General features: G+C 41.5%; 2 protein-coding genes, 1 long non-coding RNA gene and 1 other non-coding gene across 6 annotated transcripts; 3 read left to right on the forward strand and 1 right to left on the reverse strand.

Annotated features, from left to right (window-relative positions):
* The first annotated feature begins 972 nt into the window (after nucleotides 1–972).
* EFCAB5 (EF-hand calcium binding domain 5) lies at nucleotides 973–62832 on the forward strand. Its single transcript, XM_043499476.1, has 22 exons — nucleotides 973–1013; nucleotides 10458–11029; nucleotides 17348–17504; nucleotides 18692–18752; nucleotides 21275–21345; nucleotides 28240–28395; nucleotides 34253–34352; nucleotides 35238–36545; nucleotides 37812–37904; nucleotides 38008–38100; nucleotides 39326–39540; nucleotides 40746–40902; nucleotides 46909–47198; nucleotides 48195–48367; nucleotides 49669–49897; nucleotides 51218–51370; nucleotides 52709–52812; nucleotides 56249–56502; nucleotides 56978–56983; nucleotides 57033–57256; nucleotides 58275–58371; nucleotides 62066–62832. The coding sequence occupies exons 2-22, from the start codon at nucleotides 10464–10466 to the stop codon at nucleotides 62278–62280; spliced, it is 4722 nt and encodes a 1573-aa protein (XP_043355411.1). The 5' UTR covers nucleotides 973–1013; nucleotides 10458–10463; the 3' UTR covers nucleotides 62281–62832.
* On the reverse strand, nucleotides 13709–63683 carry LOC119844506. The gene is made up of 4 exons (XR_005289296.2): nucleotides 63148–63683; nucleotides 26079–26230; nucleotides 18306–18422; nucleotides 13709–15068 (listed from the first exon to the last, which is right to left on the reverse strand). It is a non-coding gene; the product is annotated as an uncharacterized LOC119844506 (long non-coding RNA).
* Nucleotides 63255–63411, forward strand: LOC119844875. The gene has a single exon (XR_005289423.1). It is a non-coding gene; the product is annotated as a U1 spliceosomal RNA (small nuclear RNA).
* On the forward strand, nucleotides 63433–100627 carry NSRP1 (nuclear speckle splicing regulatory protein 1). Of its 3 annotated transcripts, none has more exons than XM_038375387.2 (7): nucleotides 63433–63485; nucleotides 69407–69494; nucleotides 86604–86660; nucleotides 88037–88168; nucleotides 89227–89434; nucleotides 96186–96294; nucleotides 98912–100627. In XM_038375387.2, exons 2-7 carry the CDS (start codon nucleotides 69450–69452, stop codon nucleotides 99957–99959), a joined length of 1599 nt encoding a protein of 532 aa, XP_038231315.1. In that variant the 5' UTR covers nucleotides 63433–63485; nucleotides 69407–69449; the 3' UTR covers nucleotides 99960–100627. The 3 variants fall into 3 exon arrangements, with proteins under 3 accessions (XP_038231315.1, XP_038231309.1, XP_038231313.1); XM_038375381.2 differs by lacking the exon at nucleotides 63433–63485 and adding an exon at nucleotides 63741–63885; XM_038375385.2 differs by lacking the exons at nucleotides 63433–63485; nucleotides 69407–69494; nucleotides 86604–86660 and having other exon boundaries at nucleotides 88052–88184.
* The last annotated feature ends 865 nt before the right edge of the window (nucleotides 100628–101492 follow it).

Genomic DNA, 101492 nt, shown 5'->3' on the forward strand with positions numbered 1-101492 from the left:
CCCCAGGATGACTGTCAGGCGGACAGGACTATAATTACCTGGATCATCCTGTTTACCCTTTTTAAAAATTGGCACAACATTAATTTTCTTCCAGTCTTCTGGAAATTCTCCAGTGTGCTAAGATTTAGTGAAATCAACATTAATAGTCCAGTGAGCTCCTCAGCCAGATCTGTTAAAACTCTTGGGTACAAGTTATCTGGACCTGCTGATTTAAAAATGTGTAACTTTAGTAGTTTCTCATTAACATCCTCCTGAGATATTAGTGTAAAGGAAAGAAGGTTAACACTATATAATAACACTATCATCTTTTCCCCCCCAAATACAGAACAGAAATATTTATTGAACACTTCTGCCTATTCTACATTATTATTGATAATTTTACCACTTCCATCTGTAGTAGAGCAATACCATTGTCAGGATTATTTTTGTTCCTAATATATTGAAAAAAACACTTTCTTATGATTCTTAACTCTGCTGACCAAAGATTTCTCCTTGTGTCTCTTTGCTTCCCTTATCAATGTTCTATAATTCCTAACTTCTGATTTATATTCATTACTATCTACTTTCCCTTTCCTCCATGTGTTATATATTATTCTTTTATTTTTATCGCTGCCTTCACTTCCCCTCTAAACTATGTCATTTTTTAAATCAGCACAGCCTTCTTCCTCAATTGTGGGATTGTGGCTTTTGGGTCTTAACCACAAGGCCTTCCTTTTTCTCTAGCTTTGCTAGTAAGCACTGTGGCTCCAATTCATCACTGTGGTCCCAATTCAGCAAACCACTGCAGCATGTACTTAACTAAAAAATTATATATTAAAATGTCATGGATGAACATAATTTCATTGGGCAGAGTGGGATACAGTTTTGTTTTTAATAACTTTAAAACATACATAAGGTTGCTTGTATCTTCATCATCTGCATGTTTAAATTGTATTTTACATTTGCATAATGTGTATTTTTTGGATTGTTTCAGTGAAACAGAAATCTCTGGGCAGAGTGGACCAGTCCCTCCGGTAAAAAACAGTCTGTTTACATTTCCTTAATATTTGAATGCAAATAAAAATGTTCAGTTCAGATTTGTCATCTAAGTTTCAGGGCCTAATGTTGCACTTCACATTGACTGCTTTGGGATTTTTGCCTTGGACACTGATTCTGCAATGCAGATCCCTGCACAGAGCTCAATGCAGGATAAGTCCTTTAGCAAGGAGTTCAGGATTGGGCCTCTAGTGTTCCTGGCATTTTATTTATTTATTTATCCCAGGGTTTCATAGGGGTAAGGATAAAATCAGGGAGAACAGAGATCAGACCTCTGGAGTCCAACTAAGGGACACAGGGAAAATAGGAGGTGTGGGGAGTTCTTTAATTGTTTCCTGATTCATCTCTTCCAATTTAAACCATGTACTATAATTTAAGAAATTTGAGCTCAGGTCTATGAAATGAAGTTATACTTAGATCTGAAATGAGAAATGTGCCTTATAATGAGCAATAACTGTAATTTGTGTGCTTGGACATGGGAGCAATCCTTCATTCCTAGTGCACCCAAACCTCATATTGCAGGAGCTTTGGGGACACAAGAAGTGTAGGATCAGATGTTATGTGTTCTCTGGCATTTGGACAGAGAAGCTTAGCAGAAAAGGAGATGCTTTCACAGGTCCAGTGTTGAACGGACAGTCAGCCCATGGTCCATGCTCCCATGAGATTTTTGCCATTATCTTCAATGAAAGCAGAAGGAGGCCTCACATTTGAGGATGTGAAGGATTTTTACCCCATAACTTATGACAGGGATCTTGTTGTTTTTTATCTTTCTGTATGAAGTATTGTGCTTGGTTTATTGATTAATTCCAATGGATGGTTTCCTGCAGGCATGGGGTTGAGCACTGGTGGATGTCACTCGTATCCTCAATTTGCATATCTCTGTAGTACAATCAGGTGTAAACAGTGTGCGGGTTAGTGCCTTCCAGCGATCCTCTCAGTTGGGATTGGGGTTTCATTTTGAATAGATTTTTCATTTTGAATAGATTTGGAAAAATGGAAGTCCTGGGATTTCCTCAGGAGTAATTAGAGAAATGCTTATCTGAACTGGCCTCCCAAAGAGACAGTTTTCTGGCTTTCACCTATTCATTAGCACTTCTGGGAATATTTAAACAGCAAACACTTGTAAAAAGTCATTCCTAACAAGTAAATAACCAAGTTGTTTTTTATAGTCAGCTAAAGGTCTAATAAATCCGTTGTTAACTAAAATAACCACAGATATCCAGGGGATTGAAGGCCATTAGAAAGCTATAATTTGCATGTGGAGTAGTTTTCAGCAGCAAAATTTAAGCATAGAAGAGGAAGCAATAAGGGAAATGTATTCTGATTTAAAAGAACAATTAGAATGCAGCCTGTGGTAATGACAGCCAATTACGTGGATCATAACTTTGTGCCCATATCTTGCAAGTTGCTGTGGGTACCGTGCTCAGCAGGACTGGCCCCAGAGATCTTTTAACACATCCAAACCATGAGTTATTTTTGTCTTCAATAAATATGAAAATAGTTCCCTTGCTGACACACCTTTTATTTTATTTTCAGTATTACCAAACATCAGCGATTATAGCATAGTCCCGCTATAAAGTGTAAAAGGGCACAGAATGCCCCCAGACTGCATCTTGTGTACAAAACAAAAAACAACATGTAATAAGAGTTACCCCAGCAAAACATCTGTGATGACATATTCAGCACGTTATTTTGTCAACAGCACAGCACAAGTATTTGATGGCAGAAGGATATGCTTTGCTTCGAGGAAACATTAAGATATAACATCCGAGTTAAATAGGGTGTGATTACTGTTTTGCCACAGTATTTAAATTTCAGAGAAATAAAAATAGAGCCATTTAGATCACTCCTGACAGTTTTTTTCCCCACCTGTTCTCATTTGATAGTTTAATAGCAGCTTTGAGGAAAATTAGAGTATTTTTACAATTGATAAAAAGAAAAGGAGTACTTGTGGCACCTTAGAGACTAACCAATTTATTAGAGCATAAGCTTTCGTGAGCTACAGCTCACTTCATCGGATGCATCCAATGAAGTGAGCTGTAGCTCACGAAAGCTTATGCTCTAATAAATTTGTTAGTCTCTAAGGTGCCACAAGTACTCCTTTTCTTTTTGCGAATACAGACTAACACGGCTGCTACTCTGAAACCTTTACAATTGATAGTTTCCTTTTTTAGAAAGATTTATAGATTGACCACAACAACATTTTGAATTCCAAAAGAGAAACATGAGGTACACCAGGGAATGAAAAGACAAACAGGAATTAATCATGCAGAACCTGATTTGAAGTGAATAGAATTAGAATCCATTTTAAAGCCACATTTTAGATTATTCTAACAATTCCATGCCCAAAGCTTCAGATGCATTTTATTACAGTAATCTAGGGCTTACTTGAACACATTCTGCAAATACACTAAAATAAGTGTCTATTCCCTAGTCATCTGTTTTGCTAATTATAACAGTAACAAAAATTTACAATTCATTTCAGTGTATTTTCCCCTTGAAAGCTGATTTAGATGATTTTTGTTTCATGCTCCCTGCCTGAAAACAAATGCTATATACTAAAATGAAGTTAGTATTATAGTGAGGACAGAAGGGTGCCTTAGCTAGACAAATGGGTATTTGAGTGTATTCAGGAGAATGTTGTTTATGTCTAAGGATATGAAATATGCAGAATAGATGGCCAAAGGCCTAAATTATAACCATGCAGACCTTTGAAAGAGTATTTATACAAGCACACAGAGGAAAATAAAACATCTCAGGGTACTGTTTCAGTGCGATGCCTACCCTGTAGCACCCTCTGCTGACCTAGTGTGGAACCACAGCACTTCCTGCCTCAGTTTCCCTGCTGTCAGGGTCCCTTAAGAACTCTACACAGTCCAAAAGTTTGTAAGACAAAATTCCCCTGCTGGGTTCTACTTCATTAAATATAAGTACACTTGAAATAAAGTCTTTTATTTTGGCTCAGGCCTTGTACAGCCCTTGTCATTGGGACTTGTGGTCTCTGGGAGCTCCTCTCACTTCAAAGAGCTTCTCTCTCTGAGGACCTCCCTACAACTGAGCCCAGATGGCATTTTGTAAGGCCAGACCTCCCTACAACTGAGCCCAGATGGCATTTTGTCAGGCCAAGATGCTTGTTATTCAGTTAACTGCCTAGAAATATTCATTCCCCTTAAAATAGCTTGTCATGGGTAGCCTGGGCCCGGACTCCCTTAATGGGCCCAGCTAACCCTGTGACAGGGACAACACTAGGTTAGGTACCCAGAGGTTCTTACAACAATTTTTTGGGTGGCCTCAGAGTGTGGCCACCAGCAAACACTCTGACAATTTTTCCTAAAATACTTAATTAACTTTAGGAAAAACAAATAAATATGCACATATACATGTCCAAATCATTGTAATTTATATAGGATCTTTATTCCAGATTCAATAATAAAAATAATGTACAGTTGTCTCTATTCTTTACTGGGCCTAAACAGAATAGAAACACAAATAAGGTGCTTTATATGTTCTTGTCTTTTTTCTTATGTCTTTTGCTCTTTTTTTTTTTTAAAGATGTGCTAGCTACTAAGTCTGTTATGAAAAGTGATATTAACAAACGTCAGATATCACTTTTCACAGCAGACTTACTCAGCCCCTGCAAGCTGGGGACAAATTAAGCCCTGGATGGGGAGGTGGATAGGGAGGTAGTGGGAGCCAGGGGCACTGGAGGGGGGAGTGACCTTGGGGCAGAGCCCACCACTGTACAGCCGGGGAACGGAGCCTGAAGCCCTGTGACTGGAGCCTGCCACCCGCCACCCAAGGGCTGAAGTCTGATCCCACCAGCCTTGGGAAGATGGGGAACTTACTCTTCCAGCATGTGGCCTTGGGTAGAGGTGGGCAGGACCTAACTACTGCTGGTGCTGGCGACCCTGGGGTAGAGGGCCACTGCTTCTCTGCTCCCCCCACCGCCCAGAAGGCTGTGGCCACAAGAAAATTCCCTGGTGCCCATAGGTGCCAACTTCCCTTCTGCCCCGTGGGTGCTTCAGCTCCGCAGCACCCACGGAGTCAGTGCCTATGCTGGTGCCCACATGCGGCCATAAATTGAACAGTGTATTTAAAGTGATATTTCCCCATTGAGGTTTGCAATCACCACCAGTTTATAATTATAGACACTGCCAGGTTAATTTTATTCCTCTGTAGAGGACCCACATGAGGTTTATGCACCATTTAAGCTCCAGTTCAGCTCTTTGGAACAAATTTTATTTCAAGAATTTAAGTGGGATGTAAGTGGTGTTGTGACCTTGGGTAGACCTCTGCACAGGGGGAATTTTACCTGTAGTTCTTTTTATCTTCAGGGGACTTTACAGATATTTTAACACTCATGCCCCTCTTTGGGAAACTGAGGCAAAAAGGTTAAGTGACTTTCCCAGAGTCACAGAGTGAGCCAGATCTGGAATTAGTACTTCGTTGTTCCCAAATTAGACAGACAATACTGTTTGTTACAGAGTGCTGGGCTGGGACTCCTGAGCCAGCCCTCGGTTACACCAGCTCCAATTAAGGAAGATAAATTGGAGTTGGCTAGAGAAACCTGTGCCTGACTGGTGAAGGGGAAACAGCTGCCAGCCGAATTAGCCTGGGGTTATAGACAGGCCCAGAGGAAGGAAGCAAGGGGATGCTGGAGAGAGGAATGAGAGTGTTAGCTCTTCCCTCCTGGTTGCAGAGACTGAGAAGCCCTTAAGGCTGAAACCTCCAAGCTGTAGATGATGAGAAGGTGGTGGCGGCATTGAACCCTGTAAATAAACTGCACCAGTGATTGCTGAACCTGAGGGTCTCTGAGTGGTTTTTGGAGCAGAGCAGAGGCAGGAGCAAAGGGGGCCCTGCTATACCCTGTTACACTGTTCAAACAAATAATGCACCAGATTTTGGAAAACAATCATATTTTCAACCTTTGTTTTGGTAGATTAAAGTTGATAAGGTTAACGTTTTATGACAATCTCTGATATCCCTTGAAATGAGCAATCATAAACCTGTACTGCAGGATAGAGTACAGTACCGTAGTCCCGCAGATAAGTAGCACACAGAAGTCATAGTACAGAGTTCTTGTGCATGTGGAGATGGGTCAATCCACATGGTTATGCATCTTAAAAAGCAAAAAGTATAGAGACATTGCAGAAAGAATAGCATAGGATAAATACAATTTACTGGAAAAGTTAGCCATTCCAGAAGTGCTAGTTTGTAATTCAATCAATAAAGACATTGGGAGAAATTCTGTTCTCAATTACACCAGCGTAATTCCATTGAAGACACTGATGTGTCTCTCTATTTACAGCGGGGTGAATGAGAACAGAATTAGTCTCATGCAGACCACTTTTCTTTCCCTCCTCCTTTTCATCCTGTGGAACGGGTTCTCCATTATACGCAAGAATAAGAGAAATAATGATAGATCCTAATCGTGCAGATTCCAGTCTATATCTGTTCTTAAAGAACAGCATACTTAAAGATCCCCTTCTGTTCACTGCAGCTGGCTTACTCCACAGGCCACTCCAAAGTTTCTTGATTCTAAATGAAAAGAAGAACCCAGTAATGTGTATTTCAGTTTGGCCTGTAATTCATTTCTGTGTATGCTCTCAGGTTCTCACATCGGTTTGGTACAATCCTCAGGTCGGCCTAAAATCTCTCCATTTCTGTCCCTAGTGAATGAGGCAGGACTGGAATTCATGATTCCTGACTCTGAAGATCAGTCTACTGTCCCTAGGCACGGATGGATATTCTCCTGGGCAGCACTGAAATTTAGTGCTATATGTGTTGCCATTCTTTAGACCCTTTTTTCCCCCGGTCATGTGACACAATGATGTAAGTTAAGGAAGAGTTTATATTGAACTGCCAACGGTGGAAGACAATCTACTGCAGTTCTGAGTAGTAGATGAGACATAGCAACCTTTGGATTTATTGCTTAGCAACCTCAAACACACACCCAGGAGTAAAACTCACAGCCTGGCTCCACAGCAGGACTGAGAAATCTCTAATTCACTTGTAAGTTTTCTAATGGCTAGGAACTGATGGGTGTATATTAAATTCTCATTCATCTGAAATGCCTCTCTGAAAGCAGGAGGAGACATTTCTGGTTTGATACCTGCCCGGGAGGTAAGAAAAACAGTTCTTCAGTAGAGTTCCAGGAAGTGAAATCACAGTAGTTTTAAAGGTTGATTTTAACCAGGACTTAAAAAAAGAAAAAATACTCCAAATATGTTAGGCACAATGGCGTCGATCCTCAAAGGTACGTAGGTGCCTAAATACACTGGAGATTTGGGCCATTCTGATGAATCAGATAAAACTCAGTCTGAAGCTCTTTGGGGAAAGACAATTATTTTTTGAGCAACGGCAGGGCTAAACAAATTCCCAGACTGGCCTCTTCTTTTGAAAGCACTTCAATAACTCAGAAATTCCCCAAATAATCTCTTGGAAATTTTTTACAATAAATAAATAAATTAAATCTCTAGTGAAACCTATCTTGATTATGAGCGGATTTTTATCTTAGTGATAATATTTTGAATGCAGAGAGGTAATCAAATTGTACTTGTGTGTGGCTATCAAACACAAATGTTTGGTACACAGAAAAGGAGCCAGGAAAATGGTATCCTAGTAAAAGGCTTGTCTTGCTTTCAATTTGAACAGCATGAAGAGCCTTTATATCAATTTTTGAGTTTCATTGGTGTTCAAAACTAGGTTGTCTTTGTATATTATGCTCGTTACCACCAGGGAAGATTGTACTTGGGAATAGTTTAAGCATTTGAGAGCTGTGTGAATTAAGGGCCAGATTCTCTGCTGATGTAAATCAGCATAGTTGCATTGAAGTCAATGAAGCTATGGTAATTCATATTAACTGCGAATTTGGCCCTGTAACTCTTGACAGATGCAAGGTTTGGAGTATGATCCTGACACTTTGGGGGTGAATGTTGCTAATATTGTAATAATTATTGACTGTTCTCATGTTCCTCCTTCTCCTAGTTTGCTAATGGTTCTGGTTCCCTGTTTCCTCACCCCAGTTTTAGAGTTATACCACTGGCTTAATGGAATAGAGAGTCAAACCCATTGATTATTTGCATTTCTGTAGTGTCTTTCACTCTGTGTAAAGGCACCTTACAAACATGAATTAATCCTCACAATCACCCTGGGAGGTAAATGTGGGATATGTAGGGATCGCATCAGTCGTCACTGAAATCGGTTACCTCTAGAGTGGAATGCAGCAACTGTTTCAACAGTGCACAGAAACACTGCACAACACTATAATGAAATGAAGAAAAATATCATAACCAATTGAAATTGTAACGGTAGTTTATGTAGACACAACATAACTACTTCATTTAGAATTTGGCCAGGACATTGGGTTAACACCCCAATGTCTTACCAGTGTTCCAAAGGAGCTTGGTTTTACCTGTTACTGAAAGAAACTCACCTAACCAATGGCAATCCAATGGGGTTGACGAGTTCCCTTCTTGCCTTTCTAACTCCGTGCTCCTTTACAGTTATATCTGCTAACGGGAAAGACGGTTCTCATTTTTATAACCCATTTCTTGGGCCAGTCAAGCACCCTGACGTATAAATCCATCCTCCCCAACCCCCCAGGCAGATAATCACCACCCTGCACAAATGACTAGGTGCCACCAGACCTATCAGAAAGCCGACCCAGAAATTTACAGCTAGGGATCATCATACCCATTTCAGGCAATATTTGGATTCAAACCCTGGCTAGGAACCAGAAGGTCAACATGCTAGCAATTACACTAGTGTGCCAAGATGGCCGTATATCACTTTTGTGCATTTCCTGAAAAGCTCAACTCTTCAGAACAGCTACAAGTATTTAGGAATGAAGTGGAAATAGCAAACTATATCAAAAACAGTGCTACTGATATGGCTACTGAAAGGCCATAATCAGCCAGAAACCCCTTTAAAAGATGCCCGTATTCAGAGTGGTGCAAGTTCAGGGCAGAGTTGCAGCCTTAACTTGGAATTACCTTGCTTTGGTCAAACTGTCTCAGAGACGTTACTGATATTGAGATTATCCTTGTTGTTGTTTAGCCCTGGGTTGGGAGTGTTTTGCAGGATGGCAATGGTGTTTTGATGTCTGAATTGGCTAGTAAAGTCAGATTCTACCTGCATTCCCTGTGTTCAACTCCCGTGGGGCAGATGAGAGCTGTGTGTATGAAGGGTTACAGAAGTAGCTTTCAAATTGTGACTCATGCACCACCTCAGGACCACACAGTCCTTCCTGGTGCTCCACAGAATGAATATTATGAGAGACCAAGATGAAGGAAGATAGGGTCTCTGAGGTTAAGGTTTGTCTACACTTGAAAGTTAACGGGGATTAAGGGGGGGATGTAAATTTAAAGCACAATAGCTATTCCTGAATAACTCCATGTGTGAAGACAGGTTTCAGAGTAGCAGCCGTGTTAGTCTATATTCGCAAAAAGAAAAGGAGTACTTGTGGCACCTTAGAGACTAACAAATTTATTAGAGCATAAGCTTTTGAGCTGTAGCTCACGAAAGCTTATGCTCTAATAAATTTGTTAGTCTCTAAGGTGCCACAAGTACTCCTTTTCCATGTGTGAACACTCAGTTATCTTAACCCACTTTCAAAGTGACCCACAGAATGAAATGCTGGAGAACAACTCAGCCTCAGGATCCAGCTTAATGTCTCATCATCTTCCTAACACAGAGCTCCCTGTCCCATAGCAGGGGTGGCAGATCCCAACCCCATAGAGAAACATTCCACACTGGAAAATGTGCAGAGGACAAACATTTGCAAAAAATGAAATAAAGTAGGCGTTGTATCTGCCTCACTGCTTCCCAGGGGCATGGGAAACATGGAGACAAAATGGGCAGTTCTGAATAGCAGAAAATAGGTGTGTTGATGCTACATGGAAAACTCCCAGCCTCAGGCATCTGTTACTACACACAGATTACTTCCTGTATCCCATGTCTCATGGGAATTATTAGAAAAGTTGGAAACAAGGAAGGGGAACTGAAGGAAAACATTCAAATTAGGGGGAATTGTTGTCTAATAGTTAAAATGGGGGACTGATAGACAGCACGCTTGAGTCTATTCCCAACTCGGCCTTTGACTATCTGGGTCACCTTGAGCACCTGTGTGGCTCAGTTCCCCATCCATAAAAGGGAATACAAATATTTAGCTCCAGTATCTCTCGGGGCATTGTGAGGCATAATTAATTAACACTTGTAAAGCATTTTAAGCTCCTCAGATGAAATGGGCTGTATTTATTTAGGAGTGCAAAGTAACAATTTCTGAATTAGAAAAGGAATGTAAAAGAAACATCTACTGATTGTTTTCTAACTGTATAGACTTGTGTTCCCTTGTATTTTCTACCATACTGCCATGTCTTTCAGAATTACATAGTGTTGATCTGCTTTTGCATGTATCACAGTGAAATATGGCTGCTGTGCCAGAAGATGAAGGCCAAACTCCTGGACTGAAACTCCCCATGCTTAGTGTTCAGAGTATGCCCATCAGAGAAAAAAGGAGAAGCCAGGAGAGTGCTACGCTGCCAGGTCTCAGGAAGGATGCTCAATGGAAAGAGACATTCTATGAGAAGGTACAACAGAGAGCGTTGAATCTACAGAGGGAAAAGGTGGAAAAGATTCATGTACGTAAGGCAGAGGAAGAAAAGATAAAAAAGAAAGAACCTCTGGACTGGCTCTCTAAGGAATGGTTGAGTGAAGAGAAGATGACAAGGGACACCAGGGCCTATTTGCTCGACAAACTCTTACCCACATTAGTCCCAGGAGTAGAAAAATTGTTAATGGAAGTGGAAAGAAAGAAGGTGCTTGAAACAGACCAAGATCCACCCAAGTTTGATCCCATTAATTTTCTAGGAGACTATCTGATGAGGCATAACCCTCAGTTTGACACATCTGCAAAACTAGATCCCTACAAGAGAGGGATGAAGGCTGTCATGGAGGAGTTGAAAACTCAGGTGCCTGATACAGCACTTAACAGGTGAGTGAGTTTAAACTGTGCTTGGTTGTAATATACCCTTCTCATCGTAACTCTATATTCATTTTACAAAAAGCAGCACATTCCTTAATTGGATACAGTGATTGTAATCTGGGATGGCAAAAGGGTATCCTCCAGCACCAAATGAATCCCATTGAGTTCTGTGCCATGGCCAGTAGCTGTCCTCTTCTTTGAGTCTTGGAAGCAAGAGACATGCCAGCACATGGCAGATATAGCCAATCAATGGCTTATGCAGATTTAAGGCAGTATCCTGCCCTCACTGTGTAGGTAGTGTTTGATTTGACACTATGCACATGGAATGAAGACACTTGATGACCTTTCTGGACATTTTTAGCACCAATGTTAATAATATAGACCTGACGCTCCTGAGGCCCTTTTCCCCTTATGTCCCTCCAAAGATAATGAAAATAAGATTAGCCAAGTTGCCTCTGCTGCCCATCCTGAGGATTTCTCTTGACTGGACCAAGGGCAGGGATGTCTTGGTTCTCCTTGGGAACTCCCTCCAGGAAAATGTTTGCTATAATCCCTCTGTAGCTATGTTCATTTCAGATCAGTTCACCTTTAGCCATTTTAGACTCTCTTTCCATCAGCACTTCCCTTTGAATCATTATTGCCCATCCTAACTTAGCAGATGAGCTGATTTTCTCTGCACAGTTTGGTCCAGAGTTATTTAATTAATGTATTTTTTCTACAGCATCTCACAACATCATGAGATTATAAAATTAAGTTGCATTAATAAATAATACATTCGTCTTGATTTGTCAATTCAGAAAAATATGCAAGTGAACATATGTGTTAATGAAAGGCACTAGAGTGGGTAGCAATAATGTCAGAACTACTCATTAACGTCCTGATCACTTTATTCCAGAGTCTGTTTTGGTAGAATAACAAGATTTGTATAGTACTCTCATCTATCTGCATAAAACTGGTGTCAGGTTTGGGTGTCAGGAATTAGGGAAAGAAGATGTTGACATAAAATGTCTCATGTCTAGACTTTAAACTAAGATAATGGAAGTTCCCAGTTATTAAATGAATAAAGGAATATGGTTAAATCTCTCTCTCGTATTTCTAATGCATATGTTGTTGTAGTACATAGGCACATACATAACCTATACCTGATACAATTAAAGCAGTGATAAATGACTCTTATGAAATGCACTTAACTCTATTTACCTGCCTTTAAATGTAGCTAGACTGGTGATCAGCACATGAGTGCTCAGCATTTTGGCTTGCCATTTATTATGAGATTTATGATTTCATGCTTCAGAGTAGCAGCCGTGTTAGTCTGTATTCGCAAAAAGAAAAGGAGTACTTGTGGCACCTTAGAGACTAACAAATTTATTAGAGCATAAGCTTTCGTGAGCTACAGCTCACTTCATCGGATGAAGTGAGCTGTAGCTCACGAAAGCTTATGCTCTAATAAATTTGTTAGTCTCTAAGGTGCCACAAGTACTCCTTTTCTTTTTATGATTTCATGCTTTACCTTTGCTTTGGGGTGGTAATTCCAGTTTAAAATTTGGGAGTCAAGTTCTAAGTTTGACAGATATGGAAGAGTCCGAGAGCTGATGCTCAGGAAATCTATATGAGGAGTCATAGCAGTTAGCCTCTCCATTGCTGTCAGTGCCAGGGGATTTACACAGCCATGGCAGTAACAGGTAGTATCATGGGATTTGTGTTTGCATTATTTTAGGATTTCCATATTTGTGTCTGGCAGGACCACAGGATTATTATGGTGTTCTTAAATCTGGGGTTCTTGTGGCACCTTAGAGACTAACAAATTTATTTGAGCATAAGCTTTCGTGAGCTACAGCTCACTTCATCGGCTGCTACTCTGAAACCTGTCATTAAATCTGGGGACTCCATTGCTGCACTACAAGCTTTTGCTGTCACCATGCTCTGGTGCATAATACTTGCCATGAGTCACTGGCTTTCCAAGTAGATCAAATTAGGAGAGGAATGGCCAGGGGAGCTCAGAATGGCTCATGTAAGCACCCAAAGTTCAGGGGTGAAATCCTGGCCCCATTGAAATGAATGGGAGTTTTGCCATTAACTTCAGCAGGGCCAGGATTTCACCTCAGTTGCTTATCCAAAATTTATCCACCCTACCTGAACTTTCTCTGGCTTTTTCCATCCCCACTTTAACTGTGACCATGTTGGGAGGCTGGGAGTTCATGAGAGTGGGGTAGGAGAAGCTCCTTTTTATCTGAACCAACTCACACCTGAATTAATGTCTGGTTTTGTTCAAAGGATGCTAATGCACCCCTCTAATTCATAGATTCATAGATACTAAGATCAGAAGGGACCATTCTGATCATCTAGTCCGACCTCCTGCACAGCGCAGGCCACAGAATCTCACCCACCCACTCCTATGAAAAACCTCACCTATGTCTGAGCTATTGAAGTCCTTAAATCATGGTTTAAAGACTTCAAGGAGCAGAGAAACCTCCCTCAAGTCAACCATGCCCCATGCTACAGAGGAAGGCGAAAAACCTCCAGGGCCTCTCCAATCTGCCCTGGAAGAAAATTCCTTCCCGACCCCAAATATGGCAATCAGCTAAACCCTGAGCATATGGGCAAGATTGACCAGCCAGATACTACAGAAAATTCTTTCCTGGGTAACTCAGATCCCATCCATCTAATATCCCATCTCAGGGGATTAGTCCTATTTACCCTGAATATTTAAAGATCAATTACTTACCAAAATCCCATTATCCCATCATACCATCTCCTCCATAAACTTATCAAGTAGAATCTTAAAACCAGATAGATCTTTTGCCCCCACTCCCATATGTGGGAGAACAGGGGCTTCCTTTCTTCCCAAACATGCTTCTTTGTGCAGGGAGTCACCCTAAAGATATCTCTGCTTATCATATGCATTACTAACAAATGTGTTCCCACCATGGTGCATATACCCAGGACTGTTATAACCAGATGGAAACTTCAGCAGTGGGACAATCTTTGTCCTGCACCCAAGGACAAAAGGAAAATGCATTTATATGCCCTTTCAAGACCACATGGTAATAGCTGGAACAAGCTGCCAAGAGAAACAAAATTGCAGCACGCTGCATGTATAGCACATACCGTCCCTTGTGTTTGGCACTGCCCAAATTAATCATCAAAGCAGTTTGGCAACTCTTACAGTGGAGTTAATCCTGCTTTGTGTTTGCTAATCATTACTGAAGAGGGGCTGATAGTTGAAATGTTTCTAAGTTTATTTCCTATTTTTAAGTTACAGAGAACTTTCTTGATCCATTTAATTTGGCAACTGGTACATCTCTTCTTTGCAGCATTATTAAAGCAATCCAGAAAAGAGAATTAGGTTTCCCAACACCCTGCTCCATTGTATCGTGGTGTTAGGGGTTGAATTACATCAGAAAGCAGCTGTCTTTCAGTTAGTCCCATAGTTTGGCTTTTTCCTAGCAGTGAGCAGGGCAGTTTCCCCATTTATTTTGTGGATTTTTTTAAGCCAAGTGCCGTTTGAATTTAAAGGCCCTTGTTAAGGAATTTTTCATGTAATTTTTCCCCACTGTCATTTATAAGTTGATATCTGCAAAGTGAAATCTTTTTCCTTGCCTTAATTTTTATTTCTTCTTGTATGTACATCTGATACCTGCCATTTGTTATAGAGTGAAGTCCTGCCCCCACCAAAGTCAATGGCAAAACTCCTGTTGACTTAAACAGGACAAAGGTTTTCCCCATAGTGTTGCACTTGAGCAGTGAGTCTTCACACACAGGTTCCGTTCTGTAGGGTCGGTAATAACCAAGGTCTGCATGGTCTTGATAAATGTGTACATACTCTAAACCACAGGGCATTACTTACATCGAGCCAAATCTACGTGCTCGTCTTGTGGCAGAAATCTGCTCAACGATATTAATTATCCCTATATTCTGCACAGCCTGGTAGTCCTTCCCACATCCAATATACTCAGGATTCTCCTAGAACAGGAGTGGAGAAGGCTTCTGTTTGCAGTGTTATGGGTTTACAGTGGGACTCAATCCAAGCAGTCTTCCTTCTTTTCATCTGAAAGCGAAAACAAAAACACTGTTGATAGATCAGCTCAGAAGCTGCATCCATCTTCAGCTGATGTTTGTTATGATTTTATCCATAGATGAGCTAGCCCCAGAATTTCTGGTGTTGCAAAGACTAGATTCAATGCCCCATGTGAGGCTAGATGTGGGAAAGATTTTAGCAGGGATTTTCCTTGACACAGCGAAGGCCCCAGGGAAAGCATAAAGAAAACAGAGGCACATCCTATCCTTATTATATTGGTAATTAGAGATGTTAGTACACTTACTGCTGTGTAGGTATAAGAAGCCAGAGGCTCAGACCTTTATCTCTTTGCGGTTAACAACTTAGCCACATGTGGCCTGGTCCTGAGAAGTGCTAAAGACCCACAGTTTCCACTCAGCTCTTCAAAATATCTGGCCGTTAATTGAGCAGTGCCAGTGGACAGCAAATATTCAAAATCTAAGAGGCTAGGAGAAGTGAGAAATAACTTTTTTGTGGTAGTTGGGCAAGCCCTTTTGTAAATTCCCTAATTTGGCTGCTCATTCTGAGGTTGGATCTGATCCACATATCTCACCATTTTATCAAGATTAGAAATGATCCCGAGTGAAAACACTGCAGAGGGAAATGAAGGAACTGATCAAGACAAAGACAGTTCTGTGCAATTTGGAGCCGCAGGAATCACCTCCAAGAATCCCGTTAAAAATAGGGCTGTGGAGCCCTGAGGCCCAAGTGAAATCACAGGTGTTGCAGAAGGTCTAAGAGTGTTAAGTTTCACAAGACTCTCACTTTCATTCATTCATATGCCTCTCACATACTGGGTAACTGAGTGATTGATGAGAAGCCTCCATGCTAAATGGTCATGACTTAACAGTGACCTAGTGATAAATATTACTGTAGCCAGTGTGTTATTATAACATGTTAAATAGGCCTTATTATTTATTAATTAAAATGTAATTGTTTTATAATTGCAAGCCTTGTTCCTAAACTATAGTGAGAGGGATAGTATCAGATTATCATCACACCTTAAGTAAAAAAACAATCTTGGAAAAGAGAGAAATCATCTGGTTAAATTACAGTCCTGGAGCCAGACTTTGCTCGCAGTGACAAGAGAAAAACAAGAGTAACTCCACTTACTCCTGCTAGTTATAGACTGGCATAACTTATAGCAATATCTGGCTCCATGAATGCACAGTACATGGGTGAAAGGAACAGTTAGGAGCTCTCAATACAGAGACAAAGACTCTTTAACAATCCATTGAAATGGGAATAAAAACCTCCAGACCCTCTCCCCCCATAGTTCAGCTGTTACCCTGTAGCTATAGGCATAATGAGTGCCATTCATGGCATTGTTTTCCTGAAGACTTTATTTATATTTTACAAATGAAAAAAAAATCTATACATGATCCGTTTAATAAAATCCTTTTATCCTGGGTACAAAATGGAGGACTGGCAAATGCCCTTCTGATAGGTTAGAGAAGGAAAACAGCTAGAATCCAGAAGAAAGAGAGGCACTTCTGGTCCAGGCTTGCAAATCCTGTGTTCAATAAAAAACAAAAGCCTCGTAGGCAAATTATCCCTGTCCTAAAGCAGTGAGGATTTTATTGTGCAATAGCACTTTGGAAAATTCATTAAACATAGTTCATTGCCAGTGCAATTCTTACATTAAATGATACATAGGCTCTGAGACAAATGCATAGTAATGCAATTTTGTTGTTAAATTACGTGAAGCAAAATTATACCCCTCAGTTCCTGCTAAAATGTTTGGCAGGAAAATTGAAGAACTTCTCCATAATTAATGATTAGCACCATCATAGAAAGGTGCATTCATTAAGGACAAAATCCACCCTTTGTGTAACTCTGCAAGTCACTAGAGTTGCACCAGGGATAATTTTGTCCCTAAATGTCTGACTGTCTCTGGGCTCAGAGAGAGTTCCATGCACCTTTCACAAAAGGCTCTCTCTATAGTGATGTACTTGATACTCAAGCTCTGCATTCAAATTCTTAACTACACTGGCCTTCAGCAGAGACTTCCACTTCATGACAAACATTCTTGCCTTCCAAGAGCAGCCTCATGAAGACATGGATTGTGAATGTTTATATAGAGTTTGACTGGTAGTTTGTTGCCCAAAAGATCAACTATTTCAATGGGGGAAAAGATCTAATGTACTAGAAGGTACAGGAATTACAGTGTGCAATTACTTCCATTTCCTGCTGTTCTTCAGGAGAGGTCAAACCAAGCTTAGCTCAGCCTATGACAGTAACTTTATGATCCATACGCTCATGCCTTACAGGCTAGCCAGGATGAAGTCTGAGGTAAAGAAAAACCGTGAGCAAAGGGAGCAGGTGGAGAAAATCAAGTCTCAGGTGACAGAGATGCGAAAGGAGGCCCTGGCAGTGCAGTTCAAAGAATGGACATTGGATGTCAATGGAAGGCTACCACTTGCACTGGTAACTAGGGCAGATATTCATAGAAACACTGCTATGTTTACACCCAGAAGGAGGAGAATGGAGGCTATTGTGGAAGTGAATTTGCTATGTTATATAGCAGGAAGGGAGAGGAAGGATGGTCCAGTGGTTAGGCACTAGCCTAGGACCCACAAGATCTGCCTTCAACTCCCTGCTCTGCCTCAGACTTTCTGTGTGACCTTTGGTAAGTGACTTAGCCTCTCTTTGCCACAGCTGCCGAATGGGATAATAGCCCTGGCCTGCTGCGCAAGGGAGTTGTGAGGATAAATCCATTATTGTGTAGTGCATAGGTGCTACCGTGATGGGAGCCAGATAAGTGCTGCAGATAATTTTATATCTCTGAGCCTTGGGTCTCCTGGTGGCAGCTGGTCACAACTCAAAAGCTACCTCAGAAGACACTGGGTGGCTTACTCCCATCCTATCCTTTCAGGGCCACCATTTATTCCATTGTCCCCCTTGCCCCAAACCATTGACTCACTGTTTGAGAAGATGAGACTTAAAGCCATCATGATGGACCAACCAGTCTTGGGTGCTGGTACAGAAATCTTCCATAGATGGCGAATAAGTTACCTGCTGTGAAACTCCCCTGTCCACCACTAGCTTTATGGGCTATACAAAGCACATAACATAGACGTGGCCTGAATTTCTGTAAGTGGTGAGAGGCCCGGAGGGAGTGGGGGAGCCTAAAGTAATGTTCGTTAGGATGGTCTAATTTAATAGGAAAATTCCAGAACTGCTGCAGTGTGCCTTCTATGGTCTAGCATAACATTCCCTTTTACTTACTACAAACACTTTAAGGGTGACCTCTTCAGATCACAGGGCTCTGGGTATGGTCTGTGATGCAGTCATCCATTCTCAGCACTGGGGTATCCTTATGTTGCCGTAAAGATTTGAGGAGCCCTGGGCAAAAACAAAGCAGGAAGAAAATAAATGACAAGACATTTCTGAGAAACCAATTGCTATAGAGCTGCTTTATCTAAATCTGTTCATAATAATCAAATGGTTATAACCCAGGCCAGAGTGTCAATTCAGGGAAAGCAGGTACCCTTTTTCTGTTCAGGCGTGGGGAGAGAGAGTAACACTAGAGCTGCTTTGAGTTTGGAAAGAAGTGGAGATGAGCAAAGAGTGTTTCTATGACTCAGGCTTTTAAATGTTGTTTTGATTTATAGGTTCAGAGTGCCCTGAGGTCATTTCTGGATGTCATTTCTATTCCTTTGGGAGCAGGGCCAGGTAAGGTCACAAATGTTTTCTTTGGTTTTATTTTCCTTGGTCCTGGTGCAGAATGGGAGCAAAAGGAAAGTAGGCATGGACTCTATAAGGACAGTCACGGTATACCAGCCATGATTCTTGCTTGCAAGACTTCAAGTGGGGAGGGGCAGAGGGTGAACCATTATGTTGTCTTGGTGTTTTTTTTTTAAATACAATTATGTACAAATAACATCACAGCTTGTGGGCCCCCCCACCCACATGACAGCACAAAATCTGAGTAAATGTACTTGGCAGAGAAGATCTAAAAAGGGCTGGGGAACAAGAAATCCTCTCCCCATCTGGTGGGGTCTCCTGATGCAGATGTGCAGCCTTGCTACAACTATTCCTAATAGTCCATGGGCTATAGTAGTAGCCGCAGCCCTGTGTGCCTACAGGGATCTATTCCGTTCCTTGTCATGTTCCTGATTTCCCAAGTCCATCCCCATCACAGGCCCCTCTTCCACATTGCTGCAGAGCTCTGCAGGGTGAAAAGGCATGCAGAGTTCCTCTCCAGGGCCTCTCTATGTCTTGCAGCTCCCCCCCAGATAAATTGGACCTGCACCAGTTCTGCTCCGTGCCCATGGAAACGGGGGAGGGATGCAGCAGTTGGCCCAGTCATTTTAGACTAAGTTGATCTGGGCCTCTCTAGTTGCCAGTAACAGACTCACAGGGCCCCTTCCTAAGTAATAAAACTCTGACAGCGGCAAGTAGCTTGTCCCTCTTCCCTTTCCCCCACATTAGCCAAACCTGCTCCTCATGTATGCATGAAAATCAGCTGAAGATTCCCCACCCCTCTCTCATTTCATACTAGGGCCATACTTGGCATATTTGGGGGTGGGTAAAAAATGAAAGCGTGGCATAACTATTACCTTCTAGAGCAAATCCTGAAATGTGCCTGAGAATTCTGCAACAAGGCTCATCTTCTCTAGGCATTTCCTCTAGCGAGTGAAAGGAATGACAGTGACAATACATACAGGTTTCAGAGTAGCAGCCGTGTTAGTCTGTATTCGCAAAAAAGAAAAGGAGTACTTGTGGCACCTTAGAGACTAACAAATTTATTTGAGCATAAGCTTTCGTGAGCTACAGCTCACTTCATTGAAGTGAGTTGTAGCTCACGAAAGCTTATGCTCAAATAAATTTGTTAGTCTCTAAGTTGCCACAAGTACTCCTTTTCTTTTTTGCAAATACATACAGGGCCCACATACCAGAGCACTCAGCACTGAACCGATTTGTATAATTCTCGTCCTCTTTATGGCTTACGCTTGACATAATTAAATAATGATAATTGAATAGCTAGGGCTAGAAATGTTGAAGTGGCAGTGTAAAGACTGTTGTCAGACCTTTAAAATAAATAGAGGTATTATGATAATCAGTAACAACAAATCTGTCTTTGCTGGAAGATGTGAGGCTATGTAGAACACTCAAAAGCACATTGCAATCCTCCTCTGGAAATAACCTTTCTCCACAGCTTGCCTTTGCCCAATGATAGTAATCATTGCCTTGAGTATTCAGCTTAGACTGGTAGCACACAGTCTGAATGGCAAACCCAATCCTCAGGTATTATTGTGGTGCTGTTAGGGATACTGGTACTCTAAGAAAGAAGGAAGTTCCTGGCCAGATGGTTACTCTACGTGCATTCTAGACACTATTGGCAGTATTTTACTCACAGCCCTGCTCTGTTTCTCTGTGTATTTCATTAAACAGAGTCCAATACTCTAAGTGAGCACTAAGCTGTGTTTTATTGTTTCATAAAGATAATGTATAACTTTTGGATGTCTTAAGGAAGCAAGAAATATGTAGGTTCCACTGAGAGCTTTCTCATTATTCCTGATGTTTCATTCATCATATTGTAGAAGTAAGAATAACAGAATAATAACCCCAATAGAGAGAATATTTCTTCTTTCAAGACTTCCCATGCAAATCCTGGGCATTTCTCCTCAGCTCCAATACTGTGGCCCAGAAACTGGCCAAAAGGTGGCTGCAAAGGTTGTAAAGTCAACAGAAATATCTCCATATGGCCGCTAGAGTAAAAGTCTTGTTTTCAGAATACAGACGCTCCAGTTCTTGCTGGTAATTCCAAAGTCAAGCCACAGCTGCAAGGAATCTGACCACTGGTTCCCAGCATGTAAGAGAACTATACCCATTCATTACATCACAAGCAGGCATAAGCAGAATTGAAGTCGTCGTGATTTACACCTGTTTATGTCTTGTTTGAATCTGACCATAAAAGCTTGTCTGCACCAGCCTGTATTGCTTGCCTTTCAGAAGGGGAATTGCAGTTTCTCAGCAATGGAAAGGGATATAAGAATCAGACCCAGCCTGTATTTATACAGCCAGGAAGTACACTACTTATCTGGAAGCAGAGCTAAACATGCAAAGTATATACAGGTGCTTCAATTCCCTGCCATTCCCAGCCACAGGCCAGGGTAGCCATAGATAGAAATACAATTCTGCAAAAATACATCTGCCTATTTTCTGTCTAATCTTCTCTCCTTCTCCATTAGAGATCTACGACAGGAAGCTGGAAACCATAGATACACTGGGGAAAAAAGTGAATGAGGAAGAGTTTAGGGAGGTGAGAAGCTAAATAACTGCACCTGAGTCAGAATTCTATTCCTGTTATTGATGCCTTTTAGGAGTGTTTCCTCCCCTGGTGGGTGCTGACAATAGAAGATGAGAGGCCTCCCCCTTCTCCCCAGCCCCAGGCTGTGACTCTGGCAATGTTAGGTCACTCCATGTTCCCAGGTCACCATTATTATCTGCTCACATCCACATACCCATCCTTATTTTGTAGATTTCCCCCACCACTCCAATAGGTGGAACATTTAGCTTCCTCCAGAGTTGCTGCTTGTGTGGCTCTATGGATTAATTATGAGGGATATTTTAAAAGCCATGTTGTTAAAACATCTCCCTGGTGTCCTCCTTAGCGTGCGCGAAGACACCATCTCTGTCATGCTGCAAGGAGCTATGTTTCAAATTACTCGTGAATTCAGATTTTTCATCAACAGCACACAGGAGACGGTCTCCCAATGTAACTAGCATTCTAATGTAATTAGTATGGTTCCCATAGTGCTATTATTCCTTTGGGAATTCTGTTAACCAAAGTACAATACAACAGAAGGCTAATCAGGGATGAACAGCATTACTATTTTTGCCCATAGAGTGAGTATATTTTGCCACTATATGGCTTTGGTTTAAAAGCCACACCAGGGAGCATACAGAACATAAGGTAAGCATTGGGTATCTTTTGCAGGCAACTTAAGCAATATTAACTCCTGTTGCAGAGGAGCTTCCAGCATGTTGTCCATCAGACACAAGGATTCAGTAGTGATGATTGTCGTGTTAGGCTGCTCCCATGCATCTGTGGGGAACTAGGATAGTAGTTCATTTATCACAGCAAACAAAGAATCTCAAAACGTCAAATGTATCAGCCCTGCCTCCTCATCCTCTTACCCACAACCCCTCTGTGCCTTGGGTTTTTTCTAACCCAGCATGCTGTGGTTTAATTCAAGGAAGTGTCCCCGACTGTTTCCTATTTCGTGAAGGTGGTGGAGCGTGTGTGGGTGGTATGAGTGAGCATGTGGGCCTGAACATGTGTGTGCATGTGAGCAAGCATGTGTGTACTGTTAGCACGTGGCTGCATGCATGAGGCTGAGTGATGGTGAGTGTGTCTTTGAATTATTACAGTGACAAAGCTGTAACCAATGACAGAAACAACCATATAAATACAGCTATCCCTCTCGCTCCATCTTCCAGCATGTCAGTCTTTGTGACCACTACCTGCTCTGGTAACAGTCATATAAATGACCAGTTTTCCAGTTCCAGTAAGTCTTTGTAAGCTTGTTCTATTTCTATAACTCCCAAAGGAAGTTGGAAGACAAAAGATGTAAGTAATCTTAAGAAAATGCTACTAAGACTTTAAAAATCAGGATATAAATGTATGGTTATGATTTGAGTTCTTATTTACCCCATACCCTCGTGTATCAGAATTAAATGTGTCTTCGGTGAGCCAAAAGTCACTCAGGATATTGGTTGGTTGTATGCCTAGGTCACTGCCCCATGGCATAAATTTAAAGCAAGGTGTGTGCAGGGGATTACTGTACACTCTAATGCATCCACATTAACTCTGCTACTAATGGTGCTATTAATCTGCCTGAGCTGTTCCCATCAATCATTGTGAGCAGAATATATAGCAAGTGCTGTCATCTAGTGGTTAGAGAATACAAGACAAAACTGGCTTGTGTTGTGGCCTTGGTCAACTCATTTAAGACCATACTTTCTAAAATGTCAATTTATGTCTTAAATTTGAAACCCAAAATTATGGGACAGTTTTGAAAATGTACCTTAGACCTGTGTCTCATATTACGTATTGGTAAAGTGAGGATAAGTACTACTTCCTTATGTTCTTGTGAGGCTTAAGAAATTGTTTGTAAAGGGCTTCATTTAGATGAGAGGGGCTACATAAACCCCGAGCAAGATTATTATAAATTCTGAACAAGTGCACCAATAGAATCGCAAAATATCAGCCCAGATGGTCAATTCTCCTTTTAGGCCTGCTTTGGGACAGCACTCTGTGGGCAGAATAACCTGGTGACCTGCCATTATATGCACTCTCTCTTAGCCTAGCCTATACTTTAAGAAGCTGTCCCCATCCCACTGTGCTCAGACTTCTAGGATCTACCAAAATAGAAAAGAATTCACTCTAGGGAACAAGTTACAAGAAAATAAAGGAAAAATAACACCAAAAAGTATAGTTAAGAAACATCACATATGTCACTTTAACTCACCAAAGTCAAGAAATGTAGTTAAGGATTTCATTCTATCACGTTTCCCTTTGTTAACTTAAAAACAACCAAATCAGTTAAAGCTAAATTTACTGGAAAAACTCTCTGGGCTGAGACTTTACCAGTCAAGTTTCCACCTACCACCTACAGTAGAGCTAGATTTTATGGTTGGGCTATAAACTGTGAAAAGGAACATTTAGACTAGAAATGATGACAGCCCTTAACTTAGCAGTGCTAGTGGGTGCAGTTACGATAATTAAGAACAGAGCATAAAGCAGCTGTGCAGAGACTAATCCCAAGCGACTGTGTGTGATTTCTTTGCCTTCTGCACTCCCAGGAGAGTCACATGTTCAGTACTTTGCATAGAGATGCATTTTTGTGATAATTTGCTGAAGATTTCTTTTTTCAGCATGAAATTATATATTTTAAAATTTAACTCAATGTGACTGCATTTAATTAAGGAAACGATTGCAGATAATGGAATCTCAAAGAATCCCTTTTGTCTCTAAAAAAATATATGTAAATCCATAATCTCTGCAATACATGAATGAGTTCTGAATAAATTCCTATTACGTTCAGTCTACAAGAGTGCTTTAAATAGCACTGTGTGTACTATTTGTTTTAACTCACAATTGAGGCATACAGTAATAGAAATCAGAAATGTAAAGGACCTACAAAGTCAGCTCAGCTAGTCTTATTTCCAGTCACTGGAAGACTGTTTCTCCAGGATATTTTCCATTGCTTTTTCCAGTCCAGTTTTAAATGATTTAAGTGATGTGGCTTTCACCAATTCCCTTGGGAGACTATCCCACAGTCTGAGTAGACATCACTGTCAGGACATTTCCTCCTCCCCACTCCCCATATTCATCTTAAATTTACCTTTATTATCAGTTTGCATCATCCTTCTGGAAGACAGAAGAGAAAGATCTGGCCCCAGACTGATGTGGGCCTTTTCACATTTGGAAAGTATTGATTGTTAATGGAGCTGAACATTAAATGGCTCTTTTTATGTTTTCTTTCTTGAACTCAGGGCAGCTCTGGGTTACTTAATGACTGTTACAGAGTCAGTAGTGGGACATCACACATTGGTGTTTCTGAGTCTGCAAAAAGGGTCACTCTTGTTCATTGTACTATTGTATCCTCAAGAACAGGGTGGTGGATTCTTTGATTTTAAAAGTATTTAGAGCCCTCCACCCGCCTCCCCCCCAATTTATAAGACAGGTTAAATTGTGGGCCTACATTATGAAATGGAGGGACTTCATTACTTTTAGGGCCTGATCCAAAGCTTTCTGAAGTCAAGGGAAAGACTCCCATTGACTTCAGTGGGCTTTGAATGAGGTCCTTAGGGCTAGATTCTACTTTCAGATCTACATGTGGCTTCATCAGATTCCACTGAGGTTAATAGCAGCCATAGATACACATCAATGGGCCGAATCTGACCCATTGTCTTTAGTAGTATTTATTACCAACCTAAAATAGAGTGATTTGTTCACAGAGAGAGACAGATGATGGAAGTGGAAACTTCTTTATTAATAATAAATAAACAACAATTGTGTTTATCCACTTGTATAGCACTTTACATTGTCAGAGTGCTTTACAAAGACTAGGCCAGGTCTGCACTACCACTTACTTTGGTATAACTTATGTCGCTCAGGGGTGTGAATAAGCCACCCCCTGAGCAATGTAAATTACCCTGACCTAGGCACCGGTGTGGATAGCTACTGCTTCTCACGGAGGTGGATTTATTATGCTGACAGAACAACTCTCTCCCATCGGCATAGAACATCTTCACCAGATACGCTTCAATGGCGCAGCTGTGCCAGTGTAGTGCTTCTAGTGTAGACTGGCCCTAACTCACTAACGTTTACTAGTCTGAGGCCTGGTCTACACTACTGGGTAAATTGACCTAAGTTACGCTACTCCAGCTACGTGAATAACATAGCTGTAGTCGACGTAGCTTAGGTTGACTTACTGCAGTGTCAACAACACCACACTGCGTCGACGGAAGACACTCTCCCACCAACTTACCTTACTCCTCTCATTCCGGTGGAGTACCGGAGTCGACCAGAGAGCGCTCAGCCGTCGATTCAGCGGGTCTTCACTAGACCCACTACATTGACCCCCGCTGCATTGATTGCAGCAGCGTTGATCCCCGGTACGTGCAGACGTGGCCTAAGGTGACACAGACTAGACGAGCACTGTCCCAGTGAACCACAAACTTAAAAAGGCAGAGAAATTAATTATTAAAATGGGCTTTGACTCGTGGTGATATTTAGCGGGCACCCAAAGCAGAGGATACCTAATCACTACCGATGAATAGTTCTGAGAATGAGAAAGGGAATTTAGCAACTATGAGTGCCACGTGGGAAGGTGTGTTATGAGAGGAATGACTCACAGGTCAGGAATGAAATGTGTCCTTTCACTTCATGATAGGGGAGAGAAAGAGATAGGAACTCCGTAGCGGAAAGAATCCGAGAGGCTTTCATGTTCCTTTCTTCCAGCACTCTTAGATATGTAATCTCACCTTCCTCTTGTTCATGTGTCTCCCGTTTGCATTAAAGAGTTGCACTTGTCTTAGGGGTGAACTCATGGTACTTTTCTGTTGGCTCTCTCTTCCTCTTTTCTCTACGGCTTGTATTAGTGACTATTCTATCTTTCATGCCTTCACCATCATTCCTAAAATAAAAGGAAACTGTTATAAAGTATATTTAAACATTTGAGGCAAATATTTTTTTCAAAGTAAATTCTATGTCTATAATAACACAACTTTTGTCTTCTATAGTACATGTATCTCAACATTTATAAACATTAATTAAGCCACAACATTTCTCTTTGAAATAAGCATTTTTCCCCTCATTCTAAGATGAGGAAATTGAGGCACAGAGATTTTAAGGGCCAAATTTTCAAAAGTGAGTTCTAATTATAGGTGTCTTAATTTTTAGGTACCCGGCTTTAGAGAAGTCAGTGAGAGCTAAAGATGCTTAGCACCAGATAGGACTCAGCGCTTCATGGGTAGCTCAATATGACCTGAGTTCCTTTTCCCAAAATGCATAATTTACCACCATGCTCTGTGAATTGAATTCTAGTGTATTCCCCCATAGAGATTTGGTTCTGATCTCACATCAGTGTAAATCAGGAGCATCTCCACTGAAGTCAGTGGAATTGTACTGGATTGGTGTGGTGTAGCTGAGTTCAGAATGATCTGTACCTTTTCCTTTCTGCTTGTCTCACCTGCTTCACTGACTCCCTGTGACCTGTGACATGAACCAACAGATGCAGACCTATCTGAGAAGGGCTATTAAAATGATAAAGTACAGGACCTTCTTTGACATTTACATAACACAGCCTCTCTTTCTAATAATCCTCCAAATCCTCCCCCCAGGGGACTGTTTGACTAGTAGGGGGATTCCATCAGCCCATGGGCCTGAGCGTTGCAATAGCCCCATTGCTGATGCACCCCTGCTCCACAAGGGACAGAGCCCGTGGATCAGTTTAATCACAGGTCCACTGCTCCCTCCTCCAACCCACCTCTGTAACTTCTCTCTCTGGTGAAACTCAGAGCTATCTCACATTGCTTCATAGACCCTCCTCCATTGGCTCCCTGTTCTCTGCCCCTTCCTCAGTTGCTTCAATGTATTTTTGAACCACTCAGTATAGTAACAAATAATATTAATTAGCAGTAACCTACCTGTACAGCATTTACAGCAAACGTAACATGTTGTATCATTGAGGATGATAATAATGTTAATAAGAGTCTAAGATCATGAATGTGAGTCCCTAGTTCTCAGTCTCCTAAGAAAGCGATTAATGGGAAACACCTCCACATTTCAAAAATTCCCTGCAACATTTGTAGTTTCCCCATCACTGTGACCGACTCCAGAAACCGGCTGTAATAATTCAGCCCACACTTTGAGACTCTGGTTTGTTCTGACAGCCATTATTATTTATGTAGACCACATTTTTGGAACAGTATTGCTTTTGCTTATGAAACCCACATGGCTATAAATTGAGAGTGTTAAAGTGTCTCCAAGACTAGGGCTTAAGATAAATCTAGTAGTATTGCGTAGTATTCCCAGTGTCAGAGGACTTAGGTGACGGCAAGGTCATTTTCAAGTGATGGTGCTTGTTGTTTTTTCAAATGGTAGCCAGAATGATTCTCATCAGCTCTGAAGGCTTGGACAGCAATATTTTTCTGGCATTAAAGAATTGAGTCACTGCAGGTCCTGCAAAAGCAACTTGCTCAAGATGGCATCTCCGGAGTAATGTCAAGAATACCAAATGCTATAGAAAGAACATACAGAGCCACATTCATCACTGGAGAGTCTAAGTCTATGGAATTACATAAAGGATGACTCTGGCCCAATGCCTCTGAGCCAGTGAGAGTAGCTAAGTGACCTTTTGGATCAGGAATGAGACGGACACATTTAATAAGTGTTTGTTCAGTGTCTAGCACAGTGGGGCCCCAATACTGACTGAAATGGACAGCAGTAGCATCCATGCACCAAATCTGGCATTACTCTTGTGGACAGTGTACTTAAACTGCAGATCCTGTGTTAAATTGGTTTTGATTTCAAGTAGGTATCCCAGCCTCTGTCCCCCATATGCAGTACAGTTTAAAATGTACATACAAAAAGGGACTATTGGAAAAGAAATTAAAAATTTCTACCTCTTATTTTCTTCCACAGTATGTCCATTCTCACATCAAAACCTTTACAAGTGACACATTCCAGGAATTCCTGAAGCACCTCTGGCAGTGTGCTGATGACTTCCGAGATATAATAAGACATGACATCTGGCGGCAGATGTTTACTGAACTCTTCCTGGACTGTGACCATGGAAAGGTAGGTAAAGAAACCCTCAACATATATTTGACAATGTCATGTTTCTGATCCAGTATCTCTCATTCATGTAATTGCTTCTTTTTCATTCCTAGTCATTGGCTCCAAGCTCTCTCTTGGTATTAATTTGCTTATTTCGGAAGAGAGCAGTTGTTGCACAGTGAAATGGGTTGATACTTGTTATATAGAGCATGTTTACCCTGCAATGAAAAACCTGCAGCGCTGAGTCTCAGAGCCCAGATCAGTTGACTCAGGCTTGCAGGATTTGGCCTCTGGAACTAAAAATTGTGGAGCTGCTTCTTGGTCTGAAGCCTGGGCACTGAGACCCACCCCCTTCATGAGTCAATTGACCTTCACGGGGTCGGAGGCTCAGGGCAGCAGGTTTTTTATTACAGTGTAGACATAGCCATAGACATAAAAACAGTCAACATCCTGTCTCCATAATCTTGCATTTACCCCTCTTACCTGTGTTGTGATTTCCATTCATCACCCCTCCGCTAAAGTTCATTGCAAGCCTACCCAGAATGAATTAACTGCTCTATAATATCATTCTAATTAGGTCATTATCTCTAAAAGAATAGAATTACAGAGCACATTTTTAGCAGCAACAATGTGTTTTAGAGAATTAAAGAGACAAGGTGGGGAAGGTAATATCTTTTATTGGACCAACTTCTGTTGAAATATATGACCTCCCCCACCATGTCTCTCTAATATCCTGGGACTGACATGGCTACAACGACACTGTTTTAGAGAACGTGAGGCAAACTGTTATCTCAGCTCAGGGGTGGGAAAAGTGATGTGTCTCCATCTCAACCAGAAGATATTTAAATTCCTAATCCCCATCAGGAAGATCAAAAAGGTAGACAGAAGAGAACACAGACAGTCTTATTTCTCTGCATTTTGAAGGAGTCCCCTCTCTTCTCATTGTCTGCTGGGTGAGTGTGATGGAATACTGAACATAAAAGCACAGGTATGTGTGAGAAGGGATGATATCACACATTTTACTTTGTAGTTTAGTAATCACCATCTCTCTGCCTCTGATAACAATGCCATCTCAGAAAAGAATAATTAATGCTAGAATCAAATGAGAAGAGAGAACACCTACCTGCATGAACACCAGTCTTTGGGTGGAGAAAAATAATCACAGTAAAAATATGACTGCTCTTGATATCAGCTTAGGCAGACTTGATCACCACATTTAGTTTACAAACACCATAGTTACTGCACTTCTCTTGGATCTGACATGGTTGCTCTTCCAGGGCTATAATCAATCTGTGCTATACTGTACCCACAGGGAAGATCAGAGAGTAAACTAATCCATGAAGACCTCTGACTTTTTGAGTGTGATCTATCACCTGTGGTAGTCATTTTGTGAAGCACAGCAAGCTAGTTCTTTCCATTTTCTAATTTGCATTTGTTTGGTGGCAGGTAATTATTCCCATTTTGTAGGGTGAGTGGTGTTCTCTCTCTCAGTTATTTATAATTAGGGCCATAAAGGGATACAAAATGGAGAGAGAAGCATTTAAGATATAGTCTGATTACAAGTACTCCACACAATCATTATTATGATTTTAAAAATGTACATCTGTGAGGATGTCAGCTCAGCCAGAATCCCCTGGAATAGCTAGGCTAGCTACTTAACCACACCCCAAAACAATGTCAGAACAGAACTAAAACTCTGCTCTAATCCCCATAAAGAAAAGACACTTTGGATTTAAAGCTCATGGCCTTCACTGTGCCTCGGTGTGTTTAGCACAGTTCCTTTTGACATTGGAACTGTACCTGCATGAATTTGCTGTGCATTTTCTGCCCAGGATCTTCAAAAGTAACTGATTACAGTAACAAATTACTTTTCAAAATACTGCACACCTGACAAGTTATCTGATTCCTCTTCAGACAGAAAAAGAACAAAGATTTTCTTACCCTTAGTCATCCTGGCAATGCTGTCCTGGGCAGCATCAAGGATATTTTATTGTCATGGTATACACATCTCCTACACACAGTGCAGAATAATCAGAACGTAACTGCTGATCTTTCACTGATCAGAAGATGCTGGCATGTACAGCTTGGGGATTTGGCAATGAGTTATAGAGCCTTTGCTTGAAGTGACTCAGGGTTGTCACCATGTGGTGGCCGGGTGAAAGGAATTAGGGTATCTCAGTCCAGTTCCCACAAGAAAACACTACTGTGGGTAGCACTAATTGGCCCCTTTGTTGCCAATCCCAGCAGAGAGGCCGAGGGCTGGATGAGCCAGGAAGCCTGAACTAATTCTTCTCCCTGCTAGGGGGGGTAATCCCACTATGCCAGGTGAAGGCATATTTTGTGAGGCAGTATGAAGACAGCTACCCTGCTGCTATTTATGGTGTACCGATGAAGTGAGCTGTAGCTCACAAAAGCTTATGCTCAAATAAATTTGTTAGTCTCTAAGGTGCCACAAGTCCCCCTTTTCTTTTTGTGAACCTTCTCTGCAGATCAGTGAAGGACTCAGTGTTCCGTGATACCTGGCTGGAATCTGTCATCATCCCAGATTCATACACCAGACTGATAAGACATATTTTTCACTGAGTATACTATTGCAAGGAAATTGAAGACCCCATTATAATGCTATTATATCTGGGTTGTGAGTAGCATTGACATGATTTTCCTAGTATCCCCATCCCTTCTCCCAACCTTATACTACTGAAAACCCCCAAATGGAATTGTAAGGGGTCCTTGTCCCATGATAGCCATGAGCCTGAGGGTGGTCTGATAAAGCCATACGAATCCAGGAGTTTACATCAAATTTAAAGCAAGATGGAAATCCATCCCCAGTCCATGTCCAGTCATTTCTTTCCACACTTAAATATTTTGTGCCTCTACTGTTTTTCATAGCATCGAAAAGCATTTATTCTCAGTCAGACCAAACTGTTGTCAACATATTTGTATTTGTCCCCAAAATGTAGTTTAATTACTTGGCAAAAAGCATCTGTAACCACAAACATCATCTTCAAATTACTTTTTGGAGAAAATGTTATGTTCTTATGTAAATGAAAGTTTGCATTAGTGCTGACAACTGTCAGAGAAACTTTCAAGTGATTGTGATGGGCAACAGCTGAAATAATTGAAAGTGAAAAGAAGGGCGTGTAATGGGAATACTCAATTGAGTATCCAAACATTCCACCAGTGATGCGATCATATCTTCAAAAATAGGTGCTGACAGTTTTGTGTTTGGATTGATGTTAAGGAGGTGCAGAATTAGATCTGGGATATTAAATATAAAAGCAAACTACATAAACAGCATGATATTTTCTTAGGAAACAAGGTGACTGTACTCTAGCGTCAAGAGGAGGAAGGGATTTGGAAATAAACTGTTAATATAATAAATTTAAAAGATAAGATGCAGCTGAAATACAGCTGGACATCCTAGCACTTCTGGCCAGCAGAAACTGAGTTACAGGAGGCTGAGAAATAAAAAAACAGGTTCTGTCTGCTCTTTATGGCTATTAAAGAACTTTTTTCAGAGTAGCAGCCGTGTTAGTCTGTATTCGCAAAAAGAAAAGGAGTACTTGTGGCACCTTAATCTACATACCACACAGACTATGCTGACAGCTTGTGCCACACACTCTCAAAGAAACTGCGGAACCACCTGATCAACATCCTCTACAGCAAACAGGGAAAGATTAAGTTTATAGTCTCTAAGGTGCCACAAGTACTCCTTTTCTTTTTGCGAATACAGACTAACACGGCTGCTACTCTGAAACCTGTCATTATGCAAGGCACTGAATTTAGCCGTATAGAGTGGAAATCTGTCAACTTCATGAAAAAACTCGCACAGATACAGACAGACATCATCTTCCTCTCCAAATGCAAACAGATGGACATCATACCGAAAGGACTGAAGGTAAAAAATCCATTACAATCTACATACCACACAGACTATGCTGACAGCTTGTGCCACACACTCTCAAAGAAACTGCGGAACCACCTGATCAACATCCTCTACAGCAAACAGGGAAAGATTAAGTTTTAAAATTTGTTAGTCTCTAAGGTGCCACAAGTACTCCTTTTCTTTTTAAAGAACTTTTGTCACTCTTGCTGATAGATAGAGTTTGTTGAGGTCTCCTTGGGCACAATTTTACCTCTCCCTCCCCACTGTTGCACAGTGTGGTGCCCTCCACCCAGTGCTGTTGTATGCTTAGAGTTTGTGAAGTACTTTGAATCCATCAGGATGGAAGGTGTTTCAGTAATACAGAATATAATTTACTTGATTCCTAAATTATCAGCATTACCTCCTTTTCCTTGGAGCCTTTTTCTTCTGCATCTTCAGTTGTCCAGCTCTTTTTGAGTTTCAGACCCTTTGGGAGCTACTGACTCTAGTCCAGTATGGACAGCTCCCGCTCATTTCTGAGTCCTCTCATTCCCTCCCACCACTTTTGCTTTTAGATTACGAACACTGAGGCTACCCATCACCCATCTTGGGCTCGCTTCCAGAATACACTGGCAACCGTTGTTTATTTCTTCAGTTTAAAGGCATGGAAAGGTTGACACAGAATTAACATCTTAGTGAATTTTACACTTGGCAATTTTTACTCTGGGAACAAAACCTTGGAAGGAAATCTATAATTCAAATGTGAAACTGGATGCCACAAATAATAGATTTAAGTAATTTATGATCTGATCAAATACTATATTACACTAATGGGAAGGAGATTATGAAGGTGAGAACCCTTAAATAATGACAACATTAACTCATTATTAAAATGGAAGAACTCCAATCCTTTGGGGTTGCTTTACTTTTTTAAAATCACAATTTCCTCATCTTTTTCCTGCTTTTGCTATCCCCTTCCCCTGTCTCTGAGCAGTAAGGATGTTAATGCTACCCTGCATGTCACAGAGCACTGAGGCTTGCTTTTCCCTGGCTCCCAGAGGTCAACATTACTTCCAGGATGTGTCTCTGCAAGGCCAGAGTGAGAGGTCCCAAGCCTGTTCAAGACAAGTAGCAGTTCTTAAGAGTAGGAGCAGCCTTTCTTACAAGCTTAAAAAATATGCACACGTACACAGAACCACTGCAGGTGATATGAATGCTAGTCACTCTGCCAGAAACCCACCAGGAAACTGCTCTTCTGCTTGCTAGAGCATCAGAACTGTTTATATCTATTATCATTATCAAGAACATGTATGCCTTCGAAAAAGAATGTAGGGGCTTGCCACACCAGCTCATACCCTTGGTGTAGCTCTTTTCTCTGGTAGTGCCAATACCTGATGGTTTAAAGGAGGTGATGGAGGAGCAAAACCAAACCACCCATAATGCATTTAGCCACTACAGTTGCACAATGCTATATCTAGAGGAGAAAATTCCTCTGTCACCCCCCTCCAGGCATCATGACCTTGAAGCATGAGATGGAATTACTTTCATCTTCACATATAGAACAGATGCTATTATTGGTCATACAATTAGCCAGCTCTGTTTTATGGGGAATATGACTATCTGATAGCATGTGCATATAAGAAAACATACCTCCTGTAAGTGCCACTTAAGCCCTGTGGATGAAATCCTGGCTCTAGCACAATAAAATTGATTTTAGTGGAACCAGGATTTCACCTTGAGGGTACAAGTGGGACTCACGACACATAGGCCTGGGTCCTCAAAGATAGCTAGGCAACTGACTTCCATTGAAATCAGTGGGAGTTAGGTGCCAAAATACTTTTGAGGATCTGGACCATAGGTCTTGTTCTGGCCCATTGCCAAGGACTACATTTCACATAGAGGTAGCGCTCAGGTTTTACAGATCACACAAGATGCTTCATTGGTAAGTTTTGATGTGAAAAACCAGAACTAAAGAAACAATCTTGAACCATTGATTGTAGCTGTTATGTCTAGGCTGGCCTCTTGGACAGGCAGAGGACACTGGCCTTACTCGAAGACTTCTATGACAGCAGCCCAGTGATTGCTAGGAGGGGATTCTGTAATCCAAGACAATGTAAGTACAATGAGTAGTTGGAACATATTTAAAAATTCATATTTAAAATTTCATATGAAGTTTTCCAGTTATAATACATTTTTATAAGTATTGTCAGCAACAGATGAAACCTAAAAGTCTCTTAGACCAACACTGCAACATTTATATCACAATTAGAGCTGGCCTAAAACTTTCAACATTTAGACAAACTTTTTTTGCAAAATATATAAATGCAGTGGTCAGAAACACTTCAGTGTACAAACTGGCAAAGTTATGTATTGAAACATTGCTGTAGAATAGAGTACTTTTTATTATTAATTGGTATTATTAATTATTAATATTATTATAAGCAGTTATTGCAAATAAGATTATTTTCCCCAAAGTAATTGTCCCCAAAGTAATTTAATCTGGGAAGTATTAGATAAATGTTAGCACTACTTCTAAACTGAAATTTCTCTGTAAGAATGGAAGACTAAAAGGAACAGAGAGAATATAGAAGATATTCTACATAAAATTACAATGATTTTTAGATATTTGGCATAAACTACTTGAGAGTATCTTGCTTAGATCAGAAACAGTGGAAATTTTAACATATAAATCATTGCTTCCCTTTTAATATGGAAAAACAGAAACATGGCAGTATGGCATGTGGCACAGTGCACATCTTGATAACCAGAAGAATTCTTCTAGAAGTAAAGAAACTGCCCAGTTTACAAAAGCTCCATCTCCAAAGCTAAGCTTTGGGTTTCTGAGTCTGTATGCATTGGTAGTACTTTCAGGGAATTCTATGTTCACTAGGAAGTACTTTTCTCCATTTTCTCACTCTTTTGCATTCTACTTCACCTCCAGTTAGCAATCATAAAAACAATGCAGACTCTCAACTAAACAACTACTTTTCTATATTAGGGCCAATAATTGAATTGCAAGAAATAGAGCTTACTGAGTTCTGGGGAGACTTTGATGATGGACAGATAGCTTCTGAGGAATCCAGCCAAATATTTGCATGGTCTCAAACAGAAGTTTCTGAGGGAAGGACTCTATCCTCTAAAATGCTAGCTGCTAATGGTCAAGCTGCATATGAAACTTGCATTTTGATAGATGAACCAGGAGAGCCAGAGGCAGAGCAAGACCAAGCGGTTGCTCTTGAACAAAAGGCCATGAGTGAATCTGGGACAGATGAGATCAGTAAGGAGGAACCTGGTTTAATTGGCGAGCTTAGTGAGATTGTTCCAGTAATTGCCCTCGAAGAAGAGTGTACAGTCTCACTTACAGAACCTGGTTCTGAAGTTCAGGTGAATCAAGAGGGAGAAGGTTTCACTGCTGAGTTATATGAAACTGTTTCAGCATCAATTCCTGGAGAAGAGAATCCAGTCTCAGAGGAGAAACATGGTCCTGAAGGACAGGTCAGCCAGAAAGGACTCTATGTAACTACAGAGATGGAAGAAACTGACCCATCACCACATCCCAAAGCACCAAAAACCCTCCTGGAAACGGAAGCAAGTGATGCTAATGTGAGCCAAGAAGCCTCCAAATCTGACAGTAGAAAGGGATCTACAGCCTTTAATAAGGAAACTACTTCCAGTGAGGACATGGACACAGAGAATCAGACGGATACTGCAGATGCAGAGAGCCAGAATGAACCTATTCCAGTAGCAGCTCCTGGGCAAGAGAATGTAAACATATATAAAGAACATGGTTCTGAAGAATGGGTCAGCCAGGAAGATCATAATGTGGCTACAGAGCCAAGTGAACTCATTCTAGCCCCGAACTCTGAAGAAGAGAATATAACCTTGGAGAAGGAACTTGGTTTAGAAGCACAAGTTTGTCAAGAAGAATATTTGATTGCAGAGCTGAATGGGGCAGTTCCAATACTAATGCCTGAAGCAGAAAGCATAATCTCAGAAGAGGGAGCTGAATCAGAGAAGAAAATCACTGCTCTAATACCAGAGTATGAAGAGGAAACTGCAGATCTTGGGAAAGAACTCCCTGAAGAAAAAGAGAGTGGTTCTGAGGGACATGGTAGTCAATCAGAATTACAAGCAAGCACAGAGACCAACATGCAGGCTGAGGACTCCACACCGAGCCTTCCACATGAGAAAACACTTCATGGCAGTCAATCAGAATTACAAGCAAGCACAGAGACCAACATGCAGGCTGAGGACTCCACACCAAGCCTTCCACATGAGCCAACACTTTTGCAAGACCAGAGTACAGGTAAAGCATACTTTCTGATGTGACATTGGATCTTAGGCTTTGGGTACACACAAAATTGCACCGGTTTAACTATAGATGTGATTTTAAACTGATTTAAAACCTGTGCCAGTATATGAATAGCCACTCTCATTTCATATTGGGACTAGTTTATTTTGATTTAGAAAAACTGGATTAAGTTCAGTTGAAATAGACACTTTTAAACCAAATAAGAGCATCTATATAAAAACCTGCACTGGTTTAAAAAACACATTAAGTTAAACTGGTGCAAGTTTATGACTTAGGTTTTTATACTTTCTCAGCATGATGTTTCCAATCAAGATTTTACAGTATGTTCCACTTAGACAATATCAAGCACTTGCTCGATCTGTGATATGTATTCCAGACACTAAACAGCCATTTGAAAGCAACATGGTGCTTTTTCAAGCAACACTGCCTTTCTAATAGACAGAATCTTAATGTTTCCTGTTCCTCTGGAATATCATGACGGAAGGGAATCTGGTAACATTAAATATAGAAATGTGTTTTAATAATTATTAGGAAAATGAAACAAAAAGCCTTAAGGAGATAGATTATGGCATTGGATAGCAAAAGGTGCTTATTTTAATCTCTTGTCACATTTCTAAAAGGGATATTGTACTTTTCAATTTCAATTTCAATTCAGGCCCCTTATTATAGGAAAGCTGCAATAGAAGAATTCCAGGGCTCCCACTAAACCATGCTAAACACTTCGTTGAATACAAATACTGGGACAGACTTCCCCTCCGGTGCTCCATTTGTCAATCCTCTTGTGTTCCACCACTTCACTACAGGGGCTGGGTTTGTGTTGTGTCCCATTTAAAATTAGGTGACAAATTCCTTATCTCAGGTGGAGCTTGTATATTTATTATTCATACAATGCACATATTCCCTTTTCTATGGGAGTTGATTCCCCTTTTGATTTGGCAGAGGTATGAGTCTGTTCTCCAGGTCTTTGCCCCTGGGCAGGGTGGGACCAGGAGGTCCAGATATTCTGCTTAGTGGAAGAGTGTTTGCTGCTGTTATTAAAATGGATGTTTGGAGCTGGGTTTAAGAAACGTGGCACATACCCAGGGAGTTTGTTAAAGGGGGAATTTCATACATTGAAAATAAATAAGTATATATAGTAAGGGTAGCTCCAGTGACACAGGTGTGTTGTGCTTATGTGGATGGATTTCGGCCTGTAGGACTGCATGGAGTTTGGGCTTCAACCACCTCCAGTTCATAGATGGTTCTTTTTTAAAATTTCAGGTCCATCTCATCCACCAAGAGAAGCTTCCCAGGCACAAGCTAGAGAGGCATTTGAAAAGGCAGCCCAATTGATTGATGGAATACCATGGTCAGGTGACAGCAGCTCTCAGCACTTTTTACTTTTCTTTCTAGAGACTGTATTTTGCTATGAATGTAATGTTTTATCTCTACATAACATGGGTTGTCTTTCTGCCAGGTGACCTTCTGGCTTCTGACCTAAGTTTCAGGTATAGTAGCTATGGTGAGAAAATTCGGGAGGACTGGAACAATGAATATTCCAGATTTGCAGGTAATTGATTGCAGTGCTGTATGTTAAGCTTGGCCCTCATGTGATAGGCAGTGTCTATGGAAATCATGGCACTGCTGTGAAACTTCATGACTGGGGCTTCGACAGCCAGCCTAGTGGTCAGGGTTAGTGCAAGAGTCCAGGGGCCTCAGTCAGAGGTCAGAACCAGGGTCAGAATCTAAGAGTGGTTGAAGTTTGGGATCAGTCCTAGTACTGATGTCTGGGGGTATGAACAGAGCTAAGGTTTAAGGAGCAAAGCCGGGGTCTGGAGCTGGAGTCAGAGTCCCAGTACCAAAGTGAGGGTTCAAAGCTGGTGTCGGAATCCTAGTGCTGAAGCCAGGGTTGGAGTTCAAAAGTGGAAGTTGAGTTCCAAGCCAAGGTCGGAAGTCTGAGAGCAGCCACAGAGGCAGGTCTGTTGTGATAACTGGCAGGGGAGGCTGCTTCACTTCACAGACACTTCCTGGCCTCCTTCTGGGCTTAAATAGGGCACCGTGGGAAGGGAAGCTGGCAGTCCAGCCTTCCGAGGTGGTACATCCTGTGTTTTTTATCTCCACGGGGTCTGTGTGGTAAGGCATGTGGCCCTACCATGGCTGCCAGGTAGCGGTGGGGAGGGTGGTGCCCATTCCACACCTGCAGAACCTCACAGGTGTGGGCTCGAGGGAGATCTTGCCCATTGTCTAAGGAGCTGTTGTCACTTATTTCAGAGTAGCAGCCGTGTTAGTCTGTATTCACAAAAAGAAAAGGAGTACTTGTGGCACCTTAGAGACTAACAAATTTATTAGAGCATAAGCTTTTGTGAGCTACATGCATCCGATGAAGTGAGCTGTAGCTCACGAAAGCTTATGCTCTAATAAATTTGTTAGTCTCTAAGGTGCCACAAGTACTCCTTTTCTTGTTGTCACTTATTGTGAGCCTTTGGTCTCCAAGACCACAAGGGATATTTGGACTGCGTGTCAGGAGCACACCCTTTGTTGTATAACAGTGACTTCAGCTAAGGCTGTATTGTGTAACCTGACCTCATTACATGACACCTCTTGCATTAGACTGCAGTACAACTGTGAAGAAATATTACTGGTATTTTTCCTCAAGCATACGTATGGCCAAGGCCTGGGGCCCTTACTCAATGTTCACTCAATCCATATTCAGCCCATGATTTGACACCTGTCACATGCACAGCTTTGGATCAGCATTTGGCTTCCTGCTGGGTGATGTATTTTCTCCCCTCTAGACTTGAGTATGCTCATGGCAGATATTCAGACCCATGGTGCCTCCGTTGCCATGAGTGCCTTTGACAAGAACTGCCTCAACCTACCCCAGTTCGTACAGCTCCTGGAGACCTTTGTTGGTGAAGACAGCTCTCTGCCAACTGTGAAGAAACTTGTTGCATTTGTGAAAGAAGGATATGGACAGACTGAAGAGGAAAAAATCAAACAGTTGGAAAAAGTAAATGCTGACAGGCTTTGCTGATGTTATGTGTAAAAAAACAAATGGCTAGTGGAGTGGAGGTAACCACCCACGCCCTCGCTTTCTTATGTTGAGGTTTTTTTGCCCTCTATTTTCACATGAGCTTTCCCCACATTAGCCCTGTGAATAATGCTGGGCTAATTCTGCCACAGGTTGGCTGCCTGTCACACAGCCTGACTCTATAAGGCACCAGGTGGGAAGCCAGCTGTAAAATCACTTAAGATATTCAGTTCTGTTGTCTCACCTCTAGAGAGTAACCCATGCAAGCAAGAAACCTGCAGTTTTAAACTACTGCATTTGCCAGTGTTCATGTGTGTGCATGTGTGGGAGGGTATGTATAGTCTGCATGTGCACTGGCATGTTTGTTACACTCACTGGGAGTTCAGTAACCTTATCAGCTGTGGAATAAATATATTCACTCAAACACAAGCCCACTCTGTCCAGTATCTTTGCAAAGTGCTGATCCATTTCTCATCATGTCTACCTCTTTAGCTGCAGTTTCCTCAGACTTCTTTCTCATTTCCCTCTGTGCTGCTGACCTAATTTGGGTGAGATATTGGATCTGACAGCTCTGCCATCCTCATGCTGAACACAACATTCTTTGCTGTTCAATGAATTCCATTTCCAGCCGTTTAGCATCTGGTGCTGCGCAAAAACTGGTTCTAAGTGGCAAGTAGCACATGCAGCCCCATGGGGCCCCGCACAGTGAAAGGCGCTACCAGAATCAACGGTTTGCAAATTCAAACAGAAAGAGCAAACACTGCAAAATACTGTGGGTGTCATTTAGAAGGAGCCACTCAGCTGTGGCTGGAAAGACGTATCTGGGGTGTGAAACTGCCCCCTGGCGGGGTCGATCTTACATTGGCTCCTGGTATGTACATTGGGAGTCAATCCCTTTGAGAAGCTAAAGCTCATTCGGCCTGCTAAAACTGAGCTGTCACTTCTGTATAATCTTTTCCAATATCTTCCTGATTTTGTGACTGCCATCTAGTTCAGATCTTAATGGTATTTTTACAGTGATTGCCTGGATGACAGGCTTTTTGTGACCATCATGAATGGACAAATGTCCAAATGGTGAACCAGCCATTGCAATTCCCCTACTGGTGTGTGTGAACACTGAGCATTGTCAAAAGCCAGCTTTTCCTTACAGCTTTCCTGTCTCTGTTGCTTCTTCCCTGTCCTAGGTTCACCGTAAGGCTCTCTTGGCCCGAAGGAAACTGCTCCTGGAGGCACTCTTTGAGAAGTGGGACAATGAATGCTCCGGGTACCTTGACCTGAAAGAGGTGGATGCTGTTCTAAGCACATTTAAGGATGGAATGGAAAAAGAGGCTCTGAAAAAGGGTAAGAAAACACCAGTTTGGAGGTGTACAGTGAGAGAAAAACGCTATGTAACATACTGAGTCACAAGCTGTTCAAAGTTGGTGCTAATGAAGCCAGGGGCAAGGACTATTTTTGCATATGCCATCGTAAACATAAGGAACTGTAGATGAAATGAAAATGAAGGTTTGTGGCTATAGATGGGTAGGAAGTGTCATTTCTTTTCAATTATCCATGGCCTGAGAGTTTGGGTTCCTTTCATGCTGGTGTCAAAGTGGCAGCTTGCTGCTTTCACAGGGTAATGAAATGCAGAAAAAGGGTATCTGTTGTAATGAGCAGTAAGTAACCATGATTTGGACGTGAAAACTGTAGCCATAGAGCAGTCCTGTGGCTTTGACACTTGTGGTCCAACTTGCGTTTGACATTCGTGGTCCAACTTGACTTCTGTTGTACACAGCTATACTGAATGGGTGTTCCTCAGCCAGCCTCTGGAATGGTACTGTCAGTGCTCCCTGCAGGCCTCAAATGGCCTTTCAGAATCCACACAGGGAGTTCAGCTCTCGTGATAGAGATAGAGATTTGGAGTTGTGGTTTGTGTGGGGCTTTTAGCAGCTAAAATCAGCTCATTTATCTGACTAACTTTACAAAGTTGGTCCTCTGGAAAACAGGCTGGATCAGACAAACGTGCAACAGGCCCTCAGAATCCATCTGGCAGCTCAGTAGATATGCTACGAAGCCATAGTACTCCCAAGCACCATATTAAGGGGGGAGGGTTGTGTACTCACTGGAACTTTTTGGGTATCCCATAGACTAGTCTGCCACTATGGACAGCCACCCTTCCCAATGCTTCCTCCTGAAAGGTTGCATGTGACATTTGTCCAAGCTACTTATTGCTGACAAGAATGATTAAATATGGCGTATTTTGACAACCTTCCCAAATCCCCTCATCCCACATCTCATGTCAGGCTAGCTGTGGGAAGTACTGTCATGCCTCAGTCAATTGCATCCCTGTCCTGGGGCCATATAACGCAGAATTGGCAGAGTGCCATCTCTGTGGTTCTAAGAACATATGTTGTAGGTCAGCATATTGCAGTCAATTTAACACCGCCACAGGGAAGTGGCCCTGCCTTGGAGCACTCACTCCATCCCAGCAGTCTCTTACCTGCTGGGATATAAATTATTGTTGTTTATAACCCAGTAGTGCCCAAACTCTGGTAGGGTGCTGTATAGAAATACAGGGAGGTGCAGTCCCTTCTTTGAAGAGCTTACACTCTGAATGACAAATAAACAGACAAAGGATGAAAGGAAAAGGGACACAACATATAAGCAATATAAAACTATCCCCAGCTGCCTCTGGCTAATCTTTCATAGATATCATGGTACAAGAGGGCAGTGGCCTTGCAGACCAGCCCCAGATCTGAGTTGCATTCAGCATGGAGGAAAGCCCAAGGTCTGAGGGTGTGTCTACACTGCAGTCTGAGGTGTGACTGCAGCACTGATAGACACACCTGTGCTAGCTTTACCCATGCACGCATGGCTAAAAATAGCAGTATAGATGCAGCAGCAGGACTTCAGCATGGTCTAACAAAGTGAATACATAACAAGGGTTCCCAATGTGCTTGTACAGACACTCTGAAGTCCATGCATCTCATCTACACTGCTCTTTTTAACCATGCTAGCATGGGTATGTCTAACTTTCTTTGGACTGGCAGTGCAGACATACCCTGAGACGTCTGTCTTTAGAGAGTCAATTCTCATCTTGATAGAGAAGTGTAACTCATCTTAATAATGTTGTGGGCCTTAGAAATCCTAGTGTCCCATGAAAATGGAGGGGCCAGCAGCAGTGATGTAGTCTTTAGGATTCATGGGATCAGGCTGATTTAACTTACTGTCCCTGTGTCTTACAGTTTGTTGAATTGTATCCCTGCTAACAAGAGTGCAATCCTGCAGGGTCATGCAATTCCCACCAAAGCCATCAGTTCTACAGCAGATTCACTCTTTCAGAAGCTGAACCAGTTTTTTCTCTGCAAATGAGAAACTCTCCACCAATGGTACCATCCCTCCCTTGCCAGTTAGTCTATATTCTGGCATTATACCTCTACTGCATCCCGCTGACTGCACATCAGCCAAAAGAATGTCACACACAGCCAGACTCTAGTGACAGTTCCCAAACAACCGTCAGAGTGGCTGAAAGAATAGTACAGCTCAATGGGAAGTTCTTCTCCTGCATGGACCCAGCGTGGCACACCTCCTGTATGTACATACACAAGAGCAGGGGTTAGTGCAGTGCATGGCTTAAGGGATTGCTTCTCTGTTTGCATAGACTGTGGAGAGTCCGATGTTAGTGCAGGCAGACCCTAGCCATAAAAGCACCATTGAAAAAGATGTTGCTAGTAGCTCTAGTTATAGGGGCATGAACTAGGCCTGGTGATACTACAGTACGTGTGTGGTACCATGTCTCCTGTGCTGGAGACGTTAGGATGCCCACTCCCAAGCCACATGATGACCACTTGCACATACAGCTGGTTGAAACATTTTTAGTCTAATAATTTTTTGATGAAAAATGGCTTTTCTGAGACATTATTTTGACAGAAATTCTTTGGAGGGTTTTGACAAAAAAAAACAAGTAAACATTGTTTGGCTTGGGGGGTATTTCTTTATGCCTTCCACCTTTTTTGAAAAAAAAAAAAAAAAGCCAGTGAGGAAAGAAGGAAGGGAGCAAAAGGGGGGAAGTATCCCAAACACAAACATTATTCATTTTGTCACAAAACCTAAACATTCCATAAAAAAAGATTTGTGCACATTTTTGCAGCTCCAAGAGACAGTAAGTCACTGGCAAACATTTCTAAATGGTCCAGAGCCATGTAGGGCTTACCTGTGCTTCCATTGAAATCAATGATAAAATTCTCATTGACTTCCAAGGGAGCAGACTCTTAGCTCCCATAAATATCAGGGTCTTAGGCTCTTGGATGCTTTGAGAGGCAATCAGAGCGGCTTCCTTCCTTCTCTGGCATATAATTTGTCAGAGCATTTTCCATTATGCTGTTCTTTACAAACCATTACATGTATTGATCACGAAATACTACTCTCCTAGCAGCAAACTTCACACTTGCACACACACTTAATTTTTTATCAGTTAACTGAGGCACTGAAGCCTATTGGCAAACAGCTCTCTCTCGGTTTACTTGTTTGGGGACTGCAAAATTTCAGATGAGGGTGCAGGACAGATGATCAAAATAAGAGCATTTGTACTTGTAGTGGGGGCAGCAGATGAATACCATGTTTCAGAAAGAAGCCTAGCCTGCAAATTCAAACAACTGTATAAGAGCACCCTCTTGTGTGCAAATATAGCATTATGGGGGTTAACTGGAGTGCATAAGGAACTATTTAATCAATGAGGAAGGCTGGGTAGTTGAGAAGAACCCCTGCATAGATAAGTCCAGGAGTTAGCTGAATAGAAAACAATAGGAGAGGCTCACATTTTCAGAATTGGCCCAGTATTAATCCTAATTATGTGGCGTAGGGTTTATAGCCTGTTCTTTAAAAGTCTGTACCCTCTCTAGGTCTCTGCACGTATCTGTAGAATCATAGAAATCAGCAGAAGTGGTGCTAGCCCACTGTGGGCCCTAAGCAGGAATATTTTGGGGGGCTCCCACACAACACATATTATAAAAGCAAATAAGGGCTCCCTTGAGTTGCTAGGTCCTGGGTCCAGTGCAAGATTGTTCCCTTCAGTACATTTTCTAGTGCTCTGTCCAGTCTGCCTTTAAATATTCCAAGTGAAAGCTCTTCAGCTACTTCGTTGGAATACTATTCCAGCCTGATAGACATCTTTGTTATGGTTCGTTTCATGATAGTCAGCCTGATTTTTCCTGTGATTAGTTTCATCCCATTAATGTTTTATTCTCTTGTATTCTCTTACACTTCCTCTCCTTCCCCCACATATTTCCAGGCTGTTACCCTCTTCCCCCTTAGTCATCTCTTAGACAAACTATGCATGTTTAAAGCTCTTAGAATTTTTCCTTTATACGTCACTCCCACCATACCACAATCATTTCAGTGCTCTTATATCAACACTTTCCGGTTGGTATCTTTCTGGTAATGAGGTGCCCAGAATTCAGTGCAGTACTCCAAGTATAGTTGTACCAGAGCCAGAGAGGGAGAGTAATTTACTGTCCACTCTCATTGCCAGATCTCTTTAAGCCATTGTGCTTTACAGGTGTCTCCCTCCTGCTGCATAGTTATCTTTTGGATTATTTCCCCCTCTGATGTATTGGCATTTATTTTTCCAAGTTGAGTCTAACATTGTTATTTTCCTATTGTTTCTAATCTGTCTAGGTCCTTTCGTATTATTTCACTGTCCTCATTAGTGTTTGCAGCACCTTCCAGTTTAGTCTCCTCTGTGAATGTCATTAATGTGCTGTACATTATTTAGATTGAAAGCTCTTTGGGCAGGTCCATTTGTTTGTTTGTACAGTGTCTAGCACATGATTGGGGCCCTATGTGCTACTACAATGTTCATCATCATTCGTCATAATCTTCAAGTTCACCTCCCTACAGTTTGATGCATTGTCATTTATCATTCCCCTTTGTTACTGCCCAACAAACAGTTTTCTCTCCTGTGACATGTTCATAGGTAAGCCAATTTGAATAAACTCTGGGAATAAAATATCATGAGACAGTATCAAATTCTTGACTGGAATCCAGTTATATCACATCTACTCTCTTCTCTGCTGCAACGCTGGCTAGGTACTCCAGAGGTTATTTTTGAAGGAGACTTCTTCAGTGTTCCATGTATGTCAACCCTCTTAGGGTTAATCATGTAGGGGTAGATGGGCTCATTGCAATCCAGCATGAGTAAGGGGCATGCATAGCTACGCCACCCCAGGAGAGTCTCAGTTTGGGCCATGCTTCCCCCTTTCTCCAGGGGGGAGGTAAGTTGTGTCAGTCCTTGTGCTAGCGCAGCTTACTCCTCCCCTCTGTCAGTTCGGCTGCACTGGCTGGTGCATTTGGAAGTGGGGATGTGGCAAGGTTCCACCCATTCCCTCCCTGTCCGCTTACCCTCTACTCACATGTGCAGGATGGGAAATAGCAGCCTGGCACAGAGGGCTGATGTGTGTAGCCCCTTTACTACTCTGGGAGGAAATGTTCATCAGGTCATGACTGAGCCCTTAGTAATTTTTGAAACTAATAAATCACTGTAGATCAACTCAACCGTGAAACCCGAAAGGGGGAGAACAGAAGTACAGAGCATGTGATCTTCAGAGAAGAGCCATGTAAAACAGAGCTTTTCTTCCTGTTTTCCCTGTCTGCATCTTCTGGTGAAATTCTACTATTCCAGAGCATCATCCAGTCATCTATGTACTATAAATGGAGCTTTAATTTTGTTTCATCCTCAATATGAGATTTAATACAATACAAATGTTATTTCAGTAATTCAACCCAGACAACCAAAGCAGAGTTAGTAAGATTATAAATGCTTTGGAAGGTCTTAAAAACCCCATAGTGAATCCAAGAGCTGTACGTAATGGAAATCCTTGGGGACAAGGTTGAACTGTGAGGTCATCAGTAGGCTTTCGCCTTCAGGGTGTTAATGGGAGTGGCCAGTAGTTCTTCTGTAGAACTTGTGGCTGCTTCTGGAGCATGCAGCACTAATAGGGACATCTACATGCCCCTGGCTGCAGCAGGTCATCCTAAGTCCTGCAATTTGGCTATGTGGTTGAGATGAATGTGATTCTGCGAGCAACCTCCAGATTTCCCCCTGACATGTATAGCTTGGTTGCCTTGTGGAGGTTTGCATAGGGGAGATTTGGGAGCACTGTCCAGGTGATTTTCTCAGTGTCTGAGACCACTGTGATCTGGAAGAGAGAGTGCTTCCTGCCTTTATGGCTGCCATGGCACCTACATTTTGGTTTTGGGGAGGAGGAAGTGAGTGGAAAGAGTGACTCTTTCAGATGATGGGCGGGGAACACTGAGGGAGAGCAAAACAGACAGGTGTGCCTGTGTCCTTATTTGTGTTTCCTCCCTTAGCAAAGAAGCACCTTCGCTGCTCACACACACACCCCGGTGGTGTGGTGAAGTTGTCTCCAAAGGAATTTCAAACCTATCTGGAATTGGTTGTTTCTGAGCTTACTGGTAACGAAGACGAAGTTCTTGATACGGTGGTGGAGTTTCTGACCATGAGCGTGGCACAAACCCACGTGGAGCGCCTGCGAAGTTCTTCCAGGAGGAAGTGGCTGCACAATATCCAGCATGCAGCTGAGACCAGTGGGGCAAGCATGGAGCCAGTGTACAAGGCAGTCTTTAAGGCACTTTCCCAGGTATGCATCACTACCAGCTGCATGAGTGACGCAGACTGTCTAGTGTGGATTATGGCTGACACTGTCTTCAACTAAAGGGCTACATTCACCACCAGTCCAGGTGGGTGTAACTTGATCTGGGAAGCTTCACCTACCCTCAGTATGCCTATTTGAAGATAGTGTAATCACTTGCTGTTCAGGAGACTCAGACATTAAATAGCTGAGGCTGTTGTAGGTCAGGGATGAGATGCAAAAGCTCTTGCCAGGTGCTATACCTATCAGGTACCATCAGTGTCTCATGGTCATGATCACCTAATCACCTCAAGTTTTGGAAAATTTAATAAAATAAAATCCAGAAATGCATGTTCCTGGTTTTATGGTTTCTGAAAATAAATACACACATTCAGTTTTTGATACATATGGAGAATTTGTAGTGTGAATGGCTTCACATTTGCTTCCAGGTGCAATTTAAGGTGTTAATATTGATCTTTAAAGGCTTATCTGATGACCCCTAGTTACATAATGGACCCTCTTCTCTTCCTATGCAGTGTGGTGGCAGCTAATGCACTCTTGCTAGCTGTTCCTAGATTTAACTTCTCAAGGCTAGAGCCAGGGTATCCTTGTGGGAAGGCTCTGGACTCTGGTATTTGCTTGCCTTTTTGGTCCAAGACAGTCTGCCCCGGAGATGAAGTTCACTGGGCTTTTTGCTTAGGCATAGGTCATTAGGGGCAGATTGTATTTTTAGAAGAAAGTGGTCTCTGCTTAGCAGAAGCAGGAAACAAATCCATCTTCCCTGCCCGTCAGAATGCAGCTTTTGAGTTGATGATACAGTGAACTGGCCCAGAACGCATTAGACAAGTGACAGCATGGACATCATTAATCATCTGGGGTAAGAGAAATAAAGTCATTGGCCTAGAATAACATCCTGTGATAAATGAGATAAGCTGTAAGTACAAGAAATAAGTGTAATGGCCAGTGGCTAATGCACAGATGTAACGTGAAACATTTGGTTGCTAGGATGCAGAAGCCCATGGGAATAACAAGAAGATCAGTGCATATATTGCCCTTTTGGAACAGAACCAGCTTTCACCAGAGCGGGGAGAGGTTCTCCTGCGGTATGTGGCTTGCACCTCAGATGATGCCCCATACATCCTAAACCAGGCACTTTACAGGGACATGAAAGGAGTAAGGTAAGGAAACCTGCACAGAGCTGTTACCTTTTCTTAAGTCACTTGAATCATGGAATTTAGAGAGTACAATAACTATGGAAAAGACTATCCCTCAGGGGCCAACACAGGATTATCCCTTATAAATCTGATTGTACTTTTTACCAGTAGTTCTCAACCAGAGGGTCCAGAGCCCTCTGGGGGCTGTGAGCAGGTTTCAGGGGATCCACCAAGCAATGGCCAGCATTAAACTCATTAGGGTCCAGGGCAGAAAGCCAAAGTCCCGCTGTACGGGACTGCAGCCCAGGGCCCCAAGCCACACCACCTGAAGCCAAAAGCTTTGCGGTGCCCTCTGTGGTATGTGGCCCCAGGCAATTGCCCTGCTTGCTACCCCCTAATGCCGGCCCTGGCTTTTATATGCAGAAAAACAGATGTTGTGGCACAGCTGGGCCAGGGAGTTTTTATAGCATGTTGGGTGGGGCTTCAGAAAGAAAAAATGTTGAGAACCCCTGCTTTATACAACCGTGTTTTATATGTCCTAAGGGATCAGGCGCCCACTCCTTTACTTGGGGAGACGGTTCCACAATCTAAGAAGTCTCATTCTTAAAGAAGATTTTATATTATATTCAGCCTACAATTTCTTTTAAATTTCTTCCGTTACTACTATGTATACCCCCTTTCTATCACTACAAAGCACTTTCCACTCCCTTATACCCTTTAAGCTCTAGGAAACAATCATCATGCCCGCTTATCACTTATGTAAGTTCTACATATTTGTCTCTTTATCTCCTTCCTTATACATCATCCCCTCTAGTCCATCACTATTACTCCCCTCTGAATTGCCCCCCTCCATTTATCTCTATTTAGTTACATTCTTTAACTGATATTTTACAGAACTTTGAAGATGAAAAGTGCCATGTAAGTGCTAAGTATTATTGTCATTATGTTTCTGGGATGCACGAGGTAGATCCAGTATTCTAGGTGTTGTTTTATCCGTGCCTGACAGGACCGGAGCATCACCTTCCTACTCCAGTCCAGGATGCCTTAGTATAAAGAGCCCAAAACTGCACTGTGGGTTTGTTTGCCTTCTTGGTACTATGTGGCATTGCACCCTCCTGTCTAATTGCTATCCACCATTTCCTGTGGGAGTCTTCAGGGCACTGCTGCTTTCAAGTTTCCCTCTCTCCATTGAACACCTGTGTTTGAATTATTTTACCCCCAGATGTATTGGAAATCCTCAGAGTTTTTCTAAAGACTTTCTCTGCCTACTTACCTTTCTCCTACAAACCTCCTCTTGCCCTCCCCATGATATTCCTGTCCCTCAGCTTTGCAGCAGCAGAAGAGGGGAAGCCAATCCATGTTCCAAGAGTTAAGTTCCATGGAAATATTCACTTCTGGAACTATGACCGGCCAGAACGAGAGAGGAGAGGCTCATTCCTGGTGCTGCCACTGCAGGATTCCCGATGGAGGACCTTCGGGATTCTAAGACTTGACACCCTGTGGGACCAGTGTGAGCAAACCATCTTTCTAACCCACGAGATCGGTTTCTATCAGGTGGGCACAATGAGAAAAGCAGGGTCATTAAATGGTTCAAACAAGCAGTTTGGGACTGCGTGGACTTCACATGCCTTGCTGTGAATGGGCAGCAGCTGTACAGTTAGAAAATGTACTGTAAATCCATTTTACTCTCTGGGATGAAAATGACACAAATAGACCAGTATTATCCCTGTATCAGTTATTTATGTAGAAGGCTTTACCTCTAAATGTGAATGGTGAACTACAAAGAGATTTGTACAAAGTTCATAGTTATTAGCAGTTATTTACTGAACACAGTGGTTGCATGTTTTGAACATAAGAATGGGTCAGACCAACGGTCCATCTAGGTCAGTATCCTGTCCGACAGCAGCCTGTGTCAGAGGGAATGAACAAAACAGGTCCATTTATCAAGTGAACCATCCACTGTTGTCCAGTCCCAGCTTCTGGCAGTCAGAGGTTTAAGGACCCCCAGGGCATGGGGTTGCATCCCTGACCATCTTGGTCAATAGCCATTGATGGAATTCTCCTTCATGAACTTAGCTACATACTTTTGTCATGAAATTGTTCACTTTATACTTTCTGGACTAATTGCAAACCACTGCACTTCAGGTTCCTTTACCAGTGTTTCCAAATATCCAGATGTTTCAGGCTGGATCAGGGAAAAAATCTTCTTCTCTACAGTCCCTTAAAAATTTCAGTATAATTTCTTCATGTGTTTCTACTTTGCCAGTTGATAATGATTCGAATTAGTGGAAGTCAAACTGGAGATAGCATCAGCAGCCAGGTACTACAGCAATGGGCGCAATAGAAACAGAATCTGGAAAATCTCAGTAGATGTTAAGATACAATGGGAAGAAAGGGAACTTTACAGAGATACACAGTCAAACAAAAATGATAGATGGTGCACAGCCTAGCCCCTATTCATGCATCACTTATTCCTTAGTTTTCTTGTTTGATATTTTTGCTTAACTTTAATTCCCCCCGCCCCTTTTATTTACCTGGCCAGAATGCTAGTAGATAACTGCTGTTGGAACCGGATTCATTGTAGTTACCCCTCTTGGCCAGGAGGGAGCACAATATACCAGCACTGGGAGGCAAGTCCTCCCTTCTCAGAGACCACGTTCTCCAATCATTCAGCCCTCCAGTACTGGCCTGGGCCCCTGAACTCTGGAGTCCCCTTGACAATGGCAATCACAGGATAGCTTTATATTCTTAGAGATTCTCTCCTTTAAAAGCAATTTTTATAGACTAACATTTTACTAATTTTTTTTGCTTAATTTGCTATGAAAACGTCCCCGACTTTATCTCCAAGTCATTTAGAGGGTTCTGTTTCCATAGGGGGTTTCCCGCATATTCAGCAAAGCCTACCACCATGTCCGCACACTGGAAAACATATTGCAGGTTGCATTCACTGCTGTGGGTTGGCTCTGCACCAGGGCACCCACCATCCGCAACATCACTATGTACCTGGTAGAGCCTGGCAAAGATAAGGTATGCCTAGTCCTTTCACATTAGTCTCAGACCACTGCACAGAAGAGACCTCTTGATATAATAGTGATATATTGGGCTAGTGCAGTTTGGCAGGGATCAACCATTGTTAGCTCAGTTTGGTTCTCAGCCAAGATTAATCCTGCCACAGATTCTAGTACCTGATACAAGATTCTGTGCGGGAAAAGGGAAGGAAGGTTCCTTCTCTAGGGAATGCCACTTTTCATTCTTGCTGCCCCTTACAGTGATCTTCCTTAAGCCAAGAAAGGCTGGTTGGGATTCCCTTCAGTTCCTGCATTAAAATCAGCAGCAGCACCCTCAGTAAGCTTCTCCTATGAGCTAAAGGTACTGGACCTTTAGTACTCCTGGCTCCTACCAGCCAACAGAGCAAGACACCAGACCCAGTACTGCATGCAAAGCGGCCTGTGGAAGTATAGAACAATAACCACATGGTCACCAGGCTAGCCCACTCTGCAGTTGTCTGCCAAATCAGTCCTAAAAGGGAACTGCTCTACTATGGAGGAAAAAAATCAGCCAAGATTATGGTATGGAAAGGGAAAATGGTTAATGTTCTGGCTCTTCATCCTGAAACAACATCAGCAGGCAAAATGTAAATACAAACCAGGAGGCAGACTGCTCGCAATTAGCTAACACGTATGGGCAGCCCACTCGCCTGTAGTTCATATTCCAATTATGCAGCAGGCACTGAGACACTGGGATGCTTGTCAGCTTACCTCAAACTGAATTAGGTAGATAAAAAGCAAGAGGATGAAATGTTTGGGACTGAGCTTGTGTTACGGTCGCTGCTGCAGCCACTGCTCAGCTGCTTCCCTGTGATAAACAGGTTTCCCACTGGCAACTTATTTTTCATTCCTGGCTTTACATTTTCATCTTGTTGGCTGCCCATATGTCATATTGTTTGCTTCCTAAAGATGGTTGTGTGCTTTTCATCTGGCAAGATACACCGACATGAGCGCAGTGTCTATGGAGGCTATTGTACCATGGGAACTGAAGTGAAAATGAACTGTCCATAGGTAGCCCTCTCACTAGGCTGAGGCTCATCCACCTGTTGGCATCCTTCAGGACTGGAGCACGGGGATAAGTTTAATTAGGCCTGTCGAAGGAAGATGTTGTACATATCTGTGGTGCACGGTGAGTGCTAGAATCTGGGGCTGTGGGGACAAAAACACACCTGGTTAGAAGCTGTCCTTAAATCATCCCACTGAGGGTGAATGTGAGTGAGAGCTTTCCCCTAAGAAGCAAGCAGTGGTTCTCTCTCTAAGCTTCAACGTGGATGTTCGTTTCCTGAATGCAACAAAAACACCCTTTCCTCTTTTCAAGACAGGTGACTACATTTTGCGTGAGATGATGACTACAGATCACTCTGGGCACATGGAAATCCACTCCCCTCTCACTGTTCTCCGCAGGAGAGAAAATATTTTCAGGTGGGTTTGAGACTCTTCCGCCATCTGTAGGAATTTACAATAGTCATCCATGCTTATGCTGTAACACATGCAAAGAGCACTCAGCAGAGGTGAACTAAGAACAGTTCAACGGCTAGACTTGCTGCTGCATTCTTCTCTTAGCTACTAGAAAGAAGAAGAAAGGTAAGCAGCAGGATACGGACCCTGGACTTCAGGAAAGCAGACTTTGACTCCCTCAGGGAACAGATGGCCAGGATCCCCTGGGGGACTAACATGAAAGGGAAGGGAGTCCAGGAGAGCTGGCTGTATTTCAAGGAATCCCTGTTGAGGTTACAGGGACAAACCATCCCGATGAGTCGAAAGAATAGTAAATATGGCAGGCGACCAGCTTGGCTTAATGGTGAAATCCTAGCGGATCTTAAACATAAAAAAGAAGCTTACAAGAAGTGGAAGGTTGGACATATGACGAGGGAAGAGTATAAAAATATTGCTCGGGCATGTAGGAAAGATATCAGGAGGGCCAAATCGCACCTGGAGCTGCAGCTAGCAAGAGATGTCAAGAGTAACAAGAAGGGTTTCTTCAGGTATGTTGGCAACAAGAAGAAAGCCAAGGAAAGTGTGGGCCCCTTACTGAATGAGGGAGGCAAGCTAGTGACAGAGGATGTGGAAAAAGCTAATGTACTCAATGCTTTTTTTGCCTCTGTTTTCACTAACAAGGTCAGCTCCCAGACTGCTGTGCTGGGCATCACAAAATGGGGAAGAGATGGCCAGCCCTCTGTAGAGATAGAGGTGGTTAGGGACTATTTAGAAAAGCTGGACGTGCACAAGTCCATGGGGCCGGACGAATTGCATCCGAGAGTGCTGAAGGAATTGGCGGCTGTGATTGCAGAGCCCTTGGCCATTATCTTTGAAAACTCGTGGCGAACGGGGGAAGTCCCGGATGACTGGAAAAAGGCTAATGTAGTGCCCATCTTTAAAAAAGGGAAGAAGGAGGATCCTGGGAACTACAGGCCAGTCAGCCTCACCTCAGTCCCTGGAAAAATCATGGAGCAGGTCCTCAAAGAATCAATCCTGAAGCACTTAGAGGAGAGGAAAGTGATCAGGAACAGTCAGCATGGATTCACCAAGGGAAGGTCATGCCTGACTAATCTAATCGCCTTTTATGATGAGATTACTGGTTCTGTGGATGAAGGGAAAGCAGTGGATGTATTGTTTCTTGACTTTAGCAAAGCTTTTGACACGGTCTCCCACAGCATTCTTGTCAGCAAGTTAAGGAAGTATGGGCCGGATGAATGCACTATAAGGTGGGTAGAAAGCTGGCTAGATTGTCGGGCTCAACGGGTAGTGATCAATGGCTCCATGTCTAGTTGGCAGCCGGTGTCAAGTGGAGTGCCCCAGGGGTCGGTCCTGGGGCCCGTTTTGTTCAATATCTTCATAAATGATCTGGAGGATGGTGTGGATTGCACTCTCAGCAAATTTGCGGATGATACTAAACTGGGAGGAGTGGTAGATACGCTGGAGGGGAGGGATAGGATACAGAAGGACCTAGACAAATTGGAGGATTGGGCCAAAAGAAATCTAATGAGGTTCAATAAGGATAAGTGCAGGACCCTGCACTTATGATGGAAGAATCCAATGCACCGCTACAGACTAGGGACCGAATGGCTCGGCAGCAGTTCTGCGGAAAAGGACCTAGGGGTGACAGTGGACGAGAAGCTGGATATGAGTCAGCAGTGTGCCCTTGTTGCCAAGAAGGCCAATGGCATTTTGGGATGTATAAGTAGGGGCATAGCGAGCAGATCGAGGGACGTGATCGTTCCCCTCTATTCGACACTGGTGAGGCCTCATCTGGAGTACTGTGTCCAGTTTTGGGCCCCACACTACAAGAAGGATGTGGATAAATTGGAAAGAGTACAGCGAAGGGCAACAAAAATGATTAGGGGTCTAGAGCACATGACTTATGAGGAGAGGCTGAGGGAGCTGGGATTGTTTAGTCTGCAGAAGAGAAGAATGAGGGGGGATTTGATAGCTGCTTTCAACTACCTGAAAGGGGGTTTCAAAGAGGATGGCTCTAGACTGTTCTCAATGGTAGCAGATGACAGAACGAGGAGTAATGGTCTCAAGTTGCAATGGGGGAGGTTTAGATTGGATATTAGGAAAAACTTTTTCACTAAGAGGGTGGTGAAACACTGGAATGCGTTACCTAGGGAGGTGGTAGAATCTCCTTCCTTAGAGGTTTTTAAGGTCAGGCTTGACAAAGCCCTGGCTAGGATGATTTAACTGGGACTTGGTCCTGCTTTGAGCAGGGGGTTGGACTAGATGACCTTCTGGGGTCCCTTCCAACCCTGATATTCTATGATTCTATGATACTGTCACATGCAGGAGGCTGGCTGCTGGATAGAAGATTAGGCTGATAGGTTAAGTCCAATTGTAGTGTCTGGCCTACCATTGGCAGAATATGCATACACTTTGTATACAGTCTGTGGGAGTGGTGTCTATTTGTCTATCACTTGCTCTCTCCCATGGTATCTGTTGTGTGTGTGTGTGTGTGGTAATAAATTATCCAGGGTTAGGAATCTTTTCTTTGGGCTAGATCCTGTACACATTCAACACCAAGCATAATGCTTACTCACATGAGTAGTTCCATATACTTCAAGAAAGCACGGTGTCTGGTAGTGGCTGTTTGCAGGGCAAGGCCCCATACCTTGAACATTCTGTTCTTTAAATTAATGTATCTTTTTTCCTGGTTCTAGAGTAGCAGCCGTGTTAGTCTGTATTCGCAAAAAGAAAAGGAGTACTTGTGGCACCTTAGAGACTAACAAATTTATTTGAGCATAAGCTTTCGTGAGCTGCATCCGATGAAGTGAGCTGTAGCTCACGAAAGCTAATGCTCAAATAAATTCGTTAGTCTCTAAGGTGCCACAAGTACTCCCTTTCTTTTTCCTGGTTCTGTTATCCTCATTTCCTCTGAAACATTCTACTGTGTAGTTATTGCCTTCAACTGCCAAGGTCTTCACAGGCTTAGCTATTACATACATCTTCTCTTGCTGCTGAACTTAGTCAAGAAGTTACTTGCTGTTCCAGCAGATGTTTTTACTTTTTGTGAAACTCCACGGAGCAAATGTCAACATCACTCTGAACCGGAAACTGTGTTTGCAGCAAGAACACAACACTAACTTAGTGTTTGTTTAAACCCTTATGATTCTCAATACTAGACTAGGATGAGCAGAGTTGTGCTCCGAAGTGCTATTTCTATCCTTCCAGTATGGCTGGAATGCTGTCTGTATCTGCCTGCATGTAGGCCACAGGGAACAAAGCAGCTGTTTTAGTAATATAAAAATTCCTTCCCTTCAACAGCAAGGTATGTACGGTCCTTCACTGCAAATGCTACAGTAGTTGCCAAAAAGGCTGGAGTTGTAAAGTTCATGATCTTGTCCTCATTCTACTGTCATTTCAGAGATTACCTCTTCAAGTGCACAGACAGTTCAGAGGTCATTAGCACCTTTGCCTATGGAGAGCCTCACATTGCAGTTCCACTCCGTGAGCCAACAGGACGGGCCTTTGGGGTGTTTGATCTCAACCCTGCACATTACCAGAGGTTACCACCTCATGAGCACAAAGACCTGCAGATAATGCTGAAGATGGCCCAGGCAGCTTGCTCCGAGATACTGAAAGAGTCTTCAGGGGAAACAGACCCAAGCTATGTCCTAGGTACTGTGCATGCAGGCCCATACGGTTCCTTTAGCTGATATTAGGAATCTCAGTAAAATTAAAGTCAAGACAGCACTCAGACAAGTACAAAAATACAAATAAAAACATACTTCAGTCATTTAAACCAAGTTTAAGTGAACCCCAAATCTCAGCAGACTCTGGGGAAAACAGCAAGGGAGGAAGAATGTTTCAGAGGCTCCGGCCCAGCTCCTCACAGATATTTATTCGTATTGAGTTAGGTGGATCTAACTACCTTTGAGGGTCTGGGCCTGTGTGTTTTTCAGGGTTGCTCAGAATGGAACCCAGATCATGAGCTTTGCCTCCCTTCCCCTGATCCATATACATTTTGAAAACACTGACAGACTCCTGGGCTGTTCGTAAACAGACCATTTGTGAATACTATTTGTATTAGAACTGGAAGGGAAAGTTAATCATAAGGAGGGCAGACCCCTGCATTCAAACCTTACATCTTCAGTAGCAGGTGTTTCTGAGCCTCTCCTTGAAAGGTTGGCTTGTGATTCCATTTGCAGAGCACGTTGCGGATTTGAGGCACGCACAGATTCTCTTTCATCAGCTCATGTTGCAGGACTTGCGTGAGTGTATCCAGAAACTCGATCCCGAGTCCTTTGCCAACATAAAGAGCTATGCAGAGCCTTCAGCCATGGTGCATAACATACTAAAGGGTGTGCTGCTTCTTTTCTACCCAGAGTGGGTAGGTTCGGAGAAGATTGTGAACTGGAGTCATTGTGTACTGGTGAGATATCAAGTTCTTGAGCCACTCTCTGTTTAGGCAAACAACCCAAAAAGACACAATGGGACTTGTCAAGGGTGATATGAGAAAGAAATATGCTCCTGGAGATATGAGCAGTGGGGAGGCAGTGGGCCTAAGTGGTTAACAGACCAGATTTCATTAAGAGTGGAGAAAGGAAAAAAGTGGAGAATCTATATATCTATATATCACTATGAATCTATAATTTATATCTATGCCTAAGTAGTAGATAAACAAGGAGAAAATATCCATTTCTTACCAAGTTCCATGAACGAACAGCAACATTAATTTACCATGTATATCTTTAAAATGTAATATGGAATGTGATTTGCTATAAAACTTCAACAGATTCTACAAAAAAAAAATCTGATTTCAGTGTGCCTTCTGCCCTCCTTTGTACTTCTTGTTACAGCCCTCTTCCCTCTGTTTCTTTCCAGTTCCTCATATTCCAGTCCCTCGTCATAACCAACTGGCAATTTAGACTTCCTTGTTTGTTTCAATATTAATAAAGTCCCATAGTAAACATAATTCAAGAAGATAAATTACAAGCCTGGACAGCAGAACTGGGAATGATGATTTCTGTTTCTACAGGGTTTTAGAGAGGTGTTATATATAGCAAAGGTATCAGTGTAAAATACAAATCTAATGTATATCTCTCTGTATAAATAAACACGCACAGAGAATACGGTTGAATAAACAGATGTAGCATTACAGTCAATTTACTATTATATTGGAAGGAAATTTTATCATATTAAGAACCATTGGAAGACTTATAGGTCCCCTCATCCCTTTGCTCCTCGTACGCTCACTCACCTACCCTCCCACTCTTCAATTTTTCAGTCTTCCTAGCCTCCTGCCATCATATCTCCACTCCCTTCTGCCTCTCCATCTCCATCAGTGTTCCCACAAACTTCACACCAGTTTGGCTTGGCTACCTTTAGTAACTTTGTAACCTTTTCCTGTTTTTCCTGACCACCCTGTGATTCTATTCTTTGCATTGCAGAAACTTGATGGTGATTTGATTCAAAAGATTTGCCTCTTTGACCCAACTGCCACGTATGTGCAGGTTCAGACGGGGCTGCTGGCTAACTGTATCAAAGGTATATATCAAAAACGAATTCTGGGGTCACATGTTGCATCTAAGTATTGTCTCAATGAACTCTCAGCTGCATTTTTGGTCCCCCAACTATTTAAACTACAGACAAAGCATTCTAAACTTCTGTGGAATCTTTTTTGATGAATAAGAAAGACAGCCCTGCTAAGTATGATATCAAAACTCACAGCTCTAAGAGATGGCAGCCGATCTGCTTTGAAATGGGTTCCATCACCACATGTCGGAGAACAAAAGTTACTTTGATGAGTAAACTCTTTTTCTATACATTTCAGGCTGCTCTGACTTGTACCAGGGACCTGACCCAGGTCAGAACAGCCCCAGGATTGGTGGGGACCACAAAATGGCTAATCACCATCTTTGTAAACAACAGCCCACAGACACACCAAGTGCTTGTTGGTTGCAAGTAAGGATCTGGGCCTCAGTCCGTCTTTCTCTCTCTCCTCATGAGGATGAGCTTTCCAGGGTGGTAGGACACAGAAGAAGCTGTTATAATTCTGAACATCTATAACAGGAACACACAGGTTTCCTGTTGATTTGTGTTTAGATTTTCACAACAGCATCTTTTTATATTACGCCCCCCTCCAAACAATACTCTTTAATTTGTTTAAAGAACAAACTGTCCTTTGCTGAGCTGTTGCTAGATGGAGGGTCTGTTAAAATCAGATGAGCGGTTGGTACTCACTAATTAAACTTGGTTTATTTATTGATGCTACCTTGACACATACCTTTTTATAGATGTAGCCTAGGCATGAACAGTAAACATTTAACCAGGCCTGGCTCCTTCCCTTCTGATATTAAACTAATTTATTGCAGCAACAAGAGCAGCCCCACGCAGCCCCTCTTTCCCCACAATTCAAGCCCTGGATGTAGATGGAGAGAATATAGTTCTACATTTGTAAAAGATAAGCTGCTGCTATTCTACAAAGGAACAGTTACGTGGCATGTAACCTATTCTGGGACTCAAACCAATTAGGATTTAGGAACTGAGGAGACAATTCAGTGGTCTAAATGCAAATACCACTGACAGTCATATGTATCAATTTCAAAATGTATTACATTTACATAGATACATGTTCCTGTGTTTTCCTCACATGCACCACACACCTATACTGTAATATAATATGAAGCACTTAACTGCCTACACCATGTACCAGTAAAGCAACAGAGAATTGTAAAATACAACTTCTCAGTGGTATACACATCAGAATTAGTCCAGGTCCCTTTAATGCTGTGTACCTACTAGTGACTTTTAATTGGTACATATCAAAATAGCTGAAAAGGGCAACTAAACTTCAACCTCAGAATCTGAACATGGAAAAAGCACTTTGCTTTTCTCACTTTTACTAGCATTTTAATGTCAAATGTCTAGTATTAAAGCCTAGCACTGCACCTAGCACAAATCCTATCACAATACAAGTAAACAGTAAAAGATGGAATTGATTTATACATAATTGATTTATTAAGTTGAAACCTCCCATTACAACGAACCAGATTACAGAGTAACAGCTGTCACGTTTAATTACATATTTTATTAAAGCAGAATCTATAAAACATACAACTAGTCCATAAAAAATAAAATCAGGCTGCAATGGAAGAGACTTTCTGAAAGCATCTAACTGATTTCTTTATGGATTCATACAGACATTCTAGAGGAACTTCCATACCCTTATTTAAAATCAGTACAACCAGTTAATCTGTTTTAGAGCAGGATGAACTAAAACAAGTCAGGACAAAATTAGACCAATATCTGCCTTCTAAAGCAACCTGATGAACAGCAAAGACACATCTGATCTCCCTCACAACTTAGGTCAGGGTAGTCATTATTTTTTGTCAAGGTCCAAGTTTCTTGGTCAAGGTATAGTCAAAGGCCAGACTCCAGAGAAAATAATAATAATAATAATAAATAATAATAGTAATAACAATATGATAATAATAAGTAAATAAAAAGATTTTGGGGTCCGTTCAAAAGCATCTGGCAGTCTGGATTTGGTCCACAGCCCACCTATTGACTACCCCTGACTTACGTGCAGCAGAGATTTGTATAACTCGCCAAAGTGACCACGAACAGAAATAAAAGCACAGGACTATAGGACACAGAACTGGAAAGGACCTCCGGGGTCATCAAGTCCAGTCCCCTGCTATCGCAGGCAATCCAGGACAGCAATAATTATCCCTGGTTGGTACATAATTCAGATTTCACAAATGGAAAATAATTAGGAAGAATCATGGCATCAAATTGAAAGAGTGTATGCATACCTACAATTCCACAAGAACTAAATAGCACTGGGAAGGAAAGGATCTTGTCTGGCTTGTCCCGGCTTGAATCACTGAGGATGTGGCAGACGGGCTTAAAAGGCAGCAAACATGTCTGAGAACAAAACTGTGCTATAGAGACTAACTAGGTTATAGCATGGCATGGGTAGCATGGGTCTCAGAAAAATAAACACTGCTCAGAGAAACCAGGCTAGACTGTGTTGGCTACAACCACGTCTAAACATGATGGTAGCTTCTATAGCTCATTTATGATCTTAGTGAGAGTTGAGCCAGAGAGAATAAGTCACCTTCCTACAGCTCCTCTAAGAACAACTATCAAAGGAATTTAATACATAATATCAAATATTTGTATTTACCCTTCAACAGATCTTTCTACCTGCCTCTGCCATGCTATGTTATTACCTTGTCTTTGGGTCAATGCACAGTTGGATGCACGCACAACACAAAAGTGTATTATTTTCTTTGGTTCAACCATGCACATGTTAAAAGAACCTTTTGAAACTCAATGGTCCAAGTTCAGCTCAGGTAAAACTCGGTTGATTTGCCCTACTGAACCCAGACCTGAATTTTCCAGCACATTTACAGGGCTGATTCATTCCAACCATCCAAACTGAAAGACATGCAAACACATCTAACAGCACAAGAATAAACTTTGCTGTCTAATAGTCAAACAAGGTGGGTGAGATATCTTTTATTGGACCAACTGTTGGTGAGAGAGACAAAGAAGAGCGCTTTGTGACTCAAAAGCTTGTCTCTTTCACAGCAGAAGTTGGTCCAATAAAAGATATTACCTCACCCACCTTGTCTCTCTAATATCTTGAGATGGACAAGGCTACAACTACACTGCACAGAATAGTCAGACAGTAAGGCCAGAGGGTTTGTTTGCTCCCCACAGGTGTCAGCATTCTAACATACCAATCGTGAATGCTGCTTGTCTCATTTTAAAAAATCTATAGTATTTGTAAACCAAATTCAATGGATTGAAAAGGCAAATTACTACTTTATAAACAGCCATGGATTAATATTTCATGGCTGTTTATAAAGTAGAAATTTGCCTTTGTTTCTATTGCAGAAAAGCTATGTTGGGCAATCAAATATGCAGCAGTGGATGATGGTTACTAATTCTCATCCAGCTAGAAAGTATGGTTGTAGTTCAAGTCTTAAAGTAGGAACTTCCTAGGGCAGTTTGACTCTTGGGATGCTCACTTTGAATTTCTTCAGTAAGTGAAAAACTCTAGGTTATGATTCTGCATCAGAATGTGCTAGTATGGGACCCCTGAGCTTGTGCAATATTCCACTAACTTTTGGACTCCACATGGGTACAGGGATCTATGCTAGCAAGTCATGCTAGAGCATTGGCCCTAGTTTTGAAATGGACTTCTGTGTTATGATTTTGTTTGTTTTAGGTATACCTAGAGAAGAGGTGTGGAAGCATAACTCAGTTCCAGCTGAATACCTGTATAACTGGGCACTTACCTGTCTAACACTAATAGAGCTCACAAAGGAACTACAGCATACACAAGATTCACCTTTAGCATCTCTGACTCCAAGACCCAGTCTGATTGCATACAAGTCAACAGAAGTTTTGCTGTCCTCTAACCCTAGTGATTCTATTATTTAATGTTACTTTTAAATGTTTGGCTTTATGTTTGCTATTCATAGCTAATAAACACAAGTTGCTTACCAGGTGTAGAAAATCATTAGGAATATCTCAGTAATTTATTTAGAAATGTTAAAAGGAACAATTCTGATGGCATAGGTGGGTCATTCTAAACTCAAGAGACTTGACTGAAGAGAATACTATTCGGTTTTCATTTAATTCTGACAAGAGAAGAGGATTAAGCAAGATATATAATATATAACTTGAAAATATAACTTGTATGTCTATCACATTACATGATTCATAAATGATAACAGAAAAAGCCCTTCTGAATTGTGTATTTAGCAAAGATTCATTTTCCTAAAGTGACATTTTCAAAGTCACTTTAAGCCTAGAAAGGATTGAAGAGCATGCTTTTACTTCTCCCAATGGGCAGTACACTTATTCTGGAAAATCCCTCTAGCTTTAATGTGACAGGAGTTTTCTTATCGTGTTAAAGCTTGTTTACAGCGAACTTTACTGCTCTGTTGCACGATTCCATCTTTGCAATGAAGTATCTTTTGGCAGAATCCGTTTTTTAATAAATTGTTGGGAAATTAAATTTCTTTTTCTTTATTTAGTTGACAAAGTGTGATGTCTACCAAATACTTTCTCGTTTGAGATTGCAGGTTGCTTTTAACCTCCCCATATAAAATGATGGTGATTATCTGATAGCTACTTCACGCTGGCGAGTGGGTTTCGTATTTTGGTGGGGGGAAAGGCTTTTCAGGCCACTTACAGTGATCTTTCTAGGAAGCATGTCTTTACAGATATTATACCGAGAGCCACAAGCACTTGGCCCTTCAGACGCTGCTCACAAACAATTCACTGTGAATACAAATTACTTACTAAGCTTTATGAAGGGAACAAAAGGGGTAGGGTGCCTGTAGGTTACACGGTGTGTTTCGGTGGGTCAGTCACACGCCAGGGCTCGGTCTAGTTGAGCGTCTCCAGGCGGCAGCGGCGAGACCATGACCAGGAAGGTGGTTTCCCCAGGGCGAGGCTCAGCCATTGCGCTGCGGGGGTGCTGACCCCAGCCATTGCCCCGGAGGCGGGAAACTCGGCTGCGTCATTGGTGGCAGCGGCCTGTTGTTGTTGTTTTTATTTCACCGCTTCACGGAACTGAACCGACCGCAGCAGCTCAGCGCGTCGTACTGCGGCGGCCAGACCGTCTCCGTCCCGCCGGGGTTAGGACCCTAACTCCAAGTCCGTCCCGAGTCGCCCCTGCGCTGGGGCGGGGCCGGGAAAACGCCCCCCCGGGAGAGCGCCCCTTTGGCTTCCCCCGCCCGCAGGGGGGGATAACATGCCCCCCCCCCCGGCGCGTCGCTCACGGGCCCCCGCGTTCAGACGGCCGGGAGCCTCGGGCGCGCCCCGCCGAGCTTCCCGCCCCCCCACAGCGCCCGCGGCGCAGAAGCCCCGCCCCGCGGCGAACTCCGCGCGCCGCATTTCCGGGCCGAATCGCCCCCGCCCCCGCCCGCGGCGCGAGGCGGAACCGGCGCCCGCCTGCCAGCGCCGAGCGGGAGGCGGCGGTGCCCGGATGCAGCAGCGCAGCCCGCCCGACCCCAAGATGGCGGCGCCGAGCAAGCAGTGAGCGGGGCCCGGGGGGGGCCCATGAGGGACTCTGGGGACGGGGAGGGGAGAAGAGAAGCGCCTGGGGGGCTCAGGGGTCTGGCGGTGACGGCGTGGGGGAGGGCAGTGAGGGACTGGGGGGAGAGGCCCATGGGAGGTTATGGGGGGATGATGCCATGGGGGAGGCCCATGGGGGCCGGGGAGGTTATGGGGCTGAGGGAGTGGTGCCATGGGGGAGGGAAGTGGGGAGAGGTCCATGAGGGCATGGGAGGTTATGGGGGGGATGATGCCATGGGGGAGGGCAGGGAAGGGGAGGTTGGGGGGAGAGGCCCATGGGGGCCGGGGAGGTTATGGGGCTGAGGGAGTGGTGCCATGGGGGAGGGAAGTGGGGAGAGGTCCATGAGGGCATGGGAGGTTATGGGGGGGATGATGCCATGGGGGAGGGTAGGGAAGGGGAGGTTGGGGGGAGAGGCCCATGGGGGCTGGGGAAGTTATGGGGCTGAGGGAGTGGTGCCATGGGGGAGGGAAGTGGGGAGAGGTCCATGAGGGCATGGGAGGTTATGGGGGGGATGATGCCATGGGGGAGGGCAGGGAAGGGGAGGTTGGGGGGAGAGGCCCATGGGGGCCGGGGAGGTTATGGGGCTGAGGGAGTGGTGCCATGGGGGAGGGAAGTGGGGAGAGGTCCATGAGGGCATGGGAGGTTATGGGGGGGATGATGCCATGGGGGAGGGTAGGGAAGGGGAGGTTGGGGGGAGAGGCCCATGGGGGCTGGGGAAGTTATGGGGCTGAGGGAGTGGTGCCATGGGGGAGGGAAGTGGGGAGAGGTCCATGAGGGCATGGGAGGTTATGGGGGGGATGATGCCATGGGGGAGGGCAGGGAAGGGGAGGTTGGGGGGAGAGGCCCATGGGAGCTGGGGAGGTTATGGGGCTGAGGGAGTGGTGCCATGGGGGAGGGAAGTGGGGAGAGGTCCATGAGGGCATGGGAGGTTATGGGGGGGATGATGCCACGGGGGAGGGCAGGGAAGGGGAGGTTGGGAGAGAGGCCCTGGGGGGGGCATGAGGTCAAAGGGAATGGGGTTGAGATGAGGGGATGTGAGGGCCAGTTGGGGGGATGGTGGCATTGGGGGAATGACAATGTGGAGGAGTGGCTTTGGGGCTATAGGGTCCTGTGTGGTAGACTGAGAGGATAGGGCCCCAGGGGGACATGGAGGGGGTCACCAGCTCCTGGGATTGGTGGGGAGTCTGGGTCCTGTTGGGGAAGGAGATAGGGTGATACTGTTGGGGGCAGGGGGTGGGATGGTGATGGTAGATGAGGACATGGGGCAGATGTGGGGATATGGGGCAGCTCTTGAAAACACCACCTGTGGGCAGTGGGGCTACTCATGTGGCCCCTGCACAAACCGTGTGGAGGGTTGAGGCATGCTCAGAAACAATCTTCACCTGGGGCTGTGTGATAAACAGAAGACTTACAGGTTTCAGAGCAGCAGCCGTGTTAGTCTGTGTTCGCAAAAAGAAAAGGAGAACTTGTGGCACCTTAGAGACTAACAAATTTATTTGAGCATAAGCTTTCGTGAGCTACAGCTCACTTCTGCTCAGATAAATTTGTTAGTCTCTAAGGTGCCACAAGTACACCTTTTCTTTTTGAGAAGACTTACAAATCACTTTGTTTTGTTTTATTCAATCTGGGCTCTAGGGTCTCGGGGCTGCAACTTTGGAGAGGGCAAACATTGCAAGGGAATATTTTTGTTTTAAAAGCAACTGTTTATCCTGGAAGCTTCTTATTAATTAATAAGTTTAACCATTAATTAACCAAATTAATAGAAATATATCATTGGGTCTAGTGCTAGTAAAAATTTGTTTTTCCTAAATCTAATTGTGGGGTCACATTTATTATTGTTTACTTCCTGTACAACTCACTAAGCCTTTCCAAAAGGAAAGAAGTCATGTTCCCTGCCCTAGGAGCTCTTAGGCCTGGTCTACACTTAAAAATTAGATCAACCTAGCTACATCACTTAAGGCAGATAGCCTATCTACCTACCCTCCTCTACTGCACTCATCACCTTCCAGTAGTGTCTTAAGTGGCATGACTAACATCTGTCACATGTAGTTCCTTCTCTATCATCCTGCTAAAAGAAAAGGAGTACCGGTGGCACCTTAGAGACTAACAAATTTATTAGAGCATAAGCTTTCGTGAGCTACAGCTCACTTCATCGGATGCATTTGGTGGAAAAAACAGAGGAGAGATTTATATACACACACACAGAGAACATGAAACAATGGGTTTATCATACACACTGTAAGGAGAAAGAAAAGGAGTACTTGTGGCACCTTAGAGACTAACAAATTTATTAGAGCATAAGCTTTCGTGAGCTACAGCTCACTTCATCGGATGCATTTGGTGGAAAAAACAGAGGAGAGATTTATATACACACACACGCACAGAGAACATGAAACAATGGGTTTATCATACACACTGTAAGGAGAGTGATCACTTAAGATAAGCCATCACCAACAGCAGGGGGGGGAAGGAGGAAAACCTTTCATGGTGACAAGCAGGTCCCCTGAATAGATATGTGGACAGAGTTGGCAACGGGCTTTGTTGCAAGGATAGGTTCCTGGGTTAGTGGTTCTGTTGTGTGGTGTGTGGTTGCTGGTGAGTATTTGCTTCAGGTTGGAGGGCTGTCTGTAAGCAACGACTGGCCTGTCTCCCAAGATCTGTGAGAGCGATGGCTCGTCCTTCAGGATAGGTTGTAGATCCTTGATGATGCGTTGGAGAGGTTTTAGTTGGGGGCTGAAGGTGATGGCTAGTGGCGTTCTGTTGTTTTCTTTGTTGGGCCTGTCCTGTAGTAGGTGACTTCTGGGTACTCTTCTGGCTCTGTCAATCTGTTTCTTCACTTCAGCAGGTGGGTATTGTAGTTGTAGGAATGCATGATAGAGATCTTGTAGGTGTTTGTCTCTGTCTGAGGGGTTGGAGCAAATGCGGTTATATCGTAGCGCTTGGCTGTAGACAATGGATCGAGTGGTGTGTTGCCAACTCTGTCCACATATCTATTCAGGGGATACCATCATAGGGCCTAATCACATCAGCCACACTATCAGAGGCTCGTTCACCTGCGCATCTACCAATGTGATATATGCCATCATGTGCCAGCAATGCCCCTCTGCCATGTACATTGGCCAAACTGGACAGTCTCTACATAAAAGAATGAATGGACACAAATCAGACGTCAAGAATTATAACATTCAAAAACCAGTTGGAGAACACTTCAATCTCTCTGGTCACTCGATCACAGACCTAAGAGTGGCTATACTTCAACAAAAAAGCTTCAAAAACAGACTCCAACGAGAGACTGCTGAATTGGAATTAATTTGCAAACTGGATACAATTAATTTAGGCTTGAATAGAGACTGGGAATGGATGAGTCATTACACAAAGTAAAACTATTTCCCCATGGTATTTCTCCCCCCCACCCCACCCCCCACTGTTCCTCTGATATTCTTGTTAACTGCTGGAATTAGCCTACCTTGCTTGTCACCATGAAAGGTTTTCCTCCTTCCCCCCCCTGCTGCTGGTGATGGCTTATCTTAAGTGATCACTCTCCTTACAGTGTGTATGATAAACCCATTGTTTCATGTTCTCTGTGTGTGTATATATAAATCTCTCCTCTGTTTTTTCCACCAAATGCATCCGATGAAGTGAGCTGTAGCTCACGAAAGCTTATGCTCTAATAAATTTGTTAGTCTCTAAGGTGCCACCGGTACTCCTTTTCTTTTTGCGAATACAGACTAACACGGCTGCTACTCTGAAACCTATCATCCTGCTGTGGGCGGGGAGGGGAATTGTGTGTGCAATGGAGTGTTTTGTATTGTTGTTTTTTGTTTTTAATGTACCTGTAGTTCTGTGTGTATATACACAAGAGGTCCAGTCAAAGAGGTGTGCCTTAATTTGGAGTGGAAGGGGTGAGGTTTGGGATTTCTTAGTTCCTGTGGGAGTTTGTTCCACAGTCCAGGACCAGCCTCCTGAGAAAGCTCTGTTTCTTGCACCATAAAGTTCATTTGTGCATGTGAGCAGAGTTATCAACTACAGACTTAATTCGGAATCTTCAGGTCCTGGTGTACTTGTGCAGTACAAGTAATAAATAATAATAGGTGATCTTTTAGATGGCCTGGGCCCAGGCCTCTGCATGCCTTGAAAATAGTATTGAGACCTTGAACTTGACTTGATATTCTGTAGCAGTGGCTCTCAACCTTTCCAGACTACTATCCCCCTTTCAGGAGTCTGATTTGTCCTGCATACCCCCGAGTTTCACCTTACTTAAAAACTACTTGCTTACAAAATCAGACCTAAAAATACAAAAGTGTCTCAGCACACTATTACTGAAAAATGACTGACTTTCTCATTTTTACCGTATAATTATAAAATAAAACAATTGGAATATAAATATTGTACTTACATTTCAGTGTATAGTATATAGAACCAGTATAAACAAGTCATTGTACGTTATTTTAGTTTGTACTGACTTTGCTAGTGATTTTTATGTAGAGTGTTGTAAAACTAGGCAGATATATAGACGAGTTGATGTACTTCCTGAAAGACCACTGTGTACCCTGAGGGTATGCGTACCCTTGGTTAAGAACCACTTTTCTACAGGAACCCTCTGTAGGGAGCAGCTACAGGTTTGATGTGCTCACAGTATCCTGTGTTGGTGAGAGAATGCTGCTGCATATTTCGTACTAACAAACCCTTCCCAAAAGAGTAGAACTAATCTCTTAAGAAAGACAAATGCTTATTTGTAGGCTTGGCAGAACTTGATTTTTATTTTTTTTTATAATTTCAATGGATAATATCAATTTTATTTTTAAATATTTTTTCAATTTTTATCAATTTAAATGTTCACAGTTGCGTAAAATTATGGGACATTAGATAACGGGAGGCAGACAATAATTATTTAATGACCGTAGATGTTGAGATTCAGAAAGTTAAAACATTATAACAATTAAAACACAAATTGTTAATATCACATCAAAATATACAAAGTAAATATCCTTAAATCAAACTCGAGTAAGAAAAATGCTGCTTGTGAATTTATTAATCTGTTAATTTTGGTTATTGGTGGAAATTATTTTTCGAGGTGTGCGTGTGTATGAGATTATTCCCATGTTTAATCCTTTGCAGAATAAAGAGCCCAAGCTAGTTTCTTCTTATGGTAGAAGTGGGCTTTCAGGAGGGATTTAAGTGAGAAGGTACTGGCTTTGTGGACCAGCTCTGGAAGGGCATTGACTGCAGAGTGGGTAGCATGGGAAAAAGCTTAAAGACTGCTGTAGGAGAAGCGTATGAATGGGTGACAAGGTTGGCTACATTGTACCAAATGTTCTAAATTATGCCCAATAACTGTGGCGCTGATGCTGATTTTGCTAGTGTGCTATTTTCTGTTTTTAAAATTGGGTGGTTGTTTCCTTTGTCTTGACAATAATACAGTAATATATTGTATTATATTCCAATAATACTAAAAGGGTGATTTCTAACCTTTTTCCCCAGATATGGGCTTATTTTGCCCAAGAAAGCATTGCAGAAAACTCTTATGTTGAAGAAACATTCAGTCTTCGCAGATGACTCTGATGAGGAGGTTAGTTATCAATAATTTTCTCCAGAGTAACATTGAAATTTACATTTCCTTCTGCTGCTTTTCAGTACGTTAAATGGAGGATTACTTTGAGCTGAATATTGATTGGGAACATTTTATGGGCAGATACCTGCTATAATAACAAAAGAAGTCCAAATTCAATATACATTTCATTTCCAAAAATGCCTTTTTGAGTAGCATGATCTAGTGGTGAAAGCAAAGATCTGGGCCTGGGGAACTCTGAGTTGTTTCCTTGATTCTGCTGCTAATTTGTGTGATCTTGAGCAAAGTACTTAACTTCTCTGCTCCAGGCAGGTTGCAAATGAAATAGATTTTTGCTATTCTGGAACTGTTATGTCCAGAACTCAAAAGACCTTTAACAGCTCATTTCTTCAGCTTGTCTCTCCTAATTAAAATAAGTCTACGCTAATGCTTCTAAAAGTGTGTAGTCTGGGGTATTTCTGAAGAACATGGTGCAGTTTAAAGTTCACAGAATTCTGTACTGTTTTTAAGGGGTACATTTTGTTTTAGGTATTTTTGTAATACAAATCAGTGCTCTAATAGCCTGATCCAACTTCATTTGAAGTCCTATCTGGATCTTAATGAAAACAGTGCAAAATTAACCCTGATGTGTATGAAAATTCTTTTATTTTAACACAATAGATAAGAAACAGTCAGAGTTGTGCACCTGAGAGTTGTCTGGTTATGCCATATGCTTTTGAAGTTGCTTTGTATAGTGTGAAAAGGAGTATAATTTATCGCAGGTTTATCACTTGTGAGTTATGAGTCTATATAGGTAAAATTACGCTATATCACTATGTTTGTAGCTCTGTCTGACATGTTCTATTCCTGTATATAAAGGGAAATATTCCATAGACTTGTTTGGTGACTGGGTGAGCAAGTTAAACATATTATACATATGGACAAAATAAAAGATGAAATGTCTCGTAAGTCTCAGAAACAGAATGAAGTAACTGCACTAGTCAGATATTTTTGTAAACAGATTGGATTAACCACAAGGATGAATTATTGTTCATCTTTAAAATTTTACAAACAAAGGTCCCGATCCTGTAAACACTTACCCACATGCTTAAGTTTACTTACGTGAGTAGTCTGATTTAATTTAGTGGTGCTACTTGTGAGAGTAAAGTTAAGTACATTTTTGCAGGATCTGGGCCAAACCTCACAAAGATTCTTTGACAGCTTATTTTTGTTAAGCATACTCAAAAATTGAGTTCATAATTGGCATGGAGCATAATTAGGAAGTGAAATGATCTTCTCGAAATCTAAACTTTGTAGAGTTTAAAGAATTCCTGCTTTGTCAGTAGTTGATTGGGATATGGAAGAATGCCATATGCTTTTTGTATTTCTTTTCCTTGATGATGCAATTTGATTTCTGGATGATGACTTCCATGACATTTCAAGTAGAGCATTAGGACAGTGTTCAATACTGCTAGTACATGACTTACCTAAACATGTACTCTGGTTCTTCTTCGAGTGCTTGCTCATATCAATTCCAGTAAGGTGTGCGCGCACTGCGTTCACAGCTGTTGGAAGGTTTTCCCTAGCAGCTACCCATCAGGCCGGCTGTGGAGCCACCTGGAGTGGTGCCGATATGGCGCTTTATATACGACCCTGCTGGCCCAACCCCCGTTCAGTTCCTTCTTACTGCCAGTGACGGTTGTTGGAACAGTGGTCTCTTGTTCTCAAGTGCTCCACTACTCCCTAGCTATCTTATTTATCTCTGTATATAGTTACCTATTGTTAGTTAGTCGTTATCTCTAGTGTTAAGTATAGTTATAGCAGTTGGGAGTTTTCCCCTTCAACAAGTACCCTATGGGGCATGCTGTCCCAGAGCTTCAAACCTTGTAGCTCTTGCGGCAAGCCTATGCCCATGGGCAATCCCCACGACTCCTGTCTTCGGTGTCTGGGAGAGGCCCACCAGGCAGACAAGTGTAAAATTTCCAAGGTGTTTAAATCCCAAACCAGAAAGGAGAGGGACATTTGCCTGAAATAACTCCTCATAGAGTCTGCTCTCCGTCCACCACAAGACTTGGGCCTGAGCGCCTCGGTGCAGAGTGCTCCTCCAGCGGTGCTGTCTACAGCACTGCAAAAGGACTCGGCACGCCCTCCTGGGGCCGGTGATCTTCGGACTTCCTCAGAGGCTTGAAGCAGATGCAGCAGCCCCAGCAGGACACTCATAAGACTGACAGACCCTCCAGTAGGCCTCAGCCCGCATGGGCCTTCGGTCCCCCACACCACCGGACCCGCTGCAGGTGGAGGAGGTCACGCTGCCCTCCACTCTGGACACTTTTGAGGCCACTAGAGGGCTCATTGAGACGACTGCGCCTGAGTCCCTTGTCTCGAGGCCTCCACCAGCTCGAGCCCCAGTACCATCAAGGGGCAAACCAGCCATGTTTGGGCCATCTGGCCCCAGACCAGCATCACTGCGCCGCTCTGAGTCCCAATACTGCACGTATGCTACGTGCCGGTCTGACTCGCGGCACTGGTCTTGCAGCCCCGATCCTCAGAGCTGTTACTGCTCGAGGTGGTCGTCAGCCGATAGGTTGTGGTCCTGCTCAAGGTCTAGGTTACGGTCTGAGACCTCGTGGCACATCTCAGATCGTCATTGTTCCGTGCACCGCTCTCCATTGCAGCACTGCGCCTCTCCAAGTTGCTGATCGTGGTGCAGATCTCCAGCACGGTAACGGTCGTGGTCGCTCTCTCAACGCCGCTCCCCATTGAGGCGAGGTCCAACTTCTCGGTGACTGTAGACCTCACGGTACCGCTCTCCACAACTGCACCGGTTGCCGCCTGGATCTCGCTATTCCTTGCGGTACCCATCCCACCAGTTGGGGGACACGGAGCTTTCCTTGATGCACTCAAGCACCGCCTCTCCTTGACTGTCCCGCTCCCAGTCTCCCTCCCTGAGGTGGAAATGGCTATACACAAAAAGTAAATAAACTACAAACAGTTATTTTCCCCCCTCTAATCCCATTCTATTCACAGTACTAGTTTTCACCTTTTCAGATAGCAGTGTGTTTTTGTTTTGTTTTTTTTAATGGATCCATATCCCTTTAACATTTCAGGAGGATAGATTATAGCACTTGCTTTTACCTTTACCTTAATAATTTGAGCATAAGGTATCAGCACATAAATTTAAAGAAAATATTGTCAACTCAAATTTTAGCCAACATTTAGATTTTTAAAATAAAATATTTAAAAATCAGAAGCCCTATAGAAATCAATAATTTGTTCCAAAATATTCAATGTAAACAGTAATTGCCATCCAGTTTTTGCAGCAGAGAGAACCTGAAAGAGCACAGGTCATAAACAAAACCGAAACTGATTTATTAATTTTTATTGTCCAAGCTGGACAAATGCAAAAAGTAAGTAAATGGTTAAAAGGAAATTGTATTATTAGTTTGAATAATCTGTAGCCTTACTAGTAACCAAGAAATTAGTTGTTTAAAATACAAGATGTTTAAATTTATCCAGCTCACTTTTAAAAATATATATTAACTTAAAAAGAAAAGGAGTACTAGTGGCACCTTAGAGACTAACAAATTTATTTGAGCATAAGCTTTCGTGCATCCGATGAAGTGAGCTGTAGGTCACGAAAGCTTATGCTCAAATAAATTTGTTAGTCTTAAGGTGCCACTAGTACTCCCTTTCTTTTTGCGAATACAGACTAACACGGCTGCTACTCTGAAACCTGTCATTAATAACTTAATCATTTCTAACTGCTCCAGCAGAGGGTGCAGCAACCCATGCAAATTACAGTTCGGTGTATGCTCCTGTCATTGAGGCACTGAGATGACAGTATAATGCGTGGTGGATAGAGCTGGGTATTTTACAAATAAAAATAATTGATTATCTTAGGAACATACTGTTAAATTGCTATATAACGAAGGAGTTTAAAGCAGGATCTTTATCCTCTTTAAATGTTGTCCTATAGATAAAGAGAAGATAAGTATTCTGGAGGTGGAGTTACAGTATATTTAACTTCAGCATCTAAGTATAATGTTATAGTTTTTATCAACCAAAATTTATTTCTGAGAATTTTAATCATGTCCAGAGTCTGTGAATTTCAAACTCTAATTTTAGAATGTTTTAATTTAATTTAATATTATGCTCACTCCGCCTTCCACTCAAAAAGTTTTCAGTGTAGGTGAGATCTGTTACCCTAATATTACCATTGGTTGTCTAAAGCTAAACTTGAGTTCTTTTTTTCTCTTGTGTGTGGGGGAAAATCCAGAGCAAATCCAAGTGGAAAAGAAACGCTATATCTATCTGAGGTCTCTCATTCGCATAGTTTCTGAGCAATTCACAAACTGCCCCTGTGAAGTAGCAACGCCATATTACAGAAGGGAAACAGAGGCAGAGTGTGACCAAGAGTGGGATCCACAAATGTATTTAGGCATCTAAGTCCTGATTTTTAGGCACTGCTGCGATCCACAAACCTCAAGCTCAGCTAATCCTTTAGGCGCCTCAACTCACTTGGTGCCTAAGTTTTTGCCGTAAAGGTTCCCTATGTTTCTGGCTCTGATTGTGTGCACTGTGGCCCTACTCTAGGTGACTGGGCACCTAAGTCCCAGAGTAATTCACAAAGTAGGGGAGAGAGGTTGATTGGCTACCTAAGTCACATGCGGGGCCTGATCCAGTAGGCGAGCTCAGAGGTAGCCTAACTCCACACAAAACAGTCAGGGGGAGGAGCAGCAGGAGGAGGAGGACTTTTACAACTTTTAGCTGAGTGGTTAGCGTTTTTAGCCTTCCTCTGCAGCGGGGGCACGGATCACTTGCGGGTTTAAACTAATGTAAATGGCAGATTCTCTGTAACTTGAAGTCTTTAAATCGTGACTTGAGGACTTCAACAACTCAGCTGGAGGTTAGAGGTCTATTACACGAGTGGGTGGGTGAGGTTCTGTGGCCTGCAATGTACAGGAGGTCAGACTAGATGATCATGATGGTCCTCTTAGACATGGGATGTGGGAGACTGCTGGATCAAGTGTTCCCTGTGCCTGAGGAGGAGAAGGGATTTGAACAGTGATCTGCCCGCCCTGAGGAGAATGACCCAAACACTCGGCTGTGGAATGTTGTGGCTTGGATTTCCCTAAATCTCTCCTATTGAAGTTGTTCCACATAAATTAAATAATTGAATAATTAAATATTGATTAGGCCAGAGCAAGAGTGAGAATGACTCTGTAGCCTAGTGGTTAGGGCATTCACCTGCAAGGTGGCAGTTCCTTGGCAGCTGAATTCCTGTCTTCCCTGCAGTTTGTGACTCTCAAACAGGTGCCTCCTTGCAGCCAGAACTTGGCACCGAATTCAGAGAGAGGAGTGGGGCTTCTCATTGCATCTCCCATTGTCTAACTTAGGCAGCTCCCTGCTTACCATGCGGTCTTTGTGCATCACATTCTAAGGCACCTGTCTCTCCCCATTCATTTTATAGGAGCCGAAGTCAAGCTTTGTGGATCTCAGTGTTGTTCCGGTGATTTTTTTAGGCCTCTAAAAGTTACACGCTGTGAAGCTCAGCATCACAACACCTAAGTCTCCTTTGTGGATCCAGGCCTAAATGACGTGCCCAAGGTGTCTCAGGAAGTCTGTGGCAGGGATTTGAACACGGGTGTCCCAAGCCAAGCCCCAGGATTGCTCTCCAGTACATATCCTTCTACACAGAATGAGAGAAGAAAAAAAATAAATCCAAAGAAATAATGATTTCATCATCTTGGTTTTGTTGTAGAACGTAAAATCTGTGTAAAATTCTGCAACTGCAGAGACCTCAGCAATTTGAAATTGATGAGTGGGAAAATTACTAGTTTTCAGTCAGACTGCTTGTGGACTTGCATTACATGTCTTAGCAACCAAGTGCTATTGTCCAGAAACATTTTTCTATGTATATGAGTAATATTAATCAATGCTGTCTGTTAAGCCTCGCTGAAATTCATGAAAGCATCTCGGTCATTTAATTAATATGCTACATATAAAAACAAAACAATGAAAAGTAAAGATTGCAAATGGAAAATTTTATCGTCACATTTATAACTAAACAAAAGCTTAAGTTAACTTCCCTTTCCTCCAAAGGATTTGTAATGGAGGCTGAAATACTCTTTAACTATGTCCTTACTACCAGACTCCACTATAACAAATCTTACAGAACTTACCATGTTATGTCAGCATGGTACACAGCCAGCAAAAAGCAATAATCTCACAACTGCCTTTATAAAAAAAAAAAAAAATCATTTCTTTTTAAACAAAATTACTTTATTAGTTCAGTAATAATTTCAGGGCTTTTCAAGATAAGGAGCAGCATTTGGGAGGGGTTTCATTTCCTGTCTGCTACTTTATCAGTCAGAACTACATCTCGAATGTCTGAAGATTGTGTATTTATAACTGAACTCTAATAAAGTCCATGCTGGGGAATCTGCACACCTGACTTGGTCATTGTGATGATATATTAGATACCAAACTTGTGTTCCCTTTTTTTAATGTTAGTATGCATATTTCATTAAGATTTTGCCTGCATCCTTGCTGCATTTGTTAGAAGGGATTTGAAAGGTGATAATATCTTATAAAGTCTGCTCACTGTAGCCAAGCTGGTTAGTGGATGTAAGTTACTGTAGAAGAAAATCTTTGGCTTGCTCATTTAAGCAAAAGTCCATATTAGTGGGACAGAAATTCTCTTTAAATGAAGTGTTAGTCATGAATAATTAATAAAGCAAGAAAGGAGGCTTGTTAATTCTAGTATGCTAGGTAAAACCTACTGTGTAGCTGTCATAGCAAGGGAAGGATTTGTTCTTTCACTATTTTCAGTGTTAAAATCTTTAAAATTGAGTTTTATTTTCCCTTACCACTAGAAAGCCTTTTATTGAGTACGTAGACTATAGCAATAAATCATTTGAATCTTTAAAAATAATGCAAATGTATTTCTGATACATTTTCTCAAAAGTAGCTGTCCTCTTCATCTAGGACTTGTCTGTACGACTTCTGCATTGTTGTTTGCTCTGCTCTTGTCTATGGAGTTTAATAGACCATCCTTCGGTGCAAATTGAGACTTTGTTTACAGCAAGTGAGGTGCCTGCTTCCGTATCACTTCCGATCCCTCCACGCAGATTTCCCTGTCCTAGCAACTTTTAGAATGCACCAGCAGAACTTTAGTGTAGTCATATTAGTATAAAGAAAAGGAGTACGTGTGGCACCTTAGAGACTAACAAATTTATTAGAGCATAAGCTTTCGTGAGCTACAGCTCACTTCATCGGATGCATTTGGTGGAAAAAACAGAGGGGAGATTGATATATACACACACAGAGAACATGAAACAATGGGTTTATCATACACACTGTAAGGAGAGTGATCACTTAAGATAAGCCATCACCAGCGGGGGGGGGGGGGGAGGGAGGGGGAGGAGGAAAACCTTTCATGGTGACAAGCAAGGTAGGCTGTTTCCAGCAGTTAACAAGAATATCTGAGGAACAGTGGGGGGTGGGGTGGGGTGGGGGTGAAATAACATGGGGAAATAGTTTTACTTTGTGTAATGACTCATCCATTCCCAGTCTCTATTCAAGCCTAAATTAATTGTATCCAGTTTGCAAATTAATTCCAATTCAGCAGTCTCTCGTTGGAGTCTGCCACTCTTAGGTCTGTAATCGAGTGACCAGAGGGATTGAAGTGTTCTCCAACTGGTTTTTGAATGTTATAATTCTTGACGTCTGATTTGTGTCCATTCATTCTTTTACATAGAGACTGTCCAGTTTGACCAATGTACATGGCAGAGGGGCATTGCTGGCATATGATGGCATATATCATATTGGTAGATGCGCAGGTGAACGAGCCTCTGATAGTGTGGCTGATCCCTGTATGGAGACTCTTATTCCAGTAAATTTCCCCATTTAGATAAGTTCTCATGATACTTTACACTGCTCTTGCAATATAATAAGGCCTTAAAGTGGGTGTAACTAAGCTCCTTTAAGGCTCCTTTTTTTTTTTTGCCAAAGCTGTATGAGATGGACTTAGTATGAATGAGAGTCAAATCCTGAGATTCCTGATGTGATGTGAGAAGAACTAAGTACTGTACTTATGATCTGTGATCCAGTTATCTTTGGTCTTGCCTTCGCTACAAAAAAGGATATGTTCTTAACTCAAGTTAGCTAACTCAAGATAAAATCCTAATGAAGGCAAGGCAGTTTGTAGTTTTTGCATGAGTTAGCAGGTCAAGTTAAAGAGTAGGTTTGCCCATAGTCTTTAGCTTGACCTGCTAACTCATGTGAAATATGAGCTGTCTTGTCATCATTAGGATTTTACCTTGAGTAAGCTAACTCAAGTTAAAACATAATTTTATTTGTCATGGTGCAAACAAGGTCATTGAATGTAGTGGGATAGCTGGCCTTGCCAGCTTGGATATTGTCCTATCTTATATTTAACAACTAATCATGTATTTAAAATGTATGGAATATATATACAGTAGGATTTTTAGAAACGATGTGAACAGGTCAATATGATGATCTAATTCTGCTGTCTTTTTGGGGATCAACTTTGGCTTCCACTGGCTTTTGTTTTGTGAATGTCCACAATTAAAATGATTTCAGCAAGTTAATGAAATAGTACTGTAACACATTTTTATATCCTGGAAGGCATCTATGCTATTATTAGAGATGTTCTCTTACTTTGGGCCAAAATTATTTTCTGTTCTTCATAGCCCTGCATCTTATCTCCTGCCGTAATTTATAAGTATAACATTAGAAATGCTGCCTCTTAAAATGAAGGCTATGGGGAACTCTAATAATGAATCTCACATTGTTGATTGATTGATTTTGTTAATTCCATCCAGACTTAAACGGAAAAGAGCATCCACAGGGATTAAAAAAACAATCTAAATGTATGCACTTAACTTGTGAGTCAACAGTTAAAATAATCATAGATGTACTAATTGTCCGCAGACTTCCAGACATAAAAAGGTGTCCTGGAGTGACCAAGAGGTATGCTGACTGTTATGGTGGCGAAACCCAAGACTTACTTTCTTCAGAGAGTTCAACACCCTCGCAGACAACATCTCTTATGCTGTCATCCCAAACTTTGTATTGGAACTGACCACCTCTTGTCTCCAATCGGCTAATCCTACACATATGACTCCAAAGTGTTTTTGAGTTTAGGAGGGGTCATAGGGCGCGCAAAAATCACCCTTCTATTCTTGGCAGACCACAACCTTCTCCAAACACAGTCTTCAAACAGGATGGTGGCTCTCATTGTTGTCCACCTTCAGAACCACATGGATCCAGTTAAACATAACAGCATCCTCAGAGAAAACAATGGTGAACAGATAGCATTTTGTCAAACCTTCCATTCCTTGGGCTATGATTGTACACCGAACGCAGCCAGAAATATGGCACCACGCTATTATATCACCAGGATTCGCTGATAGTCTACAATAATGAAAGAGGGATGGAAGGACATTTGAATGCCTGTGTTGAAAATCTAAGGTAGAAGTATTCAATACAAGAATCTCCTGCGGTCCTAATCCACAGTCAGGATAGAAACAGAGATCATTTATTTTCTTGACCATTGTAGCCACTGTATTTCTTCCATCAGGACTTTCCAGGACTGTAAATTGCTTCATGAATCCAAAAAGAAAAGAAGTACTTGTGGCACCTTAGAGACTAACAAATTTGTTAGTCTCTAAGGTGCCACAAGTACTCCTTTTCTTTTTGCGAATACAGACTAACACGGCTGCTACTCTGAAACCTGTCATTATTCATGAATCCAGACTACATACACTCTACCTAGGAAGCCAGTATCACCTGCTTTTGAGAACCATCAGCATGTTTCACAGAGAAGATAATCCAAATGTGGGATGATGGGTTCTTGGCCATACATACAAGAACCATACACCTCTCTTCCAGAGGAGAGAAGAATGGTCATAGGCCCTCCTCAGCTTCAGACTGAAGTGTAGAATTTACGCACAACCTAATCTTCAACCACAACAACTAAGAGGAATAATTTAAAAGAGGAGGAGAAGAAGGTGTCTTTCTCTCTCACAAGTGTGCATGCATCTGCACGCACAAATTCCAACAACCTGATGATGAGGGGGCAGAAACTAAGGCCTGGTCTATGCTAAAAAGTTAGGTAGACCCAGCTGTCACTCAGGGGTGTGAAAAATCCACACCTGCTGAGCAGCACAGTTAAGCCGAACTAAGATGTAGACAAGGCTAGGTTGATGGAAGAATTCTTCCATCGATCTAGCTACCACCTCTTGGGGAGGTGGATTACCTACTCCGACAGGAGAGCCCCTTCCAATGGTGTGCAGGCGGTGCCACTATAGTGTTTCACATGTAGATAAGCTCATAGCTCACTAGACTTGGTTGCTTTAATTCAGTTTTTGCAGGTGCTTAGATGCTAGGTTTATGGATGTCAGATAAAAACCTTTACTGTGATTATTTCCAGATTTTTATTTATTTATTTATTGGGTCTCTCACTTTGCCCCATATTTTCACCTTGTCAAGATGAGAGCTGTCTTTCCAGCTGAGCACTTGTCTGGTTTCATGTGAATACTTGGTGAGGATAACATGTTGTAGTTAAGCCTTGGGGCTACAACAATAGCCTAAAATCTGACACTGAAAGTTTTTGCTTTTGTGAACAGATTAACCATCTCAGCTTTTCTCATTTACTGACCAATTAATAACTCTACTTACTCTACTGTTGGCGATTAGCCAGGGATTTTCTGCATACCAAGTTAAAACCAATTGATTATAGTGGGAGATTAAAATTAACTCTGGCTTAATTTGTCTGATGGGTCATTAAATCTAATTTCATATCCCTTTGAAATGAATTATAAAACAAAAAGAAATAATTGATCCTGTGTACCTAATGTTGAATGCCTTGAAGGAGAAACCTCCAGAAAGCTGGTAGATATCTTGTCAGAGAAAGATGATGCGGGTCTAAGGTGGCAGTTTACTTCTAAAGTGAGAAACCATTTAAAAGAAAAGGATAAGGCAGTATATAATGTCCTGCGTACAAATAATTGCAGTACATAAGGTTTGGGTGGCAATCACAGATCATGCTTTCCGCCCTCACAAATCCGTAAAAGAGAATTTACCCCTAATCAAAAGTACTTTGAGTGTAGCTTTATTAAAATACACTCTGCTGTAGGTGGTCTAAATTTTCATTGGGGTCATACGTCCTTTCCTGAGATGTCAGTGGAAGAATGCACTGGTGTTTCTCACGCACATCGAGATCCTAATTTAAGGTAATTGAATGTCCTAAAATTTTCCATGAGACATTCTTAATCTTGCGTGTTTTACAAGAGTTTTTTAATTTAAGCCCAGATAATAAGGTCCCATCTACACTAGGAAACTGACTCAGTGCTGAAAATGGTTGTCAGCAATGGGCCTCAGTCTTGCTTTCTGTAACAGTGCAGAATATGGTTTTGCTACATCTGCACTAGCAGTTAAATGGTTTTCAGCACCAATTCTGGGAGAACCATTGCTGACAACCCAGTGTCGGCAACTGGTCCATTTCCTAGAGCAGATGGGACCAATGGGTCTATATTAAATTAGAAGAACAGGGAAATTAAAAGTTGTCAGACTGCACCTTACGTTCTTCAAAACATACACACATATAATCACATGATTTACTCTTCTCCTTTTTGCTTAGGTATTTGAGGACTTTTAACATTTGAATTACTGAGCTTTTTGTACAGCATTCATAGTGCTATAAAATACATATTTCACATGTTTAATCACAGTGAGACATACCTTAAACAATTCAAAACACTGGTCAGTAATGTGGTCTTCACATCCCTCCATACCAATGTAGGAATGATTGTAAAGAAGAAATATATTTTAAGAAGTTATTTAAAATGAGAGAGAGAGAGAGAGAGGTTGCTTGGCAGACAAGAATTAGGAGAGTGTACTGGTATATGAAAAATCATGAAAGAAGGCTCAAACTCAAATGTGGGGAAAAAAGAAACCAAGAGGGATTTGGGAAGATTTTTCAGGGGTAACGTACTGTAGCGCTTTAATGCTATTATAAGAAGTTTTCCTTGGTTTACACAGGAGCATTCTGTTTATTTTCAATATAGGGTTAAAATATTTGCTCTTTACAGAAAATATTACACTATAAGCTTTGTACCTCCAAAGAATAGCTTGATTGTGGACAAACAGAAAGAATGAGACAGATTGCTGAGTTTGTAGGGCCTTTAATAAATGAACTGTTGATAAGTAAAAACAATACAAAAGAACAGGAAGTTCTCATCTATCAGTGCTCATAGCAGAACAGGAAATTGTCACCCACAAACCATAAGAAGAGGTGTTTGTACTGGAGCTGTTTTCCTTAAACTTACTGACACTCTGGACAGACAAATGACAGGTGGACCTCTTTAGACTTTTATGTACAAAAATGAGAACCATATATTTTGTATTTCTATAATGTTTATAGACCAGCAAATTGATTTCTTGTAGGCTGAGTAGGAAGAAAAACATTCTAACCAGTGTTTCAGATATTTTGATATGAATACAGAAATAGTTTTTTCCTCTTTCCCCTCCACTCTACCCTGATGGGGCCCTTAGGAGAGCCTGCTCTTATAGCTGGATCTCAAGGGAAAGTTAGCTAAAAGTTTTTTCTAAAAGATAAACTCTAGGCATTATTTGGGGAAAAGTTCTGGGGAAGTCAGATAGATGATCACAGTGATTCCTTCTGGCTTTGGAATCTGTGAATATGCCAAGCAGAAGGCAACCTTGTTCCCCAAGAACTGGAGTCGTATCTCAGGGCAGGCTTATACTAGAATTGCTACAGCAGCACTGCTGTAGTGCTGCTAGTGCAGACACTCTCCTGTTGGCATAATTATACCACCTTCCTGAGCCGCAGTAACTATGTTGGTGTGAGAGCATCTCCTACTGACATAGCGCTGTCCACACCGGCTCTTCGGTCAGTGTAACTTACGTTGCTCAGGGGGTGGCTTTTCCACACCCCTGAGTGACTTAAGTTATATCAAAGTAAACTGTAGTGTACCTTCCAAGTCTCCTGTGTAACACTGTCACTATGTCAGAGTCAGCCCTAAATAGTCTTTTATATTAGGAAAGTTATACTGCTGGTCACATGATGTTGTGGAGATATGTAATATATGTGAAATTAAAATGAATGTTACTGTTTAGTTTAGTTTTAAATAAATATTTGAAAAGAATCTGAAATGCTGTTCTAAAAATTTGCTTATCAAAACCACAATAAAAAAGAAATATATTAATGAAGTCAGGATTAATTCAATATGTTCGAAAATATAGAAAATGTTGATGAATGCATCCTAATTCCAGTCCAAAAAGTATGTTGCAGTGTAAAAGATGTAGTCATGAGCATCACTGTAGACTGCAAAAACAATGAGGAGTACTTGTGGCACCTTAGAGACTAACACATTTATTTATGCATAAGCTTTCATGGGCTAAGACCCACTTCATCAGGTGCATGGAGTGGAAAATAAAGTAAGAAGATATATATACATAGTACGTGAAAAGATGGGAGTTGCCTTACCAATTCTAACAAGATAATTCAATTAAAGTGGGCTATTTTCCACTCCATGCATCTGATTCATAGATACTAAGGTCAGAAGGGACCATTCTGATCATCTAGTCCGACCTCCTGCACAGCGCAGGCCACAGAATCTCACCCACCCACTCCTATGAAAAACCTCACCTATGTCTGAGCTATTGAAGTCCCTAAATCATGGTTTAAAGACTTCAAGGAGCAGAGAAGCCTCCCTCAAGTCAACCATGCAGTGATGAAGTGGGTCTTAGCCCATGAAAGCTTATGCCCAAATAAATTTGTTAGTCTCTAAGGTGCCACAAGTACTCGTTTTTGCTGATTCAGAGTTGTAGCCGTGTTAGTCTGTAACTGTAAACTGTGTGTGTACGTGATTTTGAATGGTTTACATTTGGGCGGGAGTGCAAGGCAGATGGCTCCACTGCAGTAATTCTGTGAATTGACTAATGGATGTAGCAGAACAGCAATGGGTTTGAAACCCTGCTAAAAATAAGTTCATTATTGTTGTCTGTGAGTCATGCTCAGCTTCACAAACCCTGGGCCTAGAATGTGGTTTATTTCCACACCTTAGGTTATCCACTGCTAGATAAGAGAGCTGCCCCTTAATGATAGGGATAACTGTAATCCTCAGTTTTCCATCCTGGAGTCACTACTGTTTGTTCCTCAAAAGTATACAGCATGCTTTTTTTTGCTTTTTTTTTATTATTATTATTATTATTATTTATTATTACTCAACTTTACAGGATTTACCATTCTGAAGCCTGGATATAACTTTAGGTTTTTCTCTCTCCTGCCAAGGCCTACTCCATACACAGCTTCAACCTTTAACAAAATAGAGCATTAGAATGTGCAGTGTTTCAGAGCTGCTTTTTCTAGTCCTCCTTTTACTTGTCTAATATTGGTCACTTATATTGAAGGAAGTTAGTTATTGAGGGGAAGGGCTTGAAAATAATAGTTAGAATAGTTTAAGCTTCTTTCTGCTTTAGTATTCTTTCCCTGAAGGTAGGCTACATTATAGCAGAAAGCTTGTAAAAAAAAAAAATTGAGTACAAGTAAATTAATATAAGTTCTAATATTCAGTGAACACCTGTATATATTCTTCAAAATATTGACAACTACCCTAAGACCGTTTGGTTCTGTTGCTGTGCTATAGAAAACAATCAGGGGCTCTTTCAGAGATATTGCCTTGGTTGGGTATAGAGATGGGATACCCGAGTTATAAAAGTTTGGTTCTTTTTACGTGCACTTACTGCTGGAATAAGCTAGTGAAGAGATCTGTATTTGATATACTAAATTCTGTTGAAAGCTTGAGAAACAGCACTCAGCTTTTTTCCATGTTGAGAAACAGCACTCAGCTTTTTTCCATGTTGAGAAACAGCACTCAGCTTTTTTCCGTGTTGAGAAACAGCACTCAGCTTTTTTCCGTGTTGACATGATGTCAAACGCATATGAAATGAGGTACATGGCACATTGCTATTTTGTAAGCACCAAATGAAAGCAGAAGCTGCATCTATCAGCAGATCTGTTTGAATTTGTGTGTGGTATATTTATTTGGCTTTCCTCAGTGCAACTTTTCATTTCATTTTATTTTTTTATTAGTGATTGGTGACAAACGCTCTTTTTAAAAATCTGATGTTGAACATGGTTCATGCATTATTGAAAAAAAATCAGCTGCCAAAATGCAAAAGAGAGGTTTTTTTCAGTATTCCCCCTAGAAAAGACTGCTAATTGATACCTAACTACATAAACAAGGCAATGTGCCATGTCCTCTTAATGAATCTGTTTAACAAACAAAATATTGTCTACTGTTTGAGGTGGGGGGAGAGATGTGGTTAAAAAGACAACAGTAACTAAGACATTTTTAGTTAAAAATATGATTAGAAAACTGATATAGTTGTATTTGTCTTAATTGACATTTTCAGTTTAATTTTTTCAGTTTGTTTATGTTTAGTTTTCTTAAACTATGGAAGGCTAATGCTGCTATTTTCTGGCATATTAAAAAATCTTGAAAAGTTTAAAATAAAAGATTAATGGATTAAATGGTTATTGTAACATGACCATAGTTCAGACTCGGGGGCATTTCGTATCTTCAAATTACAAAACTACTAACATAGCTCAGGACTTGATCAAAACAACTGTTTCATAAGTGCAGGAATACTTATAGGGTATCTGGTTATGGTGTTGTGTACAATTCTTTCATGCCTGATATTGTACTATGAGGTAGAGGGGTGTGTGTGTATGTAACGTCACAAGTTTTGTGTAATTGTGATTCCATGGGAGATTATTTGCACATAGTATTTATGGAAGTACAAATACACAAAACTAATGTGGTTATGTGTCTACTTGTTAGTGGACACTAATTAGTCTACAGCAAAAAATAAAGGTGAAGAGTGGAAGCAAGAAAAGAGGGCAGATCAACTAGCATAATCTGCAGAGATTGTGTCAGGAAATTAATTTCTTGGCATTTATATCCGAGGTATTATAAGATCATTATGATTTTTTTAAAATTGTTACCTTTAAATTGGCAAATTCCTATAACTTTGTAGTTAATAGTGTGGCCATTATTATAGAGCTGATGAATTCACAGGCCATGTGAATTCTGACCAAAGACCTTCCTGTTTTATGGCATTAGAAATCTTTTAACCTTTAAAAAACTTGCAGCTATATTTATCTGTCAATGTTCACATACAACTCCCTAATGTTAATAGAAATTAGATTAATCTATTGATGGGAGAACAGACCCCTAAGTACTTAATACACTGTGGGTTTTGTTTCATTTTCCACAATTTTTTTTTTTTTTTGGTAGCAAAAACTGAGCACGGTTTAGTGCTAAGGAAATTGAGGGGCTGATTCTGCATTAGCTAGGATCATAGTTTCAGAGTAGCAGCCATGTAAGTCTGTATTTGCAAAAAGAAAAGGAGTACTTATGGCACCTTAGGGACTAACAAATCCGATGACTTGAGCTGTAGCTCATGAAAGCTTATGCTCAAATAAATGTTAGTCTCTAAGGTGCCACAAGTACTCCTTTTTAGGATCATAGTGTGAGTAGTCACGGTTTAATCTTCCCTCTATATCACTGCCAATGCATTTCTGTCTGATCTGCATTACCTCTTGCTATTTCAGTCTTGGGTTCTCTCACCACTGCTCTGCTAATATACCTCAACACAGATAATTTTTTTTATATGTAACACATGCACACAATCAGTGCTCCAGCGCCCCGTGGTATTACACTTTCAAGTATCTCTTGAGCAGAGATTGCTTATTTTGTTGGATTGGACCAAATTGTATTGTTCTTTGGTGAGGTAATTTTCTTGGAAATTGTGTTGTAAAACTGATTATTATTTCTATACTAATTTGGGATAGTTTGTTTCCGTGGTACAGTGCACTGATCTATTTTATGTGTTAATTAATTTTCAGTTTTTCTTATGACTCCTCAGAAAAAAGCTGTAAAAATTATAATACAGTGAAACCCCTTTATTAAAAAAAATAAACTATGGATTATTATAGTGTTAGAAAAATAACACCCAGTATAACCTGTGTAAACACAATAATCTAATTTTATTGCTAATAATGTTATCTTCTAATAGACATCTGTGGGTGAGAGTCTACAAAAAGAAGCATTAAAAAAGCAAGTAATGAAGCAAGTAAGTTGGGGTGTGGGAGTCCTCATGCATCTAACAAAGTAAGAAATTGCTGTCATTAGTAACTATGCCAGCTAACAATGTTTTGCCCTTGCCAGCAATTTAGGCTGGCTGTCTTCCTGTAATCATTCAACACAGGTTTTTTTTGTTTGTTTGTTTGGTTTGTTTTTTTTTTTTGCAGTGTGGATAAGACGACTCCCTTTTTAACCATGCGTTTGTAACTAGTTTGGCCAGGCCCTTTACTCCCAGTTCTCCATGCATCAGTGCATCCCAGAATGCATTGCCACACATGCTGCAATGTGTGCACGTCCTTCACATTTAGAACTAATGTTTAAAAATTAACTCAAACATGGTGATTTTCTGCATCCCATCTGCAATACAAGACTTCTTTAAAAACAGATTTAGAATTCTCTAGTTCCAATTTTTGGTGTTCTAATTTAGCAAATGTGAAGTAGGAGTCTTCCCGTAACAAAGGCTGATTTTTAACTTCCATGTTTCTACGGGTGTAATAAATTATTCCACTTTTCTGAACAAGACTGTTCTTGCGATTCTTTGGCTGTGTCCAGGAGTAGCTGAAAAATAGCCAAATGCAAACTTTGTAACTGAAGTTTCCATAGAGCTGAATATAGTTTACAACACCCCGTAAAACCATGAGAAGTTGCATTTCTTTCTGTGATGTAGAATGTAGTGATACTTTATTGAATGAATATTTTAAACAACTTTTTTTTGGAGGGAGAATGTAATGTTTTAAGGAAATTAAAGATGATAAAGTGTTGAGTTCTTGTATAATGGAGTTCTTGCCAACTATGAGTCTTGTATTGTATTCAAGGGAAAGTTGTCCAGGAGGAATATGATACTTCTGTAAAGAGATCCAACTATAGGAAAACAATTACACTTAGCCCAAACATAATACAAGGTTATTTATAGGAGGTAAAGTGCACAGGATAAAGTTCTGCAGATGATCTTTAGGAGTATATTTAGAGAAAACTATGTAGAAAAGTAGATGGACAAATTGGCTAAACTTTTTATTATTTGTATTTATTTAAAAAAAATCCTGTTGAATCTGAGCTAGGGATATTATTTGATGGGTAATTCTCCACTAAGCAGGATACATAATAGCTTAATTGCTGTAATTATTATGTTTTCTCATTGTATTCTTTTTCTTATCTCCTAAATATCATTCTTCTTCTAATTACTCTTATTTTTAACTCTGATACCAAACAAAGGACTTTGTATATGGAGTTATGATGAATTTATGTGCAGTTTCCTGGTAGATTTATATAATGAACTAATGTAGTTAAAGCAAAATATATGAATAAAAAGTTTTAAAAGCTTAAAGTTGCAGGCTTCATTGGTCTGTGTTTCTCATTTTTTTTAAGACCAAACTTGAGATTCAGAAGGCCTTGGCAGAAGACTCCACAGTGTATGAATATGACAGTATTTATGATGAAATGCAGCAGCAGAAGAAAGAAAGTAATGCCAAAGTACTCTCAGGAAAAGATGACAAAAAGGTCCATAACTGAAAATGTATGCTGTCTGTGTTACCTCTGTATGCTGGGAATAACCATGGCTATTTAACTGATTTTACTAAGTTTTTTGATATCCTAGTAACCCGTTGTTCACTCTGTAGCAGGGCCCACAAGTGTTGTGCTCAAAATTGTGTTCTATAAAATTGTGATGTTGTAAGACTGGTAGTTATAAGTTGTTGTAAAACTGGTAGTTCATCAAATATTTCAGGACTCTAGTCCCATTTTATTCTGTTGTTGATTGGGAGGACAACAGGCTCTGCATAGCTTCCTACCCATAAGTTCTGTGGGACAAGAACCACGTGAATTTCTGGAGAGCCTGTTACAATGGGATAGTCCTGATAGCGCCTTTAGTCACTACAACAGTATTATTAATACAGTAACAGGCAACCCAACTGAATGGGGGAAGGGCTGTCTTTGGGCAACCTGACCAAATTTTGTAGCAATGAATATGCCTCTCACGAGTCAGCTGCAATAGGGTCTGTCAAGAAGCTAAAGTACTTAAATTTCATCTGTAACATGTGAACCAATTTTTGCAGCCCAATTTCTTATTCTAGAAAATGGCTGAATTATCATGACAAATCACATTTTCATGATTGCTCATAGCATTTGGTAATGGAGTGTTTGTCAGGCTATGATAGGTCTAAATAAAGAATGCCTCCCATTCCCTTATAGCAAGTTGAAGAGGGAGAGAACTATCACAAGATGGAAAACTGCTGGAAGAAAGGTTGTATTGAAAGCATTTGATCTTGGTCTGAGCAGCAGTACACCACTTGAAGCTAGGCTCAGATTTTGTTAAATGCAGCTGTTTCATTAATGAGGAGAAAATTCCAATGATCTGGAGCTGAAAAATGTTTGTATTAGTTCATTGAGATCATTGTCCCAGCAGTGGCAACAGTATAAACCAGCTGGCCTGGCTACTGCCATTTTTGTTCCATTAAAAACTGATTTTTTTAAGTGTACTTAGCAACTCTAATTTGTCTTTTCTCAGCCACCTTGATTCCATCTCATTACTCTTTTTTTTTTTTTTTTCTCCACCTTAGCCCAAATACATCCAAAATATCCTCAAAGCAGCTGAGGTAAGAAAGCAGGAGCAGGAAAAAAGAATGGAAAAAAAAATTCAGAAGGAGCGTGAAATGGAAGGGGGAGAGTTTGAAGACAAAGAGGCCTTTGTGACATCAGCCTATAAGAAGAAACTGCAAGAAAGGGCTGAGGAGGAGGAAAGAGAAAAAAAGGAAGCAGCACTGGAGGGTGAGATTTACGCTGAACCAATCTGACTCTCCCTCAAAAGGAAAGTGTGGCCTTTTGCTGTTACAGATAGTGGTCATAGATATGGTGCACAGAGTTTTCATCCTGGTCTCCGAATTAGGTTGTAGATGGAAAGGAGAGGAAAGTGATCAGGAACAGTCAGCATGGATTCACGAAGGGCAAGTCGTGCCTGACTAATCTAATTGCCTTTTATGACAAGATAACTGGCTCTGTGGATGAGGGGAAAACAGTGGAGTGGTAGATACACTAGAGGGTAGGGATAGGATACGGAGGGACCTAGACAAATTAGAGGATTGGGCCAAAAGAAATCTGATGAGGTTCAACAAAGACAAGTGCAGAGTCCTGCACTTAGGACGGAAGAATCCCATGCATTGCTACAACTAGGGACCGAATGGGTAGGCAGCAGTTCTGCAGAAAAGGACCTGGGGTTTCATGGACGAGAAGCTGGATACGAGTCAACAGTGTGCCCTTGTTGTCAAGAAGGCTAACGGCATTTTGGGCTGTATAAGTAGGGGCATTGCCAGCAGATCAAGGGACATGATCGTTCCCCTCTATTTGACATTGGTTAGGCCTCATCTGGAGTATGTGTCCAGTTTTGGGCCCCACACTACAAGAAGGATGTGGAAAAATTTGGAAAGCATCCAGTGGAGGGCAACAAAAATGATTAGGGGGCTGGAACACATGACTTATGAGGAGAAACTAAGAGAACTGGGATTGTTTAGTCTGCAGAAGAGAAGAATGTGGGGGGATTTGATTGCTGCTTTCAACTACTTGAAAGGGGGTTCCAAAGAGGATGGATCTAGACTGTTCTCAGTGGTAGCAGATGACAGAACAAGGAGTAATGGTCTCAAGTTGCAGTGCAGGGAGGTTTAGGTTGGATTTTAGGAAAAACTTTTTCACTAGGAGGGTGGTGAAGCACTGGAATGGGTTATCTAGGGAGGTGGTGGAATCTCCTTCCTTAGAGGTTTTTAAGGTCAGACTTGACAAAGCCCTGGCTGGGATGATTTAGTTGGGGATTGGTCCTGCTTTGAGCAAGGGGTTGGTCTAGATGACCTCCTGAGGTCTCTTCCAACCCTGATATTCTATGATTCTGTGGGGTTCTGTAGTAGTAATAGAAATGTAGGGCTGGAAGGGACATTCAGAAGTCATTTAGTTTACTGCCTATGCTGGGACAGGATTAATCATCCATTTTATTTTTGACAGTTTTCCATGCCTCCTGCTCTCACCTTCTATTTTCTCCCCTTTTTTTGTCCAGTGAGTTGGCCACATGGTTTTGAGCATCTTTTATCCTTTCCAACCTTTCCAGGGCCCCTAACTATCATTTTTGGACACACGTTGGGGGGGGGAGGAAATACTTTTAAAATGTATTTTTCTCTACTAGAACTATTGAAAATAAATGAATACATGTTGATTTAATGTCTTCCATATTTTAAGAGGGAAATATTATTTTTATACAGTTAGTACAATTCTAAATAAAGCCATTAAGTAATTGTACAAAGTCTTAATGACAGAGGAATAAAGAAATGTTAATACACATGTGTATTTATAGATTCTAAGGCCAAAAGCACAGAGAACACTGTGACCATCTAGTTGACCTTCTGTATAATACAGACCATAAAAAGTCCCAGAATTAATTCCTGTTTGAACTAGAGCAGATCTTTTAGAAAAACATCCAGTCTTGATTTTTAAATGGCCAGTGATGGCAGATCCACTATGACCCTCGGTAGAGAGTTCCAGTGGTTAATTACTCTTGCTGTTAAAAATTTACAGACTGAATTTGTTTAGCTTTCAACTTTCAGCCATTGGATCTTGTTGTACCTTTCTCTGCTAGGTTGAAGAGCCCATTATCACATTTTTGTTCTCATACAGGTACTTAATAAACTATGGACAATTCACCGCTTAACCATCTCTTAGACTCAAGGAGCTCAGTCTATTTAGTTTATCATTATAAGGCATGTTTTCTAATCCTTTAATCATTCTCGTGCCTTTTCTCTGAACCTTTTGCAATTTATCAACATCCTTCTTGAATTATGGGCACCAGAACTGGACACAGTATTTCAGCAGTGGTTGTACCAGTAAAGTAACGTCCCTGCTTAAGATTCCACTGTTTGTATATCCAAGTATTGCATTAGCCCTTTGGATCACAGCATCACACTGGGAGCTTGTGTTCAGCTGATTATCCCCATGTCCCTTAAGTCTTTTTCAGAGCCACTGCTTCTCAGAATAGAGTCCCTCATCTCGTAAGTATCGCCAACATTCTTTGTTTCCAGATGCATATGTTTGTTTGGCTTGAGCCCAGTTTACCAAGCAATCCAGATCACTCTGTATCAGTGACCTTTTCTCCATTATTTACCACTCCTGGATCCTTTGCGTCATCTGCAAACTTTATCAGTAATGATTTGGGTTTTTTTCAGGTCATTGATAAAATGTAAAATAGCATGGGGCCAAGAACCGATCCCTGAGACACCCCCCTGGAAACACACCTGCCCAGTGATGCCTTGTTTACATTTCCATTTTCAGACCAGTCAGTTAGCCATCTTTTTAATCCATTTAATATGTGCCATGTTGATTTTTATATCTTTTTAGTTTTTTAATCAAAATGTCATATGGTACCAAGTCAAATGCCTTACAGAAGTCTAAGTATATTACATCAACATTATTATTTTTATCAGCCAAACATGTAATCTCCAAAAAAAAAAAAAAAATCTGGATTAGTTCGACATTATTTATTTTCCATAAACCCATGTTGATTGGCATTAATTATATTATCTTTGCTTAATTCTTTATTAATAGAGTCCCTTATTGGCCATTCCATTATTTTGTTTTGCCCAGGATTGATGAGAGGCATACAATTACCTGGTTGTCCCATTTACCTTGTTTAGGTATTGGCACAACATTATCTTTCTTCCAGTTTTCTAGAACTTCCTCAGTGTTCCAAGACCCATTTGAAAACTAACATTAACAGTCCAGCAAGCTCCTTCGCCAGCCCTTTTAAGCTCTTAGGTGTAAGTTATCTAGACTTGCTGATTTTTAAAATGTCTAACATTTGCTGCTGATGTTTAACATCCTCCTGAGTTACTGTTGGAATGGAAAGTGTTTTATTATCATCCTATATTATACTACATCATCTTGTTTTCCCCAAATACCGAAAAGAAATATTTATTTAACACTTCTGCATTTTCTACATTATTATTGACACTTCTACCATTTCCATCTAGTAAAGGACCAATACCATTGTAAGAATTTTTTGTGTTCCAAATATACCAAAAACCTCTTATTGTTCTTAAATCTGCTGGCTATAGATTTCTCCTTTGTCTTTTTACTTCACTCATAAATTTTCTGCAATTCCTGGCCTCTGATTTGTATTCATTATTATCAACATCCTCTTTCTTCCCTTGTTATATATTGTTTGTTTTTAATTTTTATAACTTCCTTCACTTCCTGCATAAGCCAGGGTGGTATTTTAACTAGTCTGATACCTCCACTCTCCTTGCCCCTTTTCCTGACTTTTTAGTTATCTTTTAAAAAAAAAAAAAAAAAAAAAAAAAAAAGTCCTCCAACTCTATCATGCACTCTTTTTCTGACTCTTTTAGTTGGTATCTAAAACTGCCATCTTCTACATAAGAAGAAAAGAAAGGCCATACTGGGTCAGACCAAACATCAGTCTAGCCCAGTATCCTGTCTTCCAGCAGTGGCCAATGCCAGGTGCCCCAGAGGGAATGAACAGAACAGGGAATCATCAAGGGGTCCATCCCCTGTTGCCCATTCACAGCTTCTGGCAAATAGAGGCTAGGGACACCATCCCTGCTTATCCTGACTAATAGCCATTGATGGACCTATCCTCCATGAACTTATCTCATTCTTTTTTTGGACCCTGTTATAGTCTTGGCCTTCATAACATCCTCTGGCAAAGAGTTCCACAGGTTGACTCTGCTTTGTGTGAAGAAATACTTCCTTTTATTTGTTTTAAACTTGCTGCCAATTAATTTCATTTGGTTTCCCCCTAGTTCTTGTGTTATGAGAAGAGGTAAATAACATTTCCTTATTTACTTTCTCTACTTTATGTTCTTAAAGTATTGTGAAGTTGTGGGAAACAAAGACACAAATATACTCTTGGCACATCAGCAGCAATGAACCCCTGTTGTCCTGCTGTCATGGCATAGTTCCAGTATTTCAAACACTGGTTATGCCAATGGTATACCAGGCTTTAATTAATAGGCTTTCTCAAACAGCATGTCCTCTATACAATAGTCTTATGTCTTATGTGTAATAGTTTCATGTCTCTCTCCCCCTAGGTAAGGAGGATCTTCCATTTGAGTCATTGTGATGGGGTATCAACCTCTTCAGGTCTTGTGTGAGGTGAAGGTGATTAGGTGGGCCAATTAACTGCCCAGGCTGCACCTGGAGGGGTAGTTATGAGGACAGGCAGGGTGAGAGGGTGTGTCAGTTGCTGACTTTATCTCTGTCTTCAATCAGATAAAAAGCTATTACTTGTCTTTTTAAATTTTATTTTGAATTTTAGTCCACCTCTGTAAAGGAGGATTTTGTATGATATTGATATTCTCTGGAGCCTAAACTTTCTCCACATTTTGTAAATTATATCCCTGTAAACTATTTTTACAGTTTTTTGTTTGCATGTTTTGGAATTAATTTATTTAGGCAAAATTTTAAAAAGAAGCCAATGGTAATTTAAAAAAAAGTTAGGATAGTCTATCTTTTAAACATTGTATTATGGAGTGTTGTTGTAGCAGTGTCAGTCCCAGGATATTAGAGAGACAAGGTGGGTGAGGTAATATCTTTTTTTATTGGACCAGCTTCTGTTAGTGAGAGAAATTGTTCTAATAAAAGATACTACTTTACCCACCTTGTCTCTCACATTGTATTGTAGTTTTTAATTCACTAGACCTTTTCCTCTTTGGTTAAAACAAAACCAAATGCTTATGAGTGGTAGGAGAGGAATGCTAGGTGTTATGGTTTGTGTACAAGGTATACCATGCCATGTAAAGTTTTATATAATGTGACAAACCTCTGTCCTTGCCTCCGTGGGTCCCACGTTTCCTGGCGGATTTCGCTAGCCTCAGAGGCTCACCGTGACCCTGCACGTAACCTTTCTTTCTCTAGAGACAAGTGTCACAGTCTACTGCGCCATTTTCATCATAAGCCAGCGAGGGAGGTGAGGAGAAGTTGTCTCCCAGTCTCAGTGATTAATCAGGGGGCAAAGGTGGCGGGGGGGAGCCTGGGTCCACCCTCTACTCCAGGCTCCAGCCCAGGGACCCTAATAGTATCAGCTATGGTAGCTGACCTTTTAGAAACATGACATGTACAATTCCCTGGGCTGCTTCCCCCACATCGGCCCTCACTTCCTCAAGCTCCACTTCACCCTTATCTCAGGGCCTCCTTCCTTGTGCCTCATATGGTGCGTACTGCTCAGTCTCTCCAGCCGCGCAACTTCCTCCCACAGCTCCTGACATGCACCCCCACCTGACTGAGTGGGAGGCTTTTAACTAGTTTCAGCCAGCCCCTGATTGGCTTCAGGTGTCCCAATCAACCTAGCCTTCTCCCTGCCTTCTGGAAAGTTCTTAACTGGCCCCAGGTGTCTTAATTGACCTGGAGCAGCTGCCATTTCACTTATCCTGGTACCAGGGATCCCACTACTTTTCTAGAGCCATCTGGCCTTGCCCCGTCACAATAAGCACAGAAAAATTAATTCTTGGGGGCTGCTTCAATGTGAAGATGAAAAATAAAATTGACAAAAATAATAGTTTTGCACATAGCTCTACAAAGATGTTGATACATTTTGATGATTTGTAAAACTTTCTTGGACAACTCTGAAAGCTGCTGGCTGTAGAACTGCTATGCCCAATACACATGTAACCATTATATTTTCTCTGTATATATTTTCACTAATACGTATGTGTGTGTGTGTGTGTGTGTGTTAACACATCTCCTTTTTTCCTATCCCAGTAAAACTGAGTAAAAAGTATATTTCCCTCTTAAAATGAAAAAAGATACAAAATCCATATTCATTAATTTATTTTTAATGTTTCCAGTAGGGATAAATTAAATACATTGTAATATTTTTTTTTCAAAATGGCCAATAGCACCAAAAATGCATCTGTTAAAAATTATCCCTAGGGGCCCTGGAAAGGGTAGGTGGGACTTCCAAAACCATATAGCCAACTCGATGGACAAAGAGAGGGCAGGACTAAAGGTGGGGACATGGAAAGCTGTCAAAAATACATGGTGATGAAAGGTATGGAATTATAACTACTTACTGTGAAGGAAGAGCAGAGAATAACACTCTGGACTAAATGAGAGTGCACTTTGTGACTGTAGTTTACTCTGGCAGATTGCTGTGGGATGTGAGGAAATAGAGTAGAACCTCACTCATAATATCAGTACTGGTTGCATGATTTTTGCACCTGGAAAGGGGAAGCTGTTAAAGGGAGAATAGTGAGTCAGTGTTGCTTAGGAAGAGTCTGCAGCAATATTAGTAGCAATTCTCATGCCAGATTTACAGTCACGTGTCCCAGAGATTAAGATTACTGCTTTAAGGCTAAAACCAGCTGCCAGCATAACCAGAATGGAAAATAATTAAGTCTGGTAGACTTACTTTCTTCTACATGTTCAATGTCCTGACCATCTCTTTCTGGATTATGGGTTTACCATGTGTAAATAGGGTCTGGTTAATGTTCATGAAACTGTAACATCATTCTTATTTTCCTTCCCTTAGCATGCCTGGATGTGACAAAACAGAAAGATCTCAGTGGATTTTACAGACATCTTTTAAACCAGACAGTGGGGGAAGAAGAGGTGCCCAAATGCAGCCTCCGTGAAGCCAGGTAGGACATAGTTCCAGAAGAACTTTATATGTATAGTTTCTTCATGCTGTTCATAATTCCCAGTGTCACTAGAATCCTAGTAAGAAGGAAGGCAGTACCAAAACACTGGTGGGGGAGGAGCTTGCTTTCAAGAGTTGACTACACCATCCTTTGGAAAATGAAAAATCATCCTTGGGTGAAAGTATAGAATAGGAGAAGGGTTAGGGTTAAGGAGATACTTGCACTGGTAATACATTCTAGCATTATTTTAAGCTAGTTTTTTAATTTGACATTGTATAATTTTAATAAGCCACATTAAACCAAAAGCTTTGCTACCGGAGGCAGAGCAAGAGGAAGATAGTTTTGGGATCAGGTGGATAATGATATTTAATGGTTGTGCAACTTCATTTTATCACCCACTGGAAAATTGGAACACGTGAGTCTCTGTCTTTGTAGCTGGCAGCATTTAACCATAAATATGAAAAAAAACTTTCAGTTTTCTTGATTGGCTTAATACTCATGACAAAAGGAAGCAATCAGATATACAGCAAGTCCATTGGGAATATTTTAAATTTTACATGTACTGTGTACAACAAAATAATTAAATGCCGCTGTGTTTTTGGGCCAATATAGAAAGAACACGGTTGGGTCATCTCTGGCTGAGATGCTGGCTGGGACTTTTAATTTTACTGAAGGCTTTATAGCAACCAATGACCACTCAAGGCACTTCATCCAGGTTAAAACTAATTTGTTGGGACCTTAGAAAGTCCTCAATGTTCAGGTGTGTGTTCTGTATCCTAAGACTATGAATATTACCTTCAATCAGGAGGCTTCCTGGAACTGAAATTGAAAGGAATCCCAAATTAGTTCTTAATTTAAAGTGAGGAAGGTTATCACTTTAGAGCTACTCATCCTATTGAGCGATGGGACTTCTGGCCTACATTTATTGTGAGGCTGTGCCAGAAATAATAGAGAAAATTAGGGAAAAACATAGCAGGAGGTCAGCATACTTACCAGCATATCTCCATCAGTCAGATGTAAAATGGCCAAGTTAGGGCTACTGTTATTTGGCACTCTAAGATTTAAAGAACAGCTGCTACCACAGTATGCTCTTCTAAAGCAGCTCTGTATAAAGCTTGAGTTTCACCAGCAAAGTGTGTATTTTAAGAGTACCAACAAAACTCATCTTCAGTAATAGTAAAGTGAACTGTGCTTTTCACATTTGCCTGTTTATGAAGCCATTCATATGTTACTGTCTGATTTATCTATGCTTATGAAGCAATGGCAGTAGTGATTAACCCGCTTGGTATTGTATTTGCTTGAACAATTCTCTGTTTGAAACTGCTGTATTTAAGTGCAGTTATGTTCAGAAAAGTGACTTTCAGAATGGTGGCTTCTTAGCCAGTGTATCTGCTTTTTGGGTGTTCAGACCATAATTATTGACTAGAAACAAGTTTTGCTGCTCTGAGTCCTATAGAACTAATTAATCTATGGGAAGACAAGTAGGAATCTATTCTGCTGAAACCAACAAAACTGTCGGCCGAGTTGTAGATTTTTGTGGATTTTTTTTTCATTATGCTGATGTAAAGTACAGAAAGAAAACATCTAGATTTTCAGATGTCAGACAGAATTTGCAGCACTGCCAAATAGAAATTTCAACTTTGACTTATAAACTTCATTTTTTAGAGCTGGAAGATAACTGAAAGAGAATAACCATGGAATACTGTAGTGTAATTTTTAGTCATTTTTCCAAGAATAACCATGCTTTAAACCACGGATCAAACTTTCAGTCTAACCAGATGGTCCACTGATTCCCAAGGAGAATTTACCACAAACTGTTGCTGTAGCTACATGATTAGTGAAAACAGACTGGGCTATGGAATTTAAAAGTAAAAAAAGACTGAGGTATTGTAATATTTTTGGGCATTGTCCAAGTTTGATATCGAAAAGTTTGTCCCATGTTTCCTGTTTGATTATATTTAACAAGTTAAGAACTGTAGCAAGATGCTAGTGTCAGTTTAACCCCAAGAGTGAGATCCTAACCAACAAGCACAGAAAGAGTCAGGATTATTGTGTTGCAATTTAAAACTTGTAGTGTCTTATGAAGACAATGTTTAGGATGAGGAGTTCTGTTTACAGCTATTACTAAAATAATGACAGTTGTATTTGTAACTCTCAGACACCAAAAAAAACCCAAACCCTCCTCCTCTTCATATGGAACTATGTGGCATGGGTAGGATTGTGAGCCACTTAGGAAAGGGTGTGCCATGTAGAAGATAATACCAGGATACAAATCTGTGTCCTGTCCTTTAAATAAGGATGATAGAGCTGTAAAACGTTACTCATTCTTGAAATTCAAAGCCGACTTTTTCATTGTGTTGAAAATCAAAGCAGCTGTTTTCTAGGACATGTACAGTACCAAAGAACCTGATGCAAACTTTCAGTACAAATCCCTCAGAGTTGGAATATTAGAACCAGAATACTAGACCAGATTTGATTGCTTAGTATTTTCAGCTGCATCAATTCATAAGTGTTGCTTAAGTCCCAACAAAAAGGTCGCAAACTCCAGAATAGTTTGACACTGCAGGCTATGTAATATCTTTTTTTTCCCCTCCCACAACAACAACAAATAATCTAGGCTAAAGGAAGAAAAATCTACCATTAATTCAGATGAATCCATCCAAAGAAACAAAAGTCCAGATGAAAGACCAAGACTTAGAACCCCTGCTAAGGAAGAGGATAACCCAGATGCGGATAGTGACTTAGAAAGTGATAGTAGTGATGATGATCATAAAAATAGCAGAGCTAGTTCTAAAAAGAAGGAAAGTCGTGAGAGCAGCGAGGAGGATTCCAAACATCACAAGAGCCGGAAACACTCCAGCTCATCAGAGTCTTCCAGTGAGGAGGGAAGTCACCACACAAAAACCCATATAAATCGTCCTAGGAGAGGAGAGAGTGGAACAGGTAGAAGGGAAAAAGATGAACACCACAAGGAAAGGGATCATGAGAGAAGAGAGAGAAACCAAGAAAAGGATCGTCGGAAGGAAAAGGAAGACCGACATAGATATGGGGATCATACCAGTAAAGATAACTACAGAAAGAGGGATGAGCAGGATGACAAACAGAGGGGGAAAGACAGAAAAGAGAGAGAAGGATATGACAAAGAAGGTAGGAAAGAGAAAGAGAGGGAGGACAAGTATTCAGAAAGGGAACGAGAAAAAGAGCGACTAAGAAATGGCAAAGATAGATACAGTGATAGAGAAAGAGGGGAAAAATGCAGAGAAAAGGAGGAACATTTGAAGGAAAAGAGAGAGAGAGATGACAAAGATGACAAGAAATACAGGGACAGGAAGGAAAGTAGTCCTCAAGCCTCAGAAAGGGACAGGGACAAGAAGCAAAGTAGCCCTAGTTCCTTAGACAGACAGTGTGACCAGGAAAAAGAGGCAAAGGACAGAAAGAGTAATGATGAGAGAATCTCATGCTCTGAAAGATTTCCTGAGCCAAAAGGTAAGGATGCAGAGGAAGGGCAAAAAAGTGCAGAGCAGATGGAAAAAAAATCTGTGTGTGTGAGCAAATTTGCCAAGCGGAGCAGTGAAGAGACAGTGGTGTCAGCAAGGGATCGCTACTTGGCTAGGCAAATGGCACGAGTTAGCACAAAATCCTATATAGAGAAAGAAGAGGATTAGCTTCATTTCAGTGGCCATAAACCAAGAGATGATCCACTTTCACTGGTGGAAAAATCACTGCAGCAGGAACTCTGTGTTGAAGTGAAAATATTTCCTGACTGTTTGTTTCTGGGTTTTTTTTAAACTCAGTAATTTAATAAAACAAACTTCTGTTTTGAAATGTTTTGATGGTCTTTGTACATTCATCCAGTCAAATGTACAGGCAGGATGTTTAATTTGACTGGTTCTGTCCATCCTGGCCTTCAGCACCATAGCCTCTGCTTGTTCTATAATTTATTCGAAGGCAGGGAGTCACACTTATGGATTCTAAACTAATACAGGTAAGAATACCTCAATGCCATCCTGCATATAATCCTTATCAGCTAATACCAGTACTACCCCTCTTCTGGAGCAGCAGCATTCTCTGACATTAGTGTCAGATCACGCTATCCAGAAAAGGTAACAGAAAGTGTGTGGGAGAGAGAACTTTAAAGAGAGGGATATGCAGGCAAAATAAACAGAATAATAATTTAGGTGACCCTATATGTTTTGTGGTGTTTTGTAAACCAAGTAAATTTCATCTTGACTATATTTGGATTTGAACGTATATAACATATGCGTGGGTTTTTGTTTGTTTTTGGTGCTTGATGTACAGAAATATTTAAATAAACTGTAAGATATGTACTATATCCAATGCTTAGATCTTTCTTTGATGCCTGTACTTTGCTAATCTTTAGTGGAAATAGCTGCAGTATTGCTTCCTTATTAAACAAATCAATTATATCTTTCCACTTCATGTATTACAGTCAGACCTGCTTATTGTGCTATAGTTAATAATGTTGAACTCACCAGAATAAACCCATTTTTTCAGAGGTTTATAGAACAGTAGTAAAAGTCACTCTAAACCATAACTTGGCAAGTAGGAAATCTGGCAAAGATCATATTTTTAAATTCTATTTTCAGCAATCCTCCTGGTAGTTTTTATACTTTTTTTTTTTTTTTCCTGGAAAGTGTACATCTTTTACTTAACAGTGGCTGTGTCAGCATCAAGAACTTAGGCTTCAAAGGGGCTGAAAAGATGGTTTAGACATTCTAGATGTAATTTTACTGCATTTCTGTAATTTAAAAACCGATTTTTAAAAACCTTAATAAACATTGCAGCTGAACACTTGCATGGAGCCTCATTACTTTGTGTTTTCAGGCTAAATTATTTGGCCAAGACACTGAGATTTAGAGTATATTTACCACACACATGACGAGGGTTTTTCTATAAAGAATGGGATTGAGTTCCTACAAGCCATTTAATTAGTCTGTAACTGACTCATTACAGTTACATCTGGAGTGAAATTATAACTAACCAGAAAGGAAATGTGTCCATGACTTTCCATTGTCTGACCCTGTATCTTTTTCCAATTCCTTACAATTTTTTATTTCCCCCCAAAAGCCCTGATTTTTGCGTTCCTTGTGGCTCCAAAACTGCCATTGGGTTCAGGTTGAGATTTGGGGGTTCAGGGAAGGCAGAATCAAGCCCAGAGATGCTTTAAAATAGGACTT

This window comes from Dermochelys coriacea, chromosome 17 (genome assembly GCF_009764565.3).
Source record: "Dermochelys coriacea isolate rDerCor1 chromosome 17, rDerCor1.pri.v4, whole genome shotgun sequence".
Classification (NCBI taxonomy): domain Eukaryota; kingdom Metazoa; phylum Chordata; order Testudines; family Dermochelyidae; genus Dermochelys; species Dermochelys coriacea.

Bases quoted from the DNA above. Each gene is read 5' to 3' on its own strand.
- EFCAB5 (XM_043499476.1), top strand. From the start codon at position 10,464: ATGGCTGCTGTGCCAGAAGATGAAGGCCAAACTCCTGGACTGAAACTC. The intron at 36,546-37,811 runs GTAAAGCATACT...TTAAAATTTCAG, and splicing joins TTTGCAAGACCAGAGTACAG to GTCCATCTCATCCACCAAGA. The intron at 37,905-38,007 runs GTGACAGCAGCT...TCTTTCTGCCAG, and splicing joins TGATGGAATACCATGGTCAG to GTGACCTTCTGGCTTCTGAC.
- NSRP1 (XM_038375381.2), top strand. From the start codon at position 63,836: ATGCAGCAGCGCAGCCCGCCCGACCCCAAGATGGCGGCGCCGAGCAAG. The intron at 69,495-86,603 runs GTTAGTTATCAA...ATCTTCTAATAG, and splicing joins CAGATGACTCTGATGAGGAG to ACATCTGTGGGTGAGAGTCT. The intron at 86,661-88,036 runs GTAAGTTGGGGT...ATTTTTTTTAAG, and splicing joins AAAAGCAAGTAATGAAGCAA to ACCAAACTTGAGATTCAGAA.